Here is a 144179-nt window from a genome sequence, read left to right as displayed (position 1 = left end):
GGCGCAGTACCTTGACTTAGTTTATACTCAGTCAGGTACGTTACACGAGAAGATCCCAGATCTTCCAAAATCGAATCAAATCGCTACTGCTCCTTCGGGATCTCATGCCACTGATGGTATGATTGGTACGGTGAACACAAAGAGCAAGAAGAAATCTTCCAAGAATTCTACTACTCCTATAATTACCTTGCCTGATTCCCCGACAGGAGAGTCTTCTCCTGAACTTTCCGCCGATATTCACGCTGTAGAGTCATCTACGGCCAAATCAAAAAACGGTGGAAAGAAGAAAGGAAAGAAGAAGGCTAAAGCAGACAAGGCTCCGAAGGAGAAAACGGAAAAGTCGGAAACCAATGACGAAAAGCGCAAACCTCGATATCCTTGTCTTATTTGTGAAGAGGATCATTTTACAAGAGATTGCCCTCATCGGGCTGAGGTTGTGAAAATAGTCAAAGGTTCTCCCACTCCTGCTGTGTTAAAAGATCCATTTCCAAAGCAGGAGAGTAAGATGATAGGTTCTTCCTCGACTGCCAGTGAAGAACCCATTTTGATGATGTCTCATGTGAGGATTGCGACTTGGTCGCAAGATTATGGTAGTAATAATCTTGTTGATGGTAAGGAAGCAGAATCTTCTCATTCTAATCCATCAACCTCAGCTCCTGGTTCCGATCCACTACAGATCGAAAAACCTAACCCGGACTTAGTAATCAAACCGCCCGCCAAGGGTGTACTTCGAAGGTCTTCTTTCAATCCACATGCGAGAGCGGCCCAGAATTACAACATTGTTGAGGACTTAGTTGTTTCACCCTCAGCAATGTCGGCTTTAGAAGTGCTGCAATCATGCCCAGCACAGCGAAAATTACTTTTGTCGGCTATCGGAGCTGTTGATGTTCAGGACCCGAATCTGATAATCTTCGATCTAGAAAATAGTACACCGCGCCTTCCCCATCAAATGGCTTTCCAAATTCCAGTGATAGTCAAAAACAGGCCTATTCATCGGACTGTGATTGATGAGGGAGCTTCTACGTGTATTATGTCGATTCAATGTTGGAGATCGCTTGGTTCTCCTTCGCTGAACCAATCCCCGACCATCCTTAAGGCCTTTGATGGCCGTGGGTTCCGTCCGTTTGGTATTCTACAAGAATTGCCTATAGGGGTAGAAGGGAAAACCGTTAGTCTGGATGTGGAGGTGGTTGATGCCCCTCTAGACTACAACCTTCTTTTGGGTCGAAGTTGGTCATATGCTATGACATCAGTCGTTTCATCGGTCTTCAGAGTAATAAAGTTTCCACATAACGGTAAGATCGTGACAATTGATCAGCTGACATACTTTTCATCCGACCCAGCCTCTTCAGAGAGTATCCAGCATGTCGGTAAGACGACAATCCCTTATAGGGACGTTGGCGTAGGTTTAGTTAAAGATTCCGGTTTACTGGGAACTTTTCCTTTCCCTCCAATCAACGCAGACCCTTCATTTGCATCAATTCATATGATTACATCAGACACCATTATTTACGATGATCCTTGGATTGTCCCATCTGAATCTGAGATAGACTCATTCGGTGATGCTATGCCTTTGAGTCCATATGAAATTGCTTATGAAGCCGTCATGTCTTTTACCGACTCGCGTTCAACCCAAATCGACCAAATGAATGTGGTCAGTGAAGAATCACTTTTCACATCAACCTCAGAACGGATAGCGTTTCCCGAAGTCGTGTCATCTGACGAGAAACTTCGCGAAATCCTAAGTGTAGACGATCTACCATGGGAAGATCTTCATCATAGATCTTCGTTTTTACCTGAGGATGATGCTTTTGAAAATGATTTTTCATCTATTTTTACCGCTGAATATGTCAAAGACGCTCAGAATCCAACGAAACATTCTGATTCAGAGTTGAATTTAGGGAATATTTCTCGCACTATTCCCATTGACATTTCAGTGAAGCCCGAAATTGAGGAAAACATTCATATAGGTGCCTCATGTACAGAAGATGAAATCCAAACTTACAAGGCCCTATTCCAAGAATTCCGCGATGTGTTTGCCTGGTCTTACGAGGAAATGCCGGGAATCGATCCTGCCATTGTTGTTCATGAAATAAAGACCTACCCGGACGCTAAACCCGTCCGTCAACGGTTGCGTCAGATTCACCCTCGGAAAGCGGCTGCGATTAAAGCAGAAGTCGAAAAGCTGTTGAAAGCAGGTTTCATTTATCCAATCCCGTTAACGGATTGGGTATCGAATATTGTTCCGGTTAACAAGAAACAAGGAACAATAAGAATCTGTATCGACTATAGGGATATAAATCGAGCTTGTCCAAAAGACAACTATCCAACGCCTTATATCGATCAAATCATTGATGATTGTGCCGGAAGTGAAATGTTTTCCTTTATGGATGGTTTTTCGGGCTATAATCAAATCAATATTCTACCTGCCGATCAACCAAAAACGGCATTCATTTGTCCATGGGGGACATTTGCTTATTGCAAATTACCTTTTGGGCTTAAGAATGCCGGAGCCACTTTTCAACGGGCGATGTCTTACGCATTTCATGACATCAAGCACATTGTGCAACCGTACCTCGATGATTTGCCTGCTCATTCTTTACATCGAGCTGATCACCTTGTCCATTTACGAGCAATCTTTATGAGGTGTAGGCATTATCATATTCGGTTGAATCCCCACAAGTGTGTATTCTGTATAGAAACGGGTCGATTGCTGGGATTTGTTGTTTCAAAAGCCGGCATTCGCGTCGATCCCTCGAAGGTCGAAGCTATCATCAAATTGCCTCCTCCTTCGAGTTTGCGCCAACTCCAAAGTTTGCAAGGGAAAGCAAACTTTTTACGCCGATTCATTCCAAACTACGCCGAGGTCACTAAAGGTTTTACACGGTTGTTGAAACAGAACGCTCAATTCTTTTGGGACGAGATTGCCCAACAATCTTTTGATGCACTTAAACACGCGTTGACCCATGCACCGTTGTTGCATCCTCCCAACTACAACCAGGACTACTTCTTATACCTCGCAGCTTCGCATTCCACTATTGGAATGGTGTTAGTTCAAGAAGATGAATTCGGAGCGGAACATGTGATATATTATCTTAGTAGGACATTAAACCCCACTGAGCTAAAATATTCGCATGTGGAGAAATTGGCCCTGGCAGCCGTTCAAGTTGTCCAGCGTTTTCGTCACTACATTCTTCTCTGTAAAACTACAGTTATTTCGGATTGCAACCCTATGATTTATATTTTGACAAAACAACTGCTAGGGGGCAAGTACTCTAAATGGATCGTTATCCTGCAAGAGTTCGACTTGGAGTTTGAGAAGTCCAAGTCTAAGAAATCCTTAGTTTTTGCGGAATTGATGTGTGATTTCCCGCGTGCTGACACAGAAACTGTGGCAGAGGAGTCCATTGCGGACGAATCTTTGTTTCTTATCAGTACTTTAGATCCGTGGTACGGGGATATAATCATCTATCTCCAAACCCAAACCTTTCGGCCTGAAGCTTCAAAGTCGGAACGTCGAAAAATTCGGTTTCAATCCCAGCAATACAAAATTATTGGAGATACACTTTATCGCCGGGGGGCAGACTTAGTTTTTCGACGTTGTTTAACTCACGAAGAGGCTGAGAGGGTTTTGAATGATTGTCACTCTGGAGCATGTGGCGGTCATATGTCTGGGTATGCCACAGCTCAGAAGGTGTTGCGCGCTGGCTATTTCTGGCCGTCCATGTTTAAAGATTGTATCATTGCGGTCCGAAAGTGCCACAACTGTCAAGTGTTTGATCGCAAGATGCGCGCACCACCTGCTCCTCTCCATCCTATAATTGTCGTTGGTCCTTTCGCCAAATGGGGTATCGATTTTATTACTTGTAACCCTCACTCGGCCGGGGGGCATGCGTATATCATCCTCGCGGTTGATTATTTTACTAAATGGGCCGAGGCGATGCCTACATTCGACGCAAGCGGCAAAACAGCTGCAGTTTTCGTATTCAATCACATTATAACTAGGTTTGGTGTCCCACAAGCAATCATCACTGACCATGGGAGCCATTTTCGAAACATCATGATGACTGAGCTTACAAGCCAGCTTGGTTTGCGCCACGATAGCTCTACTCCTTATTATCCGCAAGCCAACGGTTTGGTTGAGTCTATCAACAAAGTTCTGGTTATCATGATCCGACGAATCATTGGTATTCATCGGTCGAATTGGCACAACATGTTATTTTCAGCGCTATGGGCATACCGAACCTCAGTGAAAACTTCAACAGGGTTCACTCCTTTCCAGCTAGTTTATGGCTTGGAAGCTGTGTTACCCATTGAATGCGAAATCCCATCACTTCAAATGGCTGTCGAATTACTCCCAGCTACTTCCGAAGAGGAGAAACGTTTATTATACTTAGCTCAGTTAGATGAGACTCGACGTGACGCTGCATTGGCAATCGAGACTCACGCGAAGCGAATGAAAGCTCAGTATGATAGAAATGTGACCCCTCGAAGTTTTTCGGAGGGAGACCTAGTGCTATTATATGATCAAGCTAACGATAAGCTAGGTGCTGGGAAATTCGTTCCTATGTGGCATGGACCCTACATTGTAAAGCGAAAGCTAGCAAAAGGGGCCTATGAGCTGGTAGATTTTGATGGGGACTCTTTGGGTAAACCCAGAAATGGACTTTACCTAAAGAGGTATTATGCTTAAATGGTGGGTATGGAGAATTTTTAGTTAGGTTAGGTTTTCTTTCTAGCTAGTATGTTTGTTAGTTTAGATAGTGTGCTTAGCTTAGAAAGTGTGTTTTTCGTCGTTATTCTGGCTTATCTTGGTTTTACTCTTGATATTGCAGATGTCGACGCCTCTCCAAACATACATTGGATTTGCCGATGGTGCTTGTCGTAGTACACGGAATATCTCTTCCGCAGCTTGGGTTATCTATTCGCCCTCTGACGAGTTAGTTTCTATGCATGGGGTGAGCCTCGGTCAAACGACGAACAACATTGCAGAATACAGTGCAGTGGTTGAATTATTGTCTGAATCTATTTCATTTGGAATTCGACGTTTGATAGTGAGGTTAGATTCTGAACTCGTTGTATTACAGCTTAATAGAGTATATGCCATTAGAAATCCTGTGTTATTAAGGTTGTTTTTGAGAGTGCGCTTCTTGGAACGTGAATTTGATTACATTGAATATCAGCATATTCCAAGGTCTTTAAATACATTAGCAGATGCAATTGCTTCTCGAATGTTGGACAGACATTTACGATAATCATGCAAGTAAATTTAAAAACATTTCATCACATATGTTAAACAAAATGAGCCGGTAATAATGATATATATATAGATAGGAGTGTGTCAAAAAATATACATCGTCTTCGATCATAGGTTTAAAACACCTTATGATCGGCAAAATGATAAGTACAAAAAAGTCAAAATGTCACATGTGACTACAAAAGGTGACCATCCAGTCACTGGTGATGCTCCCTGTAAGACACCACTGCACGGGCTACCCTACATAGAAATCTCCTAAAAGGCCCCGGGACTGCGACTACGTAACGCTGCAGTCTGATAGGAATATCATCTATGGTCGTCTCCGGTATGTCTACCGTCAGACGCTCTAGATCCTGCTCCAACTCAGCTAGCGTCTCTGCGGCCGCATCTTGTGGGGCCGGTGCCGGTACAGCTGGATGTCTCCTCTCAAAAGCCCGGAGATTGGCTGGACGTTGTGGGCCTACATTTGCATTTTGAACATTTTTACTGTCAGTTTGAGACGATATATATAAAAGACAAAAAAAATATATATAAATAATTTAAAAACTCGTGAAAAATGAAATACCTCTGTCGTCCCACTGTTCTCCCTGTGGAAGAACCATGTCCGGGTCATTCCGAAAATCCATTCCGGCATAAGGAAAGTCCTGAATAGCAAAGACCTGGCCCTCTAGCCAGTGAAAGTAACCATCAGGAAATCGAACCACTGTCGTGCCCTCATCAGGATGTCGGGCCATCACTGTAACCCATCTCGTCAACTTAGGCTCCCGAGGAGCCCCAACTGGAACAGTAAGCTGCTGAGGGATCAACATAGGAACTCTCTCTAGGGCAAAGCTCACAACCAAAGGCCCATACCCAAAGGTCTTTAGTTTCCCGATCTTTACCCTAGTTAGTTGGGCCTTCATGTTGGCCAACACAGCTTCGCACCAATTGAAAATGGTGCCTTGGTAGCAATCTATCGCTATCCGCATTTGGGACCCGGTGGCAATGTGCAAGGCGGCTGCGCCGCAGAGTCTGGTAACTGTAAAGGCAATTACCATAAGTTCAAGCAGGGATATATATTTGATTTCTATCCCTTTCTCCTGGTTCTGATTGTTGCACCACTCTAGCCGGAGGCTAGCAAGGGATTGGCCACCCGGCCTAGTCCCGGAGAGAGTCAGTTGCTCGCCCCTGTTGGGCAAACCAGTGAGAAAATATATATCAGAGGGCTCTATCTCGAGCTGGTGCTCTCCGATGTAAAAGCATTGTTCCTGGACGTTCCACCTTTCAACCAGCCACTCTAAGAATGGCACCTGTGCCCTCATGCCAGCTATGGCCCAGTATTTGTATAGTCCGCATGCCTTCAAAGCATCAATGGAGGGTTGATGATTGATTGCGGCTAAATCAACGTCCTCGTGCTCTCTTTCGCGCCAATCAAGCATGATGTGCTCCCTACACATCATAAAACATCAGTTAGGATCCATAAAATTTAAAAAAATTGGTCTATTTTGGAAGTATGAGGGTTTCAATTTGCGTTTTGCTGGGTACGCACCCCGGCCTTTAGGAACAGAGCGTCTGGACGCAGCTGCCCTTAAGGTCGGGTGCGTACACCCCGTAATTTTCCCATTGAGAAAATATCGGGGTACGCAGGTCAGCAGTGCATGACCTGCGTACCCCGAGGTGCACATCTTGAAACCCCAAGACCGCCAAAAAATCAAATGAAAGCTTAAAAATGAATTCTAAACGAATGGAAATCAAGAGAGGGGTGTTGTAGAATACCTGGTGAAACGGCGTTCGATTCTGACGGTCGGATTCTCCGCAATCTCCACGGGAAGTTTCTTGCCAAAAGCCCTTTTCTCAACCTCAACAGTAAAATGGTAAAAATGACATGGCAAGAAGTCTTTTTATAGGTTTTTTGGATAAATAAATGCTAAATTTGTTTATTTTTCACCATGAAAGGATATTTTCGATGTACTTTTGCCCATCTTAAACAGGTATGAGTAATGTGTTGTTTATGTGCAGGACAAAGGGACTTTAGGGTAAATTATCATTTTTCACGTCAGAGTCATCTTTTAAGCTCTTTTCTGACTCCTAAAACATGAAAATATTGCCGAGCATTTCTTTTACACTCGTTAAAACGGAATTAAAAGACGGTCCCCTTATAGCTCTTTTCTGACCGTAAAATCAGGAAAAGATTGCCGGGTTTTTGTCGTTTCAAACTCGATACGGAAATAAAACGACGTGTCCTTGATCGCTTTTTACTTTTCAGGTCAGAGACACTAATCATGAAAGTACTCCTTGGTCGCAAGATCAAGCGGTTCTCCCAGGTATTATTTTATACTTTTTCGGGCTTGGGGGACACAAATTTATGAAAAAGTTCAACCTGGAGTCTTCTTAAGTTTTTCAGACTCTCTAAAATTGAAAAACGCCGAGTTTCTCCTATACTGGGCTCGTTAAAATTTCACAGTAAAGGACCTGTTCAATTACAAACAGGAACGAACCACTCCTTCCTAGGGTTCGAATCAAAACTAGGTTGGACTCATCCGAAGGATGAGCTTATAATCAAGCATATGTTATCCTCCTCAAGCTTGTTAAAAAATAAAGAGGTACTTGCCAGAAATGGTGGGGGAAAAGAGAGAAGAATGAGCCTATTTGTTATCCTTTGTCTCAGAAGAAACCTTATTACCACTCTTGAACACGACACTTTTCATTCACCTGGGTTGGGAAATCCTTTACCTCACAGTTGATCAAACCACATTGAAAGTCTTCAGCCGGGTTCCGGGGATTAACTTTGAGTCATTCGTCACCAAGCCATCTGTTGTGTCGTTATGTGTTCAAGAGGTCTGCAAGCAAAACTTTCATCTGCAAAATACTTGTCATCCATTTGACCATCCCTGAGTCAGTCCTTACAGCAACATTTCTTCAACTTGAACAATGATTTCGTGTTGTGGGCTTGCCTGCAACGGGTCGCTTTCTATCGACATCAGCACATTATCTAGAGAGATGACTTAGAAATCGTCAGTACCTTGAAGTCTGCATGCATCAATGGCAGGTTTCTCTCCTTTGACGTCAGTTTACATCATTGAATTTCGATCGAAGGATTCCGTGAAATGTTTGACATCAACTCATTCATTCACATCTCATGGATTGTACTGGGTACTTTGAGAACCATTGACATTACTGGTGGTCTCTCTCACACTTGTTAACAGTTTACATCATCGACTGGTAATCAAGTGGTTTCTACCATGTTCGACATCAACTCATTTATTCGCATGGCTAGAATCGTACCAATTCGGGAAGTAGAAATGAAGACCCTGGATCTAGTTTCCACCATCCAGGCTGCGAGGAGTTTTGTATTCATTATCTAAATAGACTAATCATAAACAGATGGCTGCGCCCATATTGTGTCTACAAAAGTCTATGATTATGATGTACTGCAAGATCATTCCTGTATCAGAGTAGTTAGTCTGTTAGTTAAAGTTTTGATCTGAGTATGGGAATGCCTACCTCAGCGATGATATAATCTTATACATGTATTTTGTGTTGAAAATTGCAGGTTCTGACCAGGCTCTCCACGAGATAATCCTTGAAATGATAAAGCGCTTCACCCTTCCTAGATAATACAAAACCCTAATCTACTACAGGCTTCACACTTTAGGGGGCAATCTGTTACACTAAAAAATGTCACCATGGCTATTTACAGTTAGTATGGCTCTATCAACAGTCATGCTATCCTCCTGGGCAAGTCTTATGCCTCTGCTCTCCATGTCAAACTCCAAAAAGAGAGAAAGTCTTTGTAAATGTGTTTATCTCTGGGTACGCAGATTCTCTCGGCCTTACCTGCATATACGCACCTAATGTTCACAAAAACTGCGTACTTGTACGCTCTGTATGTAAAGGGGCAGGTGCGTACCCCTGTAAAGGTCAAAAGGCGCAAGTTTCACTCCAAAAAGTTACTTGTGGTCATTTCTAGAGGCTTCTAGAAGTATGTTTGACGTGTATGAAGCGCCTCCAGATGGTTCATGTACCCCTACCAAAGAGGAACTTATCCCATCAATAAGGGAGCTATCCCATCCAAAGAGGGGATTATCCCATTGATGGTGGACCTGATTAACTTCCTCTTGAGCACTATAAATACAGGCATTGGGCCAGAAGGAGGGGAGGTTGAAAAGCTAAACATTTCTAAGGGTAGATGTTGCTGGAATTAGGACTCCCATTTAGAAGCTTGTGAGGAGAGATTACCATCTTTGCTTGTTCTATTTGGAAGTGGGTGAGCTTTGTCAAAGTAAAGGAGAACTCTTGATGGACCCTGGGAGGGACTTGCACAACACCAAGGCTCAGGTTGTAATTGTTCCTTTTGTTTCCTATTAATGCAAATGAGTCCATTCTTCTCAATAACTTGTTATTTATGAGTTGTTTCATGTACTCCTTGGTCTATGTGTTAAATATGTTTTATTTTATGAGATTATCAAGTGCTATTTAATCGTTTGATTGTTAGTGAATGCAAGTTTCGAAGTGAAGAAGGAGCTCATCCGGATCAGCGAGGCTGGACTGCTACAACAGCATTGGACTACAGGTAGGATCTAAACACTTGATTTCTTATATAGTAAATGCATGTTTAGAGAAGGATTGCTCTCGTTTGTCTTGTTTGTCACTAGAGAGTCTTAAGCTCCTAGGGAGGTTGGTTGTGTCCGCACTATCGACTCTTTCCGCCTGACACCAAGCTACTCTTCTCAACAACTTGTGGATGACTAGTAAATATTTTATTGAGAAAAAACCAAACTAGTATTCAGCTATCCATTAACTAGTTGTTATGATTTTTTCTATAAAAGGACAGACTCTCCTCATTTTTAAATCGTTGTTTTTCACTTGCGACAAGTGTTATCTAATAAAAAATAGCTCATCTAATTTGCAAATATTTATTCTTTTGTACAAGTGTGGAGTGGCTATTGTTAATATTCTTCTTCTTGCTATTGCGATTGATTATTAATTTTTATTCTATTTTCATTTTTCTAGTTAGTAAATTTATCCTAAAACTAATTATCTCTACCATTGAGGAGCTTGTACACTATGAGGAAGAAAGAAACTAGGGTTCCCCACTTGTTTGTTTTGGTTTTGCAGTTAAATCAATTTGAGGGTTCTAAATTTCTTTGATAGAGAATTTTATTATTTCAATGGCTTTGTATTTTTCCGCACCCAAAGAAAACAAGTTGGAGACATCACATATGAGGGTCGCTCCTGACGAGAATTGAAAGTTACAAGCTAGCCAAAGCTAAAGAGGGGGTGATTTCTGAAAGGACCAAATCAACCCCCTGGACATGAATCGAGCAGAGTGATTTAGAGGGATATCTACTTCATACTACAACAAAGGGTGAGACTCCAAGGCACATGTAAAACATTCCAACAACCAAAAATATAAAATTTCTTCATTTTTTTTACTTTTTTGCATTAGAGTAGGATTTTTACTTGCTTTTTTTTATTGTCATTAATTTATAGCAAGCTACTAGTTGGCGAATACTAATAAATTTTTTATATCTAAACGCCACTTAGATACAATTATTTCTTAATTATACACTTGTATCTAGCCTTCTGGATGCATATTACCAATTTCATCTTGGAGTTGAATAAATTTTATTTTCCAACAATTTAAATTCCAAAATAATTTTCTAGAAAAAAATTGGGTTAATAAACTTGACCCAGAAATTTGAAATTCAATTTCCAACCACCTAGAAATTGCCTTTTCAGTCGATATTTAGTAGAGTGGAGGCACCAAAGCCTCTATAATTACCCTCTAGTCTTTCCACACTTTAGGGTAACTTCCTATAGGTGTTTTTCACACAATGGATTAGTTGTTTGAACAAAATAGGATGTTGTCCTTGCATTTTTGTACAGGTTTTGTAGGTTTTCATAGAGGATAACAAATTATTTTGACTTGTAACTCCTTAACCAGACCTCAAAATTAATAAATAACCACATATTTGGTTAGGGTAACTTTAATAGACCAAAATCCATCGATTACATGTTATATTTTTGAAGTGTTTTGACTATTAATATATGTTGTTAGAATTATACTATGTTGTTAGATAGGGATGTTGTTAAAGTTGGTACCCATCCTAGTACTTTTTTAGTACTATATGTATGATGGTAGTTGGAACGAGGTGAGACTTTTCCCTTATGGAGTTATAGCCCCAACTCAATGGTGACCCACTGCTAAGATATCCGCAATAATGTGGTCTATGGTTGGGTGGAATGTTTGAGGTTTGCAGCTAGTTAGTGAATTACATCTAATAAATGAGCAATTTATACTTTATATATATTAAATGTTGTGTTACTCTTATGTGTAAATTTAGTTCATGTATTTATGTGTTTGTGCATGGTTATTTTGATGTTCTAGTAATAATTATTTTTTAATGTCATGTATTTTTCATTAGACAAATGAACAGAATTATTAAGGTCTAGGTGGTTGAATTAGCCCTAACCCCATTTCCCTATTCATTGATCAAATGAGAGGTACTTCCCATTAGTTCCAAACTACATGGGTAGGATGCCTTGATAGGAGAACCAATCATCTTGTCCCTAAGTCACCTCGAGGTATCACAGGGGAAGGTTGAGCCATTCACCCTGTACACAGCACACCATTAGGGGAGGGTGAGTCGCCCTATGGTCGTGTGTTGCTCCAGTACTACCCCAAGCCCCCCGGAGCTCCCAGAGCTCAATTCATGCAACATGTAGGACCCTCATAAGAGGGTCTCTCAATGACTTAAAGTCATTTGGGAAAGTCACAAATTTGACCTTTCCCTGGGGCTTTGACAGAATGTCTGCGACCTGTACATGAGTCTCAATGCGATGGAGCCTCCTCGCTGATCGACGTACCATATCCCTGTGGTAGTATCTGATGTCTATCTGCTAGAGCAATCATAGAATACGGGATTCCTCAACAATTGAATCCCCCCTTGGTTGACACAGAAGATCACGGTGCTATCCATCATGTGTACAAACAACTCACTAAAGAGCTTGCACAACCAGTCATCTTCATAAGAGATCATACTCGTAACTATGTATTCAGTCTCGGCGGTGCTTATAGAAATCGAATTCTGCTTCCTGCTCATCCATGATATCGAAGTAGAATCCAAAGAGAACTAGCACTCAGAAGTGCTCTTGCAATCCTCCACACTGCCTGCCTAGTTAGCATTTGAATAATCATGCAGCTTCACAATTCTGACAGTGTATCTCAATTCATGAGAGATTGTGCCCCAAAGATATCTCAGAATATTGTTGGCACCAATCCAGTGAGGCTCAACCATATATGAGCTCATCAATCTAACTGCAAAACATATGTTCGAACGGAAGTTCACCAAGAACATCAATGCGAATGAGTTTATGAAACTCAGAGGCATTTCCCAAATTTGGTATGGCATCACTACCATATAACTTCTTGAAAGTTAAGATCCTCGAGGTACTCATGGACTTGAAGTTTACCGTTCCACATCCGGAATCCAACTCCCTCTTACTTCTGCAAATGAGAGTGTCTGCACCTATCAGAAACAGGTCGTCCTTAGAAGATGTCGGTGTGAGAGGTCTATTATCCACAACCTTCAAGCAATGGTTTGGATCATTGTCACTCCTAGTGAATCTCAACTTCATCGGACAGCTATCAATCCTCTCATACTATGTCTGGGGTGTTTTGCTTCAAGCCATAGAGGGCTTTCTTCCACCTATATACATGAGATTCCCAATCATGAATCTCAAACTCCTCGGGTTGTTCCAAACCTGTGGACCTGCTACATAAGGGGAATGGTCCCCTTGTAAGATTTTCATTCAATACATCTCAGACATGTACCTTCATGCTCTTCTTGAATTCAGGCATCCCTGTCACCATCTAACTCACATCGGGTAGGGCCCCAAAAGTAGACCTCTAGTGTTATAGATGAGATATGTCAATTGACATGATCACCAATGGACCATCTTGCAACTTGATACAAATTTCCAACCCTAAACCCATGAAAAAAAGCATCTTTGAAAATTATATTTTCAAACACGTACCTTTACATAGATGAATGCCACCCTGAAACCTTTAGCTTCCATTGCCAAAATGGACACCAGGTTCTTCTTGCGATCAGGTACATAAAAGAGATTTTGTAAATGAATCGAGTTACACTCATTCAATTGAGGGGTAACATTTCCTACACCCTTTCTGGGATATGTGGCATCGGCTCCAAGTATAATCCCACAATTTTTTCCATCTCTTACCAAATTCGTGAGAGAACCCTTCTATTCGATGAAGTGCCTTGAAGCACTATAATCAATAAGCCAGATTCCCACAAAATCTGAAGGAGAGGGCCAATGAAAGATAACGCTTCTTTATTTTATCAGAAACAACATTTGATTCTTCATACCTAGGTTTCCTTGCTTTCTCTGAAGAGTCGGCCATTTCCTTGATGACCTGCATTACCTGTCATTCCTCTGATCATTCAAGATGTCCCTGGAATTATTGTTATCATCATCGAGTGATGTGTTCCTGCCATTCGGACACCCCTTCGCATAATGGTCGAACTTATTACAAACAAGGCATCTGTCTTTCTTTCCACCCTTAGATCCAGACTTCCCATTGAAGTGATCTTTAGGCCATCAGAAACTTGCACCATTCTGATAATATTCTCTAGTTCGACTTCACCCTTGGTGAATTTGAAGAGGGATGAGAAATCCATTAATCCTTTTGTCATTTCCCAACTGTCTTTGGTGATTGCTCTTTCACTCTTGCTTGGGCTTTGTCTTCACCTCAACTCTGATACCATGTTAAGTTTAGGTATGTTCTATGCTTAGAGCAATTTATTTCAATTTTCATAGTTAGCTCAATATCTTTTCTAGATTAGCAATCACATCAGCATTAAAGTAAACTGCATATGGAACATAAACATAAATCGCAGAAGAAAAGCCAAGACAAGAGGACACAAGATGTGGCGCTAACCAGGGACAAAACCCAATGTGGGGAACCCCTGATCAATTCTTCTTTTATGTTTTTCAATAGTTCAGTAGAGAGAGAGAGAGATGGTACATTTACAATAGAAGTCAACACTTTGACTTATCTAGATAAGAGCAGAGATCATCTCTAGGAAGATGATACATGAGATCAGTTGAAGACACATTGCTTCAACTGATTCTCCAAGGTGACTCCTTCACCTCTCATTCTTCTGCATCTCATCATCATGCTACACCTCACCGTGCTGCACCATGTTGCACCCATCATCACAATGTTGCATCTCATCATGTTTTACTAATCATGATTGTACCCATCACTGTACTGCATCTCGTCATCATGTTGCACCTCACCATGCTGCACCATGTTGCACCTCACCGTGCTGCACCATGTTGCACCTCACCGTGCTGCACCATGTTGCACCCATCATCACAATGCTGCATCTCATCATGCTTTACTAATCATGACTGTACCCATCATTGTACTGCATCTCCTCTTGTTGCACTATGCTGAGCTCTTCATTGCTCTTCACCCTTAGTGAATTTGAAGAGGGATGAGAAATCCATTGATCCTTTTGTCCTTTCCCAACTGTCTTCGGTGATTTCTCTTTCACTCTTGCTTGGGCTTTGTCTTCACCTTGGCTCTGATACCATGTTAAGTTTAGGTATGTTCTATGCTTAGAGAAATTTATTTCAATTTTCATAGTTAGCTCAATATCTTTTCCAGATTAGCAATCACATCAGCATTAAAGTAAACTGCAGATAGAACATAAACATAAATCATAGAAGACAAACCAAGACAAGAGGACACAAGATGTGGCTCTAGCCAGGGACAAACCCCAATGTGGGGAAACCCTTGATCAATTATTCTTTTATGTTCTTCAATAGTTCAACAGAGAGAGAGGGAGAGAGAGATAGTACATTTACAACAGAAGTCAACACTTTGACTTATCTAGATAAGAGCAGATATCATCTCTAGGAAGATGATACATGAGATCAGTTGAAGACATGTTGCTTCAACTCATTCTCCAAGGTGACTCCTTCACATCTCATTGTGTTGCATCTCATCATCATGTTTCACCTCACCGTGTTACACCATGCTGCACCCATCATCACAATGTTGCATCTCATCATGCTTTACTAATCATGATTGTACCCATCACTGTATTGCATCTCCTCTTGATGCACTATGTTGAGATCTTCATTGCATTATGTTGCACCCAAATGCATGCTGCAATACCTCAGCATCATGTTGTTTCTTCCATCAAATCATGTTGCACTATGTATCACTGTTCTACACCCCTGTTACTGTGCACTATCATACATTTGTAGTATACCATGTTGTTGCTTCCATCACAACATGATGCACTATGTATCGATGTGTTGCACCCATGTTACTGTGCACTATGTTGCACTATCATACAGTTGTAGTATACCATGTTGTTGCTTCCATCACAACATGTTGCACCCCTTTTCATTCATCCATGTTATCTTCAGTACCTTACTGTCACATGTTGCCCACGCACCTTATTCCATTGCGATGTACCTAAATATCATTGTGTTGCAATGAAGTCAAACTTTAATCCTCCATGCTGCTAGCTATAGCCTGCAGCCTAGCCCAGCAGCAAGACAACCCAGTTATCTTTAAATCTTCTCTTGCACACTCAACAATTAAGGTACATGAGACCCCTCCTAAGATTGTGGTCTAGAACAGTGTTAAGGTACCTAGAACCATGACAGTATAGAGGGCAGCTAGATCCATGACAGCGTTTAGGTCTCTCTTCTAAGTTTGTGTTTTAGGTGGCATCTTCTTTAGGCAGCATAGCTTCTTCTTACCCAAGACAACAACTATGTCTATGGCATCTCCTTTCCCTTTAGTCCTGTAGCTAGGGCATTCTACCTTCATGACTATGTTAGGAACAACATTAGGTTCTTTATGATTGTGCCTTGATCTTGTAGAGAACAGAAATTAGGGCATCTCTTAGCCCTGCCTTTCCCACACTGTTCTTCCAATTATGACAGCATATTAAGATCAGATCAAGGTTCTCTTCTTGTTGTGTTTGAGGGTTTCTTTTAGGACAGCATTAGGGCTGTTAGGGCTTCTCTATACCAGCGTTGAACCCTATCCTTGTTGTGATATAAGAGCCTCCTTTTTGGGCAGCGAAGATTCTTCTCCATGAATGTAGATGAGAGCAGTGTATAGATCTCTTCTTCTAGGGCTAGGGCAAATCTCCTAGATCAGCATATTCTCTTATGGATTCTTCCTTCCATTAAAACCCAAACAACTGGAGAGGAAGAGATCACAAGAGAGTTGTGAGTGTGTCCAAATGACTTTCAAGGCACCTCTATTTATAATAAAACATTGAGCACATGCGGGGTTTATTTAGTTGTTGGAAGACCTTGACGAATTGTCCCATAACACAAATAAATTCATATCTCCATGAATACTTATCGGAATCGTATGATCTTTAGATCAATCCTACACCTCTTGATGAGAGGGATCCAAGAAAAATATCAGCTTCCATTAGTAAGATTACCCGCATGGAGTTTGGCTCTAGTTTCCAATTTTAACAGATGTTCTAGTAATAATTATTGTTGAATATCATGTATTTTTCATTAGACAAATGAACAGAATTATTAAGGTCCAAGTGGTTGAATTAGCTCTATTCAAGCGACCATAATGTTGAACAGAATTAGTGTCAGAAGAATTAGGTGCTTCATTATGGTTTGGAGCAAACTACAAATAATTATATACAGATGATAAATGATACTTATGTAAATATAGCCAACATATAGTAAATCCATCTAAGCAAACGATGAGAAGCTAACCCATCTATGTAATTAACAGAGAGTGAACCTCAACTACATGGTTAATGGATAATCAATAAATAGTAAGTCAATTTTGGTAAATATCCATTTGATGGGTAGCTGACAGTCATAAAATTCTAGTACTTGGTCAACAGGTAATCAACCCATGTATACAACTAACAATCGGTGGTATTTGTTGACCCAAGGGTAAAGTCGACCTCCACAGATAAATTGTGGAGGAAAATTTTAGTTTCAAAGTACGGATAAGCGAAAATGTGTTTTCTAAAGTGACCCACACTCTTAATGGTGTACAAAGGGTGCCAAGCATTGTTACAGCAAAGTATGAGGTGGAGAAAGGAGCTAAGAGAGGTTTACAACCAAAGCTCAAGGTAATAACACTTAGTCGATGTAATGTTTCCCCTTATATTAACATATTTCTCTCATTACATATATATATATATATATATATATATATATATATATATATATGATTCCCCCTCCATCATATGTTGTATTCAATCTTATATACAAATGAATGTTAGATCAAATTTTGATTGAGTAGATTAGATTAGATTTAAGTATAGACAATATTCATGTTGCTTAAAAGGGTTGAAATTGGTATGTTCATTCTCTTGTGTGTAGGGAGCAAGTGTTAGGAGCTAGAGTTGGATCTCTAGAGTTGAATCATTCAGGATTATGAAGGAACAACCATCAAATAAGAGGTATGAACCATTATCTCCTTATTTTAACATAAATCTGGATTGATTACACTGGATCTAGAGGAATATTGTATAGTGATATATACCCTAGTTTGTCTTATATCAAGGGTGAGGGAGTTCTCCCTTGTCTATAGGAAAGATATCCCCAACAACATTCTTTTGTTAATCTTTCAAAAATGAAGTAATATTTTAATTCCCTTGGCATAGCCATAACATGGACTAGCAGTGTTAAGAATCTTGCACTAACAACTCAACCAAATCCATTTTTAACAACTAGCCTAATGGTGTATTAGTTTTAGTCACCAAAATAGTATAGTCTCCTATGAAGGAGAAACCACCAATGTCCTTGAACCTCAAACATCTTCTCGATCATATCATCATGTAATCATTTTCCAATAATCCAAAGGTTTATGTCTAGGATCTTCACCACCATTGGAAAACGACGCACTACCACCACTTGTAATGAAACTAGCTAACAAAAAGATAGAAAAGATAGATCAACGACTTAGAAATCAGCCTTTTCAAGGGGTAAACCTCCTTTACATTACACAAATGAACAATTTTTCGATGATACAAATGACAATACCTCCTTTCTATATATATAGGAGTCTACGTGGTCCCAATACAATCAAAGCCTACATAACAATAATATTGTAGGGGCACAAAAATAACAATAGTGGGCTTCTATGGGGTACAATAATAACAACATGGGGACTATATGGGCATAATAATACAATAAGGGGGTTGCACTAATAACAAAAATGGTTTACACTAGTAGTATAGGGACCTAACATGCCCCCTCTACTTCAAAAAGTGTTGTCCTCAATGCTTGAGTAGTTCTTGATGCTTCTGTATAAAATTATCATCCTCCCATGTGGAATCTTCAGTGGGTAAGTTCTTCCACTTGATGAGATACTCTAAGATTGATCAATTTCATAGCTGTCGATTTATTGTTTTTGTCATTGCTTCGGGTTCTAATATGATTTTTCCTTCTTCATCAAGTTCTGGCAATATTGTTTAAACTGGGATCTTCTGCAACTTTTGAATGAGTGCCCACACTTCTTTGTCATTGTTCCATTCATCCTTTGCTTCATTTATCCAATCTAGTTGGATAATATAAATGGCACAAAACAATGCTTCCACGTCCTCATCCTTTCTTAAGGGTGCATTGCAACAACATTTTGCTTTCCTTTTTTCTAGATCATTTCAAATTCATAACCCAACATCTTTGTGACCCATTTTTGTTGTTCTTCTGAAGATAATTTTTGTTCTAAAAGTGTTTAAGACTATCATGATCATTTTTACCTTGAAGTGTCTTCCCATTAGGTAAGGTTTGATGTTTGGAGGAACATTTCCTGAAATCAAATTAATAACATGATCATGATCATGAATAGGTGGGAGGCCTTTGGGAGCATCAAATACCTTGGAATGATTGTCCAAGACTTTTTGGAGATCTGGAGAAATAGATAATTTCGATGTGGGAACCACTAGCGAACATAATTTTGCAATTACACATGGTTGTTCTTTCTTTAGAAGCGTTTTCATTCCATTAGGGTTGATTATCTTTCTTGGTTTCTGTGTGATACCCCTTAATTCAACTTCCTTTCCTTCTGAAAAAAAATAAATAAAATAAATAAATAAATAAAATAAAATAAAATAATAATAAATAAAAATAAAAATAAATAAATAAATCATCATGAGAAGTTCTTGAAAATTAAAATCTATGTACCCAAGGATTGTAGCCATTGGACTACTAGTACAAGATTAGCACCACCCATTGGAATGGAAAGCATTGGGCTATTCAATACATATTCTCCCATGGATAGCTTGATATTATGGCACTTTCCAGAGAAATTTATGGTTTCTCCACTTGCAACCGTCACTTGACACTTGCTGCTGGATATAGGAAGCAATTCAATTCCTTGGCTATCTTACAATGAATAAAATTATTGCTACTACCTGAATCAATCAACACTATTACCTTTTTCTTCTTGATATGCCCTTCTATCTTGATTGTTTGAGGAGTGGTAATTCTGGCCAATGCATTACAAGATATGGTTAGATTCATTTCTTCTTTCTATGGTTTTTTCCTAGTGTATATCCTCTTCTTTTGACGTTTCTTGTTCAATTTCTTCCTCCTCTTCACAATCTATTTAAAATAATTTCTTCTCGACACACTGTTGGGACGAGGTCCCCTGGGTTAGTTTGGGGTTAAGATAACCTAATTTTTGGTACAATTTTGTAAATAATGAAAAGTCTCCACAATTTGTGGATGCGGAGCACGTAACTGAATAGGATTCAAAGTGGCTTAGCCCCTGGTTTTGGATAAGTTTTGAGTCAGTTTTGAGATTCACCCATGGTCCACAGACCATGGCATTGTATGAAAAAGTCTATAAATAGTGAGTCTTAGTGAAAGAAAGAGGTAACTAAGTAAGATAGAGGAAAAATGAAAGATAGAAGAGTGAAGGGCTCGGAAGGGCTTAGAAGAAGAAAGGCTTTGTAGCTGAGTGCGCGGACCCCTGCAGCTGTGTGCGTAGGGTAGTTTCTAGTCTGTAATCTTGAACTGAAGATCAAAGATAGTTTTCCAAATAATTCCTTAGTATTTATTTTTATCTCTGTTAATGTTATATGATGCCGATGAATTATTTATTTTATGAGATATTGATCGAATGTTACGCGATTCTCTTGGATAATTCTTAATAATGTACGGAATGCATGTTTAAGTACTTTCACGAAGACTCTGATGAATTCTCTTAAGTTTACTAATAACTTAAGTAAATCTGCACGAACACTAATTTAGGACTACTCTCTGATGTGTGTAAGTAGGAAAATTGGTTGTTAAAGGTCTACAAAGACTGATCATAGACCTTCGCAGAGGTCTCAAGGTTTCTTTAATAGAGTTGCAGCAACGTACCCTAAAAAGTATCGATTTGCGTGAAGGCAGATCTAAGGCACTGACAGACATCACACTAGTCTCTGGATGCAGAAACTTGGTTTTGGCATCCCCCCATACTGCTTCGAGTGAGACTACAGCCTATGCTACATGGGTTGCTGCCAAAAAGGACCAGTAGTGTAGGGTTTTGTTGCTTGGCACAGCTAATTTTGAACCTGGGTCAGGACACCCTAAGCCAACAAATGGTTTTTTTGCCGGGACCGGGATCTGCTTGAAAGAGATGTGGGATGTCGCATCATTGGAATTCGACCAAGAAGGAAATTGAAAAGTGGTTGGATCGAAAGATTCACGAGTTTGTAGTGCAAGAAAACAGGAATCCACACTTGTCAAAGGAAAAGTGGTTGAATAGGTATCTATATACGGAGATAACGAGATCTTCTTTTGCACCTTCCCAATTGAGTTGTATGAGTGGTTGGCTAAATTGACAGATAGTCAAGGAAGGTGGAAGCTTGATAATCCTATAGTGTGGACTCCAGAATTAGTGCGATGACTAGAAACCTCTGAAACAAGATCGTGCAGGTTGTCGATCATTGCATCAATCGAATTCTAGGAGGATTTCTTACAGAATTTGTAGTTGATACCCCAATCAGCTATAGCGAAGCAGGGCGACAATTTTTCAAAGGACCACGAGGTAAGTATTTAACATCATTGAATACTTGGATTAAAATGATGTTATGTGAAAAACGGGTGATGCCATTACCTTGATGTTCGGAGCTATGCGAAGTGGACGATTCTTTAGAAATCGCGAAGGATCGAGACCAGAGTATAGTCCATTGATTGGACCTCCTTCAAGTGACGATGAAGGGGTGGGGCAGAATACGTCGCGAAGTGTTTTTCAGCTAATCACTCAATGGATTCCTCAAGCAAATCATCCCTCCACTCCACCTCCACCCCCACCTCCTCCGAATACACCTTCGCCCACACCTCTACCTCCACCACCACCATTCAACATGGTGAACGCAATGCAGATGTCGATCTTCAAAGGCATAGGAAGTGAAGATGTAGAGCAGTTCTGGTTTTGTTGCAAACGATGTATGGACAACGCAACAAATTATTGATGACAATATAAAGAAGGCACAGTTGGTTACCGCTTTGCAGGATCGCGTGCTAACCTGGTACATTAAGTATTGTTCTAATAATCCTCTTGCAACGATAGCAGAGACTAAGACGGATTTAAACAAAGAGTTTAGTAGGCCTAAGTCTGACTGACGGTCAGTGATTGGATTCAAAGAGATCATGATGAGATTCAATGAGACGGCTTGGGAATTTGATCACAGGTTGAAGTGTCAGATCAGAGAAGCTAACATGCAGATCACAAATAGCCAGCATCGTGAATGGTTTATAGCGTCGCTTTTGCCCCACTTGAGAATTAATCTGTCACAACAGAGGATAGAAATGCAGGCAAAATCTTTGGAGATCGCAATGAGGCTGCAGGCATCACCTATTCAGGATACGAACCTAGGAGTACAGCAGATCCACTCACAATTAGCAAGCTTACACCTAGAGTTACAGAGTTTGAAGAAAGACAAGGAGACTAAACCAGAAGTGCGCGTGAAAGTCTGGTGTTTGAAGTGCAAGGGCCATGGGCACGATAAATATCAATGTCACGTGTACGCGAATTATATTACAAGAGGGGGGCCAATTCCCCTGAAGCCAGAAGCTCCAGGAGGGACGAGCATGGAGGCTGCGCTACGGTGTGCTATTTGTTAGGTTGTTGGACAACATGCAACAGATAATTGCCATTTACTTCAAAAGTTCGTCCAGACACCCCAGCAGTTGTTCTGTAACTTCTACAAATCTATGGGCCACTATGAGCGCCATTGTCAAAGCTATGAGCTGATGATGGAAAGAACACCTACGTATCGTATGCAAGCAAAAACTCGGCCCCCAGATCAAGGCGTCAGAGGAGTGCACGAAGGATATCAGTGTCAAGGACAGGGCCGCAAAGGAGGAGGACTTGGTAGAGGATGCAGCCAGATTATCTGCTACAACTGTGGACAGCCAAGGCACTATGCGCGAGAGTGCCAGAATCCTACACACTCGTCATGTCAATACTATAGACAGTTTGGCCATACTATAGAAGAATGTCCAGTGCTAATAGCTAAATTTAAAGAGAAGAAAACATGGCCTTAGCAGCCGATGCAGAATCTACAGATGATGAGGATGGAGCCTCGCGAAGAAGATCAAAGCGTTAACATTGTGCTAAGAAGTGGAATGATGACTGGCGCTAATAGCGGTAAGCAACCTGAAGAAGAAGGATGGGTCCGCAAAGCACCGGAGAAAGAAGTCAGCTTTGATTTGGACCACGCTAAGGAAACATTTATGGAAGCCAAGAAAAGCTTTGCTAAGGCCTGCGCCTCAAGGATCCAAGACAAGATGCAAGAAATCAGCGTCCCTGCAGAGGTTGATTCCTCTGTACTCACTACGTTTTGGGAGACCTGCATGAAATTATTGCACGATAGCAATGTTGTGGAGGGCCTGCAGGAATTAATAAATAAATGCACCAGCAAGAGGAGCGCGCGAAGGATATCAGTGTCGAGGACGGGGCCGCGGAGGAGGAGGACTTGGTAGAGGATGCGGCCAAATTATTTGCTACAACTGCGAACAGCCAGGGCACTACGCGTGAGAGTGCCAGAATCCTACACACCCGTCATGTCAATACTGTAAACAATTTAACCATACTATAGAAGAATTTCCAGTGCCAATAGCTAAAATGCAAGAAAAGAAAACACAGCCTTAGCAGCCGACATAGAATCTACAGATGATGAAGATGGAGCCCCACGAAGAAGATCAAAGCGTTAACATTGTGCTAAGAAGTGGAATGATGACTCGCACTAATAAGGGTAAACAGCCTGAAGAAGAAGGATGGGTCCACAAAGCACCGAAGAAAGAAGTCAGCTTTGATTTGGATTGCGCTAAGGAAACATTTATGGAAGCCAAGAAAAACTTCGCTAAGGTCTCCGCCTCAGGGATCCAAGACAAGATGCAAGAAATCAGCGCGCCTGCAGAGGTTGATTCCTCTGTACTCACTATGTTTTGGGAGACCTACGTGAAATTGTTGCGCAATAGCAACGTTGTGGAGGGCTTGCAGGAATTAATAAATAAATGCACCAGCAAAGAGAAAGCCCCTGACAAACACCGCGTAATCAGAAAGATTGGTAAGCATAAGGCACGAACAAGGCGAGAAATGAGGCTAACCGTGTAGATAGGAGATTATGAAATGGATCAGGTCAACTTGGATCTAGGGTTCGATGCAAACGTTTTTCCGAAATAGACATGGGAAAGGATGGGGAGACCTGCGCTGCAGTGGTCTCTGATTCAGCTCAGAATGGCGAACCAGCAAAAAATCATCCCCATGGGACGTTATATGGAGTAACAGTGGATATTGAAGGTGCGAGTGCGGTAGTAGACTTTGAAGTTATAGAAATTGTTGATGAAAGTAATCCCTACCCCGCGCTCCTAGGAATTTATTGGGCTATTGATATGAATGGAGTCATCAATTTGAAGAAAAGGACAATGTCGTTTGAAAAGAAGTTGCTCCGGGGATAGTATTGTTGGACCCTGCAGAGGGGGCACGATATACTGAACCAGTCCATGATTATGAAGAAAGTGATGATGAACTAGATCAAATCTACAAAATAACAGTGTGAGATCAGGACTGGATCAGTCTGACGGAAGATGGAAGGATTTCATGGGACCGGGAGAGTTCCTGCACCTCTAACTCAAACGAGGAGTTAGAGCATTGGCAGAATCGCTTGCATGAAGTGTCTACATTGTGATGCAACGTGATGACGAAGTCATTGCACTGTGTTTCGTTGGAGGTAAGGAAATTACCCTATTATGATGGTTTAATTGACGTAGATTTGTTTTTGGATGAATTTGAGCACGAGGTCCCTGAGGATCACTGCTTCCAAGCATTAGATATTGCACTACGTGCTACGCCCGCATGATGGTGGGGTACGCATAAAGATAGTTTTGTTGGATGGTGAGATTACAAAAGGACGATGAAGCTATGGTTTGGGCGTGCTAACACCAGAATGACTGAGAATTATAGTGGAGGGGATGATCCACGCAATCACCTAGCAAAATGGACTAAATCATGGGGAACAGAACTGCCGCCAAAGTGCGTACACATATTTTTCCATACTTTGGATACAATTCCCATGAACTGGTATCTGGAAACGGAGCTCTGCCACGGCACCGTGGAATGGGATGTATTAAAGGAAGGATTCTTATTAACCTTCAGCTTCGCAAGCATCGATGAAGCGCTACAAGAGATTAAGGCAGTTATCTTCAGAATGCCGAAGGAACCTATGGAATGGATCCAACCAGACTAGAGCACCCAGCTATGCCATGCGTTGGAATGTTATAATGTGGTCATTGAAGAGGAGCATGAAGACTCGAGAAATATTAATATTCCAGAGGTAAAAGGGCATTACAAAGTTGAAGGCCCTCAAATAGAAAACTCGGACATCTTTGCACCTTTGAACATAAAGAAAGTAAACATTGGCACTGAAGAAGAACCGAAGTTCGCGAAAATTGAGGATTTTTGGGACAACGCTACAGTGGATAAAGTTGTTGAGTTACTCTGTGAATACCAAGACCTCTTCCCCACTAACTTTTCGGATTTAAAGGGAATAGTTGATGATTTGGGCGTTATGAAGATCACTCTAAAGCCGGAAGCAAAGCCTATTAAAGAGAGGTTGTATTGCCTTAATCCTAAATACAAGGAAAAGGTTCGCTAAGAGCTGGACAAGATGCTGGAGGTAGACATCATAGAACCTGTTGAAGAATATGGCTGGGTGAGCCTGATGGTGGTTCAGGAGAAGAAACAAAAAGGTGAAAAAGGATTTGCATAGACTTGCGGAAGCTTAATGATGTATGTGTTCACGACCCATTCCCAACGTCGTTTATAGACGAAGTGTTAGATAATATTGGAGGGCAGGAGGCCTATTCCTTTATTGATGGATTTTCCGGGTATCATTAAATCAAGATCACGCTAGAGGATAGGAGCAAAACAACCTTCACAACAGAGTAGGGTTTTTTTCAGTACACTGTGATGCCATGTGGACTCAAGAATGTGCCTGTGATATTTTCCCGTGTAGTCATAGCAACATTCAAGGAGTTCATTCATAAGTTCTTAGAAGTATACTTTGATGACTGAATGGTGTTTGGATTAGTGAAGCACCATGTAGCAAGTCTGCGCCTGATGTTGGATACATGTCGCAGATACTAGATCGCATTGAATTTGAAGAAATTCATATTCTGTGTTCCTTTTGGGATCTTGTTGGGTCATGTTGTGTGCAAGCAAGGATTGATGGTGGACCCTGCAAATATTGTGGTAATTGTGAATTTGGAGGCCCCTAGGAACGTCAAGCAGTTGCGCACAACGTTGGGACATATGGGATACTATAGAAAATTTATCAAATCTTATGCTCAAATTACTGTGCCCATGGAGAAACTACTAAATAAGGACACAACATTCTTTTGGGATGAATAATGTCAGTGCAACTTAGATGTGTTGAAAGAAAAGATGGTCACTGTGTCAATCTTGGTATTCCCTGATTGGAAAAAGGAGTTTCATTTACATGTGGATGTCTCTTGCATTGTGTTGGGTGTAGTGCTAACACAAACCAGTGAAGGAGAAATGGACTATCCTATAGACTTCGCAAGTATGAAGCTATCAAAGGCTGAGAAAAATTATTCAACGACTGAGCGCGAAAGGTTGGCCATGTTGTATGCGCTGCAACAATTCAAGCATTATCTGTTAGGATGGAATTTTAAGATGTACACAGATCATTCTACCTTGAAATACTTGGTCAACAAGCTTGTGTTGGGGGGTAATATTTGCAAATGGTTGCTACTATTTCAGGAGTATGACTTTGAATTCATTGTGAAGCCAGGGAGGTTAAATGCGGGACCTGACCATCTGTCGTAGATCAAAACAGGAGAGGAGCCTAATAATCTTGAGGAAGGATTGCCATATGCAAAGCTCTTTGCGATACGTGTGGCGGATGGCCATTTTGTAGACATTATTCACTTCTTGACTACAGGTATGGCACCGGAAGGATATATAGGCCAGCAAAAGAAGGAATTAGTAGTGTGCGCGACCGATTTTTCAGTTATCGTGGAAAATTTGTATAAAATGGATGCAGATGAAACACTACGAAGATATGTGCCAGACTTTGAGCGGGATAGAATTCTCACTGAATCTCATGGGGGAGCTGCAGGAGGCCATTATGTAGGCAAGGCAACTGTGCAAAAGATTTTGCGCACAGGTCTATGGTGGCCAACATTGCACAAGGATTCCAAGGCATATTGTAAGGCGTGTGATGCATGTCAAAGAACTGGCAGACCATCGCGAAGAGATGAGTTACCACTACATCCTCAAGTATCTTTGCAGCCCTTTGAGAAGTGGGCGATTGATTTTGTTGGGCCAATTCAGCCCCCTGGAAAGAAAACGGGTGCGCGCTATATTATCATTGCGACAGAATATCTAACCAGATGGGAGGAAGCACAGCCACTAAGGATTGTACATGAACTATGACATCAGAGTTCTTATTTGAGTATGTCTTAACCATATTTGGCTGCTCGAAAGTGCCAATGAGTGACAGGGGTACGCACTTTCTTAATGAAACGATCAGCGTGTTGACTGAATAATTTCAATTCTACCATCATAAGAGTATAGCGTATCACCCACAGGTCAATGGAACTATTGAAGCCTTTAATAAAATTTTGGAGAACGTGCTGATGAAGATCTGCAACGCGCAGTGGAATGACTGGGATGTGCGTATACCTGTAGCACTGTGGGCTTATAAGACTATTTGTAAGAAACTAACAAAGCAAACATCGTTCAGATTAGTATATCGGGTCGAAGTCGTAATGTCGATGGAGTACATTGTGCCTAGTCTGCGCATAGCAGCGCTGACGGATATGGTGGATCACAAAGCCTTGGAGGAACGCTCACGCAGCTGATGGAGCTAGAAGAAGATCGATTTTTGGTAGGATTCCATCAACAAGTACAGAAGGAACGTGAAAAAGCATGGCATGATCGCCATATCAAGCTTTGCACATTCAAGGTAAATGATCTTGTCCTCTTATATGATAGTAAATTCACTAAATTTTCGGGTAAGTTCCAGATGCATTGGTTAGGGTTATATATTGTCAAAGAAATTACAAATTGTGGCACAGTTCAGCTCGCGAAGTTGAATGGGGAACCCTTCTCGGGAAGAGTGAATGGGTGCATGTTGAAGTTGTATACAATGGATCCTTCACAATGACTAGATGGAAGCAGGATAGTCTTAGTGCTCCACGCAACTGCAAGAGAGCGTGGAACTATAAACTACACTGCCTAGCTTGAAAGACAACACAACAAGTAGGTTGCACGGAGAATGGCGAAGATGCAACCCAGGAAGCTGCATCATGGGGAAGGTACCGCGTAGCAGGAAAATGACCGTTGGAGTTATTGTTCATGACTTGACGGCCAAAAGACGGTTAAGTGGAGCATGGTGGCGGAAATTAAGGTGAAAATATTTGAAGATCTGCAACCAAAACAGCATTTATTGTCATAAATTGGGGGAACAGTCGGATTTGAATTCAAAACCCCTTATAAATTACGTGTGTCGGTCCAACAGAGAACACTTTGCGCTCTAAGATTTGTTGCAGAATTTTGTTGTCTGTCACCTATGAGCCGAGCATTCTAGGAAAAATTCCTGTCACAAGAAAATGTTTCTCCCATAGCCCACGAGTTGTTTATGGAGAAAATGATTGCCACCAACCCCGCCAAAGCCCTGAGTTCAAAAGCTGTTGTGTCTAACACACCAGGACCAAAATTATCAAATGTAGAGGCTATGCATGCGGTGCCCACAGCGCCGAGGTCACCTCGGCCGAAACATACCATGACAAAAGACAAACAACCTGGAATGAAAGAGAAGCAACCAACAGCAAAGGAAAATCAGAAAAATTCGATGCTGGTACGCGCATCCCCAAGGAAGCATACTGAAACACAAGCCAAGCAGAAGAAAGATAAGCAGCCAGAGAGAGTAGTGGACCTGGAGGCAGAAGAATTCCTGAGAACATAGGATATTGATGTTGAAGGGGTGGAACCCATGACAAGGCTACCTAAGTATATCCCTCCGCGGAAGGGAAAAGCAAAGGTCATGAAGGACAATTTTATTGTATCCACACCCCTGCTTCCTGAGCAGGTCCCTTTTGAAGATCCCGTTGTTAAAAATGGAGGATTGGGACCTCGCAAACCACACTAAGTTCCCACATTTGGCGATGAACAAATATATGCGAAAGGTATATTATGAAGAAACTAATGTTACAGTGTTGGAGACGAAGGAATGGGTTCGCGGTGTTGAGCAATTACAGTTGCTCAATCTACTGTTGGTGCCACATTATCACCGCACCCCCATTAATACGATATGTGTGCGTCAACTCCTCACACTGGTGCATGATGGGTGCTTGTGGCTAGGAGAGCCTATCCCCATCAGGGACATGATAATTCACAGAATCACGCGGATGCCTTACAAAGGTGTGAACCCGGCTAAGGAGTTTAGAGGGAAGACTAGGGAGAAAGATCTTGTAGACAAGATGAAGAGGGATTACGACCTCCTCAAAAAGTCGAGAGGGTATTAAATTCTTTCCATAACAGACAAGGCAGTTCAATTCGCTTCCCATATTTTAGCAGGGAAGGTTGTGAGAAAATGTCGCGCAAATGAAGTTCTAGCACCCGTAGTTTCCCATGTTGCGTAGTGTGCGAAAGGCATGCAATTTAATTGGGAAAGGTACCTCTATCAGGAGTTCCTAGCGAACTGCCAAGAAGCCCAGGACGAAACCAGGTTGTTCCACTACACTTGGTTGTTGTTGTCAATTATGCTCGTTTCATGGAGATTTCCGGAGGATAGCTAATTTCCTCCGCTCGAGGAAGGATTGCCAGAGGCAGCACAATTCGCTTCCTTATGGTCTACAAAGGATGTAGCGCGGATTACAGAGATAGATATTTTGGATAGTTTGTGGAAATGGATCTCCCTATGGCAATCAATCAACGTCCGAGGTTGTCCCCAACCTTGTTCACGCAACTTTCAACCTACGCGTCATTCAAGACTGACTTCCACAGAGTCTATATCCAAGCACGGAAGGATCCAGAGTAAAAATGGCACCAGTTGCCTTATTTGGTGTCATAAACGGATGTACAGGAGATTGTAGCGTCATGTCCTACAAAGTGGCATGCCCCGTCAAAATTAGATGTTGGAACAAGCATGGGTGCAGAAATATCTGACGCATAGAAAGGAAAGGAGGCCGCAAAGAAAGTTGCGCGTACCCTAGCAGAACAAAAAAAGAAGGAAGTTGTAGAAAAGGCTCGCATAGAGCAAGAATGCGTTGATAAGGAGCAGGTGGAACAAGAGCAACGCAAGTCACAAAAAGGTGATAAGTCACATTCGCCGGAGACAGGGGAAGAAGAGCTTTCAGAACAAGGCGGCGGAGGTGATGAAGGGAAGCGCACCCCCTTCATTTTGAAAAGACGTGGCACAGAGCAACAAGGAGGAACGCGTAATAAGCAGAAATATGATAGACAGGTTGATCCCATACTATTAACAGAGGGCGATCTCGATGAGATTGGCGATAAAACTCGGGACACCACCACAGAAGTGTTGTAGAAGTTCGAGCAACTATACATGAAGACACTTGGGGTGTCTAGAAGGATTTGTGTGAATTGCAGCTCCAAGAAACCAGAATCCAAGAAGATGTCGGGAAATCGAGCGGCACACAAGGCAATTTGGCACGAGGAAAGAGTACAATCACGGAGATGGTTGGCCGCAGGACGTGAGAGTATTCCCTTTACCTGAAGGGTTAGTCTGTGCCAACACATATGAACAGCACGGACTACTTCACAAAGTCACAAACATGGGACTGAACCTTGCCGCGATGTCACTTGAATCTTTACATGCATTACTTTAGGGAGTCATGGAAGAGCTCGGGATCAGAGAAAAGCGAGCACTCACTACTGTCAGTGAGATTAAAGTCAACAATCAACAATTGTTCGTTGAAAATACATAGGCTCTGAAGGAAAAGGAGGCCCTACAGGTGCATAGCCCACGTCTAGAGTCATCAGTAGTGGAGGCATACAAGACAGTGCCTGAGCTTCGCATCCCAGAGGATGCATATCCAAAAGCCAAAATCAGAAAAATAGTCACTGGTGTGCATGACGCTAAAGCAGAAGTTGCACGAGTCACTTTCGAGTTCAACTTGAAGATTGCAGAGCTGCAGTTAAATTTGCAGCCCACAACTCCGCCTGAGGTCCGAGAGTAGCACGGAGCTACAATTAAGGAAGGCATGGCTACCTTGGACGCCACAGTCACTGAATGTGCGACGTTATTTGATCAGGCTATGGAGATGTTGACCAATCTGTAGGAGGACCCAAACCTGCAGGCATTGAACACAGAGGTAAGGTTGAGGCAGCGCCAATATGACGAGGTCAGGGCGACTATGCACACCTTAGCACCAACGCAACGCCTTTCCAAGTTACAAGAAGGAAAACATCTGAAGGCCAGGTTGCAACCTTGGTTGGAGGAGGCTTATCAGGTCATGACTTCCATTCAAGATAAGCTTATGGGAATGCAGCAAACACAGAAAATGGTGAGGCTAGCAGTAGAGGGACCAGCCACTGAAAATTTGATCGAGGAGGTTCAACAGGCAGTGGCACAGAGCGCTGCTGAAGTTGCACTAATCCGAGTGGAGTTGGGGGATCTTTGTAGTAAGATCGCGGCACCAGCAAAGTGACTCAAGGGCGAGGCACAATCTTTGTGTTGGGGGCCTATTGGGATCGGATCCCCTAGGTTATTTTGGGGTTAAGATAACCTAATTTTTTGTTCAATTTTGTAAATAATGTAAAGTCTCCGTGATTTGTGGATGCGGAGCACGTAAGTGAATAGGAGTCAAAGGGGCTTAGCCCCTGGTTGGATAAGTTTTGAGTCAGTTTTGAGATTCACCCATGGTCTACGGACCATGGCATTGTATGAAAAAGTCTATAAATAGTGAGTCTTAGTGAAAGGAAGAAGTAACTAAGTAAGATTAGAGGTAACTAAGAAAGATAGAAGAGTGGAGGGCTCGGAAGGGTTAGAAGAAGAAAGGCTCTGCGGCTAAGTGCGTAGAGGCCTAGGAAGAGTCCGCAGCTGAGTGTGTGGACTCCTGCAATTGTGTGCACAGGGTACTTTTGAGTCTGTAATCTTGAACTGAAGATCAATAAAGAAAGTTTTCTGAAGAATTCCTGAGTATTTCTATTTATCTCTGTTAATGTTATATGATGCCAATGAATTATTTTTTTATGAGATATTGATCGAATGTTACGTCATTCTCTTGGATAAGTCTTATTAATGTACGCAATGCATGTTTAAGTACTTTCACGAAGACTATGATGAATTCTCTTAAGTTTACTAATAACTTAAGTAAATCTATGGGAACACTAATTTAGGACTACTCTCTGATGCGCATAAGTAGGCAAATTCACTGTTACACTGATCATAGACCTTTGCAAAGGTCTAAAGGCTGCTTTAACAGAGTTGCAGCAACATGCCCTAAAAATTATCGATTTGCACGAAGGCATATCTAAGGCACTGAAATACATCACACTAGTCTCTGGATGCAAAAACTTGGTTCTTGCATCCCCCCATACTGCTTCGAGTGAGACTGCAACCTACACCACGCCGGTTGCTGCCAAAAAGGGCCAATAGTGTAAGGGTTTTGTTGGTTGGCGCAGCTAACTCTGAACCTGGGTCAGGACCCCCTAAGCCAACACACACTTATGACCTTTAGTGTATTTTCTATCACAACTGTAACAAAGCCATTTTGCTCTTTTTTCTTCCAATTGTTGTGGTGTCAACCTTGTAGGTTGTGGAAAGCTAGGGGCAACAATGCTTCCATCTTTATAGTTCTTGCCATAATTTTTCTTTCCATTTTTCTTTCCAACCTGAATGCCTTCTCCAATGAATCAGTTCCCAAAGACAAACCTCATGTTGAATGTTATCCTTTAAAGCCCCTACGAAGACATCAATCCTCTACTTCTCTGGAATATCATTTACCCTTATATTCAATTTTTGGAAGTCCTCAATGTGCTCTACCATTGAACCCTTTTGTTTGAGATTTATCAACTGGCTAAAGAAGGTGTTTCTCTTTATAGCCTCATAATGTGTTATCATTTCGTCCGTAAAAATTGACCAAGTGACAATTTGTTTATAGGAGCAAAGCCATCGATACCATACAAATTGATTGGGTTCCAAATATAAAGTTGCAATGAATACCTTTTGTGTGTTTTGCACATTATGGAGATCGAAATATTGTTCCATATGTAGTATCCATGTTACGGGATCCTTGCCATCAAACTTCCTCATATCAATCTTTGGAATGTGGTGGGTCTTTATTCCAACGTTAGAGTCTATGAAATCATGATTAACATTTATTTTCTTCTCATCATGAGTTTTCTCTACTTCCTTTTCGCCATTAGGAAGCATTTCTTGTAGCAACTTTGTCAAACCTTCCTTCAAACCTTCCAAGTCTTTCTTCAAATCTTCAATGTTGTCATTATTTGAATCATGATTAACATTTATTTTGTTCTCATTCTGATTTTTCTCTACTACCTTTTCGCCATTAGGAAACCTTTCTTGTAGAAACTATGCCAAACCTTCCTTCCAACTTTCCATGTCCTTCTTCCAATCTTCCATGTTGTCTTTCATACCATCCATCTTAGCTTCCATGCCTTTCTTTAAAGCATCCATCTTGTATTCCACATCTTTCTTTAAACCATCCATCTTAGCTTCTGTTACTTTTTGTGAGAGTGAAATTTGTTGCACTTGATCTTGTAATTTTGATATATCATGTTGAATTTCTTCCTCTTTTTCATGAGTCATGCTAGAGATTTCAGGTCGGTTACTAGGTGTTTCCATTTTCTTTCTTCGAGGCATCAATTAATGATAATTATTCTTCACTATGCCCTTTGAATTCCTTCAAACTAATTTTTCAAACCAAACTTATGCAAAATTTTAAAAACAACTACACACCTTTTTTCACTTTGTAGGAGCGCGATATTTAATCTGATGTATCTCTGAAATTTCGAATCTCCAAGGTCTGAAATTTCGAACTATGGTAGCCCTCTCAATCCTCCTTCCAACGCCATCAATCTAATCGAAATTGGATTCTCCAAGAAATCATTATGCCCAATCTCCCAATATGGCCTAATTATACACTTTTTCAATAGAGAAAACTTGTATGAAGTGCCACGTGTGACTGTTTGAACCTTCAGACCTGAAAATGATGCACATAAAACTGCAGTCTGTCCTCTTTCTGTAACTTCTTACGAAATTGCAATCTGATACTCAGAGAGAAAGTTATGACGGTTTTCCCAAGGTCACATGTTTTGGATGTAATTCGGGAACCTACAAAAACCCTAACTTCCTTGGATCATATCTCCGAACATATAGTGAGACAAGATTTGAAATTCGGACCCGAGCATCATCGAGATTTCGGCTCAAATGTGTTTTTTTTAGCTTCTGAAAAGTCGTAGAAAAAAATTTATAGCGAAAATGCCACAATGACCTGTTTTGGAGAAACAAGCCCCTAGAACCCAAAACTCCGATACCAAATGTTATGAAACCAGCTCATAAAAAGATAAAGAAGATAGATCAACAACTTAGAAATCAGCCTCTTCGAGGGGGAAACCTCTTTTACATTACACAAATGAACAATTCTTCGATGATACAAATGACAATACCTCCTTTCTATTATATGAGTCTAAGTGGTCCCAATACAATCAGAGCCTACATAACAATAATATTGTAGGGGCACACAATAACAATAGTGGGATTCTATGGGGTACAATAATAACAACATGGGGACTATATGGGCACAAGAATACAATAAGGGGGTTGCACTAATAACAAGAAGGGTTTACACTAGTAGTATAGGGACCTAACACCACTTCACAACCCGTCAATAGCCTTAGTAACTAATTACCATGAATCAAGTTGATCCCCATTACCTGCATCACCCATGGATCATGTCTTCTTTTGAGAAGTGGGATTATTCTTATCCTCAATGTTACACCTGGAGTACCTACAATAGTGGCTTGGGTTTCATCATTAATGATGAATAATTTAATTTTCCCAACTTACAAACCTTCATACTACTCCTCAAAGGAATTTAATGACTCATCAACCAACAAAGTTCATTTTGATTCACAAAATCAGATAGTCAATTATACCCATCCTTATCATAAATCACTTATAACTAAGCAAACCTACAAATAGAAGAGTTAATGGGCATGACAAATTCAACAATGGTTGCAGGCATAGGTGCAGTAATAATAAATCCCTTATAACTAAGCAAACCTGCAAATAAAAGAGCTAATGGGTATGACAAATTCAACAATGGTTGTAGGCATAGGTGTAGCAATACCTACTTAGTAGTTTAATAATCTGCCACTTTCAAAGGAGTAATCCCCTATAAAAATATTTGAAATTGAATAAGATATTGCTTTAATTCATTACCAAATAACTAACCATATTCAAGAATTTGGCTCCTCAGTGTTATAGGAAACGTTACATATGCAATTTCTCGTGACTTCCTAACCCCTATACATGAACAAACTTCATTGCCCAATGCTTCACTTATCAGATAAAAGGGTAGAGTATAAACCTTACACTTACACGTTTTATCACCTTTGTGGATGAACATAAATGTTCTCCCTTTGCATTCACCAAATATTACCCACATGAGCATTGATCAAATATTTGGGTACCTGTATTATGGGATTATTGGTCATGATCATCTTGTCATACCATTTGGTGAAGGAGGACTCGTCAAAAGATTACTATGCAATAAAATAGTATGGCCCTACATAGACTTCAACTATTGGCCCAATTGCAAAATCCACTTGCACCTAGAAACTACTACCAACTAATAGCCAAAAATGATGAAAACCTTAGTGTTGCCATGGGGACTTCGCTCAGTGAACCTCTAACATATCACATTGGTTCATGGCATATTAAACAATACCTTTAATTTGACTACATATTGGAAAACCCCTCTAAAAATCACATTATTTAACCCCCTACCAATATGAACCCAATACACCTTCCCAATTTAAAGAACACTACTTTCACTTTTTTTTATTAACATTTCTTATACACTCTTTATATTTTTTCGTTAACTTTGAGCTCCATTTTTTTATATTTGCCAATATAAAAACCCTTTACCCCCTATATATCCTCCAATATATTATGTCATTTTTTCCTCAATATATATCCCCCTTTACATGATAGCTCCCCCAGTGAAACCCCTTAGATGTTGCAAATAAAATCTATCTATCCTATGGCTAGAGTTAACCATAACAATTTCAAAATTTGTTGAACAATGTTGATCTTTCCCTAAAGCAACTTATAGCAATTCAAAATAACTATCGATTGCTTAGAGGGACTCACCTAGTTAAAAACTTCATGAATTTTCCTTACTCCAATTCTCTTTTCTCCTTCTCAAACTTGCATACCTACACACATGAAAAACAACTTTCTTCAGACAATTGGCTGCAAGAAAACACGTACAAAATAACTACTCTAACTAACTTCAATTAGGAGATTTAGGTCCACTACTAAATATTGAAAAGATATCAACTCGATACAAATAACTTAGGTTTCAAGGGAGGGAAACAAGAGACATGCATTTTATTCATAATCAACATCAGTATAGCACAAGTATACATGGCTTTGTTGTCAACACCATCATAATTGTCTAGATTCCTCCAACCCTATGACACTTAAGAGTTCTTAACCTCTTGTGTTCTTCTCCATGCAATAAGAAAAAAACCAAGATGTTATAGGATTCAATCACGTGAAAAAAGACACAAGAATTTTGGGAAACAGGATTTCCAAAGAGATGAAAGACATAAAAACCTCATTGAAATTATGGTTCAAACTACTCTAGGTTAGATGAAACCATTTTCCATGGGATTCAAATAGTTATGAAACTAATTTTCCCATAAATACCACTTAGGAGCATGTATATATTCCTAATATGAATCCCCATGCAAAAATGGCTAGACATATAGCTTAATAACCCCATAATTTATATATCGTGTATATATTTATAGTATGGAACCCAAGGCCTGGGCTTAACTAATGAATAGATAAACATGTATGCCTATGTTTATGTTGTTTATCATGTGTATATTGCTAAATATTACCATGGTACACCATATATTGGGAAAGTTATTTAAAAAAATAAATACGAGTGATAATGAAAAACCACCAAATAGGTTTTAAATGTTGTTTTTCAAGTGTAATAGATACAAGCACTAATTTCTGAAAATTGATAATTACTTCTAATGATGAAGATATTCTTTTAGCACTTCGAGTTTATCAGTAAGCAATTACAGTTCGAAAGTTCAACCATAAATGCACAAGGACAATGGAAATCACAATGCACAAAAACAACACAAGATGTGCCCTAAGAAAACCCACTTGGAAGAAAAACTCAGCAACATTTTCCTTAGAGAAATTCTTCAGTTCAACAAGAGATACACCTAATTCTGCTAGTCAATATGATGGCCAAACTAGCACACAATATAATGGCCAAACCTAGTAAAACTACCCTCTTGTCAAACCCAACAAACTCAGCGTTGTCCGGTCTGCCTAGGTCGAATTTTAGCCTCTGAGAAACTACCCATAAATTCATCCCTTCTACAAAGAATTCCGGTCTTGCTATTTGGACACTGTTGCCCATAAGTTCGACCGGCTACCCAGAATATACCTAGAAACTCACATGTGCAAAGTCAAAGAGAGAGAGAGAGAGAGAGAGAGAGATTATGCTTGAGATTTCTTCATCGTTCTTCTTCTTCTTCTTCTTCGCTTAGATGCCTAAAAGATACTTTGTTATGTGAGTGATCAACTTGTGCCTTGTGGAGAAGGTTGAATGCCTTGCATATAGTGTTATGCATGTCTTGAATGGGTGTCTTTTCACTGGGGCCGACTTTAAGGAGGGTCAACTTGACAAGCTTGAAGCCAAAAATTCAAAATTCAAAATTTTATCTTTTGAATGTGACATGAAGAACGTCTTATTTTAATCATTTCATGGGCTAATCAATAAAATGGCATGAAGAACATGTCTAACATTTTCATTATATATATCAAAGGCTAAAATATTAATTATGAAGACCAACCATAGCTACAAAATTCAACATTAAAAGGGTGCAAGGGGAATGTGATACCACGATAGGGGAATGCACAGGGTTCTAGGGAGATAAGACTTAAACCTATGGTAGCTTTATGTTAAAATTATTATCCTACCAACTTCTTCCAAGCTCATTAAAAAGCCTCCACCCATCTAACTCATGTTCTTACCAAAGTCATTATCTACTTGAAGGAAACATGTGGTCTCATGCAAGTTAAATGTATTTGCACCATAAGTTTGTCTATCCAACTTTATTCTTGTTCCTTAAATTTCCATTATCTACTTGAAAAAAATTGTGTGCATTTCTGGTTGCGTTCTCACTGCAACAGCAAAACCCATCAATTTGTGAGTAATATGGATCCACGGAGATTTATATGTTTTCTAAAAGGACAGAAATCAATTGTTGTAATGTTCAATAAGATTGGGAAAGGCAAGGGAACTGACACCCACTATGTTTGTTTAAGTAGCTACCAATAAGTCAAGCTCTACCACCCTAGGAATCCCAAAGGACAATGAACAAATTTAGTAGTCACTTTCGTGCACTTGAGGAGATGCATTTTCTGGAGCACCTCATAGTAGAGCACGAGAATTTTGAACCTTACATTGTGTAAGGTTGTGGGGAAGGAATTCGTGGTTAACTGAAGCTAGTGTGCTCCCTAGAATTGTTCCTCCACAAAGAGATTGTGGTTGGTTTTTACAAATTTGGAACAAAACCGGATAAGTTGGGATTGTGGTTAGTTTTTGTAGATTTGGAGCAAAACCATATGAGTTGGGTTACGTTAGTTCTAGAGCCAATCGTCTTGTCTAGGCTTGCATGTGGAATACACATCAAACTCTACAATGTGATTGAATCCCCATTTGTATAAAGGCTTTTCATTACCAAAAAAAAGTGGTGTGTCCTTATCCATATTAAAATGATATCCATTTGATACTTGTGTTTTTTATTCTTTAATTATATGATCTGAAATAAATTGTTTAATAAATGTTCACAAGAATAAAGTTAAAAATTTACTTTTATGTTTGCCACCATTTGTGTATTAAATCACATCAATATGCATGTGTAGCGGTTGGCTCAAACTGCTTTAGGTTATATGAAATGGCTCAAACAATTATTGACCATAGTGATATTAAGGCTTATAACTTATCACTTGAAACATGTAGTTGCCAGAAATCAATAACCAAGAGTGATTTCTAAACTTTTAAAAAACGGTTGGAGAAGAAGAGATTAAGGTAGAACGAAATTTCCATCCATGAATACACCATTGTGCTTTAAATACTTACAACCCATCACAACGTCATTGGACAATCATTCATGTAGTGTCAATCCATAAATCAATAACCAAGAGTGACCTCTATCATTCTTAGGACATGAGCTTAATTTATTTTCTTGTTGTAATCGGATGTGTTGTTTCGAGGGCTTTAACTCTTTGGGGACTTGCCTTTTGTTGAGATGTAAGTCAAGCATGTAGAGGGTCTAGAAAAACATTGTTCGTAAGGTTTGAGAAGTCATGAGCTTAAGTTATTTTCTTGTTGTAATCGGACGTGTGTTGTTTCGAGGGCTTTAATTCTTGGGGACTTACCTTTTGTTGAGATGTAAGTCAAGCATGTAGAGGGTCTAGAAAAAACATTGTTTCTAAGGTTTGAGAAGTTGTATGTAATTGAAACACCAACTTCTCATTATTTCTCCACATGTTTATACAAAGGGTTTTTTTTTCTGATTTTTAGTTATTTAATTGGAGCATGCATAGATCCATTTTGATCAAATTGAGTGATTATACTTCAATGGATTAAAAACATCAAAAAAAATATCTACACTTTGAAAGATCCAAACGTTGAAATTAATCTGTAATCATTTATTTTACATTCATATTGTTGAAATTTGGTAGCATTGGGACGAATTCTCACATGCCCTTGGCATCGGTGATGGGGCAACAAAACACTCATAGAAGAGATTTTATGAGTGTATGGGTTAAGACCCATAGTATTTTGATGACCCATGGTAGAGACTCATGGTATTGCACTGTTTGAAAAGGTGTAAATTAGAAACCAATGGAGAGGCTCGATATCTCCATTGGCTCGATATCAATCATGGAGAGAATAATACTGAATGTTTTTCTTGATTGGGATTCCAATTTGCCATGGAAACCACGGTTAGGCCAAGGGCTAGCAGGTGGCCAACTGGCTAATATACACAAAGCACTGCAAACAACGAACGCCACAGGGTTTGTGTGCAAGGGATTAGGACCCAAATGAAAGGGAAGGGTCTACACAGTAGCAAGGATGGGGCTATGAGCCCTGCTATGGCAGATCACAGAGAAAAGAAGGCATGCAGGTGCATCCACGGGCAAGCAAGGAGGTGCCCGACCATGTGGAAGGGTCGGCCTGCTAGTGGGTTGAGGCATGTGTAAGGACTTATAGTTAGGCCGCAAACATGGTAAAGGAATACAACCTAGGCCAGGGGTTGGGAGGAGGGTTGGAAGTGCCCTAAGGCTACAGCAGCAAAGAGTCGGGCAGCTAGTTCATTCGTAGGTGAAAGATCGCCACAGCAATGGTGTTTTGGGCAGTTGAGGACTCGAAGGATTTAGCTACAGCCCAAGGATTTTGGAAAAGGTTTTGTCTTTTGTATGGGACTTTTTACATGGATTGTAACGGGCCACTTTCCCTGGTACGGGAACCCTTGTATTTCTTGTTAAAAGAATAATAAGAAATCAATCTTGGGCACAAATTATGTATACTGTGCACAATCTAATTGCTAGTTTGTTTTCCGCTATGTAAAAGCATTTCGGTGTGTTTATGTTTTCTGTTCTGTGAAATTGTCAAAACATAGACCATATCTAGGGGTGTGGATTCCTAACATGATATCAAAGCCTCTTTGAAGAGTAATTGGATTAGAGAGTGCAAAAGTGACAGGATTAAGAGGCTGTTGACGTGATTATTTGCAAGTGGCAACAGTCTTGAAGCGTTGCTGCAAATTTGACAGCTAAGGACCTAGTAGAGTTAGAGAGAGTGGCTTATATAAGCTAAATGGAAAGCCTATTGACCAAGGAAATAAGAAGGTTCCAAAGACTCAAAGGGGGTTTCATAAATTCAGAAGGAGAATCAGCAATCCCAGAAGTGTGCCTTCAAGTTCAAGAGGAAATGAGGAATCTTCCAAAGCCATCGAGAAGACGTAGTGGTACGAGATGGCCATGCAGGCTGCTCAAGATAAAGAAGCTTTGAGGAGTAATATGTCTTTGAAGAAGTGTCCAAGTCTTACAGCAGGTTTTTCTTTAGTGACAGATGAAAAAGCTTATGACGAGCGTTGGAGAGCAATTGTGGAAGAGGATTGTATTCCAGTGTGAGAAATGAAAAAACTTCCAAGGAATGGAAGTACCTCCCTCACTAAGAGGGAGTGTTGAAATTTGGTAGCATCAAGAGGTACTCTCACGTGTCCTTAGTGTTGGGTATGTGAGAGGAAAACACTCATAGAAGTGATTTTATGAATGTATGGGCTAAGACACATGATATTGCAGCTTTTGAAATGGTATTAAATTAGAAGCCAATGGAGAGGCTTGAAATCAATCATGGAGAGGAGAATAATGGATGTTTCTTTGATTGGAGTTCTGATTTGCCAAGGAAACCATAGCTAGGTTGAGGGCTGGCAGGTGACCAGCAGGCTAATGTACACAGAGCGCTGCAAACAAGGAAGGCCACGAAGCCTTTGTGAAAAGGTTTAGGGGCCAAAGGAAAGGGACGGGCCTACACAACAAGGACAAGGCTGTGAGCCCTACTGTGGCAAACGACAGAGAAAAAGGGGCATGTAGATGCATCCGCAGGCAAGCAGCAAGGTTCGAACCCTAAAGAAGGGTCAGCCTACTAGTTTAGCACAGGCCGATCTTGTGTAAGGACTTTTGATTAGTCTGCAGGCCTGGTAAAAGAATACAGTCATGGCTGATGTTTGGAAGAAGTGTTGGAAGTGCCCTGGTAAAAGAATACAGCAGCAAAGAGTCGGACAGCTGACAAATTCTGTGGTGAACAATTGCCACAACAGTGGTTCATTGATTAGTTGTAGGCTTGAAGGATTTAGCCTCAACCCAGGGATCTTGGACAAGGCTTGTCCCTTGTATTGGGATTTTTACATGGATTGTAAAGGGTCAATTCCGCTTGTAAAGAGCCCTTTTATTTCTTGTTAAAAGAATAATAAGAAATCAGTTTTGGGCATTAAATTATGTACATTGCGCAAGATCTAATTGCTGGTTTGTTTTGCGCTATGTAAAAGTTTTAAAATTAGGCATTTCAATGTGTTTATGTTTCTTGTTTTATGAAACTGACAAAACATAGAAGAGAGCTGCGGTGAATAAAATTCTAAGACAAAAAAAAGGCTAAAATCTTTATTAAAGAAAAAAGAAAAAGAAAAATTACTTTAACATCAATATTTTTTGAGCATATCAATTTTCTAACCATGTAGAGAGATATTCCACCCCACTTGTAAGAGCACCAAGAGGCTTGCTCTCTTTAATGAATCTGCATGTAAACCCATGGGGTGAATTAAGTTGACAGACAATGAAAGGCCCTCCCTACTGAGTGGGTTACCATACAAAGTAGAGATATGAATTGCAGATCTAATGAGGCTACTTTTTAGCATTTCTCTGGACAAATTTTCCAATCAATTTTGTCCAAAAATCAGAAATTGAGAAAATTATAGTTTCAAGTTTTTATTCTGCACAATTCAAGTGCCCTAGGAGTTTTTGAGGGCATTGAGAGCATTGAATCAATTTCTGCATTCAAAAATACAATTTAAACAATGAAACATCATGATCTCACCAACAATCATGTCACCAAATTACAGCCAAAAAAACACCTTGCTGGACTACACATTTATCTAAATGAATGGACTAAAGTTTAATTTTAGTTTTTAAATTAGACAAATAAATTTTGTTTCAAGGTTGGGCGTAGGTTCTGGGATAAACTAACCCTTGGTATTACATACAGGCATCGTAATTTGAGATAAACCAGCCACAGGAGACCACATATCTTGTATCATGAGGATTTAAGCACTCTCAACTATCGAACTTGAAGGAATAACTCGTAGGTGAGTACTGGACAACTGATAATGTAATCTTTCCATGCAGAACTCGTCAAGCATATGGGCACTTGACTACGTGTTCACTCTTACAGTCGATCAAGCAAAGGAGACCAAGCATTTTAAGAACGCAAAAAGACTTAAATGACGACAGAATTTTTAGAATGAGAAAAGCAAAGGAGACCAAGCATTTTAAGAATGCAAAAAGACTTAAATGACGACAGAATTTTTAGAATGAGAAAAGACACGTGACCAGAAAAAGCACAAGAGCCGCAACCCAATGCATACAGAAAACAACAAAGATAAAGAAAGCAAAAACGTGGCTGAGAAAAGAGACTCCTAAAATAGACACGATGAAGAAGATATCCATAAATAAGGGCGGCAACTTTCGCTGAAACAAAAGTTAAATCATCTCGAGTGGAAGAACCTCTCAAAAGCTATGCAGTAGCAAAACACCTATCGAAAGTTACGGAAAAGAGGAAGAACAATGAAAGAAAAAATAGGAAATCCCAATAAACGAGATAGGAAACAAAATTGAAGATTGAAAAATCAAGTCAGTACTCAAGCGCAATGGTAACCGTCAGCCCATTTAGCAGCCTTCAACATGTAGGCAGCGCATTTTAACCACTAATTTTGGGTAATTTTCCTTTTTGTTCCTATTAAAAATATATTTACCAGAAAACAATTATTTTTGTTCATAGCTATAGTTCTGAAGTTCAACTGAAATTGAAATCCTCGTAACAATCAGGACCGATTTGACTGTTAGATGTGAAACATGTCTGACATGGTCATTTGAATAGATCAAATTCAATAATCTCAGCCACTGGTTCTCGTTAAAGAGATCACTCATTCAAATTAAAGCCTGATTTTATGGTGAGACCTACATAATCTAAACCTGGGTTCAATATAAAGTGGAGCAGACAATACCAAATTTGTACAAATGGAAAGGAAAAACAACACCTAGCCTATAACGATGCTCAACAAATTAAATTTGTGATGGCAATTATTCAAATGGAAAACACCGAATTGAGTTAGGCGATTTACTACAAAAAGTGTTCTTTGTCAAACAAAGAGGGAACGCTTTTCAAGAACCAGTGACCTAGCCCTCAAAATCTTCTTAGAAAAAGCCCTCCATAACAACAATCTTGTACATTCTTGAAATGCAACGTCTGCCATTACAAGAGTACTATCATTTTAAAGCATAACTATGGCCCTAAAACTCAACAAATTTATAAATCCCTATAATGGCATAAACAGATGTTTGGCTGAACTCTGACAAAAGTGCAAATTCAGCAGCAAATCGAAAAGGCCCAAATTCAAGAGAATGTATTCAAAGTTGAAAATTTTCAGCTGCTTGGATTATTCGCCTCAACCAACCTGATCCAAGTTCGATACAACCATTCTTGAATTGTCTACTCATTATGATGCCTCTATGGGCTTTATTTTTCGAAATCAAGATGCCTCTATGGCCTTTAAATTTCGGTAATCTGAATTTGAACTTGAATTATATCTTTTAGATTGATTGGCACACTGCCACACACTCACTCACAAAGCCTGCATTTCCTCGGGATTTTCCTCAGACAACTAAATATACTACACCCCATGAAATGAACACATTATTATTATTTCAGTCACTTCAATGACTCAACTTAGTTCGACCATAGCTTTGTTTCCATGCTATATACTTGAATGTACACATACCAAAAAACCTTTGCTTTGACAACTTGAAACATTTTCAACTATCATATAAATTTTGAATTTAAAGTCTATCATTAGCACATCCCGCTCAACAGCCTTGATTTCCTTCTGCATTTCCTTCTCTCAAAAGACCAACGCAGCAGAGGCAAGGCAGAAGCTAATAAAACAAACGCCAAATAAAGATGTTATCATGCAATACTGCACATAAACAAGAAAAATTAAATCCTAAGCAGATTTAAGGATAGAATTATAGAATTTCATAAAGAAAATTGCAATGCCTCGTACAAAATAATGTGGATTAACTGCCAACGCTCTAAGGCTTAAGGCTACAAGAAAAATTGAGAAATCGAAACAAGAGACTGTTCTTTACAGCTACGAAAGACTAAAATAAACGAATAGGAAGTTAAATAAAAAGCTCAAGTATTATAGTATACAAATTGACTTGGAGATGATTACAATGAAGACAAACCTCTCTTTGAAGATGCAACAAAGTTCCCTTAACAGGGGGGTATATAAAGTTACAATATATCCTTTTTCAGAACAAAACTGCCAGATCCAATCAATTACATCTGTTCATGAGAAAGTTCTGACATCAAACATCAATCAATTAAGTGCCAAGCACAAAACTTAGGATTGCAATCATTACATTCCAACGTGCATATGTGATACAAGAACCAAATTGTGAATCTGTTCCAAATGACATGTCATCAGTATCAAGAGGTTTTCCAGCCAAATGGATTATCACCAGAATCACCGTTTGCTGCCAGCCCATTAAAAATGCCATTATCTGGGAATTCATGTGGGAGGTCTTGAACCACATCTTGCATGTGAAGATTTTGCGGCTGAGCGATAGCACCTATATTTAATCTTCCACCAAAACTACTAGATCCAATGCTGCCAACAGGCGCAGAATTATTGGCTATATTCCTAAAACTGTTGCTTCTACCAGATATTAAATTCCCTGCTCCACCCAGAGCTGTCCCTGTGTTTCCAGTTATGTTAGATATATTGTTATTTCCATAACCCAAACCATTGCCCATCATGCCAGCACCACTTCGCACTGCACCAGAACCAATGCCCAGGCCCCCAGATCCAGTCAAACCATTAAGCATGTTCCCAACATTTCCGTTTAAGCCTTGCCCAACCAATGCCTGCTGTGATGTTCCTCCAGTATTCATCATTTCTTGCAACAACTGTTGTATTACTTGCTGTGGATAAGGTTGATTGCCCTGGGATGACTGTGGATGTGTTTGCTGCAGCAAGTTTCCACCCACAGAGTTCTGCTGAATAGAATTGGACAAACCAATAAGAGAGGTATTTTGCAGGGTTCCTGGCATTGAAGATAAAGCGGCACCCTGAAATGGAATAGAATGTGAAGGGCTTTGTAAAGAATTGCATGGTGGTGTTTGCGTTGAGCCACCAAATGAACAAGATGCTTCTTGCTGTAAAGCATTCTGTGAAGTCGTCATTGAATTTTGGCGCAGGAGATTTTGATAGTTGTTCAGGGCTGTAGCATTGTGAGAAGAATTATTAACAATTCCACTAACATGGCTATTTATATGATTGTTCATATTACCATGCATCGGATTCATTTTCACGCTGTTATGGTCTGAAGCTAATCCTTGAATATTTCCAACAGGATCTCCTTGCTGCATCTGCTGACTTTGCAGGTTAGAAGAAGCAGTCTGACGAGGGAAATTGTTTAAACTTGCTGCAACCATAATCGACAATAAGCCACTGTGAAATAAAAGATAAATGCACTAAATATTTTTAAATGATGGCATCCATCCACAAAGAAACTCCTAAGACATACCAAAAGAGAAAACATTAAAAGAATATTGCAAGCATTCCATAACAAACATAGATTTCAACAAGGTCAAACTTCATAATTTCCATATCAGAGGTTGTTAAAAGATATGAAACAATCATGTTATAACATATGATCAAGCTTTATCGTATTCTCGTTAACAGGCTCAAGCCTCTATCTGGTAATGATTTACTGTCCAAAGCATCACTCCAAAGCCAAACAGACGTTCTTCCCTCAAACTGGAGAAAAAAATCAAGAAAGGATATCAACCTATTGGGGCGGGGGTATAACCAGAGTGCTTGTCTCATTTAACTTTTAAGATAACTCTCAGTGAGTCAGTACTTCTGACAATCTTTTCATTGTTTCTCAAACTTCTACAGCTTTATGGACATAATTTATTCAGTCTAAACATTTGCAAAAATTCCATTTGATTTCTCTCAAGTGCATAGAACGAACTTTGGAGCATTAGCAATACTGAAGAAACTCAAGTGGATTATTAAATTACAGTAGCTTTTCAAGGTCCACAATAGATCCATGCCAAGATCCTGTCTTCAAGGAAGCATCATTCTTAACAGTTCCTTACCTCTAAAACACTTGAAAAAAAAGAGTAAAATCACTGGGAAAAACTGAATCGTATTTAGGTACACCAATCTTAATACCTTAATTATGATTCATCCCTCAGACCCTACAAACCCCAAAGAAATATTTCATATCAGTTCCCCCTTCTCAACTTGATATTTTTATTTTCAGGTAGCCTTGCTCATGTTGATATGTCTTGCCATTCATCTCAAGCCTTGATATCTCGTCATAATTTCTTTAAAGCTGCTCTAGATGACTCAATTGAACAATGGGTGTGTAATGAACAATAGTTTGACAGCCTGTACTTTTAAAAGTGATTAAGTAAATATAAATGATGGATTAACATAAAGATTGAGCTGTAAATATAGTCTTTAATTTTAAGCTTGAAAGTTTAAAAATCATTTTGAAAAATACATGGATGTAAATCTCAGATGTTTCAATTTTCAACTGGGTCGTTGCAATTGAATGAATTGCCAAACTCTGTTTACACACCAACACGTGGAAATGGTACATTGATCCGCAGACGTAGATTTCTTAACCATTTAGGCTGCTCAAAAAATTAGATTCCGACTACCATTTTTGTAGGCTATCTGAAAAATTGTTCCCAAATATCCAGTTTCTGTTGTTTTGATGTTTATGCAACATCTTTCGGCTACTATATGTCTCCAAATTACTTGATTCCATAAGTTATTGCAAAATATAACGTCATAAACAACAGAATCGTTATCAGGTCGTGAAGACCAAGAAAGCATTACTTAAAAATGTAACACTTGTTTATTATGAATGTCTGTTAGAATCCTGAAACGGTTATGCAGATAAGAATATTCTTTAATGTTTGTTTCAAACATCCAGCTTTTTTGTTTTACGATATGCAATATTGCCAGACTAATTCTTTCCATAAGATGTCTAAGAATATACTAACAATTAGGGCCATCAAAGGCTGAAGTTTTATCAGGTTAGTCAAGAACATCAACTTGCAATAGATGTTAAATACAAGAAAGCATTGATCCAAATCCAAGCTTCCAAAACATAAGCTACTGCAATGTATTACTATTACAAATATCAGAAAAAGAAAGGATAATAACAGGAGCACAAAGCAATAGGCGGAAACTGGAACTAAAGACTGGCCTTGCAACAGACACAATCGAAGCAACCTAAGCTTGGTTTTGCAATGCATAACAGGAAATTTCCATCAAAAGAGAGATGCTTACCAATTGGCCCCATATTATGTTCCCGACTAAAATCAATCAAATCCTTCATGCTGTTCACAACCTCAGATATCTGTTCACAGTATTAAAGACCCTTCAGAATTTTACAAATTTATGATCTAAAATGCCGTTGCATTACATGAATATTAAATAAATTAAATATATCATGGGCTCCCAAAAACAATATGCTAAGAAACAGCAAAGGAAAAACCTGTAAGCACCGGACATATCTCTTCGAAAAACCAAGGTCGTTCAGTGACTGCGCTTCTAAATTCCGTGCCAGCTGACGCCCAGTTGTTACAAACCTAAAGCATGCATACAATTCACAATCATAAACAGTTCCCCTCTCCAACAAATCCAACATTTTTCCACCCGACGGTTGAAGATGGTTTGTAATTCTCATTTCACAATATTGGAAGAACATTCAATATTTATCTTGAAATAGACTAGTGATTCAAACTGAATCTCAAAATCCGGTAAAGCTCTCAACAACAATAGCAGTGCATCAAACAGTTGAAACTTGAAATATATGATCTGGGCTACAACACTAGAATCCAAAACCAAAAAAACAAACTTCTGCATAAACTTCCCAATATCAGAAAATCAACCCATCCCCACTGAGTTCACAACACACAGACAAGTTTAGCAGCTTAAGATGTCAATAAAAATATTATAACAGTTTATATCAAGTACCTATTACCAATAAATAAACCTTGAAAGTTGCATCTGAAGACGTGCAATACAACTGAACACTAAAAATTATTACTAAATTCGCCCAGCCATAGTTGGAAATATAACCACTTTTTTGTGAATGTAATGTCAAACAAATCATGAAATATGTGAAATTACAAATTACGAGTATCAGTTCTTACAATAAAGAAAGCAGATAGGACTGTGGGCAGGCTTTTCCTAAGGAGTGATGTACTCTTTAGCATTGCCAAGAACAATCTATTCTACCAGTCAATATGAGATGTTGTTGTTGTTGATGACCAAAGAGACTAGGGCCCTACTTCAAAAGGAAAAGACATAAATACCAGACAGGAGGAGTTAAAATAATTGTGGGAAACCACCAGAAACATGGTTAAATCTGACAGTTGGACAGATACGAAGGGCAGGGCCTTGCTTTAAAAAAATTGGTTGATTGTCCTAGGGACAAATGTCTATTAAGTCTGTCGGTGCCTCTGTCCATGTCAGAGATGCCACATTGTTGTGAGTTGATGGAAAATTTCATCTAACCTATAGTGTGCAGCATTATTTGTAGATGGTAACAGATAATGCTGCTAATTATGTGGCACCTGGCAGAATGTTAACGGAAAGGCACCCCACATTGTTTTGAATTCTTGCATCACTTCAATGCTCAAGGATAATAATAGAATTTACTTTTACAAGGGAGGTGATTGAATCAGATAAGGACATCACCAAATTCAGACACAATCATGCCTTCCATCCTTAGACTCAGGAGTAAATTCACGAGAAATAGATGGTGCACCCTACCATCACACATTTCACAACCAATTTCATTTCTCTTCAATCCATCCTCCTTTGTATAATGACGTTTATTTTTTGTGTGTGGTATGCTAGTCTGTTTAGCAAGTTAAATCATGGGGAATAGTTGTCCCACTTCCCTCATTGTAGTTAATTAACTTGCCATAAAATTGATTGAACACACGAACTAAATCTATGCCCTTATGTTAGGCATAGCAGTGTTCAAGTGTAAGGAACATATCTGAAGAATTACATGTGCATATTTCAGACTGATAATCAATTATTGTTCAATGAGAATTTTCCTTGCCATGTATTTATTTGCAATTGGTATGTATTAGTAGAAGGGTCATTCTCTGAAGAATGGTTCTAGATCAGAAACAATAACCACAATAACATTAAAATTAATCAAAAAATGAAAACACATTATCACCTAAATAGACTTACATATTGCAATTCGCTTGCAGATCTTGTACAGAGAGGCCAGAACTACCACTTTGTGCAGCAGCATTTTGATATTTTTGTGCCACCATTGCTAACTGATTTACCTGCATAGCAAAAGGGCACTAATTCTTACATTCAGAACCTTTGCATTTAATTCCATGCTGAGGAGAAGCAATCATCATGAAAACTACACCATTGAATGCAAATAACAGAATACCAAAAATATCTATAATTAGTCATAATGAAGAAACAAAGCACCACTCTCTCTCTCTCATGTGCGCGCACACGCACACACAAAAAACAAGAATGGAATGTATATATCATAAAAACATGCATACAAATCTGTTTTGTGGGCCATGTATTGCAAATTTATTCATTAAAAACCAGTTCAATTAAGAAGAGAAATTTTGATAAAACCCAGTAATATACATGAAAATACAAATAGGACAAATAGTACCCCAAGACAAACTCATTGACAACCTAAACGGGAATAAAATGATCGAATGATATAATTTCATCAATGAACTGTACATGCCAGACAAGCTATGCACTATGTAGTAGTCTTCATACTGGTCAGACTCACCCTGAAACAGGACACTACTAAAATCAGCTCAGCCACTTCAAAGTTAGAAATAGTGTTCTACACCATCGTTCCATCTCAAAAATGTTTCTCATGCATGTCGTCTACATTTTTTATTTTTCCTTGTAACACTCCACTAAACATCAGGAAAAAAATGCCACAACAATGCATGCAAGTTAGGCACAACAACAACACAACAGTGTCAATTGGGTCTAGCCCAAGTGATTGTGGGATGAACTGTTATCCTCCCCACAAAGGTTCTACTACCATAAGTGACATATTGATCTTATAATGGGCATATTGTTGTAATGAATTTGAGCCCTGCTTTTGACCTTGTTCTGTGCCTTAAAGAATTTAGGGTTCACACTGTGTACCATCATCAGAATATAGGGAAGTGCCTGGGGATTTTACCCAAATATATTACCTAGAAAAAAACTTGGGCAAAACATCTGCAAGTATTTAGGCATAACAATTTGATCCCATTTCAATAAGGGAGAATTTCATCTTCAGCCTTCCCTCCTTTTAGCTGTGCAAAAATCCATATATTTGAACATTTGTGGTGTTAACTCTTTTAAACCAGATCTGATTTATTTTACTTCAACAATTTTTATTAAAAACCCAAAAAACATTTATCTCAGATGTTTCAGAAATTGCTGATAAAATAAACACACTCGTATATTAATTCAGAAAATAAACTGCAGCGGAAGTAAAATAAGGAAATCAATCACACTACAACAGCAAATTTGTGCCCAACACAATCTTCCTTCATATTAAATTTCACATGAAAATTAGGGTCTAGACCCACAGAGAATACGCAGGAAAAATTCAACTGCTGGAATGTGGAACTCGGCCCCACTAGGAAAAATCAGCCTCAAGGAAATCAGCCACTGGAAATCCTCCGCACTACTGAAGAAACTTGACCTCCAGAAAATTTAGCCTCCCTCACCCCGATAATTTAGCCCCTCTTTTCCCTCATATGGCCCTTGCGCAAATGAGTAATTCAGCCTCTGGATATTTTGGCCCTCCCATAATTCGGCCCTCCTCTTCAAATAACTTGGCCTCTCACTCTCCTAGCTTCAGCTTCCCTCAATCCTCCGCATTACTGAAGAAACTTGACCTACAGAAAATTTAGCCTCCCTCACCCGAATAATTTAGCCCCTCTTTTCCCTCATATAGCCCTTTCGCAAATGAGTAATTCAGCCTCTGGATATTTTGGCCCTCCTCTTCAACTAACTTGGCCTCTCACTCTCCTAGCTTCAGCTTCCCTCAAATTTTCTCCCGAAATTCTCTGCTGCAATTCTTCTCACTTCTCTTCAGTCTATTTGAGCCCCTTGCTCTTGCGAAAATCACTTCCTCAACATAATATGTCTTCACATCTACCTTAGGCTTATTTTATAATTTCATTAAGTCAAAATCCCTAACTGAAATCTCCTAGGCGATCAATGGCTAGAGAATTAAAGTCTCACCTGAGATCAAAGATTGAGATTATATACAAGTCACTTAAATAATTTTATTATTTAGCCTTAGAACTTTGGGCTAACAATCCACAATAATTAATTAAATTAGTTATTGTACTTTTCCTAAGTTAAAGTTACTCTACCAAGCAAGCACCTAAATAGGCAATCAAATATCTTCTAATTGCTAAGACACCCAGCCAATGTAGAAGACCTTCCAAGGCTACAAAGTCAACATGTGTTAATAGATATTTGATATTAAGTGAAAACAGTATCTTAAAGTTCTCCCAGAACCTTCTAAGATGTTGACTCAAATTTATGGCTTGCTGGCCAAAACTGGAGGAAATGAACTTTGCTTTGCAACTTCATCAGATAAGTATGACAGACTTTAAATTCTGATGACTCCAATTGAGAAGGTAGATGTTGTTCCTGGCATACTTTACAACCTTTGCAATGTTCTGACGCCTCCAATTGAGAAGGTAGATGTTGTTCCTGGCATTCTTCACAACCTTTGCACTGTTCTTGGCAATTTCACCTGCTATGTATAACAGGTTTTAAATACTGTCAAACTCCAAATGACAAGTAAGAAACTCCTCCCGTCTTCATTTCCTAGTATCTAATAAGCAATGAGTGATTTAAAGAAAAAAGCGTATGCATCTTCCTAGTGATCAAAATTGTAGTTTTAAAAACCGGCAAGTCTGAACTGGAAATTGGTCAAACCAGCTGGCTACATAGGCCCAAATAACAAACTAGTGGAAAAACCTAGCTGGAGGGTAAGTTTCTACCGATTAGGTACCAAACCAGTGGGTTTGGTACCTAACCCGTACAAATCAGCCCTAACTGTCTCATTCCAATCCTAACAGGCCCAATTGGATTCCAAATTTGTGGGGGAGTCCGGGACCACCAACGGCAGATTTTCAGGTGGTTTTGGAGGAAATTCGCGGTAGTTTTCCTTCTAGAATAGCCCCCATTGGCCATAAAACCAACCCTCCCCCTCCTAAAACCCTCAACCTAAACAAAAAACCTAACTCAACCCTAACAAAGTTGGCAATCAATGGTATCTTTTTACTTAAATTTTTAACATTACCATGAATTGACTCAGGATGTATGAGATTGGTTTCAACCTCATTGGATTTCATATGGATAAGCTATAATTTTAGATCTCACTCAAAACTCAGCAGACTTGATAGTTTTCATGATTTCAGAATTTGGGGGATTGCAATGTTTCCATTTGATTCTATCATGTGTGAGGGTATGGGATTGGCATTTGATCAAGAGCATGAATCTCTTTATGTACCTTGATGTTGGTGGTAGTAATTGTTGAACTTCATTGATGTTGGTGGTATTGATTGTTGAACTCCTCTACCATGGCCTTAACAAAAATGTAACCTTCGCTCAAACCAAAATAATTGGTTAGCCATACTAAGTTTTCTCTATCATATTATAAGGTTGAGGAGATGAACCCTTCAGTCAAACCAAAATCATTTGTTAGGAATGTTAAATTTTTTCAATTTCTACCACATTATAAGGTTGAGCAATCCAAGTCTAAACACATTGAGCTAGATGATGCTTCTGTAGCTCTTGTTGATGATCCCCATTCTAGTAGTGGTGAATCCATGATGAGTTTGATGAGTGTGTGAAAATTTCTGAATCTACACATCAGAAATCTTACTGCAATCACTGGTTTATCATCTCCTATTTGTTATTACATTCAACAAGTTATTTAATTTATAGCCAGTGATGAAAAACACTACTACAGACTACACCAACATACAGATCATAAACTGAAACAAATATGAAACAAACACACAAGGGACACGTTATTTTTGGACAAACATCCCCGGAAAAACCTAATGCGGGAAAACCGGTGCAACAGCTCTGAGGGATTTCTATTATTAAGCAATAGTTCTGAATACAACTCTGGATGCCCTCTCAATGATCTAGTTACAGAGATAAAATATACTGGCAGAAACCTAAGTGAGATTACCTCACTTCACCCGGCAAAATCCCTTCGATCCGACAACTGAGCTGATTACCTTGGCTACAACTGCGTTGCCCCTTCGCAGTAGTTGTGTGGCCCTGCATGGAGCACTCTGAGACTCTGGTCAACTCTGCGTTGGCCTCACTGCCTCCTGGAGCTCTGACGCCAACCTTCTTCGTTGATCCTACTGCTCCCCAATTGATTTCGGACTTCTGCAGGTCACTGATCCTCTGCACTGGCACTGCGTGGGCCCTCCTGGCCCAACATAAGTCCTCCTTGGTTTGTGTTGCCTCCTCTGGTGTGTCTTTACCTCCCTCTGTTGAGTATTCGGGGTTCCGGAAAAGATCCTCCACCCCAACTATCCTTGCCCCTCTACTGCAACTCAGATCACCTGTTCAACTTTCTCAGCATGTTGATTTTTAATGTACCTTGGACAACTGGTTTCCCATCAGTTAGTCTCTACCTAGGGAAAATTGTCCAAAATAATTATCTTCCTAAGTCTCACTTTATAAAGTGAAAGTGACTTTATAAGTGGTAAGTCAATGTTAAATTATAAAGTGAAAAGTGACTTTAGACATAAAGTACAATGTGGGTACTTTATTTAATGAGTGAGTTAAAAAATAGAAAGTGAGAATTAAATGCACATTTATTCTCATCCCTTGATTTAAATGTATCTGAGCCATTAGATCTTAGGGTTGCCCAAAAGTCATTTAGGGAACAAAAGGGGGGAAAAGAAAAGAGAGACTGCATTCGTTCTTCATGAGCAGATTGGAGAAAGGAGGCTAAGAGCTGGATAAAAGTTCTGAAGGAGAAATTTGTTGCAGCAAGCTAAAAGAGTGATTTATGGGAAAAGTTGGGCATGGAAATCAAGGCATATAAGACAGCAGAGGGTACAGTACGAACAATATTGAATGTTGTGAGATGCACACCCTTCGAGAGAACTTTTTGAAAAAAAATTGGGAAAAATAATTCATAAAGTCTGATGCACGTTGTTCGAGATAAGTTTCTGAAAAAAATGGAAAAAAAAAATTGTGAAGTCCATATAGCATTACAAAAATATGTACAATCTGTACAGAGTCCGTATAGTCGTATCCGTACAGTACATATTTTCAGCTTCAAGTGGGCACGAAAATCGTGGCAAAGTGGGCACGGCTTTCAAGGAGATTTGGGCTGAAGATATAAGTTGTATTATGTTGTTTTGTTTTGTCTGCAAATGTATTTTTCCTGAACTTGAAATATAAATAAATTTGAAGAGCTCTCTAATAGGTTTTCCCCGAAGAAGATTGAAGGGGTTTTGCCTGGGTCTAAGTTGACCCAAAATCTGTGTGTATTTTTATGTGTGTTGTCATTCTGGTTATGTCAATATTTATTTTCAGCATGTGTTGACAGTCCCATGTGTTTTAATCTGAAAATTTCATTTCCAAAATTCTATATGTTGAATGTATGTTTATGGGAAAGGGCATTTAAATGAATGGGAGTGATAAGGTGAAATTAAAACCGGGTTGGGATTGCAGGAAACTTTTTTTTTAGTCATCAAATCTCAACATGGTATCAGAGCTACAGGCTGAAAATTGCGGTTTGAACAGCAAACAGTAGTTTGGGAAAGCAAACAGTGGTTTGGACAACAAACTGAATTTTTGGACAAGGAATTGATATTTTGGGATAGCAAGGTGTGCTGGAAAGTTCATTTCTCCATTTTCTTGATTTTGTAAATTTTGAACAGCAGTAATGGCCATGTTCTTAAGGATAGAGGGCAGACTGGATGGGATATCCAACTATGTCGTTTGGAAGGGCAGAATTCAGACAGTGTTTGAGGAGGCAACAGTTTGGGACATAGTGAGGCAAGTGGTTGTACCTCCTACTGCTGCAAATTTACTTGTTGAATTCACAAAAAATAATGCAAAGGCAGAAAGGATTTTGATGGATAGGTGAGAAGAAACACACATGCATATCAAATGTGGACAGCTCTAACCACTCTCTATCAGAGTACCAATGAGAGCAGGAAGATGGAACTCAAAGTACAATTGAAGAACATTAGGATGACAAAGGCTGAAAGTGTAGTTCATTATCTTGGCATGGTCAAACAAGTAAGTGATGATTTGACTGCTATTGGTGCGGCAGTTGCACCCACAGAGTTAGTCAGGATAGTTGTAGCGGGACTTCCTAAGTCTTGGGAGGTCTTTGGAGATGTTGTTACCTCTAGGGAGAATCTTCCCAATTGGGACAGATTCTGGGATGATTGTGTGCAGCATGAGATACAGAAGACTGGCAGTAATGGGGTGAAGATAGCAGATCAGGAGGATGTAGCCTTGACAGCCAGGGGGAAGAACAAAGAGAAGGCCAAGAAAAGGGCCTCATCAGATGGGGCTAATGGAAAGGAGGAGAAGAAGAAAGATACAGATATATCCAGAGTCAAATGTTGGGCATGTCAGAAGATGGGACACTATGCTGCTACGTGTCCTGAGAGGAAGAACAAGGGGAAGAAGGGTATTGCAGCTTCATCAAAGGTGGAGCACTTCGCTTCACAGTTTGACCAGGACTTTGCATTTATTACTTCCACATTTCGTATGAGTACATCATCCGACGTGTGGTACATAGACAGCAGGGCTTCCCGCCATATGACAGGTGCACGGGAGTTCTTTCCAGAGCTTGCAGAGAGGGCACTTGATATTGAGATTGTACTAGGAGATGATCGTGAGTGTGGAGACTATGACCTTTGAGAAGGAGTCTTTGCCTTCTTTGAAGGTCATGGATGCTTTGTATGTTTCGGGGATGAAGAAGAACTTGATTTCAGTGCTTGCTATGGAGGAGAAGGGGTTTGACGTCACTTTCTCAGAAGGGCAGGTATTGATGCATCCCAGGGGATGCTTCCATCACTTCAGCCAAAGTGATTGGAGTCCACTCTGGGAAACTATATAGGTTCAGTTTTCAGTCGGCAAGAGCATTGGTAGGTAGCACATCTGGTAGCACTCACACTATTACCACCAATAGTAGAGACTTGTGCGAGTTATAGCACCAGAGGATGGCACATATGCATCGTGGAGCTTTGAGGGTACTGAGGGAGATCAATACTAGAGTTCCTGATTTCAGTGTCGAGCATTATGAGGTCTGCAAAGGTTGTGCTTTGGGCAAGTACACCAAGTTCCCATTCCCAGCGAGCGACAACAGATCTACAGGTATACTAGACTTGATTCACACTGATGTTAGTGGTCGTGTGTCTCACGTGTCATTGGGTGGTTATGAGTATTATGTTATATTCATTGATGACTACTCTAGGAGGACTTGGATATATTTCCTGAAGACCAAGGGTGAGGTCTTCAATCACTTTAAAGATTTCAAAGCTCTTGTGGAAACGCAGACAGGTAGGAAGATTTGGGTCTTGAGTTCAGACAATGGTGATGAGTACACCGATGGTGAGTTTTCTGACTTCTGTGCACAAGAGGGCATTAGGAGAGAGTTCACGATTCCTTACAACTCCCAGCATAATGGGGTGTCTGAAAGGAAGAACAGAGATATTGTTGGGGCTGCTAGAACGATGATTCATGATCAAGGTTTACCTTTGTTTTGTGGGCTGAGGCCTGCAATACTGTTGTTTATCTTCAGAACGGGAGTCCTCACAGAGTATTGGGGAATATGACTCTGGAGGACGCTTTCACTGAAGAGAAGCCTCATGTAGCACATCTTCATATCTTTGGATGTCTCACGTATTCTTATACTTATATCCCCAAGGAGCAGAGGATGAAGTTGGAACCCATGGCAGAGAAGGGTATCTTTATGGCTTACAGCGAGACTCTGAAGGCCTATCAAATCTTCATTCCTTCTAAACGGAGAGGTGATTAGGAGGGATATGAAGTTCGAGGAGGCGAGGGCTTGTCGGAGATCACGGGAGTATGATGAGAGAGAGTCACAAACTTCTCCTCAACAAGGAGGTCAGGTATAGGGAGTAGGACCTCGAGGTTCTGGATCGACTGGTACAGGAGGTACTTCAGTGTCAGTGACATTTGGGGCACCAGTGGCGAGTTCACCGAGCACTTCTTTAAGGAGTCCACTGGTACAGAGTTCACATGGCACTTCAGCTGACACAGGCACAGGTGCCAGTACAGGTTCTTCGAGGACAGGTGCTAGTACAGGCACACCAAGGTCAGTTGGCAGACCTTCAGGTTCACCAGACTGGGGGGCAGAGGATGAGGTTCCCTATGGAGAAGCTTCTTCAAGGAAGAGGAGGCCTAAGTGGCTTCAAGACACCTTAAAGGAAGCTAAGTCCATTGGTCCTCCGAAGAGGGTGAACAGGGAGAGTGTGCCACCTGAGTGGTTTTGCAGTTACGTAGCCAAGGCTACCATCATTGTTGACTCTAAGCCTACTAGGAGGCTGCCAGCCAGAAGGTATGGAGAGAGGCCATGGTGGAGGAGTATGCCTCTATCATTAAGAAAAATGTCTAGGAAGTGGTGCCTATGCCTGAGGGCAAGTCAGCTGTGACTTCCAGGTGACTCTACAAGATCAAGCATGTTGCGGATGGTAGCAGTGAGAAGTTAAAGGCGAGGTTTGCAGCTAGAGGGTTCTCACAGATAGAGGGAGTTGACTACGATGAGACCTTCACTCATGTAGCTCGGTACACTTCTATCCAGTCCCATATTTCTATTGCTGTAGAAATGGGTTGGAAGATCCATCAGATGGATGTGAAGACCACATTTCTGAATGGAGTTATAGAGAAGGAGGCGTATGTTGAGCAGCCACAGGGCTTTGACGTACTTGGGCAGGAGACCCATGTATGTCGGCTGAGGCAAGCACTCTACGCACTTAAGCAAGCTCCGAGAGCTTGGTATTCGAGGATTGATACTTACTTGCAGCAAATGGGTTTCACGAAGAGTGATGCAGATCCGAACCTATACTACATTGTTGTACGAGATGATCCGCTCATTCTTGTGTTGTATGTTGATGGCTTGTTCATTACTAGGGCAGAGGTACTGATTAGTGGTTGCAAGGAGGATCTTTCTGTGGAGTTCGAGATGAAGGACATTGGGTTGATGCATTACTTTTTGGGGCTTGAGGTGTGGCAAGAGGAGGGGCATATATTTTTGGGGCAGGGGCAGTGTGTTGTGGATGTGTTGAGCAGATTTCACATGGCAGACTGTATACCCATGTAAAACCTATGATCACCAACTGGAAGAAGCTTCATGCTTCAGATTCTAGTTTGGTGGATCCCACATTGTATAGGCAGCTTATTTGGTCCTTGATGTATCTGGTCAAAATTAGGCCAGATATATGCTTTGCAGTGAACACAATTAAGCCAGTTCATGGTTGAGCCCAGGAAGGTGCTCTAGGTAGTTGCAATTCACATTCTTCGCTACGTGCAGGGACTATTGATTATGGTCTGGACTATAAGCGGGAAAATGGAGTGAGGTTAGCAGTTTACACAGATTCAGATTAGGAAGGTTGTGCTTATGACAGGAAAGTACTTCAGGGTGTTGCTTCAGATTGGGTTCGGTCGATGTGTCGTGGTTCAGTCAAAATCAAAAGTCAGTTGCTTTGAGCTCTTCTGAGGCTGAGTATATGGCTGCTAGTCAAGCTAGTTGTGAGGCCATTTGGCTTCGCAAGTTGTTGTATGGCCTATTTGATCAGGAGTTGAGACCGACGGTTATTCACTGTGATAATCAGAGTTGCATTAAACTCACGGAGAATCCAGTGTTTCATGACAGGTCAAAACACATTGACATCAGATATCATTTCATCAGGGACTATGTTCAGAAGGGGGCAGTGAAGCTAGAGTATATATCAACAGATGAGCAGGTGGCTGATGTTCTCACGAAGTCCTTGCCAAGAGGCAAGCATGTCCATTTCAGGGACAAAATGGGTGTGGTGAGAAACACTTTCCTTAGTAAGAGGGAGTGTTGATTTTTAATGTACCTTGGACAAGTGGTTTCCCATGGGTTAGTCTCTACCTAGGGAAAAGTGTCCAAAATAATTCTTTTCCAAAGTGTGACTTTATAAAGTGAAAGTGACTTTATAGGTGGTAAAGTCGATGTTAAATTATAAAGTGAAAAGTGACTTTAGAAATAAAGCACAATGTGGGTACAACATTTAATGGGTGAGTTAAAAAATAGAAAGTGATAATTAAATGCACATTTATTCTCATCCCTTGATCTAACTGAATCTAAGCCATTAGATCTTAGGGTTGCCCAAAAGTCAATTAGGGAAACAAAAGGGGGAAAGAAAAGAGACATTGAATTCATTCTTCATGAGCAGATTGGAGAAGGGACGCTGAGAGCTGGAGAAAAGTTCTGTGAGAAATTTGTTGCAACAAGTTGAAGGAGTGATTTCCGGGCAAAGCTGGGCATTGAAATCAAGGCATAGAAGACAGCAGAAGGTACAGTAAGAACAACATTGAATGTTGCGAGTTGCACGTCGTTCGAAAGAGGTTTTTGGAAAAAAAATTGTACAGTCAGTATAGCGGTACAAAAATCCATACATTTTGTATGGAGTCCGTACAATACATTTCGTATAGTCGTATCTGTACAGTACATATTTTCAGCTTCAAGTGGGCAAGGAAATCGAGGCAAAGTGGGCAGGGTTTTCAAGGCATTTTGCGCTGAATAGATAAGTTGTATTTTGTTGTTTTGTTTTGTCTACAAATGTATGTTCCCTGAACTTGAAAGATAAATAAATTTGAAGAGCTCTCTAACAGGTTTTCCCCAGAGAAGATTGAAAGGGTTTTGCCTAGGTCTAAGTTGACCAAAAATCTGAATATTTTTATGTGTGTTGTTGGTCTGGTTATGTCCATATTTATTTTCAGCATGTGTTGACAGTTCCATGTGTTTAAATATGAAAATTTCATTTCCATAATTCTATATGTTGAATGTATGTTTATGGGAAAGGGAATTTAACTGAATGGGAGTGATAAGGTGAAATTAAAATCGGGTTGGGATTGCAGAAAACTTTTTTTAGTCATCAAATTTCAACACAGTAAACCTCACCCCAGAAAAATCGAACTGATTGATCAATATGGTGTATCTCCAACTATGTTACCGGATCCGTCAGCCCCAATGGTTGGATCCATGGATCCCCGTATCGAAGACAGATTCGGATTCGGATCCACCCAGATCCACCTAACATCTGTCCATGTCTAAAACTGTTTGACATCAGCACAAAATTCCAAGTCAGCGTACGAATCACGTGATAATGTAAAGAAAAACCAGCGTAGCGAATAATTAACAAGGGAGTTGGCTGCGATAGTTCATTAATTTTTTCTTTGGTTGACCATATTATAAATTATAAGCTACGACCGTTTAGATATTCTAATTAAGTTTATTTTTATTTGAAGTGTAAAAAAGTGAGATTCATAAAGTAAGTTCCATAAAGTAACTTTAATGGTCATTTAATTTAAATATAAAGTAATTTTAATGATTATTTAATTTAAATATAATAATGGTTAATGGTCATTTAATTTAAATATAAAGTAACTTTAATGGTCATTTATTTTAAATATAATAATAGTAATTTATTTTAAATATAATAACGCAATCTGATACCAAATGTTATGGATCAAATAGCCAAATAAGCATTAATAATACTAAATTCGTTGATGGCATGCTAAAAAAGTGAATATAAGTGAATAAAAATGCCACTTCAAGGGGGCAACCTCCTTTACAGATAACTCATCATTATCCCTAAAACTAGATCTCTCTCTCTCTTCTTAATAGATAGATAGGTATGCAACAAAAGTACAATTACAAATAATGGGCCAACCAACAATGAATATAACAACAGTAATGTGATGGCCCAAGACCTAGAACAGAACTAAGAATAACAGCATTTGACAACAATAGAGACTTTCTAGAACATCTCCTAAGCAGTCTTAAACCTGGGTTAAAAAAAGAAGTATACAATAAGATAAAAGGAGATAAGCCTAAAAGGTAAACCTCAGATAGTGAAGTAGATAGCAAATCAGGAGAAGAAAGGCACCCCAGCAACAATGTTGTAACTTGCACCATAAAAGCAAATTTAAAACCAAGTTAAAAGAAAGAGTGGAACAGTAAAAAATAACATAAAAGGGGATGAACCCAAACAGGTAAGCCTTAGGTAGTGAAGTAGACATCACATCAAAAGAAAGAAGGCATATGACCAGTAATGTTGTATCTTGTACCATAAGAGGTCCACCAGAATGAAGCAAGGATTATGGATGTCAAGGAACAGCAATACTCTAAGTCGACATCCGAATCAGAAGATGTCACCTTCAAATGGGAGTTTCAAGTTCAAAGGGAAAAATCAACAAGAAGCATTTACTAAAAGAAGTTAGGTGCAACCACATAATATCAGAGAAGAAAAGATCACATAATAGTATTAATGTCCAATGAATGACCACAAAAGTAAGTCAGCTTTCAGCAAACATACAATGTAGGAATGCAAAAGAATCCCATGATACAAAAACAGTAAGAAAGGAACCAGGAAAATACAAGAAGCAGTACAAGGTAAAGTAATGAAATCTGAGAGCAAAGCCCCAGTACATATCCAGATGATATCTCCTAGAGAACGACTTTGGCTGATGGGAACTGGCTGTATGAAAAGGGTTTCATCCATGAAGGAAACCTGCTCCAAAGGATAATGCAAGAGTTCCCAGAATCAAGAAAAGGAGGCTACACAGATGAGTAGGATGAAGCAATAATACCAGATTTAAAAGTCTTGTGTCTTTTCTTGCAAATCTAGAGGTTCCAGACTGTTCAAGGCCCGAGGGTCTTAAATCACATCTGGGTTACACTATCCCAAGTAGTTTATCTACACACTTGTGCCAATCTAGCATATCACAACCAGGGAAAACACAACCAGTTTTTATATGCTCGGATAATATGTAAGCCTCTAGTTAGGACCCCCTCTTGTAAGGATAGAAAAGCAGATGAAATGAAGATATATCCGGCTCCAATAGATAATGATAAATGACATCGTGCTGCAGGGGCTCAGATTCTGTAACAGATATAAATAGTTTTAGCTTATAATACCCAAGTAATACGTTTGTTCTATCAAAAACAAAGTTACCATAGAACGAACAGTAATTAATAATGTATTAGTCTATGTCACATGGTCCGTTTCCATGCTTGGCATTTTACTTCAACAATATGTAAATTGATATAGCATATATTATGTTATATATAATTTACAATATATAATATAACTTTATAGACTTACTTTTACACTAGGTGAAATTACAAGTTTAGAATATCTAACACTGCTTCACGAAAATATACAGTGAAAATGAACATTTCAGAAGCCATCATAAAATATGAACATTACTATCAAACTGTAAAAAATTGCAAATTACCTTTGTTTATGAATAGCTCTATGGTGATCAGGTATTTTGTAAGAGCTGCTCTAATCATTTCATTCATCAAATGCAGATATTCTGACAGATAAATGTAGCCCGCAACAGAACTTTCTGGTCTGATTCCAAAGGGACTTCTAAACTGCCTATCCTAGTACTGGAAATATGAAATTCAAAATGCAGCCTGCAACAAAAATTTCTGCTCTGATCCCAAAAAGACTTCTATATTGCCTATCCTAGTACTGCACACATTTTGTCATTCTAATACAGAATTAACTGTTACTGTTAAAGAAAAGCATTACAGCCATTAAGAGAAATAGAAATCAGTATTTTTGTCATTTTTTAGAGTTTCACAAACAACCATGTGTGCACACATACAAGTCACCTGGTTCATGTTCGCGTTCTAGTTCGACAATGGAACAAACACGCTCAGTAATAGGCAGAAGAAATAATGTTATTAATACGTGAATGAATGATGGTTTTTTACAAGAAGGGCCCTGGCTTAAATAAGCCCTTGGGCACCTTTTCGAGAAGGGGCATGATCTTTGATCGTGCCCCAATTACATAATTAATTACATAACATTGCCTCCCTCTTGAAAAGATGCTTTGTCCTCAAAGCATACGTAACACCAGGTGTTTTTGGCAAAAGCTTCTGTCTCCCAGGAGGCTTCTTCTTCTGGTAGATTCTTCCACCTGATAAAAAAATTCTTTAATTACTCGAGATCGCAACTTCCTTTCCCTGGTGGTAACAATTCCTTCTAGTTCTAAGATGAACTTGCCTTCATCATCTAATATCGGAAGCGTTGTCTGTGCTGATTGGTGTCTGCCCAATGCCTTTTTAAGACAAGATACATGGAAAACATTGTGAACTCGACTGTTGTCCGGAAGGCTTAAGTTGTATGCTACTTGGTTGATCTTTTTGTTAATCTGATATGGTCCATAAAACTTTGGTGCCAATTTGTTTTTTCCTTTTTGTTTTAGGGATAATTGCTTGTAACGCTGAAGTTTAAAAAATAACCATTCTCCAACTTCAAATTCTCTCTCTATTCTGTGTCGGTCCGTTGGCTGCTTCATGCAACTTCTTGCAATACTTAGATTTTCTTTCAATGTTTGAACAAAAATTTGGGTTTCTTCCAATTGCTCCTTAACTACAGGAACTTTTGTCTCGGAAATAGCCAAATCCTTCCATTTGGGAGGTTCATATCCGTACAAAGCTTGAAATGGGGTCATCTTTGCAGAAGTGCGATAAGTTGAATTGTACCACCATTCAGCGAGATGTAACCACTGAGCCCACTTGTTTTGTTTGTCTGTTGCATAACAACAAAGGTAAGCTTCTAAGCATTTATTGACACTTTCTATTTGACCATTCTAATTGAGGATGATATGCAAAACTCATGTTGGCGTATGTTCCAATATGTTTGAACTTTGAAAAGCTCCTTCCAAAAATTCCCCGTAAACTTGGGATCTCTATCACTAACAGTGACTTCAGGGAATCCATGTAATTTGTAGACATTCTTGCAAAATATCTCGGCGATCTCTTTTGTTGAATCTGATTTCTTCATTCCTATGAAGTGTGCATACTATGTCAATTTGTCTACTACTACAAGAATTTTATCTTTCCCGTCTGACATTGGTAAGCCTTCAATAAAATCCGTTGATATTTCTTCCCATTTTTGGTTTGGGATATTTAAGGGGTGGAGCAACCCTGGGGTCACAATGTTCTCACTTTTATTTCACTGACATTTATCACATTCTGCTACATATTTTTGAATATTATTATTCATACCCTTCCAGAAGAATGATTGACATGCATTGTAGTAGGTTTTAAAGAATCCTATGTGTCTGGCTAACAGTGAATCATGCGACTCTTTGAGAATCTTGGCTTTAAATTTGGAATTTGAACTCAGATAAATTCTTCCCTTGTACCATAGAATATCGTTTTTTCATTCAAATTTTGAATTTTGAGGAAGGTTATTGCTTATAGCACTTGTTTCTGGATGTCTTGCATATTCACTTCGAATCTCATTAAGCCATTCGGGAACAACAACTAAAACTGCAAGTAATGATGGTTCTTCATCTTTCCTGGACAGAGCATCAACTACTACGTTATCTTTCCTTTTCTTATGTAATATATCCATGTCGAAGGCAGCGATTTTTTCGATCCATTTTTGTTGTTTTGTAGATAGCGTTTTCTGCTAGAGGAGATGTTGAAGACTATTATGATCTATTCGTATTAAGAACTTACTTCCCAAGAGATATTGTCTCCATTTGGCTAATGCGTGCATAATAGCAAGCATTTCCTTGTTGTATGTAGACTTGAGACGTTCTTGCTTATTGAGCTTCATGCTTTCAAACGCAATTGGGTGGCCATCCTGCATTAGTATTACTCCTATGCCAAAACCTAAAGCATCACACTCAATTACAAATGGTTTTGAGAAGTCTGGAGTTGCCAATACAGGGGCATTAGACATAACTTCCTTCAAGTCTTCAAAACACTTTTCTGCTTCATCATTCCATCAAAATGAGTTCTTCTTTAGAAGGTTTGTTAGGGGTGTGGTTATATGGGCATATTTTTTTATAAATCTTCGATAATACCCGGTCAATCCTAAGAATCCTCTTAGCTTGGAGATATTAACTGGTTTGGGTTATTTCCTTATAGCCTTGATCTTATTAGGATCTACTTTTATTCCTTCCTTGGATATTAATTGTCTGAGATACTCTACTTCTTTCCCAAAAGTGCATTTGGACTTCTTGGCATAGAAGTAATGCTCTTTTAATACAGTAAGAACTTGCTCCAAATGTTGTAGGTGCTCCTTCCATGTTTTACTATAAATTAGAATGTCATCAAAGAACACTAACACAAACTTCCTTATATATGGACGGAATAGCTTGTTCATAGTAGCTTGGAATGATCATGTGCATTGGTTAAACAAAAAGGCATTACTTTAAACTTGTAATGACCTTCATGTGTTCAGAACGCAGTTTTTGCTACGTCTTCCAACCTTATTCTGATTTGGTAATACCCATGTAGTTCATCCAACATTTCATTGATAAAAGGGATTGGAAATTTGTTTTAATTGTTATTTTGTTTAGTCCTCAATAATCGACACATAATCTGAACAATCCATCTTTCTTTCACACTAATACAACTGGAGCAGCGTACAAACTTCTACCCTTTGTGATAATGCCACATTTTAAATGATCCTAGACTAATCTTTCAATTTCTATATTTTGATTATGCGGATATCGATACGGCCTGATGTTGATGGGATTTGATCTTGATTTGACTTCGATTGTATGCTTGATTTCTCTTTTAGGAGGCAACTTCATTAGAAGATCTTGGAATATTTTTTTGTGCTTTTGAATTAGCACTTGGACCTCCGGTTGAAGTCAACATTTATAATTGATGACACTGTATGAAATAAGTTGGTACTCCCTTCCGAATCATTTTCATCATCTGGGATGATGATACAATTTAATTCTCAGAGGGCTGGAACCCATATAACCTGTATTTCTGCCCTTCCCATTTAAATTTTATAAATTTCTTTAAATGGTTGCCAGAGTAAGTCTTAGGGTTTGAAGCTATTGGATACCTAGGACCACATCCACTCCTAATCGTACAATGTAGAACAGAGATTCTAGATTATAGTCTTGAATCCGTAATTTCACTTTATGGCATTTCCCTACCTTTTCAATTTTCTTACCATCAGGTACCATAACCTTCATGTTGGACATGGGAAATGTAAAAATGTTGTCTTTTCGCCATAGTTGAATCCAAAAAATTGTGGGTGCTACTGGTATCGATCAGAACCATTACGTTGATCTTCTTGATATGTCCTTTTAACTTTAATGTATGGGGTTGTGATATCCCTGTCATGGCCGATAATGACACTTGCGAAATATTCTCGTTATCTAGTTCTGGAGAAAATTCTAGAGAATCCTCAATTTCTTCTTCGTTTGATTCTTCATTGTCTAAATCATTAGTTGCTTCACATTTATACATGTTTTTGGTTTCTTTTCCTTTAGCACATCTATGTTTAGGGTCCCATTTTTCGCCACAATGGTTTCACTTGCCCTCCTTCATTGTCACCACCAGGGAAAGGAAGATGCAATCTCGAGTAATTAAAGAATACCTTATCAAGTGAAGGAATCTACCAGAAGAAGAAGCCTCCTGGGAGACAGAAGCTTTTTGCCAAAAACACTCATCCTTACGTATTCTTCGAGGACAAAGCATCTTTTCAAGAGGGAAATAATTAATTAATTATGTAATTTGGGCACGATCAAAGATCATGCCCCTTCTCGAAAAGGTGCCCAAGGGCTTAATTAAGCCCTTGCGCACCTTTTTGAGAAGGGGCATGATCTTTGATCGTGCCCCAATTACATAACAGACAATCTTGAAATTCAAAAAAAAAAACACCATGCAAAAAATGGAAAAATTCGCAATTATTTTCAAATTATATATATATATATATATATATATATATATATATATATATATATATAGATATATATATGTATGTTGCAAGATATTCTAGAACGTGGGAATGTTGGGAACTTGTGTACGGGTGTCTGAACGATTAGACGTTTCACCAAAATTTACAGGAAACGGCTAATCAGGCGCTATAATATTATATAATCGTATAATTAAAAATTAAAATTATTTTTTTAATATATAATTTATATAATAATCAAAATTAATATTGAATCAAAATATTAAAATATTAAAATCAATTTAAATATATAAATATACAAATAATAAATATATAATCTCTCTTATATTTAAATATATTCTTTGGGTGTCTCTCTCCCCGAGTCTCTCCCTTGTATATATATATATATATATATATATATAAAATGTCAAGTTCATTATCAGCTCTCTGACACATGACCAATCTTTGAAATAATCTAGCTTAAAAATACAAAGGAACAGTTTTACATATGTTTCTCTAGTTATTCTTAAGAGAAAAAGCAAATCTAATGTTTAAGCATTGACTACCACATACAATATGCACACACAATCTTTTGTCATATATATACATAAACAGCAAAAGAAATACTCATCAGCGTGACATCCCAAATATCGCCCTTATGTCGAGGTGCCACACGTTTCCTTAACCCATCAAGAGATTGCTCCAGTTTCTCAATTAAGAATATCAGTGTTAAGGATGTCTTTGGCCTTTCTTCCTGCGAAGATTTCAACATAAGATGATGTTTTGTGGGAAATTTCAACATATTTCTCTACAGGCTTTGTATTCCCCAACCACAGGGAACGCCGAAACTCCAAAAAAAACAATCTTCAAATCTCTCGGAATTGTCCCCAACTCCCACTAAAAAGGTAACGTTCCCATACAGTTCCAAAGCACTCGAGAGCGCGAGAACCATTGGAACGGGTTTCCCACCTCTCAAGAGCGCTTCTGGTGTAACAGAGATGTATACACACACATACACACTCCCCACCCGAGTATAATTCCTACAAGTGAAATGTTGAGCTCATATCTTCGAGCCCTATTGTTGTGCAGTCTTTAACCCTGTCGAATATCTTGGCCTTGCCTATAGGCTGGAGGGTGGGGTACTTTGTTAAAAAAAAATACATAGACACACACATATATAAAGGTTACACCTCAAGCCATCACTCTGCATGGGTCTCATGAAAGGGTGTTTCCTTGCACTCGCCCCTTGAAGGAGTGACACCAATTGAATGTGGAGCCAACTGAACTAGGTATATTCCTATTGTAATCTTATATTATCACCCAGCTAGCCAGCGTTTATAGAATAAATATTAGCCACAACTATCTTCAAAATAGCTAAGTTAACTAAATCCTAGGCATTACATTTATATTATATTTATATAAATGAATAATAAATTTAATAATTATTATGTGTTTATTATCTAACATATTTATGTAAATTATGTATGTTTATATTGATATATACATAATTTATCGAATATAATTATGTAACATATGTATGTTTATATTGATATATACATAATAAACACATAAATTATCTAATATATTTATGTAAATTATGTATCTTTATATTGATATATACATAATAAATGCATAATTTATCTAATATATTTATGTAAATTATTATGTTTATAAAATAAACACATAATTTACATAAATATATTAGATAATAAGTACACAACAAATATTGGGAGTTGGGAGCGAAGATGTTCTGGGCTCTGACGTGGCCGCAAGCGAGCAGGTGGCACATGCGCATCCCTGCACCTGCACAGAGACAGAACATAAATTAATCTCAGTAATTCGAGCATCCGCGATAGCTGTTACCCTACCATAACGACCTGTCGACATCCGTTTACTGTGCGCACAGTCAACTATCTTCCTGGCGGTTTTGGTGGCGGTTTCTGTTAATGGAAGCGATGGATATCGAAGAGGAGGCCCTTGATTATTCCCAGGATCCGTTCGAGGGACAAACCATATTTGGCAGTCGAAGCCCTAACCCTAACATTGACAGATCTGCTTCTCCTCACCCGGACACTACGCCGATTGTCGCGCTTCCGAGATCCTCAGCCTCGCCGCTGCGCTTTGGATCTCTCTCTCTGGAAACCTCGGGTCTTGATTACCCCCCGCTCTCCCCTGGCACGCTCGATCTCCTCACTGCCATATCACCTCCCTCACCTGCACTCGATAACCCGGCGCCCCCCCAAAGCTCGCCCCCTCTCTGCAAACCCTAATACCCTCCCTTCGGGCTGTTTCGACTCTCCGGTCATAAAATCAAAAGCGGCGACTCCCCTGAAGGATGTGGGCTCAAATCCATTGACGGAACACCCATCGGCGCCGAGAACAGGGAAGAGAAAGGTCAAGTGCGTGAAGACGTCCACAAAGGACCTTACCATCACATTCGGTGAAGACATACCAATGGGCGAGGTGGTGGACAAGGCCAACAGAGTACTTGTTGGGCATGTGAGAGGAAGGGCTTACTCAACAACCAGGCTCACAAATTGGGTAAAAGAGATCTGGGGCAGCATTCTTCAAGAACTCCAAGAGGTTCAGACCCTGGCTCGAGGTTGGTTTGCCCTACACTTTTCAAAGGCAAACTATACTGATCTGATTCTTGCCAAATACTGGCACATAGAGATGGCACCAGTCCTCCTCAAGCGCTGGTCACCGCTATTCGATCTGGAACGGGAGCAAATTGGAGCAGGACCTATCTGGGTGTGATTACCAGGTCTTCCTCTACAATTCTGGTCTGAAGCGGTGTTTATTAGGATTGGAAATGCCCTTGGGACGTATTTGGAATATGATAAGACCTATGTTCAAACAAAAAACCGTGCACTGGCAAGAATCCTGGTTCACTTGGACACAAGGGAGGGTCTGGAAGAGAAGATCACCCTGAAATGGAGGCATTACACCAGAATACAGATCTTGGATTACGAGGGTGTTCCATTCCGCTGTAGAAGGTGTCATAAGGTAGGGCATGTATTCAAGGAATGTCCTCTGCTTGCGAAACCAGCTGATTCCCTCAGCTCTCCACCGCCACTAAAAGGAAAAGCTCCTGTGTCGGCATCTCGAGCTCCTGTGTCGGCATTGTGAATCAGCACCCCGGTTCCAAAACTATACAACTTGGGTGAATCCTCAAAGGATGCGGAAGAAGCCTACAAGCCGCCCTCGCCCCCTATGACTCGGGCAAGAGCTGCTGCTGCTGCGGAGATGGCGCGGAAAACGGGTACTTCTCCTTTCTCTCCTCTATCCTCTCACTCATCTTCATTATCACTTTCCGTTGTTTCTCCATTGGATGTAATTGCACCTCTGGCTCCTACTATTACTTGCGCGATTTCCATCCCTCCGCCCATCATAGCCCCCTCTTCCCTTACTGTCCATCCGACCCCATCCTCATCTAGGGTTTCGGCCTCTTCCCACCCAGTTATGCCTCACTCCTACAACCTTCGCTCTAGGCTCATATCGGGTCCTGACCCGCAATCTGGGCTGGGGCTGACCTACCCTGGACCCCCTGCACAATCTTCCCGAGGACGTAAATCTTACCTGACAAAGGCCATTCAGAAAGCCGGTGCCGAGGTTGCATCTGGCAAACAATCTACCATGGAAGGGGTTCTTAGAGCATTGCAAACCCCAGAGGGGGTTCCACCATGAAATGCCTCTCCTTTAATTGCAGAGGTCTGGCTAGTACCTCCAAAAAACTAGCCATGCGGAGGTTGATTGAGAATGAACCGACTGATATCATTATGCTGCAAGAGACTTTGGGCAATGCAGATTCTATTGAGCAAACCCTAATTACCATCCGACCCGGATGGCACTTCCATGCACTGGATGCCATAGGTAGAGCTGGGGGCTTAGCCATCAGATACAATCCTCGGACCATAAATGTATCTGCCACCTGGGGAGGAGTGGGCTTTATAGGCATGGATTTCTTCTCGGCTGAGCTAGGGGAGACCCTGAGGATTATCAATGTATATGGCCCATGCCAGAGGAGAGAGGAATTCTGGCAGTATTTTCTTGGATTAAACTCGACATCTATGGATCAGGTTATCATAGGGGGCGATCTTAATTTCTCCATGGGATATGGGGAATCCTGGGGATCACAAGCCCAAGTTGACCCCTTGTCTGATTTCTTTAAGGACATTCTGGACCAGCACCATCTTGCTGACATCCCCATGAACAAGCATATGCCTACCTAGAGGAACCGGAGAGTAGGGGATGTCGCCTTCGCTAGAAGACTCGATAGATTCCTGATTAAAATCCCCCTGCTTCAGAGATTGACCAGATACAGACAATGGGTGGGGGCAGGGGGAAAATCAGATCATTCTCCTATTTACCTGGAGATTCTTGGACCAGATGCCAAGCCAAAGGCACCCTTCAAATTCAATCATGTCTGGCTCCAAGATGAGGGATATACAAGTCTAGTCAAGGACTTTTGGGTCACCCACCCTATATCAAATCACAGAACAACGGCGGAGGGATTTTGCCACAACCTTTCTCAGCTAAAACAACTAACCATGGCCTGGGCAAAGGAGAAGAAGGCTAAGGATGATCAAAAGATTTTGGCCATTGAAGCTGAGTTGGAATTATTGCTGGATGAAAAGAATCTTGGCTTTACCTCAGCAGAAGAGAAGAACAAGCTGATTGAGCTTGAGAAGCAGAAAGACAAGATCCTCAAGGAAAGGGAAGAATCATGGAGACTGAAGAGCAGGGCCATTTGGTTAAAGGCAGGAGACGAAAACACCAAATTTTACCAAAATTTTGCCAAGGGAAGGAAGACTACAAACACGATTTGGAAAATGCCCCTTCCTGATGGAGAGCAAGCTGACAATTTCCAAAAACTCTCCAGACTGGGCACCTCCCACTTTCGGAATCTGTTTAGATCTCCCCATGAGGCCAATCTAGCAGATATCATACAAGTGGCTGGACTCTTCCCTCGTTTTGTAGGGGAGGAAGAAGCAAATGAATTGACTTCACCTGTCACTCTGGAGGAACTTGAGGGGGTATTAAAGTGGTTCAAAAAGGATAAAAGCCCGGGACCTGACGGGTGGACAATAGAATTCTATTTGGCTTTTTATGATCTGCTGGCCTTGGATATTCTACAAGTTGTGGAGGAATGCCAATCATCTGGTAGATTTTACAATGCTATCAACTCTACCTTCATCGCCCTCATCCCTAAAACTGATTCCCCTGCCTCCTTTGATGATTTCCGACCCATTTCCCTCTGTAATTGCCTTTATAAGATTATCTCCAAAATCATTGCTAATCGTATCAGGCCTATCCTTTCTCAGCATATCCTCCCTGAACAATTTGCTTTCCTTGAAGACTGCCAGATTCATGAAGCTATTAGCACTGCTCAAGAAGCCATTCATTCCATCCGTGCCCACTTCTTTTTTCCATGCTGAAAGGGGACTCAGGCAAGGCTGCCCACTCTCACCGCTCCTCTTTCTGCTTGTTATGGAGTGCCTGAGCAGAGTCATCTATCATGAAAAGCAGAATGGCAAATTGTCAGGTTTAAAGATTACTGATCACTGTTACCTGACACATCTCTTGTTTGTGGATGATGTCCTCATCTTCTTGGATGGAAGTATTCAAGATTCGATCACTCTTGATAAGATCCTTGCCACTTTTACAGATCCACTGGTATGTCGGCAAACCACACAAAATCTACTATTTCCCAGGCATACACTTCTGCACAAGAGTCCAATCTTGCCTTGCATCGATTCCCATATAACCCTCGACCTCTGGATCAGGGCTTCAAATATTTGGGTTACTGGATCAAGCCTTTGGGACACAAGATAGTGGATTGGACTTGGCTGATCTCCAAATTTGAGAAGAGGATTTCTCACTGGAGCCATCGCTTTCTATCCAGAGCAGGAAGGCTAGTGCTCATTAAATCAATCCTGGAGGCCACACCTGTATTCTGGATGGCTTTAGCCTGGATACCTATTCTAGCTCGTCTCAAGCAAATTTGTTGCAGATACCTTTGGAATGGGGGACAAGATAAGCGAGTTTTTGCATGGATTAGATGGGATAATATTGCCATGCCTAAAAAGTGGGAGGATGGGGTCTTAAAGATCTATCATCCTTTGCACATGCTCTGGCTGCGAAAATGGGATGGACATTACTTACCAAGCAAAATCTCTGGATATCTATCTCATACCACAAATAAATCTGGCCCCTACAAGTCATCGATTAGATCCAACTGCCGGGTTGGAACAGAACAGGCATCTCATCAGTTTGGAAAGCTCTATTGTACTCGCTCCCCCTCATTCACAGCCATCTTACTTGGAGAATCAATGATGGAACCAGGGCTCGCATTGGAATGGATCCATGGACAGGTGGAGGAGGGAGATGTTACCTCCCTCGTGAGCTTATTCGATTACTCGATCAACAGAACATTAAAGTAATAGCTCATATTGCGGACCATGAGAATTCATCCATTTACACACAAGCATGGAAATCGGCAGCGCAGTTAAATTTGCCTCCTATCTGGCACCACAATTGGGAGGATTACACAAGTGCTTTGAGTGAATCCCACATCCGCATCAAGGAAGGCCCAGATGAGCTCATGTGGAACAAGGCCGAATCTGGATACTACTCCCCCAAGGAAGGTTACCTGTGTCTGATTAATAACAAACAACCAGAAATCACTCAGAGTTGGTGGAAGCTCATTTGGCAATTAAAGACTCCACCCGGACCAGACTCTTTTTCTGGTGCATTCTCCGAAATAAGGTCCCTACAGGGGACTCGCTTATGCACAGATCTGTGTATGGTCCCACCTGGTGCATACTCTGCAAACAGCAATCCGAATCGACCGTACATCTTTTCCTTACCTGCAATACCACAAAACAAATATGGAATGACGTGGCTGAGGAAATCAGGTTCACGGGAGCATGGGAGGGTGATAACATCATAGCAGCATGGGATGCCTGGAACCGAGCACATGCTGGAACTAACCTCCCATGTCTTCCTCTCATCATTTGCTAGGCAATTTGGCTAGCAAGGAACAAATTGATCTTCGAAAATGGCTCAATATGCTGGCAATCCATTATTGCCAAAATCATAGCATCATATCACGAATTGCCTGAATATACTCCTCGTTCTCGCAGACCAGCTGCCCCCGACCCCATAGACCACTCCTCACCATGGGCATTTTTCGATGGAGCTACTCAACAACATGGATGTGGGGGGGGGGCTTCATTCTATATCTATCAGATCAGCATTATTACAAAGTCAAGATGGGCCTAGGCGTAGGAACGAACAATTTTGCAGAACTCATAACTCTTCGTCATCTTATGCATTTTGCTTTAAATCATGAATGCAGAGACTTACAGATATATGGGGACTCAAATATTATCATAAATTGGATCAATCAGAAAACTAGATGTCACACTCACACTCTTAAATATTCTAGACAAAGTTATGCATCTCAAATCTCAATTTAATACCATTCTTGTTCGTCATATCTACAAGGAGCATAACCACAGTGCCGACGGATTATCCAAGGAAGCCATGCACCTGCGAGGAGGACAGTGGATAATCCAAGAACAGAGGGGTACCTCTCAGTACCAGTACTACCACAGGTCTTATATAGATCAAATCTAACATCAAGTGGATGGTCACTGAATTTTTGAAGAACTATCGAACATATATGATGATGTAGATAATTTAGTTTTATTTATGATCAGCACCCTGCGAGGTGTAAATATGTTTTTATATAGAATACCATTACAGCATCATCCTGCGTGATGATTTTTTTATTTTGACACAGACTTTTACAGGAATGGTTTGTAGATATTATAGATATATGGGCACAATCCGCATATGCTGAACAGCATATACTATATGTAATTTTTCACCATATAATGAAAGGTTATGATTTTTCCGGTGGAAAATTAAAAGAAAAATAGGTACACAACAAATATTAGATTATAAATAATGATAATTTACATAAATATATTAGATAATGAATACATAATAAATATTAGATTTATATAAATATAAAATAAATGTAATGTCCACGATTTAGTTAACTTGGCTATTGGATTATATCCAAGAACAAAGGTGTACCTCTCAATACCGGTACTACCACAGGCCTTATATAGATCAAATCTACCATCAGGTGGATGGTCACTGAATTTTTGAAGAACTATCGAACATATATGATGATGTAGATAATTTAGTTTTATTTATGATTATCACCCTGCGAAGTGTAAATATCAATGTTGTGAAAAGCGCGAGCGGGATTAAATCGGCGCCGGGAATGAAGCGGAAAAAATCGGAAAAAGCGGGAAAAAAGCGGAAAAAAGCGGGAAAAAAGCGTTTGGTACAAAAATATTCATTTTTTTTCAATTTTTTTAATATCTAAACCATCTACAACATAAAATAAATACATTGACACATAAATATGATAAAAAAAACTAATATATAAGATGTTTAATATCATTTCTAGCGCTAAAATCACACATAACATTGAATCATGTCCTGAATAGTAAGTCCTGACTCCTGAGTCCCAACTCAGCCTCAAAATATCAACAAAAAATATGATAATGTATCTCATCATGTCATAATGTCATATACAATAAAATGAGGTCTAATCCTATTGATTTCCTTTGCCCCTCTTGCGAGAAAATGCCACAGCTTTCCCTTTCCCTCTAGATGTAGGATGCTGGTGCCTGTGCTGGTGGAGATGGTAGTGGAGTCTGATGTGCTCTAGAAGCTGAAGAACTAGAAGTAGGAGCTATAGGAGGTAGACCACGTCCTCTACTGGTGGCAAGGGTAGCCCGAGCAGGTGGTGTCACCTGGAAACATTACAATCTCCCAATCCTGAAATCCTGAAAAACTGATAAGTCTGCTGGATTTTAAATGAAATCTAAAATTCTACTTTCTCCATATGAAATCCAATGAGGCTGGAACCACTCTCAAACATCCTGAGTCATTTCATGGTAATGTTAAAAATTTAAGTAAAAGGATGAAAATGAAGATTAAGGAGAATGTCACTTTTACTTTAAGAATTTAACATTACCATGAATAGCATATCCATACTAGGGCCTAGACTTGATCATTAAGCTGCCCCACTCAAAAATTATTTGTTTATTTCAAAAAAAATTGCATGAAAAAACCCAAATCACCAAATGAAAAACCAAAAAAAAAATTATAAAATCGTGCTGCCCTGACACCCCGAGCTTTTTTCCGAAAAAAACGCGATTTTTTCAAAAAAAAAAGCGCGCTTTTTTCGAAAAAATCGGCAAAAAAAAATTTTAGCCGCTTTTTTCCCATAAAACGCGCGATTAAATCGTCTTAGGGAAAAAAGCGCGATTTAATCGCGCTTTTCACAACACTGGTAAATATGTTTTTATATAGAATACCATTACAGCATCATCCTACGTGATGATTTTTTGTTTTTTGATACAGCATCATCCTACGTGATGAATTTTTTATTTTGACACAGACTTTTACAGGAATGGTTTGTAGATATTATAGATATATGGGCACAATCCACATATGCTGAACAGCATATACTATATGTAATTTTTCACCATATAATGAAAGATTACAATTTTTCCGGTGGAAAATTAAAATAACAAAAAAACAAACAAACAACAACAAAAAAGTACACAACAAATATTAGATTATACATAATGATAATTTACATAAATATATTAGATAATGAATACATAATAAATATTAGATTTATATAAATATAGAATAAATGTAATGTCCACGATTTAGTTAACTTGGCTATTTTTAATATAGTTGTGGCTAAAACTTAATTCTATAAAGGCCCGCTAGGCAGGTGACTTCGGGTGAGAGTGTCCCACAAGACCTTCCCCATTGTGATAGACATGAGGTGAGAGTGTTCCTTAGGACCTTCCTCACTGCCCTTAGAGGGTGGTAGCTATTGCTCCCTAATGATTCTTCTTCTTTAGATTCGAGAATGCTTTAGTAGATATTGTCGAGCACCAATAGAACATGATATGATGATAGGATAGTCGTGATGTGTACATGATGCAATTGGAATTTCTCCCTAGCTGAGACAGTTCCAATCATGGGACTAGATTCCTCTTTTCCAGAGGACCAATTTTGATTATTGAAGCACTTAATTTGGATAAGAGAAAGTGTATTTTCAAAGTAAAGCCCACAATGTTAGATTTGATCAGGTCGGCCCTAAAGCAAATTGGATACCCTTAGAAGCCTATAAATTCAAGTGACCTCAACCTCATTTGGACATCATCATCAAGCATCTTCTTCTCTCTTCTTTGGATTGGTTCGCACAGGTTTGAAGTGAGTTCGCGGAGTTTGGTTCATACAAGTGTGAAATTGCAGGGTCCGAGGCTCGCACGTATGATTAGGGTTTTTGGTTTCCAGTGATAGCGTTGACACAGGGAATTTTCAGCTATAACCGCATGTACATAGGCTCATCCATGTGGTTGGAGCTTCTCAGCCGCATGCATAACTCTCCTTCCATGTGGTTGGTTGGAGCTTCTCAGCCGCATGCATAACTCTCCTTCCATGCGGTTGGAATCTAGGGTTTCAGTTTAATAGTTGACCGCAAATTGGTAAAGTTATTTCTGATTAGTATTGTTGTCAGGATCATATTTTTTACATTATTTGGTTGATATTGTTGGATGCTTTTGTATGGGCTCATTGTGCTCTCTGTTCAACATTTTATGACAATATAATAGAAGAAGAATGTCAAAGGGTTTTCCCCATAGTGGGTTTTTCCCTAGTCGTTGACCAAAATCTGGAGTCTCTTGTTGATGTGTTGATTGTCTTCTATGTCATTGCATTTATTGTTCTATCTTAATTACTATTGATGATTGGAATTATTAATTGTTATTGAAAAATTGCTAATTGAAGAATTGAATTGGGCTAAAGCAATTGAAACAGCATATAGCAGTGTGAAAATTAACAATGGGAAGGGGAGCACACTACAAGTTTCAGTGTCCATTTGTACAAGGTCACAGAGGTCAGGAGGATTGACGGATTTTGTGAGTGCAGGATCTCAGAGTGCAGGAACTAGTACAGGATCACTACAAGGCACATGGGCATATCTTCATCAGGGCCACAAGTGTCAGGGGATGGAGGTGAGGCTCCCACACTTGTGCAAGAGACTTCTTTGGGGAGGAGGAAGCCAAGAAGGCTTTATGGTACCTTGAAGGAAGCACATGAGGTAGTGAGGGAGAGTTTCGTAGGCAAGGACATGAAGCACATGATACCATGGAAGTATTTCCTAGGCAAGTATTTATTCTTTCGTTTTAGGGAGACACTTTAATATCCTTTTTGTATAGGGACATTATGATTTTATTAATGTATTGGAGCAAAATCACCTTTCCATAAGACATGTACCATGTATTTTCATTTATTAAAATCATATGGGTTATAAAGTGACTTTATGTGAAAAGTACTCAAGTGCACTTTATATTATTAAAGTGACTTTTATGTTTTAAAAATCACTTTATGAGAGAAAAAGTGCACAAGGTACATAACATTAAAAAGGTGCCTAGGAGTGTTTTAACTTTTAAGTGAGGGGGTCAACATGAGAAAGGGGTCAAGTGGGGGACTTGATCTCCACCCTGATCTAATGAGCTGAGATTTAATCTCAGCCATTAGATCACTAGGATTAGGTATCACATCTTATGAAAAGACAAAAATGAAAAGGAAGGGTTATTTTCTCATTATTCTTCTCACAAGGACTTTGGAGAATGTAGGAGAGCAAGGAACTGCTCAAGAAGGCTCAGATTGCAGCAAGGAAGAGCAGCGTACAGCAAGAGAAGGCTCATTATCTCATGTGTATTTGAGAGAAAGAGAGCTTGGGAAGGAGAGCAGAGATTTGCAGAAGGAGAAAATATCTCACAGCAATGAATAGTCACCTTCACACCTGCATTTACTAACAGAGAGGCCGACCACCGAAAATTTAGGAGGAGCTGCCCGAAAAATTCGGGGGGTCAAGTGGGAGACTTGATCTCCACCCTTGATCTAATGAGCTGAGATTTAATCTCAGCCATTAGATCACTAGGGTTAGGTATCGCATCTTATGAAAAGACAAAAATGAAAAGGAAGGGTTATTTTCTCATTATTCTTCTCACAAGGACTTTGGAGAATGTAGGAGAGCAAGGAGCTGCTCAAGAAGGCTCAGATTGCAGCAAGGAAGAGCAGCGTACAGCAAGAGAAGGCTCATTATCTCATGTGCATTTGAGAGAAAGAGAGCTTGGGAAGGAGAGCAGAGATTTGCAGAAGGAGAAGTTATCTCACAGCAAAGAATAGTCACCTTCACACCTGCATTTACTAACAGAGAGGCCGACCACCGAAAATTTAGGAGGAGCTGCCCGAAAAATTCGGGGCAGAAATCTGGAGGGCAACCAAAAATTTCAGGGGCAGAAATCAAGCAGAAGTTAGGGCCAAGTTAGCAGATTTTTCATGCTGAATACAGGTTGAAGGTTATGCTGGTTATCTGACTGAGTTAGGCCAAGTTTGGTGGTGATTTTGAGGCTGAGATTAGGCCAAAATTTCAGGAGCAGACAGGCATGAAAACTGTGGGTGAGGAAGACCAGAATACTCCAGATTCCAGCGTGTTCTTTGAGGCCCTAACAGCATTGTATTCAAGGTGTTTTGAGCGTATTCTTCAGCTCAGATAGACTGTGTTTCTATGCAGAGAGTTGACTGTTCTGTGGTCTGATTTCCAGCATTGAAGGAGCTGTAAAAGAGGTCAAATTTTCGGCTAGAGGAGGACAGACCGGGTTTAAAATATCAGTCCAAAACTCAGTTGAATGAGGACCTCTGTGGCACTTCTTCAAGGGAAGAGATAAGTTGAATTTCTTGTGTATTTAATGTTGTAATAAATTTCTCTAGAAGCAAAATAAAATCCTCCTTGACGACTGGTTTTTCCAGGGTCAGTTGACCAAAAATAATTGTGTACATGTGTTATATTTTTGTGTATACCTGTCATTTAATTCTTTCATATCAGCTGGAAAAGTTAACGTAGGGGTAGCTCTAATGTTTCAAATAAATTTCATTTTAAAGTTTTATATCAAGCCTTTTGATTTGGGACTCTGGGTAACAAAAGTGTGCAAAAACTTGAAACTGTGGTGAGCTGCTAGCATTCAAAAACTTCTACACAAAACCCCCAAAGAGATTCTATAAGATAGATTTCTCATAAACAGAAAAATAAGAGACATCACCAAAAGCTATAAAGTCAAATTGAAGAACATCCAAAATTCTTCTAAAAAATTCAGTAGCTTCCAGAAAATTGAATTAGGGCAGAAATTTTGCCATGTCTTTGTTTCTATATCCTTCGAGAAAGTGTATTGAATAATTAATAAAGCTCCTAGAATATGGTGGATAGGTAACAATATTTTGTCCTCTATTATTACTCTCTCTCTCTCTCTCTCTCTCTACAAGACTAGTATAGAATTATCTCTGCTCTGCTTGAGGAACATTCACCGCAGTGTGCACACTAAAGAAAAATATAAAGATTGTAAAATTCACACAATTAAGCTAGCAAAAGGCAAAGTCTTAATCTATACAATTCAATATTTTGTTTAAAAAGATTAAAATAGAGCAGTTTTTATGCAGACATTCTCAACGTTTGAGAAATGAAACAGCAGTTTTATACTGTTTTATACAAAACAAGAGAATAATATCTCCTCTGTTTATGAATAAACATTTCACTCCAACAAAATAGTGAGCTCTTAAAGTTCTTTCATACACTGAAAGACACCTTTATTAGTTCTACATTCTACTTCTAATTGAATATAAGAATTCTCTAAGAGGAAACAAGTGTTAACATAGCATTACTGCATCACACCTACACATTATTTTCCTGGACGGTTTCAATTACATTGATGGTTAATCTGCATTAGCTGAAAAATGCTGGTTATGTAAAGGCAATAGCATCATTACCTGAGGTGCTACCAACCTGCGAGGTAAAAGCTCCTCGTGGTTTCTTGCACAGAACTCCCAAGACAAAATCTGATCTCGAATATCATGAAAAGCATCTAGTTACAAACATTTTTACGGACCATAAACATTAAACATTTCAAAATATAAACCATGCTTCATACCCCAGAAAGTAAATAGAAAAAAGGAAAGCATTCCTCTCGAGAAAGATGAACCATTTCCCTATCTTCCATTAAAACAATTAAAACCAATCGGTAACTCTGGCAAATATATCATACTCAACATATTGAAAAACACATAAGGAAGTACAATCTAACAGTCCATACAAGCATCACAAAATATATTGATTATGATACTTCCAAAACCATACCTTCAACTCGGAAGTGAAAATTATCCGTAACCGACCATTCCGTACAACACGAAGCTGCTCAAAGACACTTTCTTGTGTGGCTTTTCCATATTCCAATACCATTAACCCTGAACCGAGTCTACATTCTTGCGGCATATCCACAAAGAGAAGTTCATCTATCACTCCACTGTCAAATTTGATCTTGCACAATCTTGGAAGTACCTCCACAGTTGTTTCTGTCAAACTCATTTAAAATGAGAGACCATAAATTTAAAATATATGGTAAAAGCTGAACGGTACAAGAAAACATTTGTTCTTTAATATGTCAAAATGAGCTAGAAGCAAGTTAATGAATAGAATAAAACATAAAGTTCTCGTTGAGTCTAAAATTTACAAACAAGAATTTAGTAAAAATAACCATATGTACCCAAGGATAGCTATGCGAATCTGTCAAGATATCCAGGCACAAATTCAAAGAGACGAAATGGGGGAAAATATAGTTGAACGAGATTGTTGACTAGGTACAATGCTCACGGCCATAAAATTAATATGATGTGCTCTATAACAAACAATCATTAATAATACAATATTATATTCATTAATTGTTATCATCATGCTTAATGCTGAATTATATCCCATCAGCTATGTTGCTTTGGACTTGAAACAACTGTAATCTCCACAAGCAAGTATAATGTTATACTCTCCATCTAAACTGCATCAGTCTTCTGTATGATGTCATTGATTAACTCAATATTAACAATGAAATACTTAAAACGTAAATTGATGAACAAACATAGCTGGTTGTAAGTCTAAATCTTGCAAGGTGATTATTTTTGTATTTAATTTCCCCACGTTTAGACATTTGACAAATCAACAACAAAGATTCTTGTAATATTCGTATCCAGAACAGGAAATAGTTTAGATAAGTTCAAATCTTGCAAAGTTGCCCCAGTTTCTACATTACTAGATCCATCAGCCTAGGGGAATGGATCCATAGCTCCCCAGATCAGATCCAGACACCCATGGATTCGCCTAGGATCCATTCCAAAAAACAGATCCTGAAAAATGAAACATATCAGGATCATTGACCAGCAAAAACAAGTAATTCTCCTGCCCAACCATTTTTCCACTGAGGACCCTGTGCAGCAATACAATCGCTCGACCCTATCATTCATCCACTGAACCTTCCATGCAGACATACACACTCTGAAAACAGATCCTTAAAAAAGAAACATATCAGGATCTTTGACCAGCGAAAACATGCAATTTTCCTGCACAACCATTTTCCCACGGAGAATCCTGCGTAACCATACAATCGCTCGACCCTACCATTCATCCACTGAACCTCCCATGCAGACATACACACTCTGAAAACAGATCCTTAAAAAAGAAACATATCAGGATTGTTGACCAGCAAAAACATGCAATTTTCCTGCGCAACCATTTTCCCACTGAGGATCCTGCGCAACCATACAATCGCTAACCCCAACATTCATCAACTGAACCTCCCGCACAGACGTACATTCACCCAATGCTTCAAGTTGACACCAGCTTGCTGTTAACATCAGGGGAAGATACCGCAACTGGGAAGAGATGTAGATGGTTTGACGGGAAAGAAGTCGCAAACTGTGTGAATGAGCAACACAAATTAGAAGAGACTGAATCGAGAATGGGAAATTGGAATATAGTTTTAGTTTGAAATCTTTAGTATATATTAATTAGCTTTAGTGCATAAAACTTTAATATGTATTTAGCTTTTTAACATATTTTAGTGTATAGAAGCTTTAATATATTCATGTCTAATTTATGAAGCAATTGCATAATCTTTATTACAATTTAAATTTATGATAAATAGTTAATGTAGAAGCTTTTATATATTGATCTCTAATTTATGAAGCAATTGCATAATCTTTATTAGAATTTAAATTTATAAATTATAATAAATAGTTAATAGATTAGACTAATTACTATTTTAAAGTATTATATATTAATTATTTTAAATAAATATTGTATATTACAAATGTATATGAAAGTTGGAGTGTCATAGCAGCTCCTAAATCTGTAAAAATAAAGATCTAAGAACAAAGCCATTAAGAATAAATTACCCTGTTCGAGAGGGAAAGAAAACAGAGACATGAAATGAAATAAGTACGTGAGTGAAAAGTCCACCTCAAATAAAAAAACACATCAAGTCGTGTCACAGCTAGAGGCCAAAACCGTAAGAGAAAGGAGGCAAGTCTCCTCATAAGAGTCATCAACCACTGTAAAGGGGCCAACAAACTATCTGAGAAGGTTTTCCAAAGTGTAACCAGGACCAAGGGGCCCCTACTCTATAATCCTAGGACAGATCTTCAGGTGCCACCTAGATCAAGGAACCCTACTGCTCCTACCAGTCAAGGCTAGCTGGAACAAACTTCAAATCGATCACTAGCAGATCAACGAAACATGGAAGCTGGAACTCCAGAACGAGGGAGCCTATCTCTAGCTCTAGGACATCCTAGAACTCCATTGTTTGTTGTTTTGGTGATGTCCATCTTGGGATCTGTGATAGGAGCACCTCAAGAGACTCTCAAAAGAAACACAACCTGTCAAGGGGAGCGATGTCGATAAGAGATTGGGCCTCTCACTGATCTCTGATAATTGAAAAACTTTGAATCTCTAGCTATCATTTGCTGTCCTATAAATAATAGTAAATGTAAGATAATTTTATTGATGTCCAATAAATGACCACAAAATAGGTCAATGGGACAAAAAAATTACAACATAATATAAAGTGGGTGTGTCATAATAGCTCCTAAATCTGTAAAAATAAAAGATCTACGAGCAAGGCCATAGAGTAGTAAGGAACACAAAGACATGAAATGAAGTAAGTACATGAGTGAGAAGTCCCTCTCAAAAAGAAAGCATGTCAAGTGGTGTTGAAGCTAGAGACCTAAACCGAAACAGGACGGAAGTCTCCTTATCTGAGTCGTCAATCACTCTAAAGGGGGCAATGCACTATCTGAGAAGATTGTCCAAAGTGTAACTGGGTCTGGTAAGGTCCCCGCTCTATAATCCTGGGGCAGATCCTCAGGTGCCACCTAGATCAAGGAGCCCCGCTGCTTCTACCACTCAAGGCTGGGTGGAAGGGACTTTGAATTGATCACTAGCAGATCGACTACGCTTGGAAAATGGAAGTCTATAATGAGGATTCTATCTCTAGCTCTAGGGCATCCTAGAACTATACATTGTTTGTCGCTCCATTGATATCTGCCTTGGCATCCGTGATGGGAACTCCTCAAGAGACACTCAAAAGAGAGACAACCCGTCAAGAGGAGCAGTTTCAAGAAGAGAATGGGCCTCACTGATCTGATAATTGAGTGGACCAGAGCTCTAGCTATCATTTTCTGTCCTAAGCAAGAAAAGCAATAGGGAAAAAATAATTTATCCTCCTGGAACAATCAAGACAGGGAGGACCACATGGGACCACAATGTTATAGTCATTGGACTCATTACTCTATAGTTTAATTGTTTTTATCATTAAAATTCATTTTCAGTTATATTCCAGGGGATATGCTAAAAACCACTACTATCCTTATGCATACATTGTTCAATGTTATCTGATTCTAAGAAAATAAACAACTATAAATGGTAGATGCATATTTCAAAGGAAACTATAGTCCTTACAAAATTAGTTTAAATTAAATATAAAATGCAACATCAGAGATCAGAGAATATAGGAAGAATGCAATTTAATAGTGAAGTCATTAAGCACATCGACATGGTTTGCTTTTACATGCCATGTAATAAGTTATTAAATTGCCACTACTGTTAGTTTTTGGTAGAGCATCGGAAGTGCTCTAGCCTTGAAGATTGGTGGACATGCTAAGGCACATGAGTTCTAAAGAAACAGCCGGGAAATGCTGAAACTGCCGGAACTGCCAGGAGAGCTGACGAAGAGGCAGCGCAGTAGCCAGGAGAGTTGACACAAAAAAGCTGCTTGTCATGCAAAATCTAGAACTGTCGGGAACTGTCGGAACTCCGGGAACCGCCGGGAACTGCCGAAACAACCGGGAGAGCTGATTCAAAGGGCAGAGAAGGTGGCACAGGGCTGACGCAGAGCCAGCGCAAAAATAGTCGAGGTTAACCAGTCTTGTGCCAAATCAGCCGGAATTCTGCCGGGTGAAGTGAGGTAAAACTCACTCAGATTTTCCGCCAGTATTTTCTCTATAAAGGATTGCTAGATGAGCATCCTAGATTTGTATTCAGATATTTCTTCTGCATAATAATAAACCCTCAGAATTGTTGCACCGGTTTTCCCGCATTGGGTTTTTTTGGGGACTATTGTGTCCAAAAATAAGTGTGTCCTATGTATCTTGTTCTTTGCTCTGTTTTCTATTTCATGAGATCAAATATTTAATTAGTGTAGGCTGCAGAAGTAATTTGCTTCAGTATTCAAAAGAATAACTCGGTGAATGTAATTTAAAAATCAGGTAGGAGAAGTAGATTCAGAGTTGCTGCAGTAGGGGTTCTTCCGAGTCTAGGAATTTTCACATGGTATCGGAGCGTTGATTTTGAAACAGGAAGAGCAAATCAAGTGCTGAGCAGTGAGGCCGAAAGCTGCACTTGGCAGAAATTCGAATCCCCTTGAAGGGATTGCGCAGTCCTTTGCCGGGAAGCAGATCCAAGGAAATCTCTCTCTGAGTGAGACGACAAAGAAGCATGATTTTCAGTTCATGAGTTTGCAGAGGCAAAGGGAGTGACGCAAAGCCTCAGCGCAATGCTTGAAGGGCACAATTTTTGTCAGGGCAGAAATTCGTCAGAAAAGAGCGAAGACACATAGAAGGAGAATTTTATCTTCAGAGGACTTCCAGCCAAGGAGTCTGAATCTTCACTTGTTGAACAGCAGCGGAGAGGGGTAGATCTACAAGCTCCAGCAGGGAGTGCGTAGGCCGGTCTAGTGTTGTGCAAAGGAGAGAGGAGGTCATTCGACATTTGGCAAAGATGGCAACCGCATCTCCAAGAGGGAGGTGGGGAGATTTAGAGTTGTAGTTCGAAAGAGCTACAGATGGGCAGGATCCTTGAGGAGTCCACCTCTTGGATCAATTCCTTGCTATGGGAGTCCAAGATTCAGCAGTAGAGAGATGGACTTAGTGTCAGATGCAGTGGAGTGTTTGGAGGGCAGATGCAGTGGCTTGGGACCAAAGATTGATCAACGCAGAGCACGGTTAGCAGCAATGCAATTGGCACAGTGTAGGAGTCAGCAACAGCGCAGAAGATTCAGAGGGTCAGCAGCAGTCAGACTTCAACATTCATTGTATTATGCTAAACACAGTTAAGTTCAGCTAATTTTGGATGTTTTTTAGTTGCTTCTCTCGGCAGTTGAGTTGCAATACGGATGCAGTGTTAGCAGTGGCAATGCTAGCAGCATAGCAAATGCAGCATTTGAGAGGGAGTTGTAGTACAGATGCAGCAGTGGTAGTGGCAGTATCATGGGCAGCAATACAGTAGCAGCAACAGCATAGTGTTGGTGGCAGCAACAATACAGAAAGGAGGTGCTTCAGAAACATAGCAGCATGCAGGTGGACATTGTTGCTAGAGCACTTTCCTCACTAAGAGGGAGTGTTAGTTTTTGGTAGCATCAGAAGCGCTCTAGCCTTGAAAATTGGTGGAGAGGCTAAGGCACATGAGTTCTAAAGAACCCAAAAACTGTTTGGTGAAATTCCACCCGGATTGTATTTTATTAAAATAATTAATATTTTTAATGGAGTTCCCAAGTCTAAACTTAGGGAAATTAAAATATTAATGGGTATTAATCAAAATATGGGTGAGAAAGATCTAGAAGGCGAATCAAATCATGTTTTAATCTTAGTCGTTGATTAGAGACTTAATCTCGGTCGTTGAAGACTCGACAAAAAAAGTATAAAATGGAGGCGTGGGGTTCATTTGTAAAGACACACACAGAGAGATTGAGGAAATCGATTTTTCCAGATGCGAAGTTCTCAGGAGGAAAATCGATTGGGGAGATCTTGCAGCAGAGGGGCAAAGATAATTCGGGAGGAGGACTTTCAGAAGAATACCGACAGAGAGGCAGAGAGCTTGCAGAGAGGCAGCGCAATAGCTAGGAGAGCTGATGCATAAAAGCTGCCTGTCACGCAGAATCAGGAATTGTAGGGAACTGCAAGAACAGCCGAGAGAGCTGACGCAGAGGACAGAGAAGGTGACGCAGAGCCAGCGCAGAAATAGCCGGGGTTTGCCAATCTTGTGCCGAATCAACCGGAATTCTATCGAGTGAAATGAGATAAAACTCACTCAGATTTTCCGCCAGTATTTTCTTTGTAAAGGATTGTTAGATGAGCATCCTAGATTTGTATTCAGATATTTCTCCTACATAATAATAAACCCTCAGAATTGCTGCACCAGTTTTCCCGCATTGGGTTTTTCCGGGGATTATTGTGTCCAAAAAAAAGTGTCATGTGTATCTTGTTCTTTGCTTTGTTTCCTGTTTCATGAGATCAAATATTTAATTAGTGTAGGTTGCAGAAGTAATTTGCTTCAGTATTCAGAAGAATAACTTGATGAATATGATTTAAAAATCAAGTAGGTGAAGTAAATTCAAATTTGCTGCAATAGGGGTTCCTTCGAGTCTAGGAATTTTCACAACTACTACAACCAACTTATAGCTATTGGACGTCATTAGAATTTAGAACGATTGACCCTCTTTGCAATACTTAATTAGGACTCCTAACAACATATAATTAATGGTTACTTTTCCTAGGACCCCATCTACATTTTACAAAATATACCGTTGAAGATAATTAGATTTAGCAACTAAAGAATGATCACGATATCCGTATAGTTTGTTTGATCTTGACTCTTTATCAATGTAATGTCACCCCAACTTTGGGACTTTCTGAATGCACTACTAACATATACCTTTTATGAAATGTATACTTCCATTCGATCCCATAGATAACCTTTAACTCTCAAACTATTATAACCCTCCTCTTATTGAGGTAAGAGTATAAATGCACTCACCCAACAAATCTATTAACTATGCATCCTCCCCAAGTACCCTTCTTCTAGGAACCAAGTTGCTATTTTGTTGATTTAAACATAAAATCATCATCAACAAATACATCATCTTGTTTGTTATTTAACGCTTCATTGTCTAAGTATTGACCATATTGCAATTATTTATGTTTTACTACATCCATGAATGCATAAAAACATGGAATTTTCTAGTCCCAAACATTATGGCATATTTTCCAACAAAAGTAACATATTTTACCTTTTCACCTTTGTTGCTCCTAATCACACCTCAGACCATGCTTCTTAGTTATGTTGCCTTTATAAAATAAATACATTTCTCTAACATCCTCTTCTTCCACTCACTTTTATGCAGCCTAATACTAAATAGATGCTTTCAAGGCATTTATGTGGATCTGCATAGTTTCCCCCATAAACACTTATACCCCCCCAAATTGTTTTCTTGATATAAATTTGGCATTTCGTGATTTTGATCGAACCACTGATTTATTTCATCGCGACATTGTTTGGGACTTTTAGTCAAGTCTCAACATAACCACTCTAGTGACAAACTTAAGCCTACCATCCTTTTTTAGTCTTGTTATCACTTGAATTGTACAGGGAAGATGCAACAATGCTCAGGGCCGGGGCTATTACTCTAATCCCCACCCTCTCCATTCTAGTTGTCTCCCTATGACAGGCTATGGGGGGTAGTCCCTATGAAATGTGAGGATGCAAGACCCATTAGGAACCAACATGCCCGGGAGACACAACTAAATGACCTAGCAACTTGGTTAATCTAGCAAGTTTACTGATTAGATTAGAATATCGTGAAAGACCAATGCCTTAATGGAGTCAAATACTTGCTTTATGTTAATTATATACCATGTAATCGGATGAACAGTTGTTGCTTTAGGATGCTTCACTATCCTATACGAAATGCAACACCTAAAACCTAAGTGAAATGCCAACTCTTGGTTTAATTTAAATTAGATGCCTACCTAGATGAATCCTTCCTCTCAACTATTTTGAAGCTAGTCCCTAAATTAGGTTGTCCGAGAGAAGCCAAGGGGAAGCAAACTATGGCTTGATTAATGTTAAAATTAGCAACTAGGGCCAAACTCCTTGTGGGTCTACTTATTCATGGAAGCTGATATTTTTCTTGGATTCCTCTCGTCGAGAGGTGTAGGATTCATCTAAAGATCATCTGATTAGCTCCTAACGCTGCTTAATGAAGAAGCCTCCTAACGCAGTCATGAATGAAGGCTCTTCGCTGTCAAGGAAGGAGCTATATAAACGTTGTCCTAATAGAGGATGATCATCACATTGATAAGAAGGCTTATCGCAGAGACCTAATCTTCATGATGATAATCTCGACATTAAGTCAGCCTGATCTCGCATGACAAGGAGCAAGTCTTGGCATATGAATCTCGGTAGTGTTCCTGTAGCAGTCTAAACAAACAACAAAGTCTCGGTGATGATCACAGTGATATAGAGGGTAGTGCTCTCCTCCTCGGTGGTGCATATCTCAACGAAAGGAAGCACGATGATTATCTTTTGATGGAAGAAAGGGATCTCTGAATCCTACACTAGCCCTAACAGTCTCGGCATAACTGTGACAAAATCTTGAATATATCATAGTGAGATTCGGACCTGTATGTATGCATCTCGGTGATCTCATAATAAGACATAGTCACAATCCCACTGTCTCGGCATAAGGAGAAGAAGCAGTATTACAGTCTATTTATAATAAGAAGGAGTTGTACTAGAGTCTCGGCATACTGACAATGAAGGAGATCCAAAATGATATCTCTGTAGTAGTTTCGGTATCATAACAGTGATGAGGGTTTCCAGATGTGTCAAGTGGTGCAGCATAGTGACAATGAGGTGCAACATAGTGACAATGAAAGAGCAGCATAGTGACAATGACGTGCAACATGGTGCATCTTAATAAAGTGCAGTATGAATGGTGCAGCACAGTGATGATGGGTGCAGCATGGTGCAGCACAGTGATGATTAGTGCAACATGATGAGATGCAGCATAGTGGATGAGTGCAGCAAGATGATGAGGTGCAGCACGGTGATGGATGCAACATGATTGCAGCATGATGATGAGGTGCAGCATAGTGATGGATGCAACATGGGTGCAGCATAATGATGAGGTGCAACACAGTGATGGATGCAACATGAGTGCAGCATGACGCTGAGGTGCAGCACAGTGATGGGTGCAGCAAGATGATGAGGTGCAACACAGTGATGGATGCAACATGGGTGCAGCATGATGATGAGGTGCAGCACAGTGATGGGTGCAGCGTGATGATGAGGTGCAACACAGTGATGGATGCAACTCAGTGATGGGTACATCATGGTGATGGAATCACCTAAGTTCAGATCTGCTACCTCATGTGTCATCTTCTTAAAGAAGATCTCTGCTCTTATTTGTCAAGTCGAAAATTTGACTTCTGATATATATGTACTATCTCTCTCTTTCTCTCTGCTGAACTATTGAAGAACATAAGAAGAATTGATCAAGGGTTTCCCCACATTGTGGTTTGTCCCTAGCTAGCGCCACATCTTGTGTCCTCTTGTCTTGGCTTGTTTTCTGCAATTTACGTTTATGTTCTATCTGCATTTTACTATCATGTTAAATGTGATTACTAATCTGGAATTGATATTGAGCTAATATGGAAAATTGAAGTAAATTTGCTCTCAGCATAGAACATACCTAAAATTAACAATTAACGATCCCTCGCCTTGAGTTCTAACCACCTGATGCCTTCGATGCTGCAAAGACTGTGGCTTTGACAACTACAAGGTCACCATGTTAACCACTAAAGAGGGTCTACGTTGAGAGATCTAGGGCAGCTAGATTAGGTGATTTCTATTACTATGATAACTGCTTGTAATGTATTTTTACTTATCTTGATTAAATTCTTCTTCAAATTGATTATTATTGTGTTCTTACCATCAAAAAGTTACCAAACCATAATGAACAATGAGATAAAAAGACACAAGATATAGGCGATCAGCCAGGGCCAAAACCTCTCCAATTGAGAGGAAACCCACCATAATTTTTCTCTTCTTATATAACTTCAATTGAAGAATTCCAAGACCCATGACCCTCAACCAAGACCCTCCAAGACCAAGTCAAATCCTTCTTAACGAGTTTTCCTTCCAGCAATTCCTCAACAACTTCTACAATTTTGACCTCCACAAGAAATTCTTCTGCAAATTCGACCTCACCAGCAAATTCTTCTACAATTTCGACATCCCCAGCAAATTCTTCTGCAACTTCAACCTCTTGTAAATTCTTCTGCAGAAACCCTAGCCTTTGCACGTGTGGAAAATAATGGAAGATTCTTCCTCTTTTCGTCTTCGCTTGAGATGATTCTCTCTCCTAGAGAACTTGGCTTGCAAAGTGTCCTTGATACCCAAACTCGATTTCTACAACTCGATCTCTTCTTGTTGCAAGAGGTGCGCTAATTCCTTCACACGTTTGGAGAGAAACAGCGCAAAACAGTCCAAAAGATGCTTCGCTCTTCCTTCCTTTCCTCCGCTAGGTATTAGGCTTCTTCTCTTAGATCGAACCTTTTGATGCTTTAGTGAGTGTCTTCTAGGTGAGGTCGAGGTCCTCTACAATTTCAACCTACCTAGAAAATTCTTCTGCAACTTCAACCTCTGGTGAATTCTTTTGTAGAAACCCTAGCCTTTGCACGCGTGGAAATAATAGAGGAAAATAGGAAGAATGTCTAGGGTTTCGACCAACTGAAAGGACGCTCTAACGCCCTAGTTTATCAACTCCAACTAAAAGGACGCTCCAACACCCTATTTACCGGCTCCAACTAAAAGGGCGCTCCAATGCCCTGGTTTACCGGCTCCAACTGGAAGGACACTCCAACGCCTTGGTTATATCAGCTCTGACTGAAAGAATGATCCAACACCTTGCATAAGCTCCAACCTATCCTAGCACCACCCTGCCACCCTAAAGTCTTCTCAGGATCCAACCTGAAGAAGACTCCAATCTCCACCTTGCACCACCCTGCCACCATACTCAACAAGCTACCACTTGCCCTAAGGACTCCAACCACAGCAGACCATGTGTCATATATTTTCAGGTTGGATCCACCTTTGCTCAATAAAAATATCAAACTACAAAGCAATCTGTGCTCAATAAAATAAATGAAACAAACTGTTGACTTTGTCAATCTGCAATAATAACAACTTCATCTGCTCAAAGATCAAACCTGTCAACTCAATCAAACTCTGCTCAGGCTACATCAATCTGTCAACAAACATCAAATATTCAGTCATACAAATGTTGACATCACCCTAGTTCAACAAGCAAGGTAGAATCACTGAAAACCCTAGCATTCATCAACTGCCCACACAAGCCAATAACACTGCTCAACAATTCTCAGATTCTGTCAAACCCTAACTCAGCAATAACTCTGCTCACAATACAAATCTGCTCAACACATCTTGGCATGCACACATCAACAGCATCCCCATTATCAGTATCTAGCATCAGACTAGAGACTCTTTGCAATATACAATCCCTTGCAATGGCAACATATCCTCATTCTATTCTGACCAGCTATGCATTCTAGCTCAGAAGTATCAGTGCTCAACAAAATAACAAGCATGCTCAAAATACATCAAGCCCTAAGAGAAATATACTCAAAAACCATATGGCCCGCAGTTACCATAAACTCAAAATAAGACCTGAGCATATACACTGTTATGCCAAAGTAACCTTATTATATCAACAGTAGTGAATACAGGGCTATAGCATAGGTCAATGAATAGTCTAGTACAAGTCTCAGAGATACAGTACTTTCACCAAGCAGTTTCAACAGTAGTATGATATCAATGAGAACTCATTGCAGCAAAGTCATTGTATTCCACAAACCCTGGTAGATATACAATGAAGTGATGTCAACAGAAAACACCAGAGAACTGTTTACCACAAGTTGATCATAAAAATGGGCTCATACCTCAAGTGAGAAAGGTAGAGTGTCACTGACTGCTGAGATGCTCTTGTATTGATTGATTAAGAATTAATGATGTCAATGCCTTCTCCCTTTGCTCCAGGTCAAGTATACTACCCACATTTCCATCTTAGTTCTGTATAGTGAGGTTCAGGACTGCTTCGGCTCAATGGCTACTATACATACCCTTACAGTATACATCATAATATGTGCTTTGACAAGAACTGAAGATGCATCACAGAAAGTAGCCCATCAAAATGCTTTTTAAACAGTGCTTCAACTTGCCATAACTTATCCTTCAATCTGTCAATAGAGAATCCACTAATTCTGAAAAAGATGTCTCTGAACTGACTTCAGATGTGCCAAATAAAGATGTCGTCCTCCCTTAGAACAGACTTTTAATGAAAACGGATATCCTAAGTCTGCTTCAGAATAGACCACAGAAGTTAATCCTCAGAACAGAAAAGAACTATGAAATTGCTTCAGAAACTCAAGAAGATCAGTCCTCAGATCTTTTTGTTATAAGTGGTCGAATGTAGTATGTAGTCAGCCCTGATCCGTGCCTCGATAATATTCCTTTATCAGATCCAAAACTGATCCAGTTCTGCCCTAATCTCAAAGATCCGAGAGTACACTTCAGATAGCCTTAAATTACCTCAGAACAGGCCTTACGCTGACATATGTGTCCATAGAAAAGTATAAAGATCAAGCCTAGAGATCAATGAATATCCTTAGCAATAAACTCTGGAACCATCCTCAAAAGAACCTCCAGAATAATCTCAGTCTAGTCAAAAATCATATCAGATCAGCTCTAGATATCAATGAATTGCTCCACAGATGTCCTCTGAAATGATCTCCAAACAAGGCCGAGTAGGCCTCATACATACCAAACAAAGTTTATCCCTACAACAATGTTATTAGGTGGCTCAGACTAGGGCTTAAAATTTGCCTCACACAGCCACTAAGTTGATGCCAAAATACCTTCAAATTCTCAATGAATCTGCCACAGACCTATGCATATAAGCCTTTGAAATTGTACCAAAATTGCTTCAGACAGAGTAGCCAAAGTATCTCTGTTAACCTTCAGAACCGAACATTCAAAAAGATGATGAAATATCTCAGATAAAGCTTTATCCAAGGAGCCGAACTACTTCAGATAATTCTGTCTATGATGTGAGCCCTTGGAGGACTGAGGATACCACAGAGTTGATCCAAGTTGTCACTAAGATAGCCACAAAGTGCCTTATAGAATTTACCAAATTTACCTCATATAAGGTCGAATGGCCTCAGAAACTGCTCCAAATCCAACAAAGAACCATAACCAAGAAACATAAAAATTAAACCCAAAAAAAAACTTCTCCAATTTCAACCTACTCTTTAGCTTGCCATGACTACTCAAGGCCGCTAACCACCTCACAAAAATTTCACATTGAATGAATGAGATTCTTTCCAAATGGGAGGGCAGGCGAGTTCCTTTATTTAAATTTTAGAGGTTGTGGAGGTTACTAGGAGGGAGCCAACCTGATCAAGGATGGAGGGAAGCCAACCTTAAATTTAAATTTTCAAATTTTATTTTGGAGCCAAATGGGAGGGCAGACGAGTTCCTTTATTTAAATTTTAGAGGTCATGGAGGTTTCTAGGAGGGAGCCAACCTCACCAAGGATGGAGGGAAGCCGACCTTAAATTTAAATTTTCAAAATTAATTTTGGAGCCAAAAACAAATTCTTCTTGAAGGCCAACTTGACTTCGAGGCCGAATTTACCTAGGAGACCTGTGATAATTAAATAGCCCTTGACCAAATTTTCTTTTGCAAGCAAGATTGATTAGGATAGGCTCATCATTAATTTTAAATTAATTTTGAAATAAAGATGCCACGAAATGAACCAATCTAAGGGCTGCTTGCCACATCATCTTTGGGGCTTCTTGACCACAAAAAGTGGCACCAACTTTGATCAAGCATATCTCCTCAACCGTGAGGAACTATGAGATGTACCACATACTGTGCAATCGGCACGACGAGGAGAATCAAATGATGATGGTCTCGCAATCAAAATCACTGTCCATTACATCCATTTTCCTCAACAAGTGTGGGGCAACTAGGGCTTCCCTTACTCTCTTCCATGGCTTCTTGTCATTTGGAGCTTCCAATCAATGAAAACTAGATGAATATTAACAACGTTCAAGGACAGGCGTTGGCATCAATGGCAACATCATTCAACAGGATCCCCCTTTGGCTTTTAATTCAGCAATTTTCTGAAGAGTCAAATTGCAGAAAAAAGGGTAAAATCCAAACAAATTTAACCTTTGGTGAAATAAGGAAAGTTGCAGCATTTTATGTTATCTTTGAAACAAGACCAAGACAATAAAAAAAACCTACAGTTTTCAAGTTATTGTCAAAACATGTCGACACTCGACGTTCAGTCGAAGAACAACTCTGATGTTTTCCCAAGTTAAAAACAGGAATCTGAACAGTTGTAGAGATTCTTGGCCATTTTGGAGGTTGATATCAAAGTGACGGGCCTAGAGAATCGTTCCAAAGGTCTACTGGCAGAACAGAGAGAATGAGAGTGAGCCTGGGAGAGGACAGGAAAGCTCTACACCACCATGGGAATGCAATGCCTGTGCAAGAACTCTATACTAGTGTGTTTTTACAGCAAAAACCATAACAGTAGGCTGTAAGCATACTTCATAAGCAGATTTTTTTATGTCAACCTGGATTCTGATTCCCCGAGAGGGTTTCTCCAGTTAAAAAACCTTGCGTGCTGTGATTAAAATGTAGATATGTTTCTGTTGTTATCGCTGTTAATATTTGTCTTCAATTATCAAGCTAGGACTGTACACATTTACAAGCACAGTTGCAACAACCAAAAAATTGTTTGAAGAATTATGTAGTTAATAACATTGGAAGATATTTTTACTCTCCCAATGAGATCAAATCAAGAGGAAAGGTTAAGGGCGAAGCAGTGTGACAAATTAAATTAAAAGAAATAAACAACAATAAAAACCTATAAAGCCCATGGCCCTGAAGGACAAGGATAGAGATGGGAGGCTAATGAGGAAGCAACAAACTCGAGGACATGAGACTTCAACTTGAAGAAGATTAGGAAATAACAGGATCACAATGCTGTTTCTAGAGCTTGGGGTTGAGAAACTGCAAACTGAGAAGAGAGTAGCTAAGGAGAGGCAAAAATATTCTGTCAACTTGAAGGAAGAAGGGCAAGAGATGGAAGGGGAGTTCCCAAAATGGAAGAATGTGTAAAATGCTTGGTGTGATTAACGTGAACCTGGAAATCCAGAACCCTTCAGTTAGTTGGGGTTTGATACAAATTAATTCATTGAATACTGAAACGAAAACCATAGAAATATGAAATATGCTAAGTCACCTGACACAGGGATTCGGGATTCGTAAGATTCGGGATTCGTAGTGTCGGATTCGGACACGTTGAACCCCCCGGAACAGGACACATAGGATTTGTTCTATATTATTTTATTATATATATATTTTTTAAAAATATATATATATATATATATAATATATATATATTATATATTAAAAATTAGATATTTCTTACACAAATTTTAACTAATGATACAAATTTATTGATTTCAAACATAGATCTTCATCTATAGCATGCATAGTACATACAAAATTCAAATACATGTCAGTGGTCACACAAATCATGATTCATAATTCATAAATGAAAGACAACTTACAACTACAACCAAGTGAATCTCCTTGCCAAACATTCTATCCTTCAATTAGTCTCCACTAGCTGGTAGTGCAAAGTGGCCCTTAATCTATTAACAATGCCCTGCCCCAAAAATCTTCAAAATACAGAAGGTGAGCCTCACTGAATTCCAGTTTGATTGGAAACATTAATCAACTATTCAACACACAATGCACAAAATAGAATTGATTGGATAAAGGGCAGCCCAAACTGAAGATATACTTCCATTAATCTTTATTGTCTAGCAATGCAAACTAGCTCTTAATGTGAATTAACAATGCCCTGACAAAAATTCAAAAGACAAAAAGCAAGCCCAACAGAATTCCAATGTGACTGGAAACATTAACGAACACAAAGTGCACAATATCTAGAAATGTTTTGAATGAGAAACAAACCCAAACCAGGTGATTAATTGCTAGTATCCATCTCATTTTGTTTATGCATTAAAAGATTGATGCACATAATATACTGGAGCTTTTACTCTAGACAAGATGATGGCATCCAAACAGTGTTTAGCTGATAGGTCTAGTTTATTTATGTATCAGTTCAGGTGTATGGTAACTCATTACAAACAGTATCCCGCATTATTAATCAGAGGCTTAGAACGAGCTTTACTAGGAAACCAGACAAGAAAAATACTTGCAAACAGCTCAAACAATGCAAATACAAATGACAAACAGCGTGAAAGAATAGAAGAAATGCGTATTAGGCACTTTTTCTGGGGTATAAATCCTAAAATCAGGATTCGCTGAGCATGTACGGGATTCGTACAGGATTCGTACGAATCCTAGTCGGACTCGTCGAATCCGGTTTTGGGATACGATTTTTCAGCAAATCATATCGGATACGCGGGATTCGGATTCGCCGGGGTATATCAACAAATCCGGTTACTTAGGAAATATGTAAATCATAGAATACTAAAGTGAAGAATATCCAAAGATGCAATCATCATTAAAGAAAGGTCTTGTCCTAGACAGGCACATAGCATTAACAAGCAGATGTTGTACCAACATGCACAGGAAGCAAAGAGGAAAATACCAAGACGTCACACAAGCTTTGTTAGAGCCAGGATCCCAGATATTAAGTTACACTCAAGGATGATCAAGGATGGTATGGAGGGTCAATTTGAGAAGAAACTATACATGTTGAAGAGGAGAAAGATAGGAATGATATGTCAAAGGGTCCTGTCAGAAACTAGAATGCTTCTTACTAAAGTTTTAAACAAGTAAGAACCAAGGAAAGTTAAGTGGTCCAGCTCAAGCCCTTCAGTTATTTCTTGAATTGACTCCCATTTTATCTAAATGACCTTATTGGCTCGATTTGGTTTAAGAAAGTTCAACTATGTTTGTTCTTGCTTCGTGTATTCATCCAGGGGAATAGTCCTGGGTACTGGAAAAGGCAAGATCTATCAGTATTCCCTATCTCCGTGTATATGTAGCTGTAAAGTAATATAATTCTTCTCAGCAAAAGGAAATAAATCCAGAGAACGTCAACCACAAATTTAACGCATTTTATAGAAAGAGAAATAGAAATTACAAAACTTTCTAGTTATTCACCATCCAGCAATTGCAGCTCTATTCTTCTATAATTAGTTATATAATCACGCACTCATATACCAATACAGTCCTTGGCCAATATCATGCATAACTCCAGCATACCTATTTCCTTTTTTGTATGGAAACCCAGCACTCAGGCTTCTTTTTTATCAACTTCTGTTTCTTCCAAAACTAGGAAAGTTTGCATCCTATGCAAACACAAAATATTGTGTTTGCTTCACAACAATATATACACGCATGAACCCAAGGCAACAAATTGCCATGATAACATATTATCAATATTTATTATTATTTTATAATACATAGTTTTCTTGGCATTTCATTTTATATTGATTTTGTTCTTTAAAACCTGGTTCTTTAGTTTTCTTAGCATTTCATTCTATATTGATTTTGCTTCTTCAAAACCAGTGTTTTTAAAACCAAGCGTCTATACTTATGAGTCCTAAGATGTACGCTCAATGAGCTCCCTAATTTTCATAACATTTTCCTGGGTATAAACCTTAAAGCTAGATGTCATTTTCAAAAGTCAGCTCCCAATCAAGAGCAGAGAAATCAAGCACAAGCATACACCAATAATCAAACAAACTAGGGGGCAGGCACATTGACAAGGAGAGAGTAGCATGTATCCATACACCAAACATCTTCCTACCCATATGAGTAACCCAAGCCATGCCTCTCAAAAGTGCCCCCTGCACACTTACACCCAGAACAAATTTCTCAAGTATCCTTCAAGCATTCTTCTTGAGCAAGTAATACTCCTTACATTTGAACAAAAGATTCCCCCTGAGTGAACTTCATAAGTAACTCTGACATCAAATCTCATTCCCTTCCAAAATTCCTATAGTTCTGACACCATTCAAACAATTCAGAAAATATGAATGATTTATTAATCAAGGATAATATCTTGGATGCTGAAAATTTTCAGATTTCGTTTGATCATAGATAGTTAGTTATCATTCTCAATTGTGCTCACATTTAAAATTATTGCATTTCCTTTGTCAATCACAAGAAAAGGATATTGCAATTTTCTCAACATGATTTATAGATTTTTCTCATACCTAATTCCTACTAATGTACGAGTGATTAGATAACCATAACTATCCTACTACTACTGTACAAGTGATAGATAACCATAACACTAATTACTAAATGAAATTAAACAGTTTATGGGCATACAGACCCATTCTAGATTTCATAGAATCTTATTAAATGACCAACGGAATCATTATCCATATTCCCACCATTTCATTTATAATGAATTCCTTTCCTACTGGTCTTAATCCAGACATTGAAACACTTTGATGATTGGTGAAGAACTTGAGAAAAATTGAAATGAAAGATACATAAAAACTAAAACAACAGTATATATGTTGCAATTTCAGTATTGTAAATAAAATGGTGACTTCAAAAGTAAGGACAAAACACTCAAAAAATACTTAAAAGCAAAGAAAGCAGCTTCTTACCAAATCCCCGCCCTGGCTTTGATCCACAGATCTCACATTGCCACACATCCTGCCTCATGCTTGTCAGTATCAATTTGTTACAAGAGAAGGATAAAAAGTCTTGATGAAAACTTATAGCGAATACTGGCTAATCAAGCGTCCATATTCTACTAAAGGTAGTTTTACATTATAATCATAGATTTTTGGAAAGAACTAACAATACAAGCTCCAAGAAAATGTAAAATAGGCCACACAAGTTTTACAAAAAACGCACCATTGCAGCTTGAGGAAAAACCCCGAGTGTGTGATGCCCAACATTTCCATACAAAGATAGACACCACCTCTTCTTTGCATTAGGAGCAAAGAACTCGGCCACAAATTTTCTCCAATAACCAATATTGTTATCCTGCAGCACCAGAGAAAATTGCACATCGGATTTTAATGCTAGTGTGCATGCCCTTACGTGGGAAAGTAAACAGAGATTTCAAAATAACATATTGGCATGTATGCACTGTTACATTTTATGCCTGGGTGCAAACCCATAAAAATGGAAAAAATAACTAAAACTTACAGGAGGCCGATGTCGTTGATGGTATAGGTATTGCATCAGCCTACGGGCACACAATCCACTCTCCATTGCAGGCTGCTTTGTCAAAGATGTGGGTGGAATGTTGTGCTGTTGCATGTGATGTCGCAACTGCTGTTGTTGTTGCTGAAGATGAGACCGCTGCAAGTGCTGAGGCAGTGACTGTAGCAACTGCTGCTGCTGATGGTGCTGCATCATTCTCTGCTGCTGAATAAGTGCATGCAGTTGTGGAGAAGAATGTCTTTGCATGGACTCTTGTCTTTGAAGCTGGGCAGCCAATACACTTTCAGGCCTCTGCATAATTTGCTGAACAACTTGTTGTTGTAAAGCATCTTCTGCTTTTAAATCCATCATAGACTTCATCATTTGAGGCTGTTGCAGAAATTGATCACTCTTTTCAAGTTTTGGAGTTATAAGACCTGCACAGGTTTCTATTTTGGGGGAGATAATACCCGAACCAGTTTCAAGTTTCGGAGAGATAAGACCCGTACCAGTTTCAAGCTTCGGAGAGATATGGGGCAGTCGTTGCCCTAGCTGCGGACCACTCCCAGCAGTTTGTTGCCCAACCATCTGTTGGACACCAAGCTGTGGCCCAGTTCCCTGGGATTGACCTTGTTGTGAGACAACCTGCTGTTGTGAAGTTTGCTGCATTTTTTGTTGCGAGGTTGGCGTAGATGCTCCTTGTTGCTGCCTCTGTTGAAACTGCTGCTGCTGCACTGCTTGATCTTGGTTGGACTCGAGCCTAGTTAGAGAAGACCCGCTCTGTTGGGCTAAGGATGATCCATCCATAACAGAAGAGCCCGACACACTAATATTCCCGGATGAAAATGACATTGGTGAGTTCGGAAGGCGCATAAACGAATCCGTATTGTTACTTGCGCTCCGCTGAAGTTGGGCCCCTCCAGAAAGGGCTGAATTAGCGTCAGTAACTAAAGAACTCGCCCCAACACTAGGCCCAGAGTTTGCTGCACTGTTCAAAACCTGATTCATGTCACCCGCAGTAAATCCCGAATTCCCCCTTCCAACTACAAATTGTTGAGACAAACTCCCAAAAGCTCCTTTCAGTTGCGATCCACTAGAATTATGTTTGTGACTGTTGATGGGGTAAATGATACCTGAACTAGAAGAGGCTGTTTGAGCTTGGCCTCCAGCCACCAGAGCCGGTGACGCCAATGGCGCCGCCGTTCTGTGGCTGGAATCAAGATAATTCTCCAATGCCAGCCCTAAACCACACCCACCGTAATCCTGTCTTTCTTAGCATTACCGAAATACATCAACCAGCCATCCAAACCTTCAATGATGCTGAGGCACCAATCATCCTTCAAGACACTTACTTTCCTATACTTGCCACAAAAAAAACAGTTAACTCGTGAACTTTGCCCTTCTAGGTGTACACTGTATGCTATAATTTACGACAACACACTGCCGATTCCAGTGACCAAAATGACAATCTATATATGAACTCCCTCTTTCTGCTATAATTTACCACCAATACTCTACTCATTCCCATGATCAAACTACTTTCGAAGCCCCAAATTTTAAGCATATCAATTTTTTTTCTTGAATTCACGTGAATTTTAAATGTTCACAAAATTTTACCTTGTTTTTTGTGGTGCGTTTCTGTTTAGATTACATAGATCCAAAACTGATGCCGCCGAACGACGATTGCAAACCCTAATGGGTCATCATAAAAACAAAAACAACAGATTAGAAACAAAGGAAATTACTACACCGAATTACCTAATAAAGCCCATTTCACATAGCCCAATTTGAAGAACAAACAAAAAAGTGAAATACGAAAATATTTAATCCACATCCAAATTGAGGCAAGGCTGTATTTTCAAAAAATTGTGCTTGAAAAAACAGTTGTCTCTCTTTCAACCTAATTTACCCTAATTCTCTAAGAATCCTAGCTGCGCGTGCCCTTTTAACCCCAAGTTGTCATAATATATCAAAATTGCTACATTATAACACTCTAGACGGTTCTACAAACTCTAAATTCACTCAATTGCTTCATCCGAAATCACGTCCATGCTTGCTTGCAAACCCCGAAAGCAAATTTTAGTTTTTCCTCACCGTCAAACAGGCGTAGCTTGTGTTTCCCTCGCTATTAACTTCAGCGAAAAACCCCCCACAAACACAGACTCACAGAGCCGTAAAGCTCAGTTCAATGACTGACCTGCAATCCGGGATTGGACTCGTCTGCCTCGCAAACCGCCAAATCTGGAGGATTTCCAACTCTTCCAAGCAGGAGAAAAAAAAGGTCGAATTCAGAAAAGCCGACTGAAATTTGCTCCTTCAAGAATCACCTGTGCAAATAATACACCCGATCGCACAACATAATTCCCCAAGGAAATGACTATTCTACACTCCTTATGCACCTGAACTTCTCCTTCTCTCTACAGTAATCCCAACTCCACCGCCTGCATCCGGTCAATACCCTACACCCCCGGCTGCTCCCGGTTCACCTCCTGCTTCCCGGCTTTACCCGGCCTCTCCGGTTGCACCGCGTGCCGACGCTTTGACGGCCACGGTGGACAGGCTGAAACTAGCGAATGATCGCCCAGAGATGGACTGCTAAGAAAATGCCACGTAGGGATGGACTTGACCGGGAAAAACACGCGGTCAACAACGAGAGTTTTCCCTGAGGCGTGCACGATTAGATAAGGGTTTGGTTTTAACCTCCGATTAAAGATATTGAACGTGGCATGCGATGGATTGGATTTTATCTCGTCATGTTTATCTATCATGGTCAAGAGTCGGGGAGTAAAATCTAATGTCATGTTGCAACGGATGTGCGTTTACACAATCTACTCTCTTTGTTCCGTGGGTTGGAATATTTTTGGTTTTAATATGATAGCTGTTTTAGTTTAAAAAATTTCTTCTTTATTCTATAGATATAGATGTAAAAAAATTATCAACGACCTAATGTTTGCTATAAAATTTATGATTATCTATTACCAAATTTATAATAATAATTTTAGTTTTTATAAAAAAATATGATTATTTATTATGAAATTTATAGTTTATAAGAATAATTCTTTAATAAAAATAAAAAAATTATTTATTGTTTAAAATAAAATATTATTTTTTTTAATTTGATAAAAAATAGAAATATATATTATAATCTTTTGAAAAACGAATTAATTAATATAAATTTTAGTTTATTTAAAAGAAATTGTAAAAATAAAATAAAAATAGTAAATTAATTTTAAGTTTTTTTTTTAAATACATAATATATAAAAGTCTATAAATAAATTAATTTTATGAGTAATTTAATTTTCAATTATTATATTATAGATTGTTATGTAAATTGTGAGATTAAAGGTTCAAATTTTAGGTGGGTTTTAAAAAAAAATTATGAACCAGTTTAGATCCATCTTAATTTAAAATGGATCCAGAGCTAAGATGAATCTAGATTGGTAGAAAATACACACATATATATGAGAGTGCCTCTAACTCAATAAATCAAATTCATATATAAGATATATATTTAGAATTGGGTATGGAGTATGTTGTCTATCACATTAGGTTGGAGGGTGTCTTTAGCGCAATAAATCAAATTCATATATAAGATATATATTTAGAAATTAGGTATGGAGTATACCCTAAAACTAGCAAAACTATGGGTTGTCAAAACCTAGGGCCCAAAACTACCAAAGATGAATTAACTATTTTATCTCACTTTTATTTTAATTATTAATTTTATTTTATCTGTATGTATTTTGACCAAGTCAAAATGTTTACAGTACATGACATTGCAAAACTCTACCACATTGGATTGGAACTCTTCATGCAATAAATCAAATTCATATATAAATATATATTTATAAATTAGGTATGGAGTATGCCCTAAAATTACGTTTATTTGGTTATATTCCTCTAAGGAAACAAGTTAACAGTCCAAGACCTAGAGGTATCTAACAGTGAAAGTTTGTCCCCTTATGGACCATCATTAAGTAATTTCAACTGGCGTGGTTTTCTTTGAATAACAATGATGAGTTACCGGACCTAGAGATATCTAACAGTGAAAGTTTGTCCCCTTATGGACCATCAATAAGTAATTTCAACTGGCGTGGTTTTCCTTGAATAACAATGATGAGTTATCGTGCATCTCAGGATAACTGTCACTATTAATTTGACCATTAAACTATACTAAGTTTTTTCACTATTTGAAATATATAAAATTTATCAATACTTATATAAAATAAAATAAAATGGTAGAACCATCTAATATTTTGAAGAATTTGTTTTTATGAAAATAGTAATGATGATGATGATGATGATGATGATCATTAATGTCCACTGAGACCAAACTTTGGTCTATCAGACCTAAAGAAACGAATTATTTAGTTCGATTTAAGATTTTATTCCTGTGCTCAAAAAGCTTGGAGAGAAGCCTCTCGAGCTCGCTATAATTTTGACATCGTAAAAGACTAGGAAAGCCAGTATTGCAACAAAGATTATGAAACTGAGATCTAATTTGGTTGTACGTGGGGCACTCTAAGAGGAAGTGATTTTCATTTTTGATATTCATATTGTCACAGAGATGGCAGATCCTTTCCATCCATGGTGTTTTAGGAACTGCCCAACCACTCGTTTCACTATGGAGCTCATGAGAGTTAATTCTAATCTTGGCTATTTGGAATTGAGACTAATCCATGCAATGATTTTTTGACTTTGATTGTTTAAATTTTTTAAAATATAAATTTACTTTTTATTAAAATAATATTAAAATTTAATAATTATTTTTTTTAGGGTAAAAGAATGTATTTGTTTTTTGAATTTCATTAATTAAAAATTAGTATATATGATATTCTTAATCGGTTTATTATTTTTTTTTAGAAAAATGTTTAAAAATAAAAATAAAAAGTTTATTTAAGTGTTTAAGATTATTAAAAGAAGTGTTGGTGTTTTGGGATTATTAGATGTTCAATTTTAATATATAAACTATGAAAGTTCAATTTTATTTTAATGATGTTGATTTTAATAATGTTAATTTTTCTTTTATATTTAATCAAGAAAAAAATTGAAATTTTATATTACAGTGTATTATCTCATTATAATATTTCAATTTTTCTTTTTTTTTATTAATTTCTAGTAAATTGTTCATCACATGTAATAATATTTTTAACATTACTAATATTTTGTAGAGTCGTTTTTTTAATTCCTAGGTAATTAAATTAAAATTAGATATATTTTTAATAATGTAAGAATGAAAGAAGTTTTAATGGCGGGGTGGTGTGGTCACCCCCTCACATGCAACTACAATTTAATTCATGTACAATGCAATCAACATGGGGAGATGTCGAGTGAGGAAGGAAAGGAGTCTAGCGGTCATCCAGGTTGGCAGAGGTTTCATTCTCTGTCATAAGAGGGATTGAAGGAACGAATATCACAAAGAAACTACAATCTTTGGAGGGAAACTTTTGCAAGGATTATTGAGCCCATTGGCTCGAAGCTTGCATGGAGGGCTGACTGGAGGAAACAATTGCAGCATTGGACAAGTGACGTAGAGAACGAGGGATGAGGAGGCTTTCTTAGTCAAGTTGAGTCTATAAACATGGTCATGCCCAAATTGAAACAGTGTGAATCTCAGTTGACCATGAAGAAAAGGAGCTTGCTCAACATTCTTAGGTACCCCTGAACATTCAAATTTTTCCTCTTAACTTTATCTATTATTTTCTTGGGAAATTTCTCACTGGCTTGAGTCCTTCTCTATTGCAAGATAATTTGTATGTATATATTGTGCATGCATTAAAAATCATTGATTGTCCCCCTAGCTGTGTAGCCCTATGCCAAGGGTTGTCGTTTTGTGTCGTTGCATTGGATCTATCTGTGTTGTGTGGGTTCCCTCTGTGTTGTTGCATTGGTTTATAAATTTCATGTTTGTAGAATGTTAAAGATAAGGGTGGGCGACACTTTGTTGTTTATGTCCAACTTGGGTGGTCGTTGAATCACAGACTCACACTGAAATTGAGGGAAATTGGGAACAAAGCATCCCTGAATTGGTTATGCGTGGTTTTGTACCTTAACTTGAGTTTGTTTTTTCTTGAAGGGTCTACAATTAGGGGTATAAAATTTCACAGGGATAATAATTGCACCCTCTCTGCCCCGAGATGGGCATCCAAGAGCCTTATTTCTGGGCGTTATTATAATAGATTGAGTATGGAAAGATAGAGAATGTGTAGTAGACATGGGGTAGGGGGTCGTGAACCACAAGGGCACAATAGATCCCATCAACAAGCTAAAAGCTTCCATGCAGTGGTCCCTCTAGATACTCAAAATGAAATTTGGAACTTGGAGTCTTGTGTTGTCAATGAGCATCATGGCTTTTTTGAGTCATAAATCATGGTGATATAGCCACGTGGATTCCTGGCCCAGGGAACGCCCAAGGATGAAGGAAACATTATTTTGGAGCACCTACTCTTTATTGGAAAAAGGAAGACCCTATTGAGCAAGATTTTAATGGACAAGTAGCCTGAGAGATACAATGTATTCAGAGGCTTAAAGGATGTCAAAAGGTACCAACACAACCAAAACTATCGCCTAAACAGAATTGAAGATAGGCTTGCCCATATTGAACTCCACCTTTAGTGTAAACTAGCTTCTCATAATCCTCTAGGATCAAGTGTTATGGCTACTGCTCTTGCTACCTCTTTAGATACTTTAATCAACGTGATTAGCTTCAGTTTTTACTTGTATAATTCATCCATATATAGTTTAGTCATGTTAGAGGAACTGATACTTCTTGAATTTTGGACTAATTACTCCATTGGTAGGCGGTCAAAAACATCTAGTTTCTCGTTGGGCGGATTGAGACCATCTATAGGAAGACTTATGACCTAATGAAGCACAATGGATGGATGTGGTTTGCATGATTTTTTTAATGTAATACAACTTAAACAAAAAAACAAAAACAAAATAATAATATTAATAATTGCAATATCATAAATTGAGCATACATATCATATCAAGCGGCCTCCTTATTGGCCTGGCCTACCACAAATGAAACTGGACCAATAACAATGAAGGTGTTGTATTAGTTATTTGTCTATCAAAATGAGTAAAAATAATCCCACTATCTGAGCATCCCTACACCAACACTGATATTTGGCACCATTTTTAAAACCATTACATACAATATGTTGAGTAATACTGTTAGGGTCCCACCCTAACCCCCTTATTTATGTCATGGGATCACGTCATAGGCAAGAGTCAATAAAGCCCATATTAATATTTGTAAGTGGTTAACCCGCAATTAATGACGGGACCACAGTTAGTTGCAAATGGGCCGTAGTATTAGATAGATGCTATTAATAAAACCCACGATATTGGCCCGTGGTATTGCATGTATGAGTCATATATAAAGGATAGAGACTCCCTGCGAGGAGCATCGTGTCTTATTTTGTAATCGAGCTCTTCTCTATTGGAGGTTGCCCCCTCGAAGAGGCATGTGAACATTGCTCTTGAATAATAAAATCATTGCTATTCTGTGTTCTGGGTATCTTTTCTTCGCATATTCTGTGTTCTGGGTATCTTTTCTTCGCATATTCTGTATCTGGGTATTATTTTGCAGGTTAAGAGCATAACAAGTGGTATCAGAGCACTTTCCAGGGCTCGGTGGGATCTCCAATTTTTAGCAAAAAAAAAATTTGGCTAGAGACGTGTTCCGGCGTCTTTAAACCACGGGATCTGTCGTTGAGCGCATAAACCTGCGGATTTGGGGAGGCATGCACGCAGGAAATACAAGAGGTGGTCACGTCTGTTGGACTCCCTTGTAACCCCTGTGGGTACCCCTTCGAGTAGTAGCGCATTAGACAGAACCGCGCACGGACTGTCTTCCACGTACCCTCTGGGTATATAGGAAGCCCCCTAGGCTCCCTTGAAACCTCGCCATAGATAAACCTTCGGCCGTCTTGTGGCTACAGTACACCGAGAACAACACTCGGAGAGATTACTCGCCCATACGATAGGGTAGTCGGGTTGTACGACTAAGGGTACGGTCGATCCTCCTTAGTTAGAGCCCTGAAACATTGGGCCGAGTACTACTGTCAGACCCTTATGTATATTGCGATCTGTAGCACCTGACACTCCTCTAGACCATAGTTCCTTTTTCTATCGGGGATCACGCATCAGATCCGCGTGTGCAAAGACGTGCTGCAACAGCAGACATCAGTCCCGCAGCTCCATCAGATCCGCAGCAGCAGTTGTTCCACCATTCAAATCTCTCAGATCCACCAGATCGAAGTTGTTGTGCAGGGTTCCTATACAGGGGAATACTTTTCGCATGACTTTTGGCAGCATTGACATTTTGAGGATTTGGCGACTGCAGTATTGATCAAGAAGGTCCAAAAAAAAAAAAAAAAAGAGTTTGAGATCTTCCGGGGCGCTTATTGGTGATCTAGCCCATCAGAATCAGGACGACGAGCTGAGCAAGGTGGTACCATTCAATTTATTAGTAAAAATTTTTAGGCGGTCCCAATTTTTCATCAGGTTGGTGTATGGTAGAAACTCGCGCTCAAGCGATGGCCAATGAAAGGATGGACAAAATTGAAGACACTGTGACCTCCATCCAAACTGTGATGGACAACATCCAAACTGAGATTCGCGGACTAAGTCTCCAGGTACAGCTAGCACTCTCGAAGGGCAAGGAGCCAGCCCACGAGGAGGCGTATAAGGGCCATGAATACCATGAGGGTGAGTCTAGCCACTCTCCTCACGTCTGGCACACCCATCCACCACCCAGTCAGCGACCTCCCAAGTTGGATATGCATAAATTTGACGGTTCTCACACGTCCGCATGGCTAGCACAAATGGAGCAGTATTTCAAATTGAATCATATCCTAGATGAGGGGACTAAGCTTATGGTGGGGACCATGTACTTGGACAATGAACGATGGCAATGGGGGGAATGGCATCAGCGTTGCAATGGACCTTTTCAGAATTGGGCCCAATTTACCAAAGCTCTTCGAAATCGCTTTGAATAGGAAGACTCTTTTTTGGGGCGTCTCACTAAGCTCCGACAGATGGGTACAGTGGATGAATATATTACCGCTTTTGAAGCCTTAGCCTTCCGCACTAAGGGTCTCACAGATGAGTTCTACATGGAATGTTTTATCAGCGGTCTTAAAGAAGCCATCAAAGCTCAAGTTCTACTCCACCACCCTCCCACGTGGATAGAGGCTTGCCAGGTAGCTCGTAAGGTGGAACGTGCATTAACAGCCCAATCCAGCCGCCCCAACTTCCCCGCTAAAGGTCGTCCCCCACAGGCTCCCAACACGACTCAGACACTTAAGGTTCAAAAGGTGTCACCTGCGGAAATGGCCGAAAGAAGGAAGCAAGGACTATGTTACTACTGTGATGAAAAATATTCCCCGGGTCATAAATGCAAGGAGCCCAAGTTTTTTCAAATAGATGCCACTGACTACAGCTCCACCGAGGAAGATCCAGCACTAGAGGAACCGGAGGCGATCGAAGAAGACAACCAAAAGGAGATTGTATCTGACGAACCAGTTATTTCGCTAAATGCGTTGGCAGGAATTTCTTCCCCTCAAACTCTCAAAATCAGGGGTTTTCTTAAACATCGCCTAGTAGTAGTCTTGATTGATAGTGGAAGTACCCATAATTTCATCCATCAAAAAATCGTCGAAGCAGCGCATTGTTTTGTATGGGCAGTTTCTAACTTCCAAGTCCAAATTGCAGATGGGGGCACAATGAAATGTGAAGGCCGCTGTGAAAATGTCAAACTTCAAATGGGGGATTATCAGTTGAAAACCCACATGTTTGCCATACACATGGGGGGTTGCGACATTGTCCTAGGCGTTGAATGGCTGCGCACTCTTGGGCCAATCACAATGGATTTCCAGGAGTTATATATGAGTTTTAAGCAGAACAACTCCACACATACCCTCCGTGGACTCCAGGCGGGAGCCCCCTCTATCATCAGCTCGCATAGGATGGAAAAATTGTTAAAAAAGGGCCATCATGGAGTGGTAGCTCAATTTAATGCCATCCAGGTAGTCGAAACCATGTCTCTGCCAATTCATCCTGAGATGCAGCAGATTTTAAATAACCATCAGATGGTCTTTGACAAGCCTCATGAGCTTCCACCCTCGCGAGGGGAACATGATCATAGCATCACCTTGGTTCCAGGGGCCCAACCCCCAAATGTGCGGCCATACAGATATCCGTTCACCCAAAAGAATGAAATAGAAAAAATCATCAAGGAACTGTTGGAAGCAGGTGTCATTCGTCCCAGCATTAGTCCTTAGAGTCCTTATTCATCCCCAGTGGTCATGGTCCTCAAGAAAGATGGGGAGTGGCGGATGTGTCCCGACTTCAGGGCCCTCAACAAGTTGACAGTCAAAGATAAATTTCCCATCCCGGTGGTTGACGATTTGCTGGACGAACTCAATGGGGCTCAATTCTTCACTAAGTTGGATCTTTGCTCTGGCTACCACCAAATTCGCATGAAGGAAGTCGACATTCCCAAGACGGCTTTCAGAACTCATGAAGGCCATTATGAGTTCCTGGTCATGCCATTTGGTCTCTGTAATGCCCCTTCTACTTTTCAGAGTCTTATGAATCACATCCTCAAACCATATCTCAGAAAATGTGTCCTTGTCTTCTTCGATGACATTCTCATCTATAGTGGCACTTGGGCGGCACATCTTCAGCATGTAGATCTACTCTTGCAACTGCTCCGCAAGCATAAATTATTTGTCAAGATGTCTAAGTGTTCATTTGGCATGGAAGAAGTTGAGTATTTGGGCCACATTGTGGGGCGTGAAGGTGTCAAGGTGGACCCCAAAAAGATCCAGGCAATGCAAGAATGGCCTCAACCTAAGACCTTGAAGAGCTTGAGAGGATTTTTGGGTCTCACAGGCTATTATCGTAAATTTGTCCGCAACTATAGCCGCATAGCGAAGCCCCTCACTCAACTCCTAAAGAAAAATTCCTTCTTCTGGAACGAGGAAGCACAACAGGCATTTACCGCTCTCAAAAACGCCATGTGTTCCACTCCAGTCTTAGCACTACCTGACTTCACCAAATCCGTTGTCATTGAATGTGATGCTTCAGGTACAGGTATTGGTGCGGTCTTAATGCAGGAAGGGCGACCATTGGCCTTCATAAGCCAACAACTTAGTGGGAGGAATCTCAGCTAATCTACCTACGAGAAGGAAATGATGGCCATCTTACATGCAGTCGAGACCTAACGACCTTACTTATTGGGGCGACGTTTCCAAATCGGCACAGATCATCACAGTCTTAAATATTTTTTGGAGCAACGCCTATCCTCCCCACAACAAAATAAATGGTTAGCCAAAATGTTGGGATATGATTATGAGATCATTTACAAGAAAGGGAAAGACAAAAGTGTAGCAGATGCATTATCGCGCCAATTTGAGGAGGAAAGTACTCTACTCGCAATTTCCCTTCCCATTCCAGACTGGATTGAAGAGGCTCGCAGGGAATGGTTTTCACACCCAGGGCTCTCCCAACTCATTTCTCAATTGCAGGTAGATCCTAATTCCAGCAAGGGCTACTCGTGGCAGAATGATATTCTTTGCTACAAGGACAGAGTCGTAATATCACCAACATCCACCCTCAAAAGTCGCATTTTGGCAGAATTGCACTCATCTCCCATTGCAGGACATTCGGGCTTTCAGAAGACGTATGCTCGCACCAGAAGATCATTCTTTTGGACAGGCATGAAAAAGGACATCCTTACGTTCGTAGCAGAATGTGATGTCTGTCAACGCCACAAAGGGGAAACCGTCAACACACCAGGCACATTACAACCATTGCCCATTCCGGCATCAATTTGGACGGAGGTTTCTATGGATTTCATTACAGGTCTTCCAAAGTCAGGGAACAAGTCAGTCATCATGGTGGTTGTGGACCGACTGTCGAAGTATGCTCATTTCTGCGCCCTACCCCACCTGTTTACACCAACTTTGGTTGCTCAATCTTTCATGGATCAGATCTTCAAATTACATGGCATGCCCACTTCTATAGTGTCCGACCACGACCCGATCTTCACCAGCAATTTTTGGCAGGAACTCTTCAGAATACAAGGCACTCAACTCAAACTCAGTACTTCATATCATCCGCAAACAGATGGTCAAACCGAAGCCGTCAACAAATGTCTAGAAACCTACCTTAGGTGTTTCACTTCAGAAAAGCAACACCTTTGGGCACAGTGGTTACCTCTGGCTGAATGGTGGTATAACACCAACTATCATGCCACCACCAAAATGACTCCCTATGAAGCAGTCTATGGTCAACTTCCGCCTTCCCCTACTTCTGATCTCAAGGGGTGCTCCAAAGTACAAGCAGTGGATCAACTCCTACAACACCGCGCAACCATGCTCGCCCATCTTCGCGAGAATCTTCATCAAGCTCAGAACCGCATGAAGCAACAGGCCGACCAACATCGCTCAGAGCGCCAATTTCAAGAAGGGGATCAGGTCTTTTTGAGGCTGCAACCATATAAGCAAACATCACTCAAAGACAAGGGTTGTCAAAAGCTCTCTCCAAAATTCTACGGACCATACCAAGTACTTCAGCGCATTGGAGAAGTGGCTTACAAGTTGGCTTTGCCACCTACGGCAAAAATCCATCCAGTTTTCCATGTATCGTGCCTCAAGAAAGTGATTGGGAACAATTGCCGAGTTCAAACCAGTCTACCTGAATTGGACGAAGAAGGGTCAATCTGGCTTCAACCCGAACAGGTTCTAGACACACGAGACAAGCACCTGCGCGGCCGCATGATTAAGGAAGTCCTCCTCAAATGGAAAGACACCTCTCCGGAAGATGCAACTTGGGAACCAGCCACTATTCTTCAGCAGTTTCCACAGCTTCAGCCTTGAGGACAAGGCTAGTCTTAAGGGGGAGGGCATGTTAGGGTCCCACCCTAACCCCCTTATTTATGTCATGGGATCACGTCATAGTCAAGAGTCAATAAAGCCCATATTAATATTTGTAAGTGGTTAACCCGCAATTAATGACGGGACCACAGTTAGTTGCAAATGGGCCGTAGTATTAGATATTAATAAAACCCACGGTATTGGCCCGTGGTATTGCATGTATGAGTCATATATAAAGGATAGAGACTCCCTGCGAGGAGCATCGTGTCTTATTTTGTAATCGAGCTCTGCTCTATTGGAGGTTGCCCCCTCGAAGAGGCATGTGAACGTTGCTCTTGAATAATAAAATCATTGCTATTCTGTGTTCTGGGTATCTTTTCTTCGCATATTCTGTATCTGGGTATTATTTTGCAGGTTAAGAGCATAACAAATACTAGCATATCATAGGTATAAATTATGCAAAAAAAAAAATATTATAAACGTAAAACAAAAAACATTTACATGCATCATCCATCAGAGAACGTTGTGGGAGTTGGATCATGCGCACTTATGCTTACTTAAGAGTGATGTCCACACTAAAGATGCCTCTCAATGTGGGCTAGTCAACCATCCAAATTGACCAGACAAGAGCGTTAGCGTTTTGAATTTGTTGGATGTCGTTGATGAGTGCTATAATTTCATTATGGTGCTCACGTTTCTCTTTGAGGACATGGCCCAATAGAGTTTCATTTTCCAGTGAAGGGTGATGGAATGAATATACTTGCTCCTATGCCCCCTAGTATGGCTAAGGTCGGGGACCTAGCCTGAGACTTCAACTTTATTTTCAGAGTTTGGATCACCCTGTCGTTTTCTTGTTGCCAAGGCTTCAAAATGTTGGATTTTTTCTTAAACCTCATGAGGGATGACAAAAAAGTAAATTTTAGCAGTTGACTAAGCTTGGGACTAAGCTCTCAGTTTTCCTGAAGAACCCCAAACCCTAAACATGTGCCTTGGCTTTATGCCTAGAAAGGACCAAAACCTTGCTTTGGGGTCAAAGCAGGGCAGACCAAAGGAGAAAGAACAAAGACTGAGTTAACCAAAGGGAAGGATAACAAAATAATCTAGATAAGTGAAAGCAGAGAGAAAGAGCTTTGGGTGAAGGGGAGAGCCAAAGTGATAGAAGCAGTAGCAATAACCATATAGAGTTTAATCTTGGCAATGCAACTGAGAATCCTAGGCTTGAGAATTAAAAACACAAAATTAAACAGACAATGCTAGTTAGAGGTGATGAGCAAAAAATATTTTACCAACTTGTGAACCACGTGCTCACTCCAGTCACTATCTATTGATTCTTGGTGTTGACTTCCTCGCTGAATTTCACTCAATCTCCTCATGCACCTAAGAGGTCATGAACGAGTAGTGACTTATCCAAGCAATATTGTGTAATGAGAAATATGGAGCTCTGGGCCAAGAGGCCCTCAGCGTTATTTCACTAAAGTGTCGAGTAATTAGACACTGAGGAGAGAAAATCCCACCTATAGCCTAGCGAAAATGTGAAAGCCCAAGCAAAGTAAAAAGACACAAAAGTCACAAAGTTACCATATTAATTTGTTGTATTATCATGACTCATAACATGTGTTATTGCATAAAAAGAGTTGGTCAGGCCATCCCCTCTTTAATAATGCTGTGAGAAATAGTGAGTCTTCTCTCCTCGTATTGATTCTCTTTTCAACAACCCATCAAAGTATGAAATTTTATTTTAATTCCAATAAATTAAATATAACTTTACCATGATTTAAAAAAAAAATATTTTATTTTTTAATTTTTTTTTCCTATTAATTATTGTAAAAAAATACTTATAAAATATTAATAGAAGTTCAAGCGTGTTTAAGTCTCCACTTTTTATTTTTATTTAAATAATTTATTATTAATACATTAAATAATTTATCATTGATGTATCGAATAAAGTAAAAGAATATATTAGTTTTTATCAAATAAAAAAAAAAAAATAGAATGCAAACCATTATAATATTAATTACTATAATTAATATTGATGAAATTATAAGTGTGGTATGTTTTTTTCGTGAAGAAAAAATTATAAAAATATTTTACGTTTGGGATTAAAATTTGGGTGGTTGGCTTTCCTGAAAAACATAATAAAATGAAAAATCTTTTAAAAAATCAAAGCTCTTTTTCCCAAATTTCAATATTACAAGTTGTTTCATGTTTTCTCGTTTTCTCACGAAATAATTAAGAAGCAAACAAATTGGCCAAGGGGTTTATTTGAAAAAGTCAACTCTCTAAACATAATAAAAAAACTAATATAATAAATTTTTCATTAGAGTTATATATATTTATTTATAAATAATAGTGAGTTTATTAAATAAATAAATTATATGATTTGTTTTAATGAGTTAAAAAGATTAATGTCAATATTATAACAAATGTTTTGAAAGTGCAGTTTAATATAGATATTGTAACAAATATTTTGAAATTGTAATTTAATAGAAGATGATATATAACATTTTCAAAGAACATGTTTTTTACATTCACTTTTAATCTTTTTAGTTTTATAAAGATGAGGAACTCTTTCTAAACATAACTAAAATATCCAAAACCATATTAAATATGGAGCACATGAAAACTTTTTTTTTAAATGTTTATTTTTTTCATTACACTGATGAAAACAAATATATCTTTTTGATCTTATAAAATAAGGGGGATCACCTTCTCTTTTTTTTCTTTATGGGATTAACTAAAATTTCCTATGTTTTCTATTTTTTAATTATACCACAATTTTTCCTTAAATTTAAATGTAATAATATTTGTAATATTGTCATGTAACATTTTTTTCCTCACCCTTCTCTAGGTAGAAAGTAAATTTTACTATGATTTAAAGTAACATAGATCCATGTTAACTTCATATCTACCAAAAATCTAGAGCTATCAAATCTCTCAAAATGAAAACTTCTTTTTTAATACAAAACTAAAGGAAATGTTTGCACCTAAAAATATTGAATTCCTCTAAACACTTAGATCCCAAGTTAAGATGGATCTAAACTTGTTCTTTACAATGTTATTTATATTAATACAAATTTCACACGTGTGTATATTAAAGTACTCTTATTTTTATTTCTATTAAAACTCTTATAATACCTATAATTGCACACATATGCTTGTGTCATTTTTCATTGACATGTTTTATAACCAACATAGATCCATCTTAATTTTGGATCTACCAAGTGCCGAGAGGAATAAAATTTCTCAAGATGCAAACTTTTGTTTGGTGCAAAACTTGAGGAAATGTTTGGACAGTCAGAGGACATAGGACAATGCAGCCATGACTGCTAAATTAAACAAACAAATCTCAATATAGGTTGGGATGTCCAACTTTGTATGAGCACTAATACTTGTACAAAATTTGAGTTGGTTACATAGATTAGTTTTCCCTCTTTGAGTTTCGATGAATCCAGACAGTGCTGCCCCATTGAACATTGGTGAGTTGAGCCGGTGGATGCAATGGACGCGGTGTGGCAGTGAGAATGATTATGTGTCTAACATTCTCCCCCTTAATTATCTCACCAAAAAAGGTTTTGATGAGGGTTTTGTAAATATGTTTTCAAATTGGTCTTTTGATCTACACAACTCCAAAAGCATTGTCTTTAGTTTTTATTATCTTCCCTTTGGGCTTTCTTCATAATGGTTGTTCTCCTTTTGTCTATTGTACCTGCATACAATTGATTGTTGATGTCCATGTAAGAATAAATCCATCTACTAAGGCATATGGGTATAATCTGTTGTACTCGTTAGTTCTTCAAGAATCCTTTTCACCTACATGGTTTGTGAAATTTCCACAAATGCAAGAAACTGGATATTTATCTTCTAACTATTATAATTTATTTTTCTTTTGTAATTAACTTTACAATAAATAATGATAAATTCATTATTCAATCTTCACAATTAAAAAATGTTGCGGAATATAAAAATGGAACTGAGAAATATGCACACACACTTAAAAATATGACACCGTTATTTTTTGACAATTGTCCTTGGAAAAATCTTGAAAGGAAAATCAGTGCAACAGATGAGGGTTTTATTATTATGTTCAATAATTTGATAAATATTACAATTAGTTTTCGACCTAGAAAACCTTCAATAAATAATGATCTCAACTGGAAAAATAATTTGGAGACTAATTATCTCCGTCTAGAACTCGATCTGGCCTTCTCCAGCCACTCACACTTCCTCATGTTATTTGCACCTATGCTCAGAATTGTGCATTAATGGCTCTAGTAAATTCACACAACCCCTGAGAATGGCTCCTTGCAAGTCATTATTCCTTTTGTAGATGCTAGACCCACTTGCTTGGCCTTTGGGATATTGATCTGACAACTAGCAACTGAAACGTGGTCTCTCTGACAACTCGCACTAGATAAACTAGCTAACCCGCACTGTTATTTTGGCCTTCCCTTTCAGGTCACCCAAACACTAGAAAATACTAAGGAAATCTCCTCCATAATCTTTCTCCCAAATCTTTGTTGAAACCCTTGCCTCTGATGCTTCCTTAGCTTCAACTGCGCCCTTGTTGAATATCTGCAATTGGGTAGTTGAACTACTCAACTCATAACAGATGTCTTATCCAAACCCTCTGACACGCTCTTATAATCTCTTGTTGGAGTCTCAATGGCCATAATCACATCTAAACCGGTGACTAAGATCATCTTAACTTCATCAATAGAAATCTTTAGAGAACAATTGATCTCCCTTAATTAATTCACTTTAATTAACCAAATTTCCTAAGTTAGACTTAGGAAATATTTTAATTATGGTTAATTAATTTAATTAAGGTGTCTCCAAGTCTTTTCTCATGAAACCTTTTACGATTTTTGGAGATCTCGCGTTTCTTAGCCTCTTAGACATCATAGAGACTAGAACACATGTCTGTTGCTACTAAAAAAACTAACATTTTTCACCAATCATGTTAAACTTTCTCTGACTTGGTCCCTTACATTCTTACTCCATCTCACATTTTAACTTCTTTGATTATGTATCCATCTTAGATATGAGTACACCTACCACCCTTGTACTTACCTAGCCGTTAATTCTATAACTTGATGTCACATCCTCTCTACTTAAGAGGGATACATACTACATGTCTGACTCAACAATTACACATCAAGCTTAGATACGGGTACACCTACCACCCCCATATCTACCTAGTGGTTAATTCCACGAATTGATGTCACATCCTCTCTCTACCTAAGAGGGATAAACACTACATGCTTGACTCAACAATGCTTACAAAACAAATGGGGAAATCAACTTTTGAGTGTCAGGTACAGCCAATCATGCACCTCTTACAACAAAAATGCCTGATTACTATAGTCTCAATTCATGTACAATAAGGATTAATAATATTTTTATGTGACAATTATCTACCCAAACATATAAGCTCATTTACACTTCATCACAATGCATTATTGTCTACTTTACCTCATCGTTGAAATTATGCACATTGATGGTGCTTTCATGAACCTTCTTTGTCTTCACTATCCTTTGTAACTATTCACACCATAGGCATCTTCAACGTATTGGTTCAATCTTTCTCGTGGCTCCAATGATTGTCTTAGATCTTCATAATTCCTTGTCATTTGTTAGAGTAACAAATTATAACAAAATAGCTTCATATTGAGGTAGCTAATCTCAATATGTACATTAATTTTTAGCTCCATGACTTAAATTTTAACTCCAAGACTTACAAGAATACATTTAAATATCACCATGATTCAAAATTCCCCTAATATAAATAACTATGCCCATGCTTACCATCATAAGTTTACATCAAAATTGCAACAAATTGCTGTTGATCTTCTTCTTGGTGTCAAATCCATGCATCAAATTTCCCACTGGCACATGCGGTCTAGCTCTGTACCAAACTCACATGCATTATACCTCGAGATCCTTACTTCCAAAGAAACCCCTCAACCAACCATTTCGTTGAAGCCTCTACGATCATTACCACATACAAGTGTACAAATCTTGCCACCTCATGAACAAATTCTTTTAGTTGCGGTGATATAGGATCTTAGCGCTCTTTATCAACAAACATGGGAATTACCTCCATTATGTCTGAGTGGTTTATGGAAGCTTTGGGCCAAATGAATAGTGGCAACCCTATTCCAAGTCAATGATATTCAAGGATGTACGAATCACTCCAACCATCCAAATTACATTATCATCAATAATAATAAAAAACAACAATACATGGCTTCCAAAATTCAAACCAAAAGAAGGCATTTTAATTTGGTATTGACTAGGAGCGTTGTTGCGCATAAACAGAGTTCTTTTTCTTGAATGTGCTACGTACAATCACCAATTCTAATGAGCTCTAATATTTGAAGCTCCAACTCCTTACAATGACCAACACCCATGGTTCTTCACTCGTAGTCTAACTTCTCTTATATATCTGGTAACAAACAATTGATTAAATAGTTTCTTCTCTACTCATATAACCAACTAGGAAACACAATTATTGAATCTCATTACAACTCCAATTCACATCTCCATGTCCACACATTGCTCAATCCAATGTTGATTACTTCTCACACTTTCTTGGTCGGTCCAACTCTAGAATTGCTCTACGCTACAAGTTGTTTAATACCACGACTATCAACTCCAAACTCTGCAAGACTTCACACTACGCATCTCTGCCCTCCACTCAAACCTTCACGTTATAAGTCAATGCTACAAGCTACTCTACTCATCCCTAGCCCTCCCATGACGGAGTAAGCCCAAGGCTAACTCTGATACCAATTGGCAGTCAGAAGACACATCACAATGTAGCTACAACTGCTAAATTAAACAAACAAATCTAAATACAAATTGGGATCTCCAACTTTGTCTTAGCACTTATGTTTATACAAAATTTGAGTCAATTACATAGATTAGTTTACTTCTTCGACTTTTGATGAGTCCACATTATGTTGCCCTTTCGAACATTGGTGAGTTGAGGCAGTGGACGTAGTGGAAGCGGTGAGGCGATGAGATAATTACATGTCTAATAATTTGCACCTTGAGAGATTTGATTTCTCTCATTGCTTGGTAGATCCTTACTTAAGATGTATAGTTCTTAATCATATTATGTATCTTATATAAATTTTACATCACTATATATAAAAGTATTATCATTTTAAATTGTATTAAAACCTTAATTTAATCTATATGAAATATCCACATAATATTTTTAGTAGCAGTGAGGACAAAGACTTTAGATATATCTCAAAAGTAATTACAAACTTTTTGCTTTTAGATTTAATTTAAAAAAACGTTATAAAATAAAATAAAAATAAAATATTCATAAAAGATTTTGATTGTGAAATGAGTTATGGTTTTTGGGCATGTGGTATTGTAACAAAGCCTATTTACAAGTTAATGATATCCATGGTAAAGTAAGCATGAATATCCATGGTTAAGAATATTGTTATATTGTAAGAATTACATTTTTATGTGCTTATTAGTTAAATTTAAACATGGTTAGAGAAATTATTTTAATTTATATGATAAAATGGATCTTAATTTATAGCTATTATTTATATGTTATATATTTTAATGTGATATTGATATTATAATTTTCTTTTATCTAAAAATGTTTATAATTTTATTAATGGAAATAAAGTTACAATATAACAAATTGGATTTTTATTATGTCTATTATTTTTAATCTTTTTACTATTAATTGAGCCAACTTTTAAATGTTTACACTCATTTAGGGACACTACAACATTTCTCCATATAGGAATCTCTATTACTTTAAATATTTTATTATTTTTTAATTGAGCGGACATGTAAATGTTTACAAACAATTATTTATTTATTTATTATTATTAATTTATTTATTATTATTATTATTCTTTTTATTTTTTTTATTATATATATATATATATATATATATATATATATATATATTTCCACTATGAAAAAAGTTGTATATTAGATAATAAAAATTGATGGATCATATACATCAAGTACCCTCCAGAATGTACACAATATCATTCCAGATTACTAGATAGCGTGAAACAGTCAATCCCCTCAAACTGTCGTATAACCAGATATAATTATGCTTACTTAAGAAATGAAAGCTTAAGCAATATGATCCATAGAATAGCATGTTCCCTCTAAATCGACATCAGCAACTAAAAAAAAACTAAAAAGTATAGAATCCATATACATAGTTCCAATTATCTACACATACAAGTATGATAATAACAGTTTTACCAAAAAGCAAAATAGAACAAAAATTTGCTAACGAGAGAACTTATCCGGGGAAAGTGAAATCCACATAATGAGATTGTTGTGCCTCCATATAGATGACCATCTGGACTTTACCTATTTCACCAAGAAGAGCCTTCTTTGAGAGCAAGTCCACAGTATGATTATATTCTCTTCCTACGTAATTAATAGGAGGACACCCTATCTATGTCCAAAGGCAGTCAATTCTGTAGAAATTTTGAATAATATAACACTTATTCACAGAGATTATCTCGATTATACACTATTTGCGGAATGCATGTATAATACATAACCTCCTCTACGTTGATCATCAATTTTGCGGAATTAAAAACAATGAAACATCAATCGCATGCGCACATTAACACAATATGTAACGAGGAAAGCATACAACTGAAAACCACCAACTATCTGTATATTATAATGATAGAGAACATGTAACAATACATATTACAATACTCCTCACAAGTACTCAATACTATCTCCACTTGCTACACACAAACTAGCTCAGATCTGAATCAAGTTACAGGTTCAAATCTCCTCCGTTGTCTACCTGCCTCTACTGCGCAATCCAAAGTGAGAATAGGAATGATCCAAACTCGTTTTCCCTTGGTTTGTACTGCGCAATCCTCATTGGAAATCTCAATCACTGATTGTGCAAATCTCATGCACAGCTATAGTCACAACTGATAGTAGTCTCCACCTCTAACACCTGTCTCCACTGAACTGTCCATGCACTGAGTTAACTGATGTATTCTTTAGTTGCTTTATGAGTTAATAATTAGTGAATTAATTAATAATGAATTCACATCACTCATCACTAGTGTATTTTGCAATTAGATTAAATACAACTAGCTCAACCAAGTCAAACTGAACACAACTCCATCAACTCCTCAATCAACTACACCAAACTCAATCACTTGAGTTCTAACTGAAGTCCATCATGCAATAGCTCAACTGACCCATAAGAAAAGCGTATTTCCTTCTGGCAGTTGCATGTGCCACATCCGTAGCTCGAACTAAAGTGTTCCAAGAGGATAAGATAATGTTTATAGTCCAAATATTATTAAGAGCTAATAAGATTCGACTGTTCTATTTTTAGCCTGGCAGTCTAAAAATAGAGTCTGCCCATACGTCTAAAAATAGAAGTCCATCTATTTTTGCCAACATGACCAATCATCCACAATTAGAATCCTGCAACTCATAGACCATGATCCATATGTCTAAAAATAGACTTTGCGCCAAAAATAGCCTACGGGCCCACTTAGTGAAGGCGACTCCTTTCCACTAAGCTCCATCATCTTGTTGCATTTTCAACACTCCCTCTCAACAAGATATGGATCATCTGCAACCCCTATCCTGCAACTCTGGAATGTTCTACATGCAACACATTTGCCCCGTCCACTTGCTCCAACAACACTTGGAACAAAAATACTCCCAACTGACCACACTGTTGGGCTAGGAACATACTCTGATGCTAAAGCTCTACCTGCTGCTAACAAGTGATCCCTCTCTGAAATCTGTGCTACTCCAACATCTCCATGCATCTCGCACCATTGCACACTTCTCTGTGCCACCACTGTGCAAAACACTTGTGCCTCTCGCATTGCTGCAGCCTGCTAGCTATGCGTTGTCCTGGGAATCCCTGCAATGTCACTCTCTCTGCCGCTCCATCCACATCTGTCTCTACCCAATCAGTCAGTTCCTGCTACTCCACATCGGGGCTCCTGTAGCAAGGTCTCATCCAAGAGGTTGGGTACCTCAAGGATCCTGCCCCTCCTCCTTGGGACGATCACTCTACATCACCCCACCTCCTACCTGGAGGTATGGCTGCATGTGATCCCTCAGCCCACCTGGCTCGAAGTTTCCCCCTACTGGAGGTCTGAGTAGATGTCTCTACTCGATCTCCTCTTAGCTTCCCTTGTTGTGGTTGCTCCACAACCTCCTGAAGCTGTTGCACCAATCGTGGCTCCTCCACAATCATCCGAGACTTCTTCTGGCTCTGCATGTTGAGAGGTAATATATGCTCCCTCTGAACCACCAAGTCTCCATCAGTTGCCTCGCTGCTCAAGGCTTTGTATGCATCTTGAACCTCAAGAGCATACAGGTTCTTGACCCATGAACCAATCTGCTTCACCTGTCTAATGATGATGTGTCTAATGAAAACCTTTGCCTTACTGAAGACTACATCATAGCCTCTGTCTTCTAGCATCATGATCGACACCAAGTTTCTCTTCAGTCCTGGTATATACTTGACATCGGTCAAGGTAAGGCGAGCTCCATGCTCCCTTTGAAAAATAACCGTGCCTACACCTTAGACACTATACTTCTCATCATTACCCATTGCTATGAGTATCTGGAGATCTTTCTCCTCCAAAGTACTGAACAAACTCTTATCACCGGTCATGTGGAAAGAAGCTCCACTGTCAAGAAACCAACCACTTCCCACTATGGATGAACCATGCATGCGAAGAGTGTGAAATCCAACTCAAACTGTGAAGCAAGTGCCTCACCTTCAGATCCTTCCCCGGATCCCTTCTTGGATTTCCTCCGTGGACAATTTACAGCATAATGGCCCACCTCATGACAACGAAAGCATGACACTTTCTATTTTTCAACCTTCTTCCCATCATTGGAAGAACTGGATTCAGAAAGAGAACCCTTCTCCTTCCCCTTCTTTGCTTTGGCAGCCAAAGCACAATTTTCTTCATCAGATGCCTTTGATGAAGATCCGTCCCTGGTATTTCGCCTGATCTCCTCTTGCACAAGATCTTACCAAAGTCTCTCCCATCCTGGCAATTTCTCCTGACCATTAATAGAGTCCTGATAGGAATGCCAACTCTTCGGAAGACCAAGGAGAGCCAAGCTCACCAAGTCCTCATCATCGACAGTCACCCCCACACTTCCTAGCTCATCCCAACATTGGGTGAACTTCGTGAGATACTTGTGCATACTGTCTCCATTCTCACACTTAATGTTTCTGAGTTTATCCTTGAGCGCCAACTTCCACTGGTTGCTCTTGCTTTGGAATAAATCTGTCAACGCTTTCCACATCAAGTATGGAGAAGCCTTTCCATGCAGGTTGGACACAATGTGGTCCTTCACGCCCTCCAATAGAATCCTTCGACACTTTGTTGTCTTATTTTTCCAAACCTCAACGTGAGCAGCATCAGTAGGCTTTGGGACCTCAGCCTCTATGAACTCCTTCAGCCCATTGCCATCTAACACCGCCTCCATCATGTCTTTCCATACAATAGAGTTCGAGCTGCCTTCAAGAGCATACTCCAATCGCAATCTGTTGAAAGACATTTCAACTTTGACACAAAGAAAACACTGCTGCAAATTTGAATTCCACCAACTCAAAACTCAACCGTTTCTGATCTAAAATTCGTGAGAACAAAGTATTTCTCGTACAGAGATTGACTGTATGGGCTTTTACCGGATATCCCACCTTCCAAAAGAAGGATGAATCCAGAGGCTACCTGGCCCGATTACAGACTCTGCCTGAAGAAATACAATGTAACCACTTTCTGAATAATAGATCTGATGATCAACTCTGCTCTGATACCATGTAGAAATTTTGAATAATATAACACTGATTCACAGAGATTATCCCGATTATACATTATTTGCGAAATGCATGCATAATACATAACCTCCTCTACGTTGATCATCAATTTTGCGGAATTAAAAACAATGAAACATCAATCGCATGCGCACATTAACACAGTATGTAACGGGGAAAGCATACAGCTGAAAACCCCCAACTATCTGTATATTATAATGATAGAGAACATGTAACAATACATAGTACAATACTCCTCACAAGTACTTAGTACTATCTCCACCTGCTACACACAAACTAGCTCAGATCTGAATCAAGTCACAAGTTCAAATCTCCTCTGTTGTCTGCCTGCCTCTACTGCGCAATCCAAAGTGAGAATAGGAATGATCCAAACTCGTTTTCCCTTGGTTTGTACTACGCAATCCTCATTGGCAATCTCAATCACTAATTGTGCAAATCTCATGCACAACTAATAGTAGTCCCCACCTCTAACACCTGTCTCCACTGAATTGTCCATGCACTGAGTTAACTGATGTATTCTTTAGTTGCTTTGTGAGTTAATAATTAGTGAATTAATTAATAATTAATTCACATCACTCATCACTAGTGTATTTTGAAGTTAGACTAAATACAACTAGTTCAACCAAGTCAAACTGAACACAACTCCATCAACTCCTCAATCAACTCCACCGAACTCAATCACTTGGAGTTCTAACTGAAGTCCATCATGCAATAGCTCAACTGACCCATAAGAAAAGCGTATTTCCTTCTGGCAGTTGCATGTGCCACATCCGTAGCTCGAACTAAAGTGCTCCAAGAGAATAAGATAATGTTTATAGTCCAAATATTATTAAGAGCTAATAATATTCGATTGTTCTATTTTTAGCCTGGTAGTCTAAAAATAGACTCCGCCCATATGTCTAAAATAGAAGTCCATCTATTTTTACCAACATGGCCAATCATCCACAATTAGCATCCTGCAACTCATAGACCATGATCCATATGTCTAAAAATAGACTTTGCGCCAAAAATAGCCTACGGGCCCACTTAGTGAAGGTGACTCCTTTCCACTAAGCTCCATCATCTTGTTGCATTTTCAACAAATTCTCCTTAACCAACCCAAAAGGGAGGTTTGATTATTGTTGGCATTTCCCTTAACATGATCCACAATCATTTTGGATTCGCCATATATATGGATCTCTGGGATATTTAAAAAACTTATAAGCCAAATGATACCCCATAGTGCCATTGCCTCAACCTTGTTGTTGGTGCCTGAACCTGCGTTCCAGTATGCCCTGTACCGCAAATCAAGTGACATAACCAACCATATGCCACAACCACAAATTTGGTTTTGTGATGCCCCATCAAAGAAAGAGATCGGATATACCATAAGAGGGGCAACACTCTTTTTTAGCTTCATATGGTTTTGGAGAGTATCCTTCACTAGATAAAGTGCCATTAATAAGATGATCTTATCATATATAACTCCAAAATCTTCAAAAAAGTCCTCAAAGATACTTTTGTTCCTCCACTTACATATAAACCAGAACACAAAGAGAGGAATGATCCTCCAAGCCAATTTTTGCTTGAGCCACCATCTCAAACAATTTGCAACATTTTGAAACTGAAGGTGAGGAAAGTCAAAATAAGCAACAAGTTTAAACCATACCTTAGAAACATGATGACATGTCAGAAATAGATGTGCGTTGTTTTCCTTCTCCTGCTTGCAAATAACACATATGCTAGGACCATGCCATTGACGTTTTTGCAGATTCTCCCATGTTAGATTCTTGTTATGGAAAACAAGCCACGTAAAGCAAATGATTTTACATGGGGTATGAAATTTCCATAAATCAAATAACATCGGATCCACCACATATCCACCTTCTACCTCACACAGTTTATCATATATGTTTGCTACCACAACATTTGCAGATTTCATTTTCCCAGACCATATAAGCCTGTCATAATGAACCTCCCTACAAATCCCAAGTGCTTTTAAACCAACAATAATGAACAACCATTCATCCACCATTTGGCCAGTCAGCCCCAACTGTAATGGAGAGTTCCATATAGGAAAGTGATCACGCCATGTTCGAATCAATTGATTCCAGAACAAATAACCCTTTCAAAAAAGTACCAGATGCAATGGTTCAGAGATGAGACATCCCCCACTCGCTCCATAAATCTGATCAAGGCCAATAATCATGGAATGTCCAGATCCCATGTTCCACCTAAGATGATTTAGGAAGAATTTTCCAACTTTTTGAAAGCTCCTCCATATTGCCGAGCCTCCTGAAGTGCCGATGGTATTTTTATGATACCAGCAAGTGAAACTTCTATTCTTCATATACTTTTGGCGAATCACCCTACTCCATACTCCAGATCCAAAGACAGCCCGTCAAAGAGATTTCACCAATAATGCCTTGCCAAACAATTTAAGGTTCATGATACCCCATAATGCCTTGGCACTGATTTGTTTACAAACAAATATTTACACCACTACAACATCACCGACATACCTGTTGTAAGAGCACCTTTTGGCTCCACCTTTTTTTTTTTAATGTGATATGTATAAGCATAGATTTTATTACCAGCAAATCATATTTCTTAGAATGCAACATAAGGAAAGGTTTGCACCTAAAAAGATTTTATTCTTTTGGATCCTGGTACATCCATAATTAAAATGGACTACTACTCATTTTCATTTTGAATAACATAATAATAAAATATTTTAACTAAAACTTTTCTTTTATCTCTAATTTAAACTTGTTTTATATAATATATACATAATTCACATATTTTTTTTTGGTTTTCACATTTTACACATTAAAATGTTAATACATGGCCCCTAGTATTGGAAAATCGAAAACATATATCCATAGGAGTCCCCCTCTCTCTTGTTATAAGTATTTTTAAAAATGTTACATGTTTACTTGGATATGTTTATGTATGTATGAAATTCCATCTAGATAACGGCCTCACATATTTTATGTCATAATTATGGATATGGATGCAATATCCGTGCATGATTTTTTAGATATTTGTATAGTAAAATTTTATTATCAATCTTTGCATGAAAACCACCCAAAAACAAAATCTTTGAAAATATCTCATACTTGTATAAGTAACATATTTATCATGATTTACTTCTCACCATAATTTAAGTTGGTCTTTGCATAAAAAATGGATAAAAATAAGATGTAAATAAATATACTTATTAGGAGTTACCTCCCACTTTCATTTATATCTTCCTTATCACTTATATAGGAGTAAAACTATAAATGTGTAGACTACAAGTAGTTACTACCCACCAAAATTTATCCAAGTCTTTGTGGGTGGGCAAACAATTAATTTATCCATTTTGCATCTCAATTTATTTGTTCCCACCAAAGCAACTATTAATGTAGCATTCACCCATGTCATTTATAATTTTTTTACAATTTTTGCTAGAATGACAAGGAAGAATATGCCTTGCAACACTTGTTTAATATCCACAGTGAAATATTTTATTTATAGCTAATCATAAAGTATATATATATATATATATATATATTTAAATATTGCATGTCAAATGAATTATACATAATGTAATATCAATAATATTATTTTTACATGTCATCTTTCAACTACGTAGCATTCAATTACTTTATTTTTATAATTAAGATAGAATTGAAGTATTTTATTTACGTTGATTTTTTTTGTTATTTTTATTTTTTTAATTAAGCATTATTTTATTATTGTTCTCCTATACTAGACTGACGCCTCTAAACTCAACAATAAATAAAGTTTGGAAAATAATTTACTATAAATATAAAATCTCTATACAATAATGGAAGTGTCTACGCAAAGGACAAAAAGTGGTGGGAATCCGGGTAACAAAATTTCAAAAAATCTTGCACTCACAGTTTTTGAATTATGTTTTTGATGGTGGAAATGGATTCAACACCATAAAAAAACCTTTGGGTCACCTAAAACCTTGAAATTTTGACAGCTATAACCTTGGTTTACAAAAATCTATGCCAGATTTTATCGAAATCTTGCTAAATTTTCCATAATTTTCAAAGCAAAAAAACAATCTTATTAACTAAATTTAAATATCATTTCAAATATAATACAATATTATTTAAATTTCTTTTAATATAAGATTTATATTATAATTTTTTCCCAAATAAATAAACTATATTAATAATTTAATTAATAGAATTAAATGTTTCAATTAAATAAGCATTATATTTTTCATCTACTGTTTAATTTAACATTTCACTGCAGCATTTTATGTAAAACTTCAACTACAATATCCCTGCCTCTCATCATCCATATTATTTATATTTTATAATAATTTCTGTTTTTTAATCTTAAACTATTTATCAAAACATTAAATTTAATTATTATTCAATTGTTTCCGCCTATAAAATGAAACCGTTAGGAACCTAAATGTCAAACCAGTGAACCACGTTACCATTTTATTAAAATATTAGGAATTAAACTATTATCTCGGAATAAAGTAGTTAAATAAATTCCACACTTTAACAGCTTCCCATCATTAAAAGATGTACGAAGTTCTACGTAAGATTCCCTATCACCGGAAGCGACACGTCGTGAGAGTTCACCTCACCCAGAAATACCCAAAAAAAAACCTTTCCGCCCAAGTTTATTACTTTGTCTTTTTCTATTTTATTACTTTAGAATTCAATATAAACAATAAATTTAATAATAGCGTAGTTTACCTAACTGGTAATCACGTTCCAACACAAAATGTTTAGGTTTAGATAAACTGGAATTTAATATATATTTATTAATCAACAATAATCGAAGTAAAAAAAATTAAATTTTTAATACTTTTATTAAATTTCTAATATATAGTTTTATAAATACTTAACACGATATTAATTTATTTTTCTTCTATTCTTTAAAAAAATTCTCCACACAATTCATGGAAATTTATATTAATAAATTAATAATTTAAATGTCTATTTTAACATTGAAAAACACTCTATTTTCCGTTTAGTCATATTTGAGTGCATTCATTTAGTTAATTTTATTGGCATTTAAATTTTATAATATAAAGAAATATAATTTCTCAATAATTATATAATAATATTACTTAATTTTAATTAATTTAGATTTATTTTATGTTTAGATTAATCAGATCTTTTCACTTTAAAAGATTCTTCTGTGTATTTGGTAAATTTAGAATTAAAATAGATCTAGACTAGTTTTATTATTAACCATGTTAGATCCATCTTAATTAAGGCGTTAAAAAATCAAACTTCATATACAATAGTAATATTGTTTATATAACTAACACCTACAATCATAACCAAAACTACCAAGATGACACTGGAACTATAGAGCAAGTAATGACTATATAGTAAAGTAAACTGTAAATTTAAAGTGAAAGTGGCAAATTCCTTTGAGTCGTGGATATTGAGCCAATTTGTGAGAAGACCATTTTAGTCTAGAATAATGACTCGTGAACTTGGAGAGGCCGAAGTGAAGGTGGTAAATTCCTTTCAGTCGTGGACATTGAGCCAATTTGTGAGAAGACCATTTTAGTCTAGAGTAATGATTGGTGAACTTGGAGATGCCGAAGTATGAGAGGCCTATAGGAGTTTGCTTGAGAGACATATATTGATTAGTGCTTCCCATTCAAGTTGAGCATTTGAATCAGTGTCTCGATCATATATTCAAATTTGTTTTTTGAGTGCAAAAATTGATGAAACATTTATTTAACATCATTATGAGACAATTTATAAATTGAAAAGATAATTAAAGACAACAAAAAAACTCTTCCACTTCAGTGGTTACCTTTGCCCAATCCAAAATCACTGGTTAGTGATCTCTCTTATGTTATGCAACCAAATGAAACCCGTTGGGCAAATATACATGGTAAAAATGAAGAAACCAATATTAATCATTGGGAATTGGGTAAAATTGGAAAATTGAGATTTAAAAAAAAAATATATTATCCATCGGTTTAAATAGGCTTGCGTTAAGGAATAATACCATGTGAAAAACCATGGGTTAAAAATACCATGGGAAAAACTATGAGTTGTCAAATTTATTCATTTTTTATTTATTTTTAATGTAATTTGATTGAATCAAAATATTAAACAAGATGGGACATGACATTACAACATGAAGCCCAAAAAGACATGTTAAATTAATAATATAATATTTAAATATTTTACATAAATAATAATCTTAATTTTTAAAATAAAATTAAATATAACTTTATCTTTCACAATTTAATTAAAAGCAAGCTTTAGCTTGAGTAGTTTGTTCAAGCATTTGTTTTCTAACTCTTGTAATTATCCATCTTTTGAAGTCACCAATTCTCCAAAAATTATTGTTCTAATTAAAAAAATATTAAAATTTAAAGTTTATAATAATATTAATGTAATCCTAAATTGTTATATTTATTTTGAATTACAATAAATATATTTTAAATTTATAATATAATATTTAAATATTTTATATAAATAATAATGTTAAATTATTAACTTTATAATATAATTTTCTTTTAAACTATTTTTAGATTATAATAAATATAACCATTCTTTGAAATAAAATAAAAAAAAATAAAAATAACTTTAAAATATTAAATAATAAAAATATAAAAATAACTTTAAAATATTAAATATGTTTAAAAATAAAATTAAAAATATATTAAGATATATAATCTATTAAAAAAAAGGCAACACCGGGCCTGGAGTATGCCCTAAAACTGCTTCTGCTTGGCTAAGAGCTCGTCTTCCTCGGACGTAAGGAAACAGGTTAACGGCCCAAGACCCAGAGGCATCTGGCAGGAGTGAAAGCCTGCTCCCTTACGGACCACCAGCGGGTTATTTCAGGTGGCGTGGTTTTCCTTGATAACAGTGATGTGTCAACTGACATTTGCGGATAGCAGCCAGAGATGGCTGTCCTCACTGTTGGTTTGACAAACTGAGTTTGATAGGTTTTTCCACCTTTTGAAAAAAAAAAAGAAAAAAGCAACACATACAATATTGTACCATAGTAAAATTGGTTATTCGTTATTTTCAAAAGTACGTGGTCAATCACATTAATTGATTCACCTACCCCGTCTATGTCTATTACAATTACAAGAATGTCACTATCATAATGAGAGAATCAATTCAAAACTTGCATCATAAGTTTCTTTCTTTGTAACAACCTAGACTTTATATTTTAATGGGAAGATAAAACTTTAACACGGTAATGTATATATGTATAATTGGTATAGTTTTAGGTAGAAAAATAATCAACCTAACGGACTGAAAAGCTCTTTGAATATGGTTAATTATAGAGTAGAATTACCTTGAAGAAAAAAAGTTGAATCCCCGATAAATTCTCTTCTCCTAGTAACTTTGAAGGCATCCATAGAGTGATAAATTATCACTAAAATGTTATTAGGTTTTCTCTCATATTTTCCCTTATCTTTACTTTCATTTTCCTTTTGGATTTCTTATAACTATAGCTTTCATGAAAATGGAGAGTGGTAATATGAACTAGAGATAATTTCATAATTAAAAAGTGAATTAGTGTCATGAACTTTAATAAATGATCAAAAGCCATTATTATTTTCTAAAAACCCAAGAACATCTAAAATGTCAATTACTATTTTCTAAAAACCTAAGAACATCTAAAATGTTGTAGGTTAATTATCTTACCATGTAAATATATGTAGTGGTGACACTAATGTTTTTTTGGTTTTTATTGCTATTACATGTATTTCCATCCTAAAATGATGAAAACTACAATCCTCAACAATGTGTTGATTTGTGTTGTATTAGATTTGTGCCAATTTACATCATTTTTAGCATCAAATTTGTGTTTGTTGTGTCATAAGAAGATATAAAACATGATGCATGCTAATGCATTGATAAATATTGCATCATATTTGCATTGCCTTTTGCTAAATTTAACATTGTTTTTATGTCATGAATACATCAAACAAATAAATCAACGTTGTAATATTGAATTTTAACATTACAATTGCATTGCAAAACTATGTGTATGGATATAGCTTTTTTAGTTAAAATCTACTTGTAGAAATTCATGGATGGGAAATAAAGGATATGAGCACAATCTTAACAATAACAAGCATAGATCTCTTTCTCGCATCGAAGATACTCAAAAGACAAGAAATAACAAAGACCCCAATGAAGCCTCTCAAAGGAAACCTTGAAGTTTTCCCTCCACATAAAAGTAATGCTTCAAATCATGAGGATGAGATTGATCATCCACCCACTAAAGCATTGTACAACACTAGTATGCCATACTTTCCTAAATCAAGAGTTGAGGATGGTTGCTCTGACAAAGAAACATATAGGGTAAGCCACTATGGAAAATTGGGAGGAAGTCTAACAAAGATAAGTCATAAGAGATTGTTAATAAGGGTAAGGATCTTGGCACTCAAACTACAATACAATGAAAATATGGGAAAGACATGCAAACCAAAAAGAATCAGAGTGAAGCAAATCCTCCTTTCGAAGGAAACAATAAAACCATTAGTAAATGATTAAAGTGATCTCTTGGAATTTAAGGGGTTTGAGTAACCAAAGCAAACAAGAATTAGTTATAGATCTGATCAAAGTTAAAAATCCCCATGTAGTTAGATGGATGTAGTAAACTTTGGCACAATAGTAAGGGTCGAGTAGTTAGTTCAAAGAGTGCATCAAGGGGTCTTTATACCCTTTGGAACCCTACACTATTTTGCTTGAATCGAAACTAGAAAACTCAACATTGGCTTCTAGTTAATCTCTTTCATTTACATTGTGGGGAGGTAATCAATGTGGTCAATGTCTACATGGCAATTGTTTATTGAGAAAAATAAATTGTTGGAATTCTCTAATAGATCTTTTTTTAATAAGATGTATTCTTGTAAGGAATTTCAACACAACCCTTAATCGAAAAGAGAAATAAGTGGGGAGTATAGTTCAAGATTCATGTGGGGAACAAATGGTGTTGAAAAATGCAACAAGAAAATTTCAATTTGATTTTGCCTTGATTAAATTGAGAAAAACCGAATTTCCACGTCAACAGACAACTTGGATGATGTTAACTTGTGTGCATGGCTTGTGTCACCCAATTTACTTAGTAAATTCAAGTTGGAGGAGTTAGAGTTCAGTTATGCATATGTGATTGCTAATTTGTAGCAATCAAGGTCAATTATCTTAGGTTGTTTTCAGTTAAACTAGTTCCAACTTTTGAAGGAACTAGTGGAAAATTAGTTAAGCAGCAAGACTTCAGTCAAACTTAGTGATAATCTGGCTAACTAATCAATCAGCCCAAAATAGCTAGTGCGTGTAGAGAATTTGAGTTACCTAGTTGAGGTGGAAATTCCAAGGTAGTGTAACATCAATTGTAGACTAGTCTTGAGTGCATAGGCGTTGCATGGAGTCAGATGATCGGCGTAAAGGAATTGCGCAATTCAATCGAGGGAATTTCCCAAATAATAAGGGCTAATTCCTCAAGGAACAACACAAGGAAATAGGAGCTCAATCTGAGGCAAAAATTGACTAAGTTTGGGTTAGAGGCCTTTAGTGACCAAAGAGATAGGTTATGCATTTGCAGGGTGTGCTTAGTTAAGTAAAACAATTGTAATACATCTCTATTTCATTTGATTAATGAAAGAGGCATTGGGGATTTTAGCAGATTTCTTTCCCCATATAAAAATACTCGTTGCATGTGTCCTATTCCTTCTTGCATGTCTGAAATTTTTGTTCTAAATTGTGAATTAATGTCTGTATAACAGTAGTGTGGATCTGTGTCTTATGATTTTGATTAAAACTTCATGAGAAATTGCAAATCTACAACCTATTTTCTACATGTTATCAGAGCTAGATTCACATTAGAGTGGGAAATTCGAAGTTGTTTCTCCGAGGTTCGAATTTAAAGATTAGTGTAGCAGGATTTCTTCGGAGTTGAGAATATGGCCTTCAATGGACTAAGGCTAGAGTATTCCTTGGCAGGCACCTCTAATTTTGTTGCATGGAAGGACCACATGGAGGAAATAATGAATGGCAATGGATTGCTAGAATACATCAAGCCATGTGTTGCAAAACCTCAAGCATCTAATGCCCGAAACGTTTCTCAGTGGAAAAAAGATGTATCCAAGGCGAGGAGAATCATCTTGGAGGGAGTACGAGATCATATTGTCTCGAATCTCCATAGAAAAGAAATTTCGTTCGCGATGTGAAAAACACTAACACAATTGTTCGAGAACAGTAGTGTCCATAGAAAGCTAGCACTCAAGGATAAAATTCGAAGTATCAAGATGCAGAATAATGACACAATTCCACAGTATCTGAGCAAGTTTACACAATGTCATGATCAACTTGGTCGGGTTGTTGTTAATGTCCTTGAAGAAGACTCAATAACCTTAGCCCTTTTGGGCCTTCCCAAGAGCTGGCATAACTATCAAGATTCGATGAGTGTGGGGGGGGGGAGAAACTACCAAGTTGGGAGCACCTATGGTCCGATTTGGTACAAGAGGAAATAAGGAGGAATACTAGAGATGGGACTTCATCCAAGGGTGAGGATGAAGAAAACTTTGCATTGGATGGAAAGGAAAAGAAGGGAAAAGGGAAGAAATCCCAATCCAAACCAGAATCCAGTCAAGGGGGCAAGAAGAAAGATTTGTCAAAAATTAAATGCTTCCATTGTCATGAATTTGGGAACTATGCCACGAAGTGTCCACACAAGAAGGCAAGCAAGAAGACCTCAAGAGGAGTAGTAGGTGAAGCTTTGGCTTCACAGTTTGAGCTTGACTTTACTCTCATTGCATGCATATTCAACACAGTGATGGGGAGTGTGTGGTACTTGGACTAAGGTGCATTATTCCACATGACAGGCAATAGATATTTTTTCAGTGACTTGGAGGAGAAAGATTTATAGATGCACATAAATATGGGGGAGGATAGAAGGTCTAGCACGACCGAGATTGGTACAGTCACCATTCAGAGGGAGTCGAGAAGGGTTTGATGATTTTTACTCCCAAAGTAATAGGCAACTTAGGAATGATCCCTAATGGTTGACTGGTTCCTCTGTTAAAAGGAAGCATATTATGGGTAACAGGCACAAGCTGTGGAGAACCTAAAGCTTGCCAAGTAGTTGAGGATAGAATACTAACAAATGCGCCTTCATCTATGATTGTTCCAGGTACAGGTATATTGTAAGCTTGTACGGTGATATGAAAAGGCACATGAGAAGGAAGAAGATATCTTACCAGTCAAATCTGTAGGAATTTACAGGGTAAGTTCCTCAGACATAACACCAAAGGACACCACTCACAAACAGATCACAGATCAATACACCAGTATTGTTGATGTGGTTAAAACCGTCACAGAGGGAAACAATCCACGGCTTGAGCCAACGCGGCCACTTCAGGCAATTTATTAATAAAAGAATGAAAATTTACATAAGCTTCTCTCATGAACGGTTACCCTACAAATGACCCTCCATGCCTTTAAATAGAGATCATGGACCAATCGGGTGTTAAGCCACAGATCAACTGACGGTAATATCGAGGAGAGAATGAACCGTCGGATCACTACATATCGTGACCGTCGGATTGTAAGTTACAAAAGTACATAGTAAAGAAACACACTTTACCTAACTCTACACTAGACCAAGTTATACTTAACTATTTTCTATGTGTCGGAATATCCTAACATCCCCCCTTAAGAACAACTTGGGATAGGATTGAAGGATGTACAAATATGACACAATAGGAGAAGGAAGGAGGCATTATAGCCTATCCCCCCTTAGTGACAACTTCCTGAACTCCAACCATAAATCGAAGTTTAGTAAACTTCACCTCTGTGAGAGCCTTAGTAAAGATGTCTACAACTTGATCATCTATGGAACAATATTGCACTTCAAGAACATGGTCGTGAATGAGATTTCTGATGAAGTGCATGTGCAGTTCAATGTGTTTGCTGTGCTGATGTTATGAAACCAACTCACAAAAAGATAGAAAAGATAGATCAACGCCTTGGAATTCAACCTCTTTGAGGGGGCAACCTCCTTTACATTACACAAATGAATGATTCTTTGATGATTCAAATGACAAAACCTCCTTTCTATATATAGGAGTCTAAGGAGTCACAATATAACCCAGCCGACCTAACAATAATAATATAAAGGCACAAAAATAACAATAGAGGGATTCTATGGGGCACAATAATAACAATATGGGGACAATAGGTGCACAACAATATTAATAAGGGATACAACTACAATAGTAATGGGGTAATCACTAGTATTATAGGGAACTAACATGCCCCTCTCTTTCAAAAAAGTGTTATCCTCAATGCTTGAGTAGTTCTGGATGCTTATGTATAAAATTCTCATCCTCCCATGTGGAATCTTTAGCGGATAAGTTCTTCCACTTGATGAGATACTTCGAAATTGATCGATTTCATAGCTGTCGAGTTCTTGTTTCTGTGACTGCTTCCAATTCCAATATAATTTTTCCTTCCTCGTCAAGTTCTAGCAATATTGTTTGAACTGGGGGCTTGTCACCTATAACCTTCTTTAAACATGAAACATGGAAAACTGGGTGCACTCGAGAAGCTGTAGGAAGCTCCAATTTGTATGCCATAGTACCAATCTTTTGCAACACCTTGTACGGACCATAATACTTTAATGATAATTTATTATCCTTCTTAGCTTGCGTGAGGGACATTTGTTTATATGGTTTTAGCCGTAGGAATACCCAATCACCTACATCAAAACTTCTTTCGCTGTAATGTTGATCTGCCTGTTGTTTCATTCTATTTTGCGACAACATGAGGTTATCCTTTAATAGTTGGAGGACTTGTTGTTGATGCTCGATGTGATGTTCCACTGCTTGAACCTTAGAATTTTCTCTTAAATATGATGTGATGGATGGTGGCTGATATCCATAAAGTGCCATAAATGGGGTCATTTTTGTTGCTATATGGAAGGAAGTGTTATACCACCATTCAGCCAGAGGCAACCATTTGACCCATTGTGTTTGTTTATCAGATACAAAGCAACGAAGATATCCTTCCAAACATTTGGTTACTATCTTAGTTTGCCCATCAGATTGAGGATGATAAGATGAGCTATGAGCTAACTGAGTACCGAGACAAGAAAATAATTCTGCCCAAAAATTTCCAGTGAAAATGGGATCTCTGTCACTTACAATAATCTTTGGGTTTCCATGTAGCTTTTGAATTGTTTCCATAAATGCAGTAGAAACTATATTGGCTTTAAATGGATGTGATAATGCACAAAAGTGTGCATACTTGGTAAGTATGTCAACTACCACCATGATGACGCTCTTGCCCTTAGACTTGGGTAAACCTGTGATAAAATCCATTGAAACCTCCTCCCAACATTGGCTTGGAATGGATAAAGGTTGTAATAGACCCGAGGTCTTAATTGTTTTAACTTTATTTTGTTGGCAAACCAAACATTCTGCTACAAACTTTTGAATATCCGATTTAAGGCCATCCCAAAAAAATTCCTTCTTAACCCTGTGGTAAGTTTTTAAAAATCCTGAGTGCACTCCTAAGGGAGAAGTGTGCAATTCCATAAGAATCTTTTGTTTGAGTTGGGAATTCTTACAGAGGTATAAGCAATCTTTGTACCATAATGAATCATTTTTCCAGCTAAATGTATCAGATGTACTGGAATATTGTTGTAACTTTCCAATAAGTGCCCACACTTCTTCATCATTCTTCCATTCCTCCCTTGCTTCATTTATCGAATCTGGTTGGATAATAGAAATGGCGCACAACAATGCTTCCACATCCTCATCCTTTCTTGAGAGTGCATCTCCCACCACATTTTGCTTCCCTTTTTTGTAGATGATTTCAAAGTCATAACCCAACATCTTTGTGACCCACTTTTGTTGCTCTTCAGAGGATAATCTTTGTTCTAAAAAGTATTTAAGGCTATCATGATCCGTTTTTACCTTGAAGTGTCTTCCCATTAGGTAGGGTTGCCATTTCTTAAGTGCATGTAGTATTGCCAACATTTCCTTCTCATAAATAGCTTTATGTATAAACTTTCCCTTGATTGGACGACTTTCAAAAGCAATGGGTCTTTCATCTTGCATTAAAACAACACCAATTCCATTTCCTGAAGCATCACATTCCATAATAAAGGTTTTTGTGAAGTTCGGTGTAGCTAAGACCGATGCTTGGCACATTGCCTCTTTAAGATGTTCGAAGGCCTTTGTTGCTTCGGGAGTCCATGAAAATGCATCTTTCTTCAATAATGTTGTTAGAGGTGCTACTATTCTCCCATAATTCTTAACAAACACTTGTGATAATACCCTGTCAACCCGAGAAATCCTCGCAGATGCTTTATGGATGTGGGGATTTTCCATTCCTTAATGGATTTAATTTTGCTAGGGTCTACCTTAACTCTTTCATGAGATACAATATGACCCAGATATTCCACCTCTTGTACTCCAAAGAAACATTTGGATCTTTTTTCATATAATTGTTTCTCCTCCAATAGTTGTAGCACCCTGTCAACATGCTCAACATGATCCTTCCAAGACTTGTTGTAGATTAGTATATCATCAAAAAATACTAACACAAATTTTCTAAGGAAGGGTTTGAAAATGGAATTCATCAAACCTTGAAATGTAGAAGGTGCATTGGTAAGGCCAAAAGGCATGACCAAAAATTCATAATGACCCTCATGAGTTCTAATTGTTGTTTTCGGAATGTCTTCAGTCTTCATTCTGATTTGATGATATCCTGAACGAAGATCCAACTTGGTGAAGTAAATTGATCCATGGAATTCATCCAGTAATTCATCAATGACAGGAATGGGAAACTTATCTTTAATAGTGAGCTTGTTGAGCCCCATATAATCCGGACACATGCGCCATGATCCATCCTTCTTGTGAACCAATACTACTGGAGCAAAGAAAGAACTTTGACTAGGTTGAATTATACTAGCCTCTAGCATTTCTGCAACCATACGTTTAATTTCACTCTTTTGGGCATAGGGATATGTGTATGGCCTGATGTTTGGAGGAACACTTCTTGGAATCAGATGAATAGCATGATCATGATCACGAATAGGTGGGAGAACTTTGGGAGTCTCAAATACCTTGGAATGATTGTCCAAGACTTTTTGGAGATCTGGAGAAATAGATGATTTCGATGTGGAAACATCTAGCGAACATAATTGTGAAATTACACCTCTTTGTTCCTTTTTTAGAAGCTTTGTCATACCGTTAGAGTTGATTATCTTTCCTGATTTCCCTGCAATACCCCTTAATTCAACTTCCTTTCCTTCCATAGAAAATTTCATGAAAAGTTCTTGAAAATTAAAAGCTATTGTACCCAAGGATTGTAGCCATTGGACTCTTAGTACAACATCAACACCTCCCATTGGAATGGAAAGCATTGGGCTAGTCAATACATATTCTCCCATGGATAGCTTGATATTATGGCACTTTCCAAAGCAATTTATCGTTCCTCCATTTGCAACCATCACTTGACACTCCGGTGCTGGATATAGGAAGTAATTCAATTCTTTTTCTATCTTACAATGAATAAAATTGTGGGTACTTCCTGAATCAATCAACACTATTACCTTTTTCTTCTTAATTTGTCTTCTATCTGTACCTTCTTACGAAATCTCAATCCGATGCTCAGAGAGAAAGTTATGACGATTTTCCCCAGGTCACTTGTCTGGAATGTAATTCAGGAGTCTGCAAAAAGACCAACTTCCTCAGATCATATCTCTGCAAATATAGCGTGAAAAGATCTGAAATTCGGACTCGAGGTTCAGTGCGATTTCATCTCAAATGGGTTTTTTTATTCGCTTCTGAAGCATTGCAGAAAAAAAGTTATAGTGAAAATGCCACGATGGCCTATTTGGAGCAGCAAAACCCTAGAATACAAACCTTTGATACCAAATATTATGAAACCAACTCACAAAAATATAGAAAAGATAGATCAACACCTTGGAATTCAACCTCTTCGAGGGGGAAACCTCCTTTACATTACACAAATGAATGATTCTTTGATGATTCAAATGACAAAACCTCCTTTCTATATATAGGAGTCTAAGGAGTCATAATATAACGTAGCCAACCTAACAATAATAATATAAAGGCACAAAAATAACAATAGAGGGATTCTATGGGGCACAGTAATAACAATATGGGGACAATAGGGTCACAACATTATTAATAAGGGATACAACTACAATAGTAATGGGGTAATCACTAGTATTATAGGGACCTAACAGCGGATGTTAGATTGGATCTTTGCATAGTTGAATGACAATTTGATTATCACACCAAAGTGTAGTCGGATGCTGCTACTAAAAGCCAAACTCTGACAGGATCTGATGAAGCCACAGGGCTTCCTTACTAGCTTCTATGGCACCACGATACTCTGCTTCTGCTGAAGAAAGAGAAATAACACTTTGTTTCTTGCAAGCCCATGTAATAGGTCCTAAACCAAGAGTGAACACATAACTTGCAGTAGACTTCCGATCATCAGGGTCACCAGCCCAATCAAAATAAGTGAAACCAACCAATAGAGGAGATTCTTCTGCACTGTAATGAATCCCAAACTGAACTGTACCTCGAACATAATGAAGTATTATTTTAGCTGCTTTCCAATGACTTTCATGTGGGTTTTTCATAAATCAAGTAATAACGCCAACAATAAAGGAAAGGTCAGGACGAGTATGGGTTAGATACAAAAGTTTTCCTACAAGTTGACGGTATAAGGTAGCATCAAATTCAAGGGAAGTACAAGTCACTGAAAGTTTGGCTCTAGACTGAAAGGGAGAAGGGGCTGGCTTACAGTCTTCCATGTGAAGATGGCATAGAAGATCACATGCATACTTGGATTGGGAAAGGGAAATACCTTCCTTGGATTGCAAGACTTGAAGACCAAGAAAATAATGCAAGTGTCCTAAGTCTGTCATTTCAAATTTCTTTTTAAGGCTGGGCTTCACATGGTTTATAAGGTTGGGATCACTACCAGTAAGGATAAGATCATCAACATAAAGAACAAGAATGATAAGGGACTTGCCCACTTTCTTGGTCTAGATAATATTGTCAGAATGACACCTAGAAAATCCAGTTTCTAAAAGAAAGCTATCCATTTTGGCATACCAAGCCCGAGGGGCTTGCTTGAGACCATAAAGGGATTTCTTAAGTCGACATACAAGGTTGGAGTCTGTTTGTATAAAGCCAGTAGGTTGTTCCATATAGATTTCTTCATGTAAGTCCCCATGCAAGAAGGCAGATTTAACATCCATCTGATGGACTTCCCATTTGAAAGAGGCCGCAAGGGAAAGAACAAGGTGGATAGAGTTCATTTTGGCAACAGGGGAGAAGGTTTCAGTATAGTCAAGGCCTTCAACTTGTGAAAAACCCTTAGCAACAAGACGAGCTTTATGTTTATGAACTTTTCCATCTGGTCCATACTTGGTTCTATAAACCCATTTGCATCTAACAAGTTTTCATCCCTTTGGAAGGGGAACAAGATCCCATGTATCATTTGCCAATAATGAACTATATTCTTCATTCATAGCTGTGTCCCAATCTCGATGCCCTGAAGCTTCTGCAAAGGTGTCAGGGTCATAATTAGCTGAAGCTTGAGCTAGTAAAGAAGAGGCTCTATCGAATTGAGAATGTGTACATTGCTGATCTATAGGATCACTGGCAAGAGCACTTGCTGCATCCCTAGTAGCACAGACCCATTTTGGAAGCTGAGGAGCTGAAGGAGGGTCCTGAGAAGGTGGGGGAGGATTGTCATCCTCGCTGTCATCATCTGAAGAAGAAATATTTTTAGAAGTATGAGGGATAGAGAGAGGTGGCACATCTGTCGAACTAGGCTCGTAGGCCGATTTATTTTCAGCAAACTTGACATCTCTTCTAATGATAACATTTTTGGACTTAAGTGAAATAAGTTTGTA

General features: G+C 38.6%; 1 protein-coding gene across 2 annotated transcripts; it reads right to left on the bottom strand.

Annotated features, from left to right (window-relative positions):
* Positions 1–45057: 45057 nt before the first annotated feature.
* Positions 45058–103926, bottom strand: LOC149199245 (putative transcriptional regulator SLK2). Of its 2 annotated transcripts, none has more exons than XM_089402357.1 (11): positions 103614–103926; positions 103137–103211; positions 101523–102875; positions 101226–101357; positions 100973–101021; positions 82251–82465; positions 81884–81952; positions 50193–50293; positions 48475–48568; positions 48267–48336; positions 45058–46380 (listed from the first exon to the last, which is right to left on the bottom strand). In XM_089402357.1, the coding sequence occupies exons 3-11, from the start codon at positions 102525–102527 to the stop codon at positions 45383–45385; spliced, it is 2733 nt and encodes a 910-aa protein (XP_089258483.1). In that variant the 5' UTR covers positions 102528–102875; positions 103137–103211; positions 103614–103926; the 3' UTR covers positions 45058–45382. The 2 variants fall into 2 exon arrangements, with proteins under 2 accessions (XP_089258483.1, XP_089258482.1); XM_089402356.1 differs by having other exon boundaries at positions 103717–103926.
* Between the last annotated feature and the right edge of the window lie 40253 nt (positions 103927–144179).

This window comes from Pinus tabuliformis, chromosome 2_1, assembly GCF_031772625.1.
Source record: "Pinus tabuliformis cultivar Carrire ecotype Pingquan chromosome 2_1, CPIR1, whole genome shotgun sequence".
Lineage (NCBI taxonomy): Eukaryota > Viridiplantae > Streptophyta > Pinopsida > Pinales > Pinaceae > Pinus > Pinus tabuliformis.
Note: the sequence above shows the minus strand (reverse complement) of the source record. Positions and strands in the feature narration are given on the sequence as shown.

Coding starts and splice junctions, on each gene's coding strand:
- LOC149199245 (XM_089402357.1), bottom strand. CDS start 102,527: ATGAATCAGGTTTTGAACAGTGCAGCAAACTCTGGGCCTAGTGTTGGG. Junction 50,294..81,883: donor GCAGGTTGGTAGCACCTCAG/GTAATGATGCTA, acceptor TTTGCTATGCAG/GTAAATCAGTTAGCAATGGT. Junction 48,569..50,192: donor CTGCAAGCGAATTGCAATAT/GTAAGTCTATTT, acceptor TGCATGCTTTAG/GTTTGTAACAACTGGGCGTC.